Raw genomic sequence first — 121,896 nt, forward strand, 5'->3', positions numbered from 1 at the left:
TTGACAGACAAATACTAGATTTGGCACTTTTGATATTGAGGTTGCTCTCTCCTTGTTTTGGCATCTCCTCAGGACTTTTACAAGCTTCAAGCATCTTCATATGGTCAGCAACAACACAAAGCATTTCCCTCTTGTCGGGTTCATTTTCCTCCTTATTGCTGAAGTTCAAAACAGTGCCACTGAGGGCTGTCATAACCTGTCCTGTTAAATGTGTCATGTCCACCTCAACACCATCCTCTCTGAGAACAACACTCTGCTCAACACTCTTCCCATTAAGTAGACACATTTACATACGTATTCAGACCCTTTACTCAGTACTTTGGTGTAGCACCTTTGGCAGCGATTACAGCCTCGAGTCTTCTTGGGTATGACACTACAGGCTTGGCACACCTCTATTTGAACCGTTTCTCTCACTCTTCTCTGCAGATCCTTTCAAGCTCTGTCATGTTGGATAGGGAGTGTTGCTGTAAGCTGTTTTCAGGTCTCTCCAGAGATGTTAGATCGGGTTCAAGTCCGGGCTCTGGCTGGGCCTCTCAAGGACATTCAGAGACTTGTGCGGTAGCCACTCCTGCGTTGTATTGCCTGTGAGCTTAGGGTCGTTGTCCTGTTGGATGGTGTAACTTTGCCCCAGTCTGAGGTCCTGATTGCTCTGGAGTGGGTTTTCGTCAAGGATCTGTCTGTACTATGCTCCGTTCATCTTTCCCTCGATCCTGATGCTGCCACCACCATGCTTCACCATAGGGATGGTGCCAGGTTTCCTACAGATGTGATGCTTGGCATTCAGGCCAAATCTTGTTTTCATCAGACCAGAAAATCTAGTTTCTCATGGTCTGAGAGTTATTTAGGTGCCTTTTGGCAAACTCCAAGCGGGCTGTCATGTGCCTTTTACTGAGGAGTGGCTTCCGTCTGGCCACTTAACCATCAAGGCCTGATTGGTGGAGCTCTGCATAACCATCTCAGTTATTATTTTGGAAGGTTTTCCTATCCCCACAGAGGAATTCTGGAGCTCTGTCAGGGTGGCCATCAGGTTCTTGGTCACTACCCTGAGGTGTGCCTCGACACAATCCTGTCTCGGAGCTCTACCGGCAAGTCCTTTGACCTCATGGCTTGGTTTTTGCTCTGATATGCACTGTCAACTGCGGGACCTTATATAGACAGGTGTGTGCCTTTCCAAATAATTTCCAATCAATTGAATTTACCACAGGTGGACTCCAATCAAGTTGTAGAAACATCTCAAGGATGATCAATGGAATCAGGATGCAACTGAGCTTAATTTCGAGTCTCATAGCAAAGAGTCTGAATACTTACATAAATAAGTTATTTCTGTTGTTTTTTTTTACAAAGATTTATAAAAACTTGTTTTCACTTCGTCATTATGGGGTATAGGGTGTAGATTGTTGAAGAAAAAAAACGGAATACTTTCCGAATGCACTGTATTCCCACTAATATTGTAATAAAGCTTTCCGTTGTTTTTTACACTTTTTAATCAAGCTGTTGGCGCTTGCTTTTGTTTATGCATCATTTGACCGCTGTAGGTTGGTATTCTTGTTTCCTTACGTTAATCCTTTACAATTTTCTGACTCACCATGTGTGTGTAACTCAAATGTGATTGGGTCCGGATTGAGACGGTGTGAAAAGTATTATTGAGAGAAAGAATCTTATCGTATAAGTTCTCTTCATTATATGTGCTATCACTCCTTATGACATGAAGTAGAAAATAATACCAGCATTAAACTTTGATTCATTGATTGAAGTAAACTATATCAATGTATTTGAATCATGATGGTCATTATGATGGAAAAGTAAAAACAATTGTGATTCAGATTCACATCCTGGTAATCCATCGGCCCTGCGGCTTTGTGAATGTTGACTTGTTTAAAAAGGTTTGCTCACATTGGCTACCCTGAGAGTTATCACACAGTTATGTAGATCAGCTGGTGTTCTCATGCATGCTTAAAAAAATATACATGAAAAAAGAAAGGAGATGGTTAAAAGAGACATTGGAGGTTGTTAATTCTGTTTATGGGCTTACTTGTTGGTTAGCCAAACACAAACACATCCGGCGCCGACAGAGATGGCCGCCTCGCTTCGCGTTCCTAGGAAACTATGCAGTTTTTTGTTTTTTTTACGTGTTATTTCTTACATTGGTACCCCAGGTCATCTTAGGTTTCATTACATACAGTCGAGAAGAACTACTGAATATGAGAGCAGCCTCAACTCACCATCAGTACGACCAAGAATATGACTTTCCCGGAGCAGATCCTGTGTTCTGCCTTCCACCCAGGACAACGGAATGGATCCCAGTCTGCGACCCAAAACAATGACATCATAAAAGAGGCAAATGAAGCGGTCTTCTGGTCAGGCTCCGGAGACGGGCACATGGCGCGCCACTCCCTAGCATACTACTCGCCAATGTCCAGTCTCTTGACAACAAGGTTGATGAAATCCGAGCAAGGTTAGCATTCCAGAGGGACATCAGAGACTGTAACGTTCTTTGCTTCTTGGAAACATGGCTCACTCGAGAGACGCTATCGGAGTCGGTGCAGCCAGCTGGTTTCTCCACGCATCGCGCCGACAGAAACAAACATCTTTCTGGTAAGAAGAGGGGCGGGTGCGTATGCTTTATGGTTAACGAGACGTGGTGTGGTCACAACAACATACAGGAACTCAAGTCCTTCTGTTCACCTGATTTAGAATTCTTCACAATCAAATGTCGACCGCATTATCTACCAAGGGAATTCTCTTCGATTATAATCACAGCCGTATAAATTACCCCCAAGCAGACACATCGATGACTCTGAACAAACTTTATTTGACTCTTTGCAAACTGGAATCCACACATCCTGAGGCTGCATTCATTGTAGCTGGGGATTATAACAAGGCTAATCTGAAAACAAGACTCCCTAAATTGTATCAGCATATCGATTGCTGGTATCGCGCCGTCCCAACCTTCGCTCTCTCTCCCCCGCTACTCTCTCCTCTTCCATCCTATCATCTCTTCCCTCTGCTCAAACCTTCTCCAACCTATCTCCTGATTCTGCCTCCTCAACCCTCCTCTCCTCCCTTTCTGCATCCTTTGACTCTCTATGTCCCCTATCCTCCAGGCCGGCTCGGTCCTCCCCTCCCGTTCCGTGGCTCGACGACTCATTGCGGGCAGCCGAGCGGAAATGGAGGAAAACTCGCCTCCCTGCGGACCTGGCATCCTTTCACTCCCTCCTCTCTACATTTTCCTCTTCTCTCTCTGCTGCTAAAGCCACTTTCTACCACTCTAAATTCCAAGCATCTGCCTCTAACCCTAGGAAGCTCTTTGCCACCTTCTCCTCCCTCCTGAATCCCCCTCCCCCCCTCCTCCCTCTCTGCAGATGACTTCGTCAACCATTTTGAAAAGAAGGTCGACGACATCCGATCCTCGTTTGCTAAGTCAAACGACACCGCTGGTTCTGCTCACACTGCCCTACCCTGTGCTCTGACCTCTTTCTCCCCTCTCTCTCCAGATGAAATCTCGCGTCTTGTGACGGCCGGCCGCCCAACAACCTGCCCGCTTGACCCTATCCCCTCCTCTCTTCTCCAGACCATTTCCGGAGACCTTCTCCCTTACCTCACCTCGCTCATCAACTCATCCCTGACCGCTGGCTACGTCCCTTCCATCTTCAAGAGAGCGAGAGTTGCACCCCTTCTGAAAAAACCTACACTCGATCCCTCCGATGTCAACAACTACAGACCAGTATCCCTTCTTTCTTTTCTCTCCAAAACTCTTGAACGTGCCGTCCTTGGCCAGCTCTCCCGCTATCTCTCTCAGAATGACCTTCTTGATCCATATCAGTCAGGTTTCAAGACTAGTCATTCAACTGAGACTGCTCTTCTCTGTATCACGGAGGCGCTCCGCACTGCTAAAGCTAACTCTCTCTCCTCTGCTCTCATCCTTCTAGACCTATCGGCTGCCTTCGATACTGTGAACCATCAGATCCTCCTCTCCACCCTCTCCGAGTTGGGCATCTCCGGCGCGGCCCACGCTTGGATTGCGTCCTACCTGACAGGTCGCTCCTACCAGGTGGCGTGGCGAGAATCCGTCTCCACACCACGTGCTCTCACCACTGGTGTCCCCAGGGCTCTGTTCTAGGCCCTCTCCTATTCTCGCTATACACCAAGTCACTTGGCTCTGTCATAACCTCACATGGTCTCTCCTATCATTGCTATGCAGACGACACACAATTAATCTTCCCCTTTCCCCCTTCTGATGACCAGGTGGCGAATCGCATCTCTGCATGTCTGGCAGACATATCAGTGTGGATGATGGATCACCACCTCAAGCTGAACCTCGGCAAGACGGAGCTGCTCTTCCTCCCCGGGAAGGACTGCCCGTTCCATGATCTCGCCATCACGGTTGACAACTCCATTGTGTCCTCCTCCCAGAGCGCTAAGAACCTTGGCGTGATCCTGGACAACACCCTGTTGTTCTCAACTAACATCAAGGCGGTGGCCCGTTCCTGTAGGTTCATGCTCTACAACATCCGCAGAGTATGACCCTGCCTCACACAGGAAGCGGCGCAGGTCCTAATCCAGGCACTTGTCATCTCCCGTCTGGATTACTGCAACTCGCTGTTGGCTGGGCTCCCTGCCTGTGCCATTAAACCCCTACAACTCATCCAGAACGCCGCAGCCCGTCTGGTGTTCAACCTTCCCAAGTTCTCTCACGTCACCCCGCTCCTCCGCTCCCTCCACTGGCTTCCAGTTGAAGCTCGCATCCGCTACAAGACCATGGTGCTTGCCTACGGAGCTGTGAGGGGAACGGCACCTCAGTACCTCCAGGCTCTGATCAGGCCCTACACCCAAACAAGGGCACTGCGTTCATCCACCTCTGGCCTGCTCGCCTCCCTACCACTGAGGAAGTACAGTTCCCGCTCAGCCCAGTCAAAACTGTTCGCTGCTCTGGCCCCCCAATGGTGGAACAAACTCCCTCACGACGCCAGGACAGCGGAGTCAATCACCACCTTCCGGAGACACCTGAAACCCCACCTCTTTCAGGAATACCTAGGATAGGATAAAGTAATCCCTCTCACCCCCCTTAAAAGATTTAGATGCACTACTGTTCCACTGGATGTCATAAGGTGAATGCACCAATTTGTAAGTCGCTCTGGATAAGAGCGTCTGCTAAATTACTTAAATGTAAATGTAAATGATTGCGCAACCAGGGCTGGTAAAACCTTGGATCATTGCTATTGTAACTTCCGCGATGCATATAAGGCCCTCCCCCGCCTTCCTTTTTGGAAAAGCTGACCACGACTCCATTTTGTTGCTCCCTGCCTACAGACAGAAGCTAAAACAAGAAGCTCCCACGCTGAGGTATGTTCAACGCTGGTCCGACCAATCTGATTCCACGCTCCAAGACTGCTTCCATCACATGGACTGGGATATGTTTCGTATTGAGTCAATACGCTGATTCGGTGAGCGAGTTCATTAGAACGTGCGTTGAAGATGTCGTTCCCATAGCAACGATTAAAACATTCCCAAACCAGAAACCGTGGATTGATGGCATCATTCACGTGAAACTGAAAGCGCGAACCACTGCTTTTAATCAGGGCAAGGTGACCGGAAACATGACCGAATACAAACAGTGTAGCTATTCCCTCCGCAAGGTAATCATAAAAGCTAAGCGTCAGTATAGAGACAAAGAAAAATCGCAATTCAACGGCTCAGACACAAGAGGTATGTGGCAGGGTCTACAGTCAATCACGGATTACAAAAAGAAAACCAGCCCAGTCACGGACCAAATACTAAATAACTTTTTTGCCCACTTTGAGGACAATACATGCCACTGACACGGCCCGCAACCAAAACATGCGGACTCTCCTTCACTGCAGCCGAGGTGAGTAAAACATTTAAACGTGTTAACCCTCGCAAGGCTGCAGGCCCAGACGGCATCCCCAGCCGCGCCCTCAGAGCATGCACAGACCAGCTGGCTGGTGTGTTTACGGACATATTCAATCAATCCCTATCCCAGTCTGCTGTTCCCACATGCTTCAAGAGGGCCACCATTGTTCCTGTTCCCAAGAAAAGCTAAGGTAACTGAGCTAAACGACTACCGCCCCGTAGCACTCACTTCTGTCATCATGAAGTGCTTTGAGAGACTAGTCAAGGACCATATCACCTCCACCCTACCTGACACCCTAGACCCACTCCAATTTGCTTACCGCCAAAATAGGTCCACAGACGATGCAATCTCAACCACACTGCACACTGCCCTAACCCATCTGGACAAGAGGAAGACCTATGTGAGAATGCTGTTCATCGACTACAGCTCAGCATTTAACACCATAGTGCCCTCCAAACTCGTCATCAAGCTCGAGACCCTGGGTCTCGACCCCGCCCTGTACAACTGGGTACTGGACTTCCTGACGGGCCGCCCCCCAGGTGGTGAGGGTAGGTAACAACATCTCCACCCCGCTGATCCTCAACACTGTGGCCCCACAAGGGTGCGTTCTGAGCCCTCTCCTGTACTCCCTGTTCACCCACGACTGCGTGGCCACGCACGCCTCCAACTCAATCATCAAGTTTGCGGACGACACAACAGTAGTAGGCTTGATTACCAACAACGACGAGACGGCCTACAGGGAGGAGGTGAGGGCCCTCGGAGTGTGGTGTCAGGAAAATAACCTCACACTCAATGTCAACAAAACTAAGGAGATGATTGTGGACTTCAGGAAACAGCAGAGGGAACACCCCCCTATCCACATCGATGGAACAGTAGTGGAGAGGGTAGTAAGTTTTAAGTTCCTCGGCGTACACATCACAGACAAACTGAATTGGTCCACCCACACAGACAGCATCGTGAAGAAGGCGCAGCAGCGCCTCTTCAACCTCAGGAGGCTGAATAAATTTGGCTTGTCACCAAAAGCACTCACAAACTTCTACAGATGCACAATCGAGAGCATCCTGTCGGGCTGTATCACCGCCTGGTACGGCAACTGCTCCGCCCACAACCGTAAGGCTCTCCAGAGGGTAGTGAGGTCTCCGCAACGCATCACCGGGGGCAAACTACCTGCCCTCCAGGACACCTACACCACCCGATGTCACAGGAAGGCCATAAAGATCATCAAGGACATCAACCACCTGAGCCACTGCCTGTTCACCCCGCTATCATCCAGAAGGCGAGGTCAGTACAGGTGCATCAAAGCTGGGACCGAGAGACTGAAAAACAGCTTCTATCTCAAGGCCATCAGACTGTTAAACAGCCACCACTAACATTGAGTGGCTGCTGCCAACACACTGACTCAACTCCAGCCACTTTAATAATGGGAATTGATGGGAATTGATGTCAAATATATATCACTAGCCACTTTAAACAATGCTACTTAATATAATGTTTACATACCCTACATTATTTATCTCATATGTATACGTATATACTGTACTCTATATCATCTACTGCATCTTTATGTAATACATGTATCACTAGCCACTTTAAACTATGCCACTTTGTTTACATACTCATCTCATATGTATATACTGTACTCGATACCATCTACTGCATCTTGCCTATGCCGCTCTGTACCATCACTCATTCATATATCTTTATGTACATATTCTTTATCGCTTTACACTTGTGTGTATAAGGTAGTAGTTTTGGAATTGTTAGCTAGATTACTCGTTGGTTATTACTGCATTGTCGGAACTAGAAGCACAAGCATTTCGCTACACTCGCATTAACATCTGCTAACCATGTGTATGTGACAAATAACATTTGATTTGATTTGATTTGAACATTTAAGTTTAAGATTAAACTGTGGTGTTTAACATTATAGTTACAGGTATGGTTTTGAGAAGATCAGAAGTTACTTAATGGGTTGTGCTCACAGTAAAGGTTAATTTGTGATTGTAAATTGTCATCTTGATAGCTTCATTATATAATGACAGTAAATGGGGTTTGAATGTAAACATACCATTGATAAACATTTGGGGAATGTTTTATTAAAGAAGGGGGGGGTGTGAACATGGCTATTTAGCATAGAGTTGCATGTAGTTTGTTACTTGGCATATAGGTTATTAAACCTGGCAACACATTGAAAAGAACATACGGATAAAATATATTCTATTTAGCTATAACCAAGGACATTACACTATGTGTAGCCAAAGTAAGAAACTAAATATTAGCTAGATATTAGGCCATTCATTAGCAAAATATTAGGGCTATATGCTAAATATTTACCTGTCAAAGTGCAAGAAAAATAAATGAACAGATTATGAAATGGCAGATCTGTAGTGTGTTCCTCCAAGCTGCGCTCTGTGGTCCCCCGGCACACAAAGCTCCACTATTGATTAGGCCTAGGCCTATGTTTTAAGACAATAACATTATTATACCTGGGCTACAACAATACAATGCAAAGAGGAATATATTATTGTTATCAAGTGCATTAAACTGCAATGATGTAATCTAATTTGAATAACCTCCCACACCTCCTGTTTTGAATCATGCCGAAATAACTGCATAGGCCAACAGCCTAGGCCTGATTATACAACTATTTGGATCAGTTTGGGTCTACTTTCCACAGCTGAGAAAGCATGCCACTCATATGGTGTATGCCTATTTTGTCAGGATGTAGCTTGCTGTTAAAATAGACCTACTATAGGAAAATAATGGGCTTCTACTTTCCTACTCCCCGCCCGTTCATGCTGTATCATGTTTTACATTCAGCAAGCAAGAGCAATAATTCATCTCTCCTCCAATAGGCTATTAGCAGGCTATGTTGAATTAAGTGTCCAACAAGCTTTTGTAGTCAGGCTTTTCCTGCAATATTTACACACCTGGTGGAAAGGCCAGGTGCATAATTGTGCAACAGAACAATTAAGACAGACAAGCTCCATGAAGACAGACATGCGCTGGAGGAGATGACTGCCATTTTACGGGCTCTTATCCAATTGTGCTATTGTTTGTGTTACATAGGGTGGCGCAGGTGAACCCAAATGCAGACTCAGAGGAGGAGACAAGGATAGGTAAACAATGTATTCATTTAAAAGTGGGAGAGGAGATGGGGTGCAGTCCAGGGGAATCTCCAGCGGGTAGTGTCTGGAGCGGAATTCCAATGAAGCAGTAGAGCTGGTATCCAGGGCAGGGAAGCAGGACTGAGGAGAAGAGGGACTGGAGACAGGTACCAGAGTCAGAGCAGACGGGGCTGTAGCTGAGAGAAAAAGCAGCATGAGGCAAAACAGGAACAACAGGATAACAAAATCTACAGTATGCAGGAACAAACAGCTAGAAATACAGACGGACTGAGTAGATGCTACGATCTGGCAGCGTGGAAGTGGTAGGGCTGAGTATTTGCAGGGTTCTTGATTAGGGAACAGGATGGAGCTGGTGGGAAACTGCTCTGCTTCCAGCACACCTGTCTCCACTCACACAATCACATACACAGAGAGAGAGAGAGAGAGAGAGAGAGAGAGAGAGCTAGAGCACTGGGGGAGTGGTGGCAGGTTAGGGAGGTCCAGGATGAGAAGTAGAGGGCATGGCAGGAGCAGATGTAAAAGTTTGCGGGTTTTTTCGCATTATTTTAAACTTATTTTGAAAATAATGTTTCTGCCACCCTGTTTTATGACCTAAAATAGCTTCTGGATATCAGGACAGCAATTACCCACCTCATACTGGACAAGATTTTTCCTTTACTTCAGACGCCCGACAAGGCCCACATCCCTGTCATTTGCAGGAGAAAGAGACGGAGAAACCATAGGTCGGGGTGTCTTGTAGGGATCCAACTGCGAGTGGGTCATCTGCAACTACCACCAGTCCTATTAGCCAAAGTACAATCATTGGATAACAAAATAGACAAGCTACGATCACGAATATCCTTCCAACGGGACATTAAAAACTGTAGTATCTTATGTTTCACTGAGTCGTGGCTGAACGATGACATGGATAAAATACAGCTGGTGGGGTTCACGCTGCATCGGAAAGATAGAAGAGCTGCCTCTGGTAAGACAAGGGGTGGCGGGCTGTAAACAACAGCTGGTGCACGAAATCTAATATTAAGGAAGTTGTTATGTTCTGTTAATTACTGATGTCCCCTTTAAGGATGGAGCACCCTTGGTCATGCGCAGCATTGTTCTATGTTATTCTGGTACTAACTAGTTTGAGTAAATGTGAAGCTCCAGTTCAATTGCTTGTATTCCGAGTCTTTCTTATTACATAAATAAGTACTAAGTGTTAAGACACTACAGAAGTCTTGAGGTTTTCCTTAGAGTATCTCATGATAAGCTGTAGACCACAATATTTACCAAGAGAGTTTTCATCTATAGCTGTCTATTTACCACAGAAACCAATGCTGGCACTAAGCTGTTCCGGACGACTGTGTGATCACACTCTCCGTAGCCGACGTGAGTAAGACCTTTAAACAGGTCAACATACACAAGAATGCGCGGCCAGACGGATTACCACGACGTGTGCTCCGGGCATGTGCTGACCAACTGGTAGGTGTCTTCACTGACATTTTCAAAATGTCCCTGATTGAGTCTGTAATACCAACATGTTTCAAGCAGACCACCATAGTCTCTGTGCCCAAGAACACAAAGGCAACCTGCTTAAATGACTACAGACCCGTAGCACTCACGTCCGTAGCCATGAAGTGCTTTGAAAGGCTGGTAATGGCTCACATCAACACCATTATCCCAGAAACCGTAGACCCACTCCAATTTGCCACCCAAAATACCACCCAAACAGATCCACAGATGATGAAATCTCTATTGCACTCCACACTGCCCTTTCCCACCTGGACAAAAGGAACACCTATGTGAGAATGCTATTCATTGACTACAGCTCAGCGTTCAACACCATAGTACCCTCAAAGCTCATCACTAAGCTAAGGACCCTGGGACTAAAGACCTCCCTCTGCAACTGGATCCTGGACTTCCTGACAGGCCGCCCCCAGGTGGTGAGGGTAGGTAGCAACACATCTGCCACGCTGATCCTCAACACTGGAGCTCCCCAGGGGTGCGTGAGCAGTCCCCTCCTATACTCCCTGTTCACCCACGACTGCATGGCCAGGCACGACTCCAACACCATCATTAAGTTTGCGGATGACACAACAGTGGTAGGCCTGATCACCGACAACGACGAGACAGCCTATAGGGAGGAGGTCAGAGACCTGGCCAGGTGGTGCCAGAATAACAACCTATCCCTCAACGTAACCAAGACTAAGGAGGACTGAGCATGCCCCCATTCTCATCGACGGGGCTGTAGTGGAGCAGGTTGAAAGCTTCAGGTTCCTTGGTGTCCACATCACCAACAAACTAGAATGGTCCAAACACACCAAGACAGGCGTGAAGAGGGAATGACAAAACTAAAAAGATTTGGCATGGGTCCTGAGATCCTCAAAAGGTTCTACAGCTGCAACATCGAGAGCATCCTGACTGGTTGCATCACTGCCTGGTACGGCAATGGCTCAGCCTCTGACCGCAAGGCATGACAGAGTGTTGTGTCTTTGACTATGCCGGATTAAGTGATATGACATGCTATTCTATAAAATAATTTCTCCGTAATTAATATTATCTGATTGAGCAAATCATGTAAATGTAATTAACTAGAGAGTCGGGGCACCACGAAATAATATTTAGAGCTTTTATCTTCCGAATAAACTCTTAAAGACCTAGTAATATTTTACATCAATAGCAGTCAATATTAATAGTCACCTTAATTCAGTATTATCTGAAAGTTGTAAATTCTTGGTTATCTTCACGAACCCTGGCTATCAAGTTGAATCAGCAATGCAAAATTGGGTTTCATTATTTATTTACTAAATACCTAACTAATCACACTGAATTACATATACACAGAATTAATTATACCTTGATTACAAATTACGTCATGAAGGAAAACGTCCTTAGCGGGCAAAACAGATATGACAGCTGGTTACACAAAAGAAAAGGGCTGGGTTTGAGTGAAAGAGCGGGAAGACTGAGGACCAAAGGAAGAAGCTGTGCTATCGTAAATACAGTATTTTATGCATTCTAAATTACCGCCCATTTGGAAAAGGAAAATGCAATAAATATTTACTTTGAGCTGCGCTTCGGTAGGTTGGTGGTAGATTGAAGGCCGTGTTGCCAAACCGAGTCCTTTGAAGAATGTATCTGGTTGTCAATTGGATACGTTGTAGTAACGTCGTTGTGTGATAGACGGGATACTCTGTTCCTTCCTAACCCTCGTTAGCAGCTGCTGTTGCCAACTCAACGGCTAGGACGTATCACTTCTATAGTGAATAAGAGTTCAAAGTTCATACCATTCGCAACCAAAGCTCACGCTGATGTTGGCTGCCTTCTCTAGTTATTATCTGAACCATTCTGATATCGGACCGTCGTCCTCACATCCTCGGAACAGGAGGTTATATTGTCGTCAAGGCTTTATAGAGGAAGGGAGAGGGCGTGTTTGAAATGTTTTATAACCCATGTCCCTCCACAGGGGCGGGCCACTGATTGAGCAGAGCCCTAACCTTACAAAAACCCAAATCTCACATTTTAGAAGCTAAAATCACATTTCATCCCATCACGAACAATTTCATATTCAAACATTTAAAGAATGTCAGATGACAACCAAACTGACATCATATTCATTAAGTACCACCGCACATGTTCAATTGGTCGGATTACCAGAATATAGTTCATTTCCCCCCCCACCTTCTGATGTTCCCAGAATCTATATGTTAACCAAGGGGTTTACAAATGTAAAATCAGTAGGTTAGAGAGAGGGAAAAAAAGGGGGGAAGAGGTATTTATGACCGTCATAAACCTACCCCCAGGCCAACTTCATGACAAGAGGGTAGTGCGTACGGCCAAGTACATCACTGGGGCTAAGCTGCCTGCCATCTGGGACCTCTACACGAGGCGGTGTCAGAGGAAGGCCCTAAAAATTGTCAAAGACTCCAGCCACCCCAGTCATAGACTGTTCTTTCTGCTACCGCACAGCAAGCGGCACTGGGGTGCCAAGTCTAGGACAAAAAGGCTTCTCAACAGTTTTAACCCCCAAGCCATAAGACTCCTGAACCGGTAATCAAATGGCTATCCAGACTATTTGCATTGCGTGCCCCCCAACCTCACTTTTTACGCTGCTGCTACTCTCTGTCATATGTGTATAGTCACTTTAATTTTACATTCATCTACATATTACCTCAATTGGGCCGACCAACCAGTGCTCCCGCACATTGACTTCCCGGGCTATCTACATTGTGTCCCGCTACCCACCATCCGCCAACCCCTCTTTTACGCTACTGCTACTCTCTGTTCATCATATGTGCATAGTCACTTTAAGTGTTGCTTGCCTCGGAGTGAGCATAAAAGGCATTTAGCTCGTCTGGTAGGCTCGCGTCACTGGGCAGCTCGCGTCTGGGATTCCCTTTGTAGTCCCTAATAGTTTTCAAGCCCTGTCACATCCGACGAGCGCCAGAGCCGGTGTAGTAGGATTCAGTCTTCATCCTGTATTCACACTTTGCTTTTTGATGGTTCGTCTGAGGGCATAGCAGGATTTCTTGTAAGCTTCCGGGTTAGAGTCCCACTCCTTAAAAGCGGCAGATTTTATGGTAGTTCAACTACCACAACACTACTGCAAAAATTTTGTTCACTAATCCCCAACACTGGCTATAATGTCACGTTCCTGTGCTAGTAATCTAGGAATCTCTGATACTTCCAAATGGCTAACTGGTTGTAGTTATACACACGCTGCGTTCAATGAATCATCAAGTCGGACATTTCCAAGTTTCCTAGTTCAGACTAGCATGTGAACGCAGCATACATTGAGAAAGTTTTCAGACAACTTGACATTTTCCACATTTTGTTACTTTGCAGTCATTGGCAGCAGAGAACTGTAAGGAAAGGCGGCCAAAGGAGGAATTGGCTTTGGGGGTGACCATACAATGCCCCAAAATGATAAATCAAAAACAGTTTTTTAGAAATGTTTAAATATTTATAAAATAAAACTAAAATATGATATTTACATATGTATTTAGAACCTTTACTTCATACTTGTTAATGTACCTTTGGCAGCGATTACAGCCTCAAGTCTTCTTGGTTATGACGCTACAAGCATTGCAAACCTTTATTTGGGGAGTTTCTCACATTCTTCTCTGCATATCCTGTCAAGCTCTGTCAGGTTGGATGGGGAGTGTCGCTGCACAGCTATCCTGACTAGTCTCCCAGTCCCTGCCGCTGAAAAACATCCCCACAGCATGGTGCTGCCACCACCATGCATCACCGTAAGGATGGTGGCAGGTTTATTTCAGATTTGACGCTTAGCTAATCTCCATTGTTCTTGTTTCTTGGCCCAAGCAAGTCTCTTCTTCTTATTGGTGTCCTTTAGTAGTGGTTTCTTTGCAGCAATTCGACCATGAAGGCCTGATTCACGCAGTCTCCTCTGAAGAGTTGATGTTGAGATGTGTCTGTTACTTGAACTCTGTGAAGCATTTATTTGGGCTGCAATTCCTGAGACCGGTAACTCTCATGAACCTTTCCTCTGCAGCAGAGTTAACTCTGTGGCGGTCCTCATGACAGTCAGTTTCAACATAGCACTTGATGGTTCTTGCGACTGCACTTGAAGAAACTTTCAAAGTTTTTGAAATATTCCAGATTGACTGTTCTTCATGTCTTAAAGTAATGATGCACTGAAGTTTCTCGTTGCTTGTTTGAGCTGTTCTTGCCATAATATGGGCTTGGTCTTTTACCAAATAGTGCTATTAAAACTAAACTTTGAACTGATGACTGTGCCCAGTGGGATGTGCTCTTTGTACGTTTATTGGCACCCTTTCTGTTTGTATACAATCCATGATCTTGGCTGTCTAACTGATGACAGTCAGAGCAGGTCGCTTTGCTGATGCTTCATTTCACTTTGAATGTGAGTTTTGATGACCACAGCTGCGCACCTGCCATGTCACCTTTCATTTCTACCAGCCCACCCATCACAAAATGGTCCAGCCCATCAATCATTTGCCAGAATTTCCAGATGGTCATATCCACCCCTGACAATTTCTATAGGGAAAATTAATGGGGAAAGAATAGGGTTTTGGAATCAATGTTGAAGATAAGGTCTGAGGTAATTTTCAATTGTTTTTTATTTTCACCTTTATTTAACCATGTAGGCTAGTTGAGATCAAATTCTCATTTACAACTGCGACCTGGCCAAGATAAAGCAAAGCAGTGCGACAAACATCAGAGTTACACATGGAATAAATAAACATACAGTCAATAACACAATAGAGAAAAATTCCATATACAGTGTGTGCAAATGATTTAGCAATTAAACACTGGAGTGATAGATGTGCAGAAGATGAATGTGGAAGTAGAGATACTGGGGTGCAAAGGAGCAAAAAATAAAAATAAATAAGAGTATGGGGATGAGGTAGTTGGATGGGCTATTTACAGATGGGCTATGTACAGGTCCAGTGATGTGTGAGTTGCTCTGACAGCTGGTGCTTAAAGCTAGTGACGGAGATATGAGTCTCCAGCTTCAGTGATTATTGCATTTCGTTCCAGTCATTGGCAGCAGAGAACTGTAAGGAAAGGCGGCCAAAGGAGGAATTGGCTTTGGGGGTGACCAGTGAAATGTACTGTACCTGCTGGAGCGCGTTCTACGGGTGGGTGCTGCTATGGTGACCAGTGAGCTGAGATAAGGTGGGGCTGTAAATACCACAGACTTATAGATGACCTGGAGCCAGTGGGTTTGGCGACGAATGTGAAGCGAGGGCCAGCCAACAAGAGCATACAGGTCGCAGTAGTGGGTAGTATATGGGGCTTTGGTGACTAAATGGATTGCACTGTGATAGACTGCATCCAATTTGCTGAGTAGAGTGTTGGAGGTTATTTTGTAAATGACATCACTGAAGTCAAGGATCGGCAGGATAGTCAGTTTTACGAGGGTATGTTTGGCAGCATGAGTGTAGGATGCTTTGTTGAGAAATAGGAAGACGATTCTAGATTAAACTTTGGATTGGAGATGCTTAACCTCTTGCGTCCCCGACACGCAGGCGTCCCATCTAGACATCTGGAAATGCAAATGCGCAACGCTAAATGCTAATAGCACTCGTTAAAACTCAAACGTTCATTAAAACACACATGCAGGGTACTGAATTAAAGCTACACTCGTTGTGAATCCAGCCAACAAGTCAGATTTTTAAAATGCTTTTCGGCGAAAGCATGAGAAGCTATTATCTGATAGCATGCAACACCCCTAAAGACCCGCAGGGGACGTAAACAAAATAATTAGCATAGTCGGCGCTACACAAAACGCACAAATAAAATATAAAACATTCATTACCTTTGGCAATCTTCTTTGTTGGCACTCCTAGATGTCCCATAACATCACTATTGGGTCTTTTTTTCGATTAAATCGGTCCATATATAGCCTAGATATCGATCTATGAAGACTGTGTGATCAAGGAAAAAAACAGCGTTTTATAACGCAACGTCATTTTTTTTTAATTAAAAAAGTCGACGATAAACTTTCACAAAACACTTCGAAATACTTTTGTAATGCAACTTTAGGTATTAGTAAATGTTAAAAATCTATCAAATTGATCACGGGCCGATCTATATTCAATAGCTCCATGTCTTCAAATCATTTCAGGATATTTCAAGACCAAAACACCCGGTCGGAGACCGGAATAAATGGGCTGTCTCTTCTTCGTTTGACCAAGAAACAAAGCCTAGGCAATTGACAAGACTGGTGACATCGTGTGGAAGCTGTAGGAATTGCAATCTCGGCTCCAGGTAATGTGGTTTCCATTCAACAATACATTCAAGTGGCGCATTGATATATTTTCCCATTTTCAGTGATCAGATTTTCCTGCGCTTTTCGATGAAACGCACGTTCTGTTATAGTCACAGCCGTGATTTAACCAGTTTTAGAAACGTCTGAGTGTTTTCTATCCACACATACTAATCATATGCATATACTATATTCCTGGCATGAGTAGCAGGGCACTGAAATGTTGCGCGATTTTTAACAGAATGTTCGAAAAAGTAGGGGGTAGGATCAACAGGTTAATGTGGGTCTGGAAGGAGAGTTTACAGTCTAACCAGACACCTAGGTATTTGTAGTTGTCCACATATTCTAAGTCAGAACCGTCCAGAGTAGTGATGCTGGACGGGCGGGCAGGTGCGGGCAGCGATCGGTTGAAGAGCATGCATTTAGTTTTACTTGCATTTACGAGCAGTTGGTGCAGTGTTGTGAGCGTACATTTTCTTTTATTTGTTCAAATGTCGCCAACAAAACAAGAAATAACAAAAACGACCGTGAATCTTACAAAGGCTATAGTGCCCCTAACAAAGACAACTTCCCACAATGACAGAAGGGAAAAGGCTGCCTGAGTATGATTCCCAATCAGAGACAACAATGGACAGCTGTCCCTGATTGAGAACCATACCCAGAACATAGAATGCCCACCCAAATCACACCCTGACCAAACCAAATAGAGACATAAAAAGGCTCTCTTTGGTCAGGGTGTGACAGCAGTTGGAGGCCATGGAAGGAAAGTTGTATGGCATTGAAGCTCGTCTGGAGTTTAGTTTACACATTGTCCAAAGAAGGGCCAGAAGTATACAGAATGATGTCGTCTGCGTAGAGGTGGATCAGAGAATCACCAGCAGCAAGAGCGACATCATTGATCTATACAGAGAAAAGAGTCAGCCCGAGAATTGAACCCTGTGGCACCCCCATAGAGACTGCCAGGAGTCCGGACAACGATTTGACACACTGAACTCTATCAGAGAAGTAGTTGGTGAACCAGGCGAGGTAGTCATTTGAGAAACCAAGGCTGTTGAGTCTGCCGATAAGAATGTGGTGATTGACAGAGTCGAAAGCATTGGCCAGGTTGATGAATACCACTGCACAGTATTGTCTCTTATCGATGCGATTATGATATCGTTTCGGACCTTGAGCGTGGCTGAGGTGCACCCATGACCAGCTCGGCGTTTGAAGACCTTAGAAAAGGCAGGGTATGATAGATATAGGTCTGTAGCAATTTGGGTTTAGAGTGTCTCCCCCTTTGAAGAGCTTTCCAATCTTTTGGGATCTCAGATGATACGAAAGCGAGGTTAAACAGGCTAGCAATAGGGGTTGCAACAATTGCAACTGACAATTTTAGAAAGAGAGGGTCCAGATTGTTTAAACCTGTTGATTTGTAGGGGTCCAGATTTTGCAGCTCTTTCAGAACATTAGCTATCTGGATTTGGGTGAAGGAGAAATGGGGGAGGCTTGGGCAAGTTGCTGTGGGGGGTGCAGCGGTGTTGACCAGGGTACGGGTGGCCAGGTGGAAAGCATGGCCAGCCGTAGAAAAATGCTTATTGAAATTCTCAATTATTGTGGATTTATCGGTGGTGACAGTGTTTCCTAGCCTCAGTGCTGTGGGCAGCTGGAAGGAGGTGCTCTTATTCTCCATGAACTTTACAGTGTCCCAGAACTGTTTGGAGTATGTGCTGCAGGATGCAAATATCTGTTTGAAAAAGCTAGCCTTTGCTTTCCTAACTGCCTGTGTATATTGGTTCCTAACTTACATGAAAAGTTGCATATCCCAGGGGCTATTTGATGCTAATGCCGTACGCCACAGGATGTTTTTGTGCTTGTCAAGGGCAGTCAGGTCGTGAGTGAACCACGGGCTATATCTGTTCCTGGTTCTACATTTTTTGAACTGGGCATGCTTTTAAGATTGTGAGAAAAACACTTTTAAAGAGTAACCAGGCATCTTCTACTGGCGGAATGAGGTCAATATCCTTCCAGGATACCTGGGCGAGGTTCATTAGGAAGGCCTGCTCGCTGAAGTGTTTAAAGGAGCGTTTGACAGTGTTGAGGGGTGGTCGTTTGACCGTAGACCCATTACGGACGCAAGCAATGAGGCAGTGACCGCTGAGATCCTGGTTGAAGACAGCAGAGGTTTATTTGGAGGGCAGGTTGGTTAGGATGATATCTATGAGGGTGTCTGTGTTTACGGATTTGGGGTTGTACCTGGTAGGTTCATTGATAATTTGTGTGAAATTGAAGGCATAAAGCTTAGATTGTAGGATGGCCGGGGAGTTAAGCATGTCCCAGTTTAGGTCACCTAACAGCATGAGCTCTGAAGATAGATGAGGGGCAATCAATCCACATATGGTGTCCATGGCACATCTGGTGGCAGAAGGTGGTCTATGGCAAGCGGCAGCTGTGAGAGACATGTTTCTGGAAAAGTGGATTTTTAAAAGTAGAAGCTCAAATTGTTTGGGCACAGACCTGGATAGTAAGACAGAACTCTGCAGGCTAACTCCGCCCCCTTTGGCAGTTCAATCTTGTTGGAAAATATTATGGTTAGGATGGAAATGTCAGGGTTTTTGGTGGCCTTCCTAAGCCAGGATTCAGACACAGCTAGGACATTCGGGTTGGCAGAGTGTGCTAAAGCAGTGAATAAAACAAACTTAGGGAGGAGGCTTCTAATGTTAACATGCATGAAACCAAGGCTTTTACGGTTACAGAAGTCAACAAATGAGAGGGCCTGGGGAAAGGGTGTGGAGCTAGGCACTGCAGGGCCTGGATTAACCTCTACATCACCAGAGGAGCAGGATAAGGTTAATGGCTAAGGGTTATAATAACTGGTCGTCTACTATGTTCTGGACAGAGAGTAAAAGGAGCAGGTTTCTGGGTGCGGTAGAATAGATTCAATGCATAATGTACAGACAAAGGTATGGTAGGATGTGAATATAGTTGAGGTAAACCTAGGCATTGAGTGACGATGAGAGAGGTATTGACTCTAGAGACATCAATTAAACCAGGTGAGGTCACCGCATGCGGGGTGGGAAAAGAGGGATAGCTGAGGCATATTGAGCAGGGCTGGAGGCTCTATTGTGACATAAGACAATAATCACTAACCAAATCAAACCACATTGTTAGCAGATGTTAATGCGAGTGTAGCGAAATGCTTGTGCTTTTAGTTCCGACAATGCAGTAATAACCAACGAGTAATCTAACCTAACAATTCCAAAACTACTACCTTATACACACACCTGAACAGGCAGTTAACCCACTGTTCCTAGGCAGTTATTGAAAATAAGAATTTGTTCTTAACTGACTTGCCTAGTTAAATAAAGGTAAAATAATATATTTTACATCAATTTCCATTATTAGTGGCTGTAGTTGAGTCAGTGTGTTGGCAGCAGCCACTCAATGTTAGTTGGGGCTGTTTAACAGTCTGATGGCCTTGAAAAAGAAGCTGTTTTTCAGTCTCGGTCCCTGCTTTGATGCACCTGTACTGACCTCACCTTCTGGATGAGAGCGGGGTGAACAGGCAGTGGTTCAGGTGGTTGTTGTCTTTGATGATCTTTATGGCCTTCCTGTGACATCGGGTGGTGTAGGTGTCCTGGAGGGCAGGTAGTTTGCCCCCGGTGATGCGTTGTGCAGACCTCACTACCCTCTGGAGAGCCTTACGGTTGTGGGCGGAGCAGTTGCCGTACCAGGCGGTGATACTGCCCGACAGGATGCTCTCGATTGTGCATCTGTAGAAGTTTGTGAGTGCTTTTGGTGACAAGCCGAATTTATTCAGCCTCCTGAGGTTGAAGAGGTGCTGCTGCGCCTTCTTCACGACGCTGTCTGTGTGGGTGGACCAATTCAGTTTGTCCGTGATGTGTACGCCGAGGAACTTGAAACTTACTACCCTCTCCACTACTGTCCCGTCGATGTGGATAGGGGGGTGCTCCCTCTGCTGTTTCCTGAAGTCCACGATCATCTCCTTCGTTTTGTTGACGTTGAGTGTGATTTTATATTCCTGACACCACACGCCGAGGGCCCTCACCTCCTCCCTGTAGTCCGTCTCGTCGTTGTTGGTAATCAAGCCTACCACTGCAGTGTCGTCCGCAAACTTGATGATTGAGTTAGAGGCGTGCATGGCCACACAGTCGTGGGTGAACAGGGAGTACAGGAGAGGGCTCAGAACGCACCCTTGTGGGGCCCCAGTGTTGAGGATCAGCGGGGTGGAGATGTTGTTACCTACCCTCACCACCTGGGGACGGCCCGTCCGGAAGTCTAGTACCCAGTTGCACAGGGCGGGGTCGAGACCCAGGGTCTCGAGCTTGATGACGAGTTTGGAGGGTACTATGGTGTTAAATGCTGAGCTGTAGTCGATGAACAGCATTCTCACATAGGTATTCCTCTTGTCCAGATGGGTTAGGGAATCGTGCAGTGTGGTTGTGATTGCGTCGTCTGTGGACCTATTTGGGCGGTAAGCAAATTGGAGTGGGTCTAGGGTGTCAGGTAGGGTGCAGGTGATATGATCCTTGACTAGTCTCTCAAAGCACTTCATGATGACGGAAGTGAGTGCTACGGAGCGGTAGTCGTTTAGCTCAGTTACCTTAGCTTTCTTGGGAACAGGGACAATGGTGGCCCTCTTGAAGCATGTGGGAACAGCAGACTGGGATAAGGATTGATTGAATATGTCCGTAAACACACCAGCCAGCTGGTCTGCGTATGCTCTGAGGACGCGGCTGGGGATGCCGTCTGGTTCTGCAGCCTTGCGAGGGTTAACACGTTTAAATGTTTTACTCACATCGGCTGCAGTGAAGGAGAGTCCGCAGGTTTTGGTTGCGGGCCGTGTCAGTGGCACTGTATTGTCCTCAAAGCGGGCAAAAAAGTTATTTAGTCTGTCTGGGAGCAAGACATCCTGTTCCGCGACGGGGCTGGTTGTCTTTTTGTAATCCGTGATTGACTGTAGACCCTGCCACATACCTCTTGTGTCTGAGCCGTTGAATTGCGACTCTACTTTGACTCTATACTGGCGCTAACCTGGTTTGATTGCCTTGCGGAGTGAATAACTACACTGTTTGTATTCAGTCATGTTTCCGGTCACCTTGCCCTGGTTAAAAGCAGTGGTTCGCTCTTTCAGTTTCACGAGAATGCTGCCATCAATCCACGGTTTCTGGTTGGGGAATATTTTAATCATTGCTATGGGTACGACATCGTCAATGCACTTTCTAATGAACTCACTCAACGAATCAGCGTATTCGTCAATGTTGTTGTTGGACGCAATACGGAACATATCCCAATCCACGTGATCGAAGCCGTCTTGAAGCGTGGAATCAGATTGGTTGGACCAGCGTTGAACAGACCTGAGCGCCGGAGCTTCTTGTTTTAGTGTCTGTCTGTAGGCAGGGAGCAACAAAATGGAGTTGTGGTCAGCTTTTCCGAAAGGAGGGCTGGGGACGGCCTTATATGCGTCGCGGAAGTTAGAATAACAATGATCCAGGGTTTTACCAGCCCTGTTTGCGCAATCGATATGCTGATACAATTTAGGGAGTCTTGTTTTCAGATTAGCCATGTTATAATCCCCACCTACCATGAATGCAGCCTCAGGATGTGTGGTTTGAGTTAAATAACGTACGTTCAGGGCCATCGATGTGTCTGCTTGGGGGTGAATATATACGGCTGTGATTATAATCGAAGAGAATTCCCTTGGTAGATAATGCGGTCGACATTTGATTGTGAGCAATTCTAAGTCAGGTGAACAGAAGGACTTGAGTTCCTGTATGTTGTTATGATCACAACATGTCTCGTTAATCATAAGGCATACCCCCCTCCCCTCTTCTTACCAGAAAGATGCTTGTTTCTATCAGCTCGATGCGTGAAGAAACCAGCTGGCTGCACCGACTCCGTTAGCGTGTCTCGAGTGAGCCATGTTTCCGTGAAGCAAAGAACGTTACAGTCTGATGTCTCTCTGGAATGCTACCCTTGCTCGGATTTCATCAACCTTGTTGTCAAGAGACTGGACATTGGCGAGTAGTATGCTAGGGAGTGATGCGCGATGTGCCTGTCTCCAGAGCCTGATGAGAAGACCGCCTCGTTTGCCTCTTTTACAACGTCGTTGTTTTGGGTTCGCCGGCTGGCATCCAATCCGTTGTCCTGGGTGGAAGGCAGAACACAGGATCCACTTCGGGAACGTCATATTCCTGGTCGTAATGATGGTGAGTTGCTCTTATATTTAGTAGTTCCTCCTGGGGTACCAATGTAAGATTACCTGGGGTACCAATGTAAGAAATAACACGTAAAAAAAACAAAATACTGCATAGTTACCTAGGAACTCGAAGCGAGGCGGCCATCTCTGTCGGCGCCAGAAGTAGAATGCATTGGACAATGCACATTGACATGAGGGACAGGCATGCGTAGCCGAGTGATCAAAGGGTACAATGAGTAGCTGGACGGGCTGACGACATGGCGATTCAGACAGCCAGCGGGTCGGGGCTAGCAGGCTAGCAGAAGGGCCTTAGAGGGACGTCGCGATGGAAGAAGTCTGTTGTTGTAGCCCCCTCATGCGGTTACGTCAGCAGACCAATCGTGCAGGATCAGCAGGTGTCCGTGTAGTAAAAGGGTCCTGACCAATTGGCAAAATAGGAATAGTACCCCAAGAAATTGACTGATGGGCCACTACAGCTATCAGTCCGGTATGCTCTAGATAGCTAGCGGGCTGCGGCTAGCAAGCTAGCAGTTGGACATTCAGGGGACGTCGCTACAAAGGATCCAGTTGAAAACCCCCAGAGTCGTGATTGTTCGGCAGGGCTCCATATCGGCAATAAAACGGGTCCAGGCCAATTGGCAAAATAGGTATTGTAGCCCAAGGAGTGGCTGATATTCCTCTTCATCTAGCCGGGAGATGGGTTTAGCATAGGCTAGCTCCAGGCTAATTGGTGCTTGCTTCGGGACAGGGACGTGAAGCCAATCGGATAGCAGCTAGCTAGCTGCGGTGATCCAAGTGAAGAGGTTCAGAGCTTGCGGTAGGAATCCGGTAATATGGAGAAAAAGGAGTCTGATAAGCTCTGCGTTGAAACACGCTGTACATACTGGCAGGAGTTGTCCTGGCTAAATTTTAGTTGAAGAACACTAGCAGTGGCTAGCTGACTACTAGCTAGTAGTTAGTTAGCTGGCTAGCTTCTGTTGGGGCTTCCGGTTCTGAGGTAAAGAAAATAGCAGATCCATACCACATTGGGTGAGGCGGGTTGCAGGAGAGTATGTTGAAATTGTGGTTAAGAAAAATATATGCGAAGAAAAAAGATAACAAAATATATACATGGGGCACGACAAGACGAACACAAAGACCTGACTGCTACGCCATCTTGGATTATCTTGGATTAATCAGTCATCTGACATGACCTTTCTGAATTAGGAAGACTTTGTTTTATTAGATTTTTTATTACATAAATGCTTCAAACTAAAAGTTACATTAGCTTATGAAGATGATCTCAAAGAACAAAATGTATAAGATCTAAGCCTCTAAGCCTGTGTTTACCACAAACATTATTTTTGCAGTTTATCCAAAATCCTAGAAATATTCCATTAATTTCCCCATAGGCTTTTTCCAACGAACCATGGCGGAGTTATTGCGTACAAAAAGACGACATTACTATTGCTCTCTATTGTTCATGACATTCCCGCCAGAAGTAAAACAGGAAATGACAAACTTTCGCAATCATTTTACTTCTTGGTAACTGATATTAGATCTGCCTAATTCTCACTTGAAACATTGTATATGTTTTAAAATGCTAAATTACAGATTATGTTAACATATGACCCTAAAGTGATCTGTTCTATCAATTTGTTAACTATGACATTCTATGACATGATAATTTTTCACAAAGTAGTTTGGATGGATGTAGTGAACCATAGTGAACCTCAGAATGTATTCACACCACTTTACTTTTTCTAAATTTTGTTGTGTAACAGACTGAGTTTAAAAGTTATTAAATAGATGTTTGTCACTGGCCTACACACATTACCCCATCATGTCAAAATGGAATAATTTAAATTTATTTAACAAATTAATTAAAAATTAAAAGCTGAAATGTCTTGCGTCAATAAATATTCATCCCTTTTGTCATGACAAGCCTAAATAAATTCAGGAGTAATAATTTGTTTAACAACCAGGGGCGGAGCCAGAGGGTGTCTGGGGTGGCACTGGACACCCCTGACATTTGATTGACCACCCCGGGTGCCACCCCAAAATTTCATTCGCTACTGGCAGTTTGATGCTGATTGACATCTCATTTCACCTCTTGTTGGAAGAAGCATATATTTTGAAGTTCGGCAGCCCATTTTTCAAATCGAGGACGAGGAAGAGAGAATATTAATGTTGGTTGCGAGATGAATAAGAATAAGAAGAACATACAGAAGAAGAAGAGAGAATATTTGCACAGCTCCACGAGCTCTTTTCGCAACTGGCGAAAGCATCATATTTGAATTAAGTTTTAAGGTTTAGCATCGGGTTTAAGTTTCCTGAACAACTTTTATGAAAGTTGAGTCGCCGTGTAAGTGAACATTAGACCTTAGGCTCCATTAACAGACAGTTAATCAGATAAGAGAGATCGGTTCCCAATTTAGCTTAACATTATGTTTACATCTGTGCTAGTAATACATGCATACACAGTGCAGTGTCGTAAGTTACAGTATATGAATGTTTAGCTAATGTGGGGTAACTAGTAGGGTACAGCTGTCAGTGTTCAGCAAGTTAACATTCAGCCATTTGAAATACATTAACTCAGTTAGATTTTCATACTTGAACTCAAAACGAACAATTGTTATTAACAATCTGTTAACGTTACTCAAAAGATTACCACAATTTGCAGATAGCCTGTTTGCTATCGTAAATGTGTAAGAAATTATAGCTAGCTAAGTTACTTACTGCAGAGTAGGGCTTGCCATGATCTAACTAGTAACTTAGGCTGATTTTAAGGTACCCTTATGATAATGGGGATTTGTAATTAAGATTGGACTAAAATGTGGGTAATTGGATGACTGTCTTATTTTTTCATAGGATGAATTAAACATGAAAAGAAAGGGAGGGATATCAGACTTATTTTTAAAGAAGCAAAAACAGGCAGATCAGGTGCAAACAGACCCCATCTGGTTGATGATTCATGTGTGTTCTTGTTTTGATGGCTGTGGCCTTTTTATTGTGATTATACACTAATGGTTCTTGTGTTATTTTAATTTAATAGATGTACCAAGGTATGACAGAGATTATTTCACTCATAATTCATTATAATCACAATTCCAATGGGTCAGAAGTTTACATATGCCAAGTTGACTATGCCTTTAAACAGCTTGGAAAATTCCAGAAAATTATGTCATGGCTTTAGAAGCTTCTGATAGGCTAATTGACATCATTTGAGTCAATTGGAGGTGTACTTGTGGATGTATTTCAAGGCCTACCTTCAAACTCAGTACCTCTTGGCCTGACATCATGGGGAAACCTCAGAAAGAAAATTGTAGACTTCCACAAGTCTAGTTCATCCTTGAGAGCAATTTCCAAACGCCTGAAGGTACAATTTCCAAATACCTGAAGGTAAAAATACGCAAATATAAACACCATGGGACCACACAGCCATCATACCGCTCAGGAAGGAGACGGGTTCTGTCTCCTAGAGATGAACATACATTGATGTTGGAGGAAAAATCTTTCTCAGATTCACATTTCATAGGGCTTTTGTTTACCTTTTGTAAAGTGCTTGGTGATGCCAAATGTCATTCTGACATGCTCCAATCAAGCTCTCTTGACCTAGAAAGGGCTGTGGATCTAGTAGGTGCCTTTACAGACCCATTACAGGACTACAGAAGTGAGGGTTACTTTGGAGAACTATGGAAAGAGGTTGAAGAGCTTGCAGAGTATTGCAAAATAGGTGTACAAACAGTGTGTAAAAGACAGCCTAATGCAAGTTTAAGATTTCACGACTCATTGAAGATGAGCACTGTAGGACAGAAAAATAGTGACCAATGTGATGGTGAGAGCTTCCAAAGAGCTATCTTTTATCAGGTGCTTGAAAGTCTCACAGCTGTGCTGCAGAGGCGTTTTTCAAAAAAGAATTGCGAAATAATGTCCAGTCTCTCAACCCAAAGAGGACAATATTCTTGAATGAGGAGTCTCTGTTTGCCTTTGCTCAGATCTTTGAGTCAGATTTAGAGTACCAAACACATACAATTATCTGTAGGGTCCCTCATTTGAGCAGTGATTTTCAAACACAGATTCATCCACAAAGACCAGTGCGGTTTTCCAATGCCTTGCAAAGAAGGGCACCAATTGGTAGGTGGGTAAAAAAAGCAGACATTTAATATCCATTATTAATTACACTGTGGATGGTGTATCAATACACCCAGTCACTACAAAGATACAGGCGTCCTTCCTAACTCAGTTGCCACAGAGGAAGGAACCGGTCAAGGATTTCACCATTTAAAGCCATCTAATTGTCCCTAGAATTTCTAAGCAAACAGCTGGAGGCAGGGCTTTCTCCTATAGAGCTCCATTTTTATGGAACGGTCTGCCTACCCATGTCAGAGACGCAAACTCGGTCTCAACCTTTAAGTCTTTACTGAAGACTCATCTCTTCAGTGGGTCATATGATTGAGTGTAGTCTGGCCCAGGAGTGGGAAGGTGAACGGAAAGGCTCTGGAGCAACGAACCACCCTTGCTGTCTCTGCCTGGCCGGTTCCCCTCTTTCCACTGGGATTCTCTGCCTCTAACCCTATTACAGGGGCTGAGTCACTGGCTTACTGGGGCTCTCTCATGCCGTCCCTGGAGGGGGTGCGTCACCTGAGTGGGTTGATTCACTGTTGTGGTCATCCTGTCTGGGTTGGCGCCCCCCCCTTGGGTTGTGCCGTGGCGGAGATCTTTGTGGGCTATACTCAGCCTTGTCTCAGGATGGTAAGTTGGTGGTTGAAGATATCCTCTAGTGGTGTGGGGGCTGTGCTTTGGCAAAGTGGGTGGGGTTATATCCTTCCTGTTTGGCCCTGTCCGGGGTGTCCTCGGATGGGGCCACAGTGTCTCCTGACCCCTCCTGTCTCAGCCTCCAGTATTTATGCTGCAGTAGTTTATGTGTCGGGGGCTAGGGTCAGTTTGTTATATCTGGAGTACTTCTCCTGTCCTATTCGCTGTCCTGTGTGAATCTAAGTGTGCGTTCTCTAATTTTCTGCTTCTCTCTTCTTTCTCTCTCTCTCGGAGAACCTGAGCCCTAGGACCATGCCCTAGGACTACCTGACATGATGACTCCTTGCTGTCCCCAGTCCACCTGGCCATGCTGCTGCTCCAGTTTCAACTGTTCTGCCTTATTATTATTCGACCATGCTGGTCATTTATGAACATTTGAACATCTTGGCCATGTTCTTTTATAATCTCCACCCGGCACAGCCAGAAGAGGACTGGCCACCCCACATATGCTCTCTCTAATTCTCTCTTTCTTTCTCTCTCTCTGAGGACCTGAGCCCTAGGACCGTGCCCCAGGACTACCTGACATGATGACTCCTTGCTGTCCCCAGTCCACCTGACTGTGCTGCTGCTCCAGTTTCAACTGTTCTGCCTTATTATTATTCGACCATGCTGGTCATTTATGAGCATTTGAACATCTTGGCCATGTTCTGTTATAATCTCCACCCGGCACAGCCAGAAGAGGACTGGCCACCCCACATAGCCTGGTTCCTCTCTAGGTTTCTTCCTAGGTTTTGGCCTTTCTAGGGAGTTTTTCCTAGCCACCGTGCTTCTACACCTGCATTGCTTGCTGTTTGGGGTTTTAGGCTGGGTTTCTGTACAGCACTTTGAGATATCAGCTGATGTACGAAGGGCTATATAAATACATTTGATTTGATTTGATTTGATTTAAAGCCAATGGTGACATTAAAACAGTTATGGAGTTTAATGGCTGTGATTGGAGAAAACTGAGTATGGATCAACAACATTTGTGTTACTCCACAATACTAACCTAAATGACAGAGTGAAAAGAAGGAAGCCAGTACAGAATTATAAGATTCCAATACATGCATTCTGTTTGCAACAAAGCACTAAGGCAATACTGCAGAAAAATGTGGCAAAGCAATTAACTTTGTCCAAAATACAAAGCGTTATGTTTAGGGAAAATCCAACACATTGATGAGTACCACTCTCCATATTTCCAAGCACAGTGGTGGTTGCTTATAATCATTAAGGACCGGGGAATTTTACAGTGTAAAAAAAATGGAATGTAGCAAAGAACGAGGAAAACCTGCTTCAGTCTGCTTTCCACCAGACACTGGGAGATTAATTCACCTTTCAGCACGACAGTAACCTAAAACACAAGGCCAAATCTACACTGGAATTGCTTACCAAGAAGACATGGAATGTTCCTGAGTGGCTGAGTTACAGTTCTGAGTTAAATCTACTTGAACATTTATGGCAAGACCTGAAAATGGTTGTCTAGCAATGATCAACAACCAATTTGACAGAGCTTGAAGAATTTTGAAAAGAATACTAGGCAAATGTTGCACAATCCAGGTGTGGAAAGCTGTTAGAGATTTACCCCAAAAGACTCACAGCTGTAATTGCTGCCAAAGGTGCTTCTACAAATTATTGACCCAGGGGTGTGAATACTTATGTAAATTAGAGCATTCTGTAATTCATTTTCAATACATTTACAAAAATGTCAAAAAACATGTTTTCACTCTGTCATAATGGGGTGGGGAAAAAAAGTTATTTCATCTTTTGAATTCATGCTGAATGTGGAATAAGTCAAGGGGTATGAATACTTTCTGAAGTCACTGTACTTTTCAAAGTAACATTAGTTAAGTCAACTATATGTTTCTTAAGGGTACCTTTAGTGTAGCTTAACTTCTACCAGTGAGAAGTAATTAGTAGCTTAGTAAACTATGTGTGAGTGGACCACAGGTTGTGAGACATGTATGGTTCCGATGTTTTGAGTACATCATGTTGCTGTGTTGATAATATATTGTATGGCTCTCCTGGCAAATTAACAATGTAACCTCTTAAAGACCCCTTTCTGTGTTCGCAAATATTGCAGCATGAGGGTGATGCGTGCTAGTTGGTGTCAGAACAAGGGGGAGTTCTTATAAAATGCCAGCAAAAAAGCCTTTATTTACATGTTGCTTATGAGTGCATTTCACACTACTTCTGGATAATAATAGGATTTTAAGGCTCGTATGAATGTCTTGCTTAATATATTATTTGTGTCATCATTGCAAATGAACTGCATTATTCTTAGAACCAGTAATATGGTTCTATGGCTAGCTTTTGCTATAGCTTATTTCAATGAGCATTAGCATTCTAGCTAAAAACTGCTTCATCCAAAATAGTTATTTTACAAAGATCACAACCAAATATAATCTTAGTGACTTCAAGCAAAAATCAAACATAATTGTAAGCGTCTGAGAACCCCAAAAACATAAATCCAGGATATGTTGAATGGCCGCCGATGGCGTCGCCAAGAGTCGTCGCCAATCTGTGTGTGATGTCAGTATTTAGTCTACTGATAAAGGGTCTATTAACATACAGGTTCCTGTCCTTTCCACAACCACTTGTTATTCTCCATGTTTGCATCAGTCACGTTGCATTCAATCTGTCTTAAGTTTCTCAAAAGGATTATTGTATGAAATCAGTGGTACTATGTGAAGTACATTATGTGCGTCATGTGTGTAAAGGACAGGTTTGAGTGTAAAACCATTATACAATGATTCATTGCCTGATGAGAGTAGGTGGATGCATGTTATGACTAGGGCTAGGAGTCTTTCCTGGTGTAAGATAGTGGACCACTATGGTCTTTTCAGGGGTCTGAGAAGCATCAAGAGTCAGGAAAGATTCATGTGCAAAATGGTAGTATTTATTTTAAATGTGCCGAAGGTGAATAAAGATGTGCATGTTTTGGATACAAGACGTTGATGAACACTGCCATAGACTTTCAATATAACAAATAATAATCTAAATGGCCAAGAATGGAAGCTATGACTGGATTCTAAGGCAGAGTGCTTTCCAACAAGGCAGAGGACTTTCCAACTAGGCAGAGGGCTTTCCAACTAGGCAGAGGGCTTTCCAACAAGGCAGAGGGCTTTCCAACTAGGCAGAGGGCTTTCCAACAAGGCAGAGGGCTTTCCAACTAGGCAGAGGGCTTTCCAACTAGGCAGAGGGCTTTCCAACTAGGCAGAGGGCTTTCCAACTAGGCAGAGGGCTTTCCAACTAGGCAGTGCCTTTGTCACATTTACATAGGAAAAAACCTAAACATCCCTTGTCTGTCACGAATGTTGAGTAAATTGACATTTGAACTTACTCTGCCAATTGTCTGTAGGGTTGGTCTTAGACAAAACATCCATAGGAAAGTATTGCTAAACAGAATCCAAATGCAGGTCTCCTAAGGCATGAGCACAAGATGGAAGTACATGTATGGGATGCATGCATACTAACTGAAGTCTTTCAGGTGATAAAAATGTCAATGCCAGTACCGGCACTCTATAAAGTTGCGTAAATAATACTTTCCTTTAGATATCTCATCTCAAATGTCGACCCACTGATGGACCAACCGCACAGACAACCAGTAGAGTAAGTTAAATTGTAATTTTATTCAACATTCTGGCTTATAAGGAAACTTTCACATTTTTGCAGTGCTTAGTTTCAGACTATATACCAATAATTGGTATCACAGTCTGATTTATTAGGCAAGCAGTGCCTATAACTTTGAATTCTTCACACAGCTGAGTTTAGCAGAGCCCTGGGACAATATGTCAGTCCAGCCTAAGCTCTCTTGAAATGAGCAGAGTACCTGAACATTTGAAATGCCCTGGGATAACACTGCCAAACACTGTCTAACACGGGGATAGGCATAGGCAAGATGCAATAGTATAAAATACAGTATATATATGAGATGAGTGATGCAAGATACTGTATGTAAACATTAAAGTGGCATTATTAAAGTGACTAGTGAATAATTTACTAAAGTGGCAAATGATTTCAAGTCTGTATGTAGGCAGCAGCCACTCTGTGTTAGTGATGGCTGTTTACATTTTTTTTCGATTGCTAAACGACAGTGGACACAACTGGAGTCACATGTGCAAAACTCTAACTACAGTCTGCACAGCAGCAGTTCATGTGGACCAAACTCTAGTTCGTTTTTCATTGCTTGAACACAGTTTTCAAAACTCTACACACTTATCCCATGACTTTAACCACAACCTGCACAACACTGTGGATTTACAGCACTTTGTTCAAATGCTAACACACTGCTGTCAAAACTGTGAACCACACATTCAAAACAGAATAGATTTCAGCCTTGTGCCTTTCATACACTGCTGATTGCAATTTCAGCTGAAAGGCTAAGCAGGTGTCTTGTTTTAGACTTGTTAGTGAACACACACACATATTACAGTATATATAGGTAGAGCTCAGAAAGACTCATTTTGGAAATGGAACAAGGAAGATGGGTTCGTGGAGGGAGAAGGGTGGCAGGGAGAGGGCGGATGCGTGGAGGAAGACAAAGAAGACAAAGAGCTGTTATTTCAGATGAAATAAGGGCTACACTTATAGACCATGTCGTGAACCATGGTCTCTCATTGAGAAAGGCAGGGTTGAGGGTGCAACCCAATCTGCAAAGATCCACAGTGGCATCTGTAATGCGAATTTTCCATCATGCAAACAGGTGAGAGTTACATCCTTACAGTAAATGAAAACATTACAGGAATCTATTTTGTATTGCAATTATAGAATATTTACACAGATATATATTACAGTAAGTTTGACTGTAAAATATATTTTTACAACAGGACCCAAAGGCTGCCCCCAACAGGGGGAAGAGGAAAAATATTTTCAGATGCGCAGGAAAATGCTATTGTTGACATGGTTGTTGTCAACAATGCAATAAAACTGCGGGAGATTCAAGATAGAGTGCTGGCTGATAATGATATATTTGAAAATGTTAATTCTGTCAGCACAACAACTATTGCTCGAGTCCTAAAGAAACACCAAGTTACAATGAAACAGTTATACACTGTACCGTTCGAGAGAAACAGTGAACGGGTAAAAGAGCAAAGATACCAATATGTCCAGGTAAGACGTCTGAGGTTACGTACACAGCTATACCAAATATTTACAGTAAAAAAAACACTAGCATTTCTACAGTAAAACTGTGCACTTACTGTTTTTCAGAGAGTAATGGAGGTGGAAGCACTGGAAAGACCACATTCATTTGTATTTATCGATGAAGCTGGATTTAACCTTGCCAAAACACGAGGAAGGAATGTTATAGGTCAAAGGGCCACTGTGGAGGTTCCAGGCCAAAGGGGGGGAAATATCACCATGTGTGCTGCAATGGCCAATGATGGTTTGCTTCTCAACACACCACTCATTGGCCCATACAACACAGAAAGGCTTATAGCTTTCCTAGAACAGCTCTATGCTCAGCTAGTGCCAGCAGAACAGGGGGAGCCAGTAAGAAACCCCCAAGTTTTCGTCATAGTTTGCGATAACGTTGCTTTTCACCACTCTGCAGCTGTCACAGATTGGTTTGCAGCACATCACAGATTTATGGTTTTGTACCTGCCTGCATATTCACCCTTCCTCAACCCAATAGAGGAGTTTTTCTCTGCCTGGAGGTGGAAAGTGTTTGGTCACCACCCACATGACCAAATGTCTCTTTTGGAAGCCATGCGTGCCGGATGTGAGGACACGAGTCCAGAGGATGGATAAGGCACTCCAGAAGGTTCTTCCCCAGGTGCATGGCAAAAGAAAACATTAGATGTGATGTTGAAGAAAACCTGTGGCCTGATGCTAGAGAGAGGCAGGATTAGCCCCTCAATTATTTGTTCGAATTACAGTATGTACTTTTAGTTTCTACCTTTTTTTTCTCATTACTGTAATTCCGTCAATTACTACAGACTATTGAAGCAAACTGCTAATTTTCATTTACCTTACAGAATTGTTATGTTGTAAAAATTTTAATAAATCATGTGAAAGAATGTCACTCTTTTCTTTGAAGAAAATATTACTTTGTATGAAGTCACTGAAATTGTTCAAACTGTAAAGATGAAAAGTTTGTATTTTCTGTATTGGTGTTTGATGCTAGTGTTTTTACTCTCAGTGTGTTCTGAGTGACAGTGTGTGTTATCTCAGTGAGGGTTGTGCATAGTGTTTGGCTGCACTGAGCGTGTTTTGAGCCATGTGTTAAGAGTTGTGTTGCTTGGAATGAGTTTTGCAGGTGATGTGAACTGTTTAGCTTAGGTGACTGTTGGTAGTGCAGACTGTAGTTAGAGTTTTGCACATGTGACTCCAGTTGTGCCCACTGTCGTTTAGCAATCGAAAAAAAACTGTAACAGTCTGATGGCATGGAGATAGAAGCTGTTTTTCAGTCTCTCGGTCCCAGCTTTGATGCACCTGCACTGACCCTGCCTTCTGGATAGTAGCGGGTTGAACAGGCAGTGGCTCGGGTGGTTGCTGTCCTTGATTTTTTTGGCCTTCCTGTGACATCGGGTGCTGTAGGTGTCATGGAGGGCCGGTAGTTTGCCCCCGGTGATGCGTTGTGCAGACCACACCACCCTCTGTAGAGGCTTGCAGTTGAAGTCACTGCAGTTGCCGTACCAGGTGGTGATACAGCCCAACAGGACGCTCTCAATTGTGCATCTGTTTGTGAGGGTTTTAGGTGACAAGCCAAATTTCTTTATCCTACTGAGGTTGAAGAGGCATCTTCTTTACCACACTGTCTGTGTGGGTGGACCATTTCAGTTTGTCCGTGATATTTATGCCGTGGAACTTTTAAAAAACTTTCCACCTTCTCCACTGCTGTCCTGTCGATGTGGATAGGGGGGTGCTCCCTCTGCTGTTTCCTGAAATCCATGATCACCTCTTTTGTTTTGTTGACGTTGAGTGAGAGGTTGTAATCAAGCCCACTATTGTTGTGTCATCTGCAAACTTCATGATTGAGTTGGAGGCAGGCATGGCCACGTAGTCATGGGTGAACAGGGATTACAGGAGGGGGCTGAGCACGCATCCTTGTGGGGCCCCAGTGTTGAGGATCAGCAAAGTGGATGTGTTGCTTCCTACCTTCACTACTAGGGGCAGCCCGTCAGGAAGTCTAGCACCCAATTGCACAGGGTGGGGTTGAGATGGTTACATCATCTGTGGACCTATTGGGAAGGTAAGCAAATTTAAGTGGGTCTAGGGTGACAGGTAAAGTGGAGGTTATATGATCCTTGACTAGTCTCTCAAAGTACTCATGATGAGAATTTAGGCAGCCTTGTTCTCAAATTTTCTTTGTTAAAATCCCCAGCTACAATAAATGCAGCCTCAGGATATATGGTTTCCAGTTTTCATAAAGTCCAGTGAAGTTTCTTGAGGGCCGTCGTGGTATCGGCTTGAGGGGGGATATACACGGCTGTGACAATAACCGAGGAGAATTCCATTGGGAGATAATTCGGTCTGCATTTGATTATGAGGTCAGGTGAGCAAAAAGACTTGAGTTCCTGTATGTTGTTACAATTACACCATGAGACGTTAATCATGAAAGATATATCCCTGCCCTTATTCCTGTTGGCGTGACTCACAAAGAATCCAGGTGGCCGTACCGACTCTGACAGCATATCCCGAAAGAGGTATTTAGAGTTATATTAATTATTCAATTACATTCTATACTTCTCAGTAGTTATCATATCAGTGGCCATTATGTAATGCATTTCACCATATCCGATATGATATCACAAACATTTAACGAATAAAGATATTAGGAAAACACCCCTCAACATAGAAGATTTTAATAAGTGAGCATGCGCACCTGCTGCATAACTATTTGGACGGGACCGGCGCTCACTGTCCTAATAAGTCCGAAAGCCAGCCGAGTTGGTGAATAGCCAACAGGTAAGCAATAAAATGACAGATATGAATAATGATACAAGTTCTTCTCTTGTTCTTGCGTTTGATCTTTGACATCCAAATGTGGGACGTGTCTAGCAATAGGAATGTGCTTGAAATCGCTACCAACATGAACAAACATTAGCAAACATTTGAAAAGTGTGTTTGGCGCCAAATTTGTGGATTTGAATGCAGTGGAATGATCATCCTAGTACGTGATGAGTAGCCTATTCTGCTGAGTGATTGCTATCCTGGGTCCTTGAGAAGTCCTTACCTTAACTTTAACCCAACTTCAATGGGGTGATGTCAGAGTTGGGATTCGAATGATATCATACCAATTGCAAAATTCATTACATATCACACAAATGAATGACGTAGTAAACAAAAAAAACAGGGACCTGTATTGGTTGGTGAGCACCAATTTCAAAACTACGGTCTGAAATTATACAAAAGTTTGAGAGTGCATCTTTAATGCAAAGTGTGTCCCAAATGAATAGCAGCCTACCTAGACAATTGATTATATTGTCATTAAATCACAAACATAATCTGGCAAACGCTTGTATTTTGTCCATGAAAATATCAAGATGAAAATTCACTCAATCAATTAGAGAGAGAGGCTAGTTCAATTGCAATGGTGTGAGTTCTGGTAACTGGGGTTAGATTAATACCAAGGCTTTGCTGGGGCTTATCGCAAGGCAAGCTAGCAGTGTCCAAATAATGAGTCTTGTAGTCTGAGCCAGTAATAGGCTTACATCAAAGGGGGTGAATGTCGACTGGATGAGGCTAAGAGAGTCTAGGGGTGGGTGGTAGGTTTGGGAGGGGTTGGAGTGGGGGTTAGGCAGTGGTATTGGTTGGCGCTCTCCCTTGCCCTTTTCATCCTTTCAGCAGCTATCATTTCCCCCATGGGGCTTGTCAAATTCTCCTAAGACTCATAATTGCTTTCCTCGATAGTGTATAATGGAATCATGCTGTCTCACTCTATTGATTTCTATGTCTTTTTTACCTTTTCCACCACCTCTGATTCCCTGGTCAGTTAGCAAACCAAGTGGATCTGCACTTATCCAGTAAAATTGTCTTCAGGTTGTGCTGTTGAGAGATGCCACGTAGTATACTCTGCTATTTTGATCAAATCAAATCTAAGGTGGACTAACTCAATATGATACTCATACATTTTTTGACATGAAGTGAACCATGTTTTTTAAAATCTGAAACCACAAACGGCATCAATGTAGGTGGTTGAAAGACTAGATATGAAAATCCATTGGAAACACATCACACAGATCATGTATCCATTTCATTTTTCTGGAATAGCCTTTGTATATGTATATGCATTATATATTGCTGAAGTGAGAAATGGCTACTTGATATTCACCAGGGTGAGTGTGATCATTACAGAATAGAGGATCATTGACATAGACCATGTCAACACTGTGTGGCTCATGGGTGTATTGGCCACTTCTGCTTTTTAGAGAAATGCTGGATGCCACAGTTAGCCCAGCCATCTCACTATGAACTGAACTATGTACTATAGAAAGCAAATGCTCACTTCAACCTAGTTCTCTAGGAGATTGAAATACGCACTATGCAGAAATTGCTTATGTTTGTGACAAAACAAGCATCTTTGTACAATCTGAACCGGTGTGAAATATATTCTCCATAACCAAAAATATTGTATTTTCAGCTGTTTGAAGCTGTTGTACAAAACTGAAGTAAAAGACACAAAATCCAAACTTAGACTTCCTTTCAATGAGGAACAGATCTATAACACCCAAAACGTTAAATAGTGCAGATTTAAGTGAATGTGCTTTGTTTGTCATAGAGTATCTATCCTTCTGTACATGGGGGTCACCTTCCAAATTATGGTGTAATACAATAATTATTACAACAATCATTGTTACTGTATTCCAACAGACAGTTTTTAGATTAATTCATAACTAAAATGCATCACATTCAAAATGGTCTCAAGCAGGATACAAAACATTCAGCAGAAGACAAGGAACAGGCAGTTTACTAGCATCTCTATCATTTAGAATGTTTTGGAGCAATTGTTGGTGTCGGTAGAATTGTTTCCCTCCCATTCTCTCGCTCCCAAGTTGTGTTACCTTGACAGCCACAACGATGGGCCTGCAAAAGACTGAGCTATTTGAGTGTGATCCAATTAAGGTATATGTCTTCACCCGTTGCACTTCAGCTATCTCACGGGCCAGTGGTAATTACCCTGGGGGTCTGCAATTCCAATAACCCCCTTCAATCCTCACTAGGCAGGCAGCGGCTTCCCCTCAGCTACTTTCTGTCAATTTGAGTCTCGGGGGTCAAAGAGAAGTTGTCTCAGCTGAAAGCATGCTGGGGGAAAGCTTATTGATGAAACTGGGAGATATGCAGCGGGAGATGGATTGTTTTGTGTTGTTGTACAGTATTTGTATGTAGTACAGGATTTTTCAAATAAAGTGTTTGTTGTATTTTTTTTTAGAAGGCATAGAAGGCAGCCAATGTTTCGAAAGAGAGAAAGACTGAAAAAAATTGTCCAATTGTTTTTTTTCTCAATTGGCAGTGTATTGTGTATCTTCCATTCAGGTCCTGCTGTGTGTGCTTGTGTTTTCAGGGAACCGTAAAGCAATGATACAGTTGAAGTTGGAAATTTACATACACTAGGTTGGAGTCCATAAAACTTGTTTCTCAACCACTCCACAAATTTCTTGTTAGTCAGTTAGGACATCTACTTTGTGCATGACAAGTAATTTTTCCAACAATTGTTTACAGGCAGATTATTTCACTTATAATTCATTGTTTCACAATTCCAGTACGTCAGAAGTTTACATACACTAAGTTGACTGTGCCTTTAAACAGCTTGGAAAATTCCAGAAAATGATGTCATGGCTTTAGAAAATTCTGATAGGCTAATGGACATCATTTGAGTCAATTGGAGGTGTACCTGTAGATGTATTTCAAGGCCTATCTTCAAACTCAGTTCCTCTTTGCTTGACATCATGGGAAAATCAAAATAACTCAGCCAAGACCTCAGATTTTTTTTTTTTTACCTCCAAATGTCTGGTTCATCCTTGTGAGCAATTTCCAAACACCTGAAAGTACCACGTTCATCTGTACAAACAATAATACACAAGTATAAACACCATGGGATCACGCAGTCTTCATACCGCTCAGGAAGGAGATGCGTTCTGTCTACTAGAGATTAACGTATTTTGGTGCAAAAAGTGCAAATAAATCCCAGAACAACAGCAAAGGACCTTGTGAAGATGGAGGAAACAGGTACAAAGTATCTATATCCACAGTAAAATGAGTTCTATATCGACATAACCTGAAAGGCTATTCAGCCAGGAAGAAGCCACTGTTCCAAAACCTCCATTAAAAAAGCCAGACTATGGTTTTCAACTGCACATGAGGACAAATATCGTACTTTTTGGAGAAATGTCCTCTGGTCTGATGAAACACAAATAGAACTGTTTGGCCATAATGACCATCATTATGTTTGGAGGAAAAGGGGGGGCTTGCAAGCCAAAGAACACCATCCCAACCGTGAAGCACGGGGTAGCAGCATCATGTTGTGGGGGTATTTTTCTGCAGGAGGGACTGGTGCACTTCACAAAATAGTTGGCATCATGAGGATGGAAATTATGTGGATATATTGAAGCAACATCTCAAGACATCAGTCAGGAAGTTAAAGCTTGGTTGCAAATGGGTCTTCCAAATGGACAATGACCCCAAGCATACTTCCAAAGGTGTTGCAAAAAGGCTTAAGGACAACAACGTCAAGGTATTGGAGTGGCCATCACAAAGCCCTGAGCTCAATCCCATAGAAAATGTGTGGGCAGAACTGAAAAAGCGTGTGAGAGCAAGGAGGCCTACAAACCTGATGTCACGGTTTTCCTCCTCTTCTGACGGGGAGTATGAAGGATCGGACCAATGCGCAGCGTGGTAAGTGTTCATGTTATATTTATTAAACTGAACACAAAAATAACAAAGGAGACAACACGACAAAAACAAAACAGTCCTATTAGGTCACAAAACAGGAAACAACTACCCACCACCCATAGTGGGAAAAAAGGCTGCCTAAGAATGGTTCTCAATCAGAGACAACAATTGACAGCGGCCTCTGATTGGGAACCATACCAGGCCAAAACCAGAAATACAAAACATAGAACAAAAATATAGAATGCCCACCCCAACTCATGCCCTGACCAAACTAAAATAGAGACATAAAAAAGGAACTAAGGTCAGGATGTGACACCTGACTCAGTTACACCAGCTCTGTCAGGAGGAATGGGCCAAAATCCACCCATCTTATTGTGGGAAGCTTGTGGAAGGCTACCCGAAACGTTTGACCCAAATGAAACAATTTAAAGGCAATGCTACCAAATACTAATTGAGTGAATGTAAACGTCTGACCCACTGGGAATGTGATTAAATTAATAAAAGCTGAAATAAATCATTCTCTCTATTATTCTGACATTTCACATTCTTAAATTTAAGTGGTGATCCTAACTGACCTAAGACAGGGAATTTTTACTAGGAATTAATTGTCAGGAATTGTGAAAAACAGAGTTTAAATGTATTTGGCTAAGGTGTATGTAAACTTCCGACTTCAACTGTAGCTCAATAATAGTCATGTGGAATTGCTAGAAAAAAAACAGAAGGGCATTAGTTTGCTTTTTCCCATCAACTAAGAGAGCGTGTTCGCAAGGTTTCTTTCTGGTGTTCAATGCTGAATATCCAATATATTTACAGGGCTGAATGTACAGTACATGTATTACCTTTTTATTTTATATATAACCTTTATTTTTTTTAAACTAGGCAAGTCAGTTAAGAGCAAATTCTTATTTACAATGACGGCAAAAAGCAAAAGGCTCAAGACCTCCTGCGGGGACAGGGGCTGGGATTAAAAATATAAATAAATTAAATATTGGGGGCTCCCGAGTGGCACAGCGGTCTAAGGCGCTGCATCTCAGTGCTTGAGGTGTCACTACAGACACCCTGACGCCCAGCGTAGTCCGGGTTTGGCCGGTGTAGGCCATCATTGTAAATAAGAATTTGTTCTTAACTGACTTGCTTAGTTATATAAAGGTTAAATAAATAAATAAATAAATAATTAATTAAAATATACGACAAAACACACATCACGACAGGAGAGACAACACTACAACAGCATGGTAGGAGCACAAAACATCGTACAAACATTATTGGGCACAGACAACAGCACAAAGGGCAAGAAGGTAGAGACAACAATACATCATGGAAAGCAACCACAACTGTCAGTAAGAGTGTCCATGATTGAGTCTTTGAATGAAGAGATTGAGATAAAACTGTCCAGTTTGAGTGTTTGTTGCAGCTCGTTCCAGTCGCTAGCTGCAGCGAACGGAAATGACGAGAGACCCAGGGATGTGTGTTCTTTGGGGACCTTTAACAAAATGTGACTGGCAGAACGGGTGTTGTATATGGATGATGAGGGCTGCAGTAGATATCTCAGATAGGGGGAAGTGAGGCCTAAGAGGGTTTAAATAAACATCAACCAGTGGGTCTTGCAAAGGGCATACATAGATAACCAACATAGAGTATAGAGTGCAGTGATGTGTCCTATAAGGAGCATTGGTGGCAAATCTGATGGCCGAATGGTAAAGAACTTTTGGCCGCTCGAGAGCACCTTCACCTGCCGATCTATAAATTACATCTCCGTAATCTAGCATGAGAAGGATGGTCATCTGAATCAGGGTTAGTTTGGCAGCTGGGGTGAAAGAGGAGCGATTACGATAGAGGAAACCAAGTCTAGATTTAACTTTAGTCTGCGGCTTTGATATGTGCTGAGAGAAGGACAGTGTACCGTTTAGCCGTACGTCCAAGTACTTGTATGAGGTGACTACCTCAAGGTCTAAACCCTCAGAGGTAGTAATTACACTTGTGGGCATAGGGGCATTCTTCTTACCAAACCACATGACCTTTGTTTTGGAGGTGTTCAGAACAAGGTTAAGGGCAGAGAAAGCTTGTTGGACACCAGGAAAGCTTTGTTGTAGAGCGTTTAACACAACATCCGGGGAGGGACCAGCTGAGTATAAGACTCTATCATCTAGATATAAATGGATGAGAGAGCTTCCTATTGCCTGAGGACAATACATTTTAATGCAGGGATTATGCGGGCCAATGTTTATCTTGAGCGGATGGTCAGGGGGCCGGAACATAAGTAAAAATTATTTGTACAGACTGGTTGAATCAACATTGTTTACATGTCATTTGAATTAAATTATATTGAACCAACCTGCCCAGCAGGTAAACTGCAAATTGACCACAAGATGCCCAAACAGATATAATATTTGACTAAAACATTCAAACATTGCTTACATTTTTGTACGATCACCTGAACTTTAGCTCTCTATTATGCGTTGGAATACTTTGTAACAGATATCCAAAATTAAATTCACTTAGAGCTGATTTGCTGGTGGGCAAATAACATCACTCAGGGACCAGATTTGGCCCTCGGGCAGCCAGTTTGGAAACCCAGCTTTAATCGATTCTTTTACATTTTCTATTGAGTTAGGTGGCCTGATAACCACTCCACAGTCATTGCAGTTGTCTGAAGGTGTATATAGAACACCAGCCACCTGTACAAAAACCAACTAACCAGCCCAGGATTAAAGGATGTGGTTGTGTCGTGCACTGTCTTGCTATGGCCTCAGCACTAACTACCTCCAACATCCCCCAGACATAGATAGATATCATTCCCAGTAACATGTCATGTGTTTATATCACAGCACCTTAGATCCTCAGTCTTGGTTTATCTCCTGCCCCTACATCCCTCCTTTGATCTGTACTGAGAATGACTGCTCCGTTATCACAATAGTACAACAGCAGATGTCAGCACCTCTTGTTGTTGTCTGTCCTGCTCGTACTAACGTACAGGGAATACCAAGCCCTTTCTGAGTGAATAATACTCTACAATGATAGAATGAGAGCAATCCGTTTATGTCCCAAAATGTTTTGGGTTTACTCAGTCTATCGAAAATACATCTTGAAATCCCAAAGTTGAACGTTGTGGCTTGTGATCTCTTGAGTGTGCAGATTGCTTGATGTCAATCTACTTATCAAAGAGATGCAAAAGATTAACAATGCTGATGTGAAGCACGACATACTAGGGTAGGAAAGAAAACATTTGCCATTGTCTTATACATCCAATAATTTCTGAGACAATCACAATGTGTCCTACCAGCTCACATTTTAACAAGACAGCCTTTGGGATTGTGCTCTTCTCCACTGGAGAGGTGATAGTGTGTAGGTTGACAGGAAGGACAGTTTGTGTGAGTGATAATTGCCCAAACACCCACATGAATGTATCTGTTTATCTGAATATTGCTGTGTTATCGCCTATACGGTACTTGTTTTCCGTCTTTTTGTTGGAATAGGTGACATTTGCTCTCTTTCGCTTGTTAATGTTGTCTGATGGATAATACAATACACTTTGTGAGTGTTAAGTTTAGTTGACAAGTATATTTCCCAAAAACTATATATAGTGCATTAAGAAAGTTTTCAGACCCCTTCCCTTTTTCCACATTTTGTTACATTACAGCCTTATTCTAAAATTGATTAAATACATTTTTGTCCTCATCAATCTAGACACAATAATGACAAAGTTAAAACAGATTTTAAGACTTTTTTGCAAAAAATCTCAATATCTTATCTTATGTATTTTGACCCTTTGTAATGATACTCGAAATTGAGCTCGGGTGCATCCTGTTTACATTGATCATCCTTGAGATGTTTCCTCAACTTGATTGGAGTCCACCTTTGGTAAATTCAATTGATTGGACATGATTTGGAAAGGCACACAGCTGTCTATATAAGGTCAAACACTTGACAGTGGAAGGAATTGTCCATAGAGCTCCGAGACAGGATTGTGTCGAGTCACAGATCTGGGGAAGGGTAACAAAACATTTCTGGAGCATTGGAGGTCCCCAAGAACTCAATGGCCTCCATCATTCTTAAATAAAATAAGTTTGTAACCACCAAGACTTCCTAGAGCTGGCCACCTGGCCAAACTGAGCAATCGAGGTGGAAGGGCCTTGGTCAGGGAGGTGACCAAGAACTCGATGTTCATTCTGACAAAGCTCCAGAGTTCCGGTGTGGAGATGGGAGAACCTTCCAGAAAGACAACCATCTCTGCAGCACTGCAGCACTACACCAATCAGGCCTGTATGGTAGAGTGGCCAGACAGAAGCCACTCCTCAGTAAAAGGCACATGACAGCCCTCTTGGAGTTTGCCAAAAGGCACCTAAAAGACTCTCAGACCATGAGAAACAAGATTCTCTGGTCTGATGAAACCAAGATGGAACTCTTTGGCTTGAATGCCAAGCGTCACGTCTAGAGGAAACCTGGCACCATCCCTACGGTGAAGCATGGTGGTGGCAGCATCGTGCTGTGGGGATGTTTTTACATACAAGTGTCTTATATCGGTTGAAAGCTTAAATTCGAGTTAATCTAACTGCACTGTCCAATTTAGAGTAGCTATTACAGCGAAAACATGCCATGCGATTATTTGAGGACGGCGGGCACCCCACATCAAAATATTTTTCCACCGGCACAGGTTTCATAAATTCACAATTAGCGATTAAAAATTAACTTACTTTTTGAAAATCTTCCTCTGATTTGTCATCGAAAGAGTCCCAGCTATAAGATGTAGTATTGTTTTGTTAGATAAAATTCTTTATATCCCAAAAAGTCAGTTTAGTTGGCACCATCGATTTGAGTAATCCACTCGTTCAACATGCAAAGAATGGAGTGCGAAAATCTCCCCCTAAACTTTGTTTCAACAAGTCAAAATACATTTCTATATACTCCTCAGATACCCTAAAATGTAATCAAACTATAATATTTCTTACGGAAAGAAGTATGTTTTTAGCAGGTGCGTCTTGGCTTTTGGTCGCACACAAACCCGGATTTCCAAGCCAGTGTCCTAATAAAACTGTTATTTCTTATTCGTTATTCAAGTTACAAGCCTGAAAACTTGACCATAGACTTCTGACACCCAATGGAAGCCATGGGAATTGCATCATGGGAGATAGAATTGTGTATGCCCTTATATTGGCCATTGGAAGAGCATGGTCTCTCAAAAGAAAAGTATTCTGGTAGGTTTTTATTTGGATTTTCTCCTACCATATCTATTGTTTTACTCTCGTACATTATTTTAACATTTCTACAAACGTCAAAGTGTTTTCTTTCCAATGGTACCAATTATATGCATATCCTGGCTTCAGGGCCTTAGTAACAGGCAGTTTACTTTGGGCACCTCATTCAGACAGGAAGTGGAGAAAAAAGGGGTCTAGTCTGATTAAGCAACACAAAAGGTACTGTACCTATTTTACAAATGAGCTAAGAATATTGGTTGTGGGCAATTTATAATTCCGTAACAAGTACCATTTGATGCTATGAATATATTTGTGGACAGTAAAATGGTAATTGAATGTTATTGGGAAAACCCACGCAGGTGAGTGAATTAGCTAGTATGCTAAACAGAACGTTTTTATTTGCATTAAAAGTGATATGAGCCACCAAAGCCGATACCACGTTATTGTAGGAGACATTGTATGTATTTGTTCATTAATTTCCCCTACCTACCTCCCTTTAAAATTATATACTGTCTGTCACTGTCTGCCATACAGTCAGGAATAGCTGTGAAGAGACCTTATGAGACATTCGTGACATACTCATCCCAGGCCCCCCATTATGCTAGCAAGCAGCCACAATGCACTGCAAGTTTGGCTCCGAGCTAACTTTAATCTGATCTCCAGGGGAAAAATTGCACACAGGCACTGATGTGCTGCCATTCCAACCATCTCTTGTTCACAAAGAGAAAGCTTACTTTCATATCAATTCATTGGAGCATTCCGTGTAATATTCACTCTAGCAGAGCACCCCCACCACATTAATTAAGTATTTATTACTAATATACTAGAAAAAGATTATTGAAGCATCTAGGATATCACAAAATATGTACTGAACAAAAATATAAATGCAACATGTAAAGTGTCGGTCCCATGTTTCATGAGCTGAAATAAAAGATCCCAGAAATGTTCCATACGGACAAAACTTTAATTTCTCTCAAATGATGTGCACAAATTTGTTTACACACCTGATAGTGAGCATTTCTCATTTGCAAAGATAATCCATCCACCTGACAGGTGTGGCATATGAATAAGCTGATTAAGAAGCATTATCATTACACAGGTGCACCTTATGCTGGGGACAATAAAAGGCCACTCTAGAATGTGCAGTTTTGTCACACAACACAATGTCACAGATGTCTCAAGTTTTGAGGGAGTGTGCAATTGGCATGCTGACTGCAGGAATGTTCACTAGAGCTGTTGCCAGAGTATTGAATGTTCATGTTAATTTCTCTATCATAAGCCGAATCCAACACTGTTTAAGGGAATTTGTCAGTATGTCCAACCGAGAACACAACCGCAGACCACGTGTAACCATGCCAACCCAGGACCTCCACATCCGGCTTCTTCACCTGCGGGATCGTCTAAGACATGTCTGTTTGCACAACCCACTTTAGACTTTCTCTGTTGTATTATTGACTGTGTGTTTGTTTATTCCATATGTAACTCTGTGTTGTTGTTTGTGTCGTACTTTGCTTTATCTTGCCCAGGTCGCAGTTGTAAATGAGAACTTGTTCTCAACTTGCCTACCTGGTTAAATAAAGGTGAAATAAAAAATAAAATATATTTTTTTTAAAACAATTTTTCCGCAAACTGTCAGAAGCCGTCTCAGGGAAGCTCATCTGCGTGCTTGTTGTCCTGACCTGACTGCAATTCGGGATCATAACCAAATTCAGTGGTCAAATGCTCACCTTCAATAGCCACTGGCATGCTGGAGAAGTGAGCTCTTCATGGATGAATCGCAGTTTCAGCTGTACCGGGCAGATGGCAGACAGCATGTACGGTGTAGTGTGGGCGAGCGGTTTGCTGATGTAAACGTTGTGAACAGATCGGAACTTTTTACAGACGGTGACAACGTAGACAATAAGACTTCGTTTGGGTTTTGGTTGTAAAAAGAATGGAGATTAAAACAGCGAGTTCGTGTTCAAGTACCATTCTTGGGCCAGCCATCCATCCATCCCTCACAACTGAGTGAGTAGTGTTTGTCCTGATGCCATTTTAAAAGCCAAGAAGAAAAAAAAAGAAAGTACAATTATATATTTTACTTTATGGGGACTGAATGCTGGTTTGCTAGGACAGACCAGATACAACTTCAATTAGCATTGAGGTGTGAAGTGAAATGTGTCGAGACCTTTGGACCCAACAAATGGCAGGAGTCTTTGAAGCCCCCTCCTGCTGTTCAAAGACCATCCACTGGAATTTTCTACAAGAAATCTGCCTCCAGAAATAAAGCTTCTCCCAAGTGGGTGTGACACCTACTCCCGTTGCCTGCTGCACTGCTGCTTGGATTCCACCTGGCGATCTGTTCACCGTTTGCCCTGTCCTGTCTCCCCTCTCTGGTACAGGTACGCCCACCACACTCCCCCCTCTATCCCGAGCTTTGGCTCGCCTCCAGCACACAGGCACTGATGGGGCGAGTGACCCTGAACTTAGTATGGCTAGCCCCAAGTCATTATATATTTACATTTTTTCTTGTGCATTTTGCTATTTGCCTTCGTGACTCCTGCATGCTTTGTTGAATACGAACTTTCTTTACCCAACTGTGGGACAGACTATGTTTGTTCCCACACTCGGGACTCTCAATTGGTTACACAGCCTTTTGGCCTCCCATCCTATTCTAACCACCTCTTGCCGGCTTTATATTCATGTTACCATGATATTCATGATTAAATTGCTGTACAATATGATCTTGTTGCCATCTGATGCACATTCAGATGTCATAAATCAGCACGGCTGAGCTCTCCCTGTCCTATGCCGTGCCTTGATTGTATTACTGTTGATGTTATCTGGAAATGTGCATGTACACCCTGGCCCATCTACTGTTGCTAGCCCCAATTCTGACTTGTGCTCTGATATCTGCTTCACTGATTTCTGCTCTTGTAAAAGCCTTGGCTTTCTGCACGTTAACACTAGAAGCTTATTACCTACAACGGATCAATTGAAAGTGTGGGTTCACAGCTCCAATTCAGATGTGTTGATCATTACTGAGACGTGGTTAAGGAAGTGTGTTTGAATACTTATGTTAACCTTTCTGGTTATAACGTTTTTCGGCTAGACAGATCTTCCAAAGGTGGGGGAGTGGCAGTCTTTACCAAGGATCTCCTTCAGTGCTCAGTTGTCTCCACCAAGTCTGTCCCCAAGCAATTTGATTTGCTGGTTTTAAGCATTAAACTTTCAAATAGCTCTTTGTTGACTGTTTCTGGGTGCTATCGTCCTCCAACAGCACCGGCCTGTAGCCTACCTGCCCTAAGCTCTCTTCTGGCTCCTTACACTAAGTCTGAATTTGTCGTGCTAGGTGACCTAAACTGGGACATGCTTAAACCACCTGACCAAGTCCTAAAGCAATGGAACTCCCTAAATCTTTCTCAGATTATTACCAATCCCACAAGTTATGACTCCAAACACCCAGAAAAGGCTACTCGCCTCTGTTATCCTCACAAATAATCCTGATAGGTTTACAGCCTAGTTACTTTAAGGAGCAGTTTTCTCTCTGTGGGTCTAACTCCAAGAAGTTCGGAAAACGGTTTAAGACCTGGAGAATAAACCCTCCTCATCACAGCTGCTCATGTCATTTAATGTTGATGATGTGGTTGTTACTGACAAGAAGCACATGGCTGAGCTCTTTAATCACCACTTCATTAAGTCAGGATTCCTATTTGCCTCAGCCATGCCTCCTTGCCCGTCCAATATTTCCTCATTTCCCATCCCTTTTAATGTGACTATCCCCGATGCTTCTCCCTCTTTTTCTCCTGCCCCGCTACGAAGTTTCTCCCTGCAGGGAGTCACTGAGTCTGAGGTGCTAAATGAGCTCCTGAAACTTGATCCCCAAAAAACATCTGGGTCAGATGGTTTAGACCCTTTCTTCTTTAGGGTTGCTGCCCCTATCATCACCAAGCCTATCTCCAAACTTTTCAACCTGTTTCTCCTTTCGGGGGAGGTTCCCATTGCTTGGAAGGCAGCCATGGTTCGTCCTTTTATTTAAAGGGGAGATCAAGCTGATCCTAACTGGTATAGGCCTATTTCTATTTTGCCCTGTTTATCAAAAGTGTTGGAAAAACTTGTCAATAATCAACTGACTGGCTTTCTTGATGTCTATAGTATTCTCTCTGGTATGCAATCTGGTTTCTGCTCAGGTTATGGATGTGTCACTGCAACCTTAAAGGTCCTCAATGATGTCAGAATTGCCCATGATTCTAAGCAATGTTGTGCTGCTATTGTTATTGACTTGGCCAAAGCTTTTGATAGGGTAGACCATTCCATTCTTGTGGACCATTCCATTCTAAGGAGTATTGGTGTGTCTGAGGGGTCTTTGGCCTGGTTTGCTAACTAAATCTGCTGTCTCAGCCACTGCCTGTCACCAAGGGGGTACCCCAAGGCTCAACCCTAGGCCCCACCCTCTTCTGAATTTACATCAACAAAATATCTCAGGCAGTAGGAAGTTCTCTCATCCATTTATATGCAGATGATACAGTCTTATACTCAGCTGGCCCCTCCTTGGATTTTGTGTTAAATGCTCTTCAACAAAGCTTTCTTAGTGTCCAACAAGGTTTCTCTGCCTGATAAATGCCCCTCTCCCCACAGGTGTGATTAATACCTCTGAGGGTTTAGAGTTACTTGGGAGTATGGCTAGATGGTACACTGTCCTTCTCTCAGCATATATCAAAGCTGCAGGCTAAAGTTCAATCTAGACTTGGTTTCCTCTATCGTAATCGCTCCTCTTTCACCCCAGCTGCCAAACTATCCCTGATTCAGGTGACCATCCTACCCATGCTAGATTACGGATATGTAATTTATAGATTGACAGGTAAGGGTGCTCTCGAGCGGCTAGATGTTTGTTACCATTTGGCCATCAGATTTGCCACCAATGTTCCTTATAGGACACATCACTGCACTCTATACTCCTCTGTAAACTGGTCATCTCTGTATACCCGTCGCAAGACCCACTGGTTGATGCTTATTTATAAAACCCTCTTAGGCCTCACTCCCCCCTATCTGAGATATCTACTCTTCCCTCATTCTCCAACTGACAGTTGTGGTTGCTTTGCATGATGTATTGTTGCCTCTACCTTCTTGCCATTTGTGTTGTTGTCTGTGCCCAATAATGTTTGTACCATGTTTTGTGCTGCTACCATGTTGTGTTGCTGCCATGTTATTGTCATGTTGTGTTGCTACCATGCTGTGTTGTCATGTGTTGCTGTCTTGCTATGTTGTCGTCTTAGGTCTCTCTTTTGTAGTGTTGTCTCTCTTGTCGTGATGTGCGTTTTGTCCTATATTTATATTTTATTTATTTATTTTTAAATCCCCATCCCCGCAGGAGGCCTTTTGACTTTTGGGAGGCCGTCATTGTAAATAAGATTTTTTTCTTTACTGACTTGCCTAGTTAAATAAAGGTTCAATAAAAATAAAATAAAAACACAGTGCCCCATAAAGACAAAGAAAACAATTGCATTTTATCGATGGCAATTTGACTGCACAGGCATACTGTGACAAGAACCTGAGGTCCATTGTCGTGCTATTCATTCACCGCCATCACCATGTTTCTATCTGATAATGCACATCCCCATGTCGCAAAGATTTGTACACATTTCCTGGAAGCTGAAAATGTCCCAGTTCTTCCATGGCCTGCATACTCATCAGACATGTCACCCATTGAGCATGTTTGGGATGCTCTGGATTTACGTGTACGACAGCGTGTTCCAGTTCCCGCCAATATCCATCAGATTTGCTCAGCCATTAAAGAGGGGTGTGACAACATTCCACAGGCTACAATCAACAGCATGCGAAGGAGATGTGAATCAAATGGTGGTCACATCAGATCCGAACTTTTTCTCTAATACACAACCCTACCTTTTTTTTTAGGTATCTGTGACCAACAGATGCATATCTGCATTCCGGGTCATGTGAAATCCATAGATCAGGGCCTAATTTATTTATTTTGTTGACTGTTTTCCTTGACTGATTAAGTAATAGCAATGCATTGCATCACCTTATCATACACAGAACAGTTTTAACTGTGTGATCAAGGGAGATAATAAACAATAGAGATCATTCTTATCTGAGCATATAAGCTATAGCCACACCAATTGCAGTGTAAATGTTTTTTTTTTTTTTTTTACATCAAGTATATATTCTGCCTGTGCTCTTGGCTTTCAAAATATTATTTCTTTACACTTGGAAGGCTATGAAAGCTTGAGAGTGTTGGAGACTGATAAGACAGTAGAAAATAGGAAGGAAGATGTGGCAAACACACTATTTAAACACAGGGTTGGTGTGGAGGAGAACTATACAATCCCATGTCAAGCGAATACCATGCATCTACCATAATTATAAGTAAATTAAACTTTTAGAGTTTTTCAGGATTCACCAATATGCCCATTATGCTGCAAAACATTTTAAAGGAACATAATACAAAATGTTATAGATCAAACTGAAAACTTCTAACAATCAACATGTGGCAATACAATTCCCCTCGTTCTCTTGGTCCCTGTTCTTTCTTTTCGGGAAGTCTAGTCCCATAATCTGTCATATAGCTCTTTGGCTCAACTCTAACTCACTCCTTATCCAACTTTCTCTTCAACTTTCTGTCACTGGAAACATGTTTTATGTTGTGTGGATGGTCCACAACTTTGAACAAGGCTGTCTGACTTCCTTCCTAGGTTTGTCCCTCATTTCGTCCTAGATTCCCCTGTGTTCAAGGAGACAACAATGGTTCCTTCTGTCCCTGTGGGATTGTTATTTGCATTTTCCCTGTCTTGCTCTTCTGGTGTCTCTCTCTGAACATAGTGCTGGCATATATATCTGCTGATATTTTCTAGAGTGTCCAGGTCCCCTGGGTGACTTCTTGGATTAAATGGATCTCTTGTCACCGCTTGAAGAGAATAACCCTTTGATGGCATCACAGACTCTTCAAACATCCATATAGGCCGTCTGACCTTGATAACTCCTCAAAGCTTCTCCCTTTCAAAACCACTGACTCACAAACCCCGGACCCCACAAGTGGCATATGCTTTCACACATCACTGATCTCCCTCAAACTCATCTTTCACTCCCCCTGATGATTCAGATAACTTCTTTGTCCCCTCCTCTCTCTGCCCCCTCTCCCTCCTGGCTGGCTTCCAATGTTTACCCAAGAGGACCTGGTGGATGTTTTGCATATTCAAGGATATTAGATTTCTTTGCAAGATACAGTGTCTGCATTTTTTCTGCACTTGTTTTTCTGCCCCCATATTGCTGTAGACTTGAGTAAGACGAGAGGTCCCACGATCTCATTCTCATTCACATTAGACATTGTTATAACATCATATCAGTCCAAAATACACGTATCAAATGGGGGTACACGAGAGCTGTATCATTGAATTAATTCATTAGATAAATAAAACCAAACTAAATAAATGAAACCATTTACTTCCGCTCAGATCAAACATGAATGTCTACCTACCTAAACCTTTTATTGAAGATTAAAAGCTAAGTATATGTGACAACTTACTGTACTGGCCATTGTAGATAGTTTTTTATTTAACAATCTTGTAGCAAACAGCTCCTTTGAAGTACATCCCACTTGAGAAAGACTGAAGACTCTCCCCGCCCCTCTACACTCTTCAAGGTATTCATTGAGCCTTTAGTATTGCTATTGATTGTTGGCCAAGTTCAATACCATTATACTACAGTAGTTGGCCACTCACACTTCATCAATGGGGCTGCAGCAACATGATTTTACAAGCAGTCATGTAGCAGCCTTATATTGTATCTAACCCCTTGCTACGACTTAATGAAGTGGTTGTATCCCTCATCATCTTCAAATGTGGTGAACCCCCAAAAAATGGACTTTTTTAAGGCCAAAGACATAGAGAGGTTTTCTGAACTTCTTTTCCTTGCCAACCATCAACCAGCCAGTTCAGCTTCAGATGAGTCACAGCCATTAAGAAGCCCTCTTCTGTCCTCTTATTGTTTCATCGCCTAGAGCATCAAGAAGAGATCAAGAAAGCCAGTCCTTTTTTATTTATTTATATTTGGACAGGCTTTCACAATCCCGCTCACAGTTTCTCTGCCCTGAGGACACAGTGAGTTAATTCTGACTTTCCATAATAGTCTGGGTCTCAAAATGTAACTTCACTTGTAGGTCTTGAAGATTGAGCGCACTGAGTGGTGAGGAAACTCGTGTCATTTATACATCATTAAAAATCAATGATTTATTTTTGAAGTACTTTGTTGTTGTGTCTCATCATGAAGTTCATTTGCAGTCAGACATCATTAATTGTCACCTAATTTCTTATATTTCTTCCTAATTTTCACCCCATTTCACTTCATCATGTGACCTCAGCATTAAGTGGATTAAACAATCTCTTCTCCTCACACAGTTCACCCTTACTACCTGGACATGATGCGGAATAACTTTAAGCTATTGAGAACTTCTCATTTATAAATGCCTTTCTTCAAAACCTGTTCACACAAAAGACAATAGAGTTTCAGCATCGGCATCATGCCATGATTCGATGTAGGGCAGCAAGTAGTACATCTACATTGTATACAATCACAGCCTCTAACAGTCATGACATATAGTAAGATGTGAAACAGATGTGTTGACTGCTTAGTCTGTTTTTCCACCCAATGCTGCACAGACACACTTCTACTTGGGAAATAATTACTATTCATTAAAGCTAGCTGCTAGATTCTCTGTATCCCTCTTCCTCCCCGGATGTCCTTCAGCAATCCTAGCACCTGTCATTCTGTCAGCCCTCAGTCAGCCTATCGATTCACAGATCTTTACCCGAGCATAGAATGCTTGCATGCCAATTTCTCTCTCCCTCTTTTTCTGGGCTGACCTTTATTTCTTTAAGAGGTTTTGGCAGGGATAAATAAACCATCATGAACTTTATTCAATTTGAATATTAGTCTTCGTCCAGATCATACATTTGTCAGCTACTAATACATACATATTGATTTGTGGTTGTATCCACGACAACAGTCCAAGGTAAAGTTTGTCCCTCCCTGCAGAGTAACATTGCAAGAGCAACACATTAATACTACTCAGATTTTAATATCATTATCAGAACACTTAAGCAACTGCCAAAAGGTTAACACCCCCACCCCCCTGAATGCATATTTGAAATACTGTGCATTCAAGTTTTTGTTTTTATATCGACAGAATACAAATCAATGCAAACTTAGTGGGTCTTCTTTTTACTATTTAATATAAGAACATTTACATCCTGTTAAACATTGAGAGAAACAAATCTTTTTGATCAAACAATGAGAATAAAAAGTTACAGTGCCTTCAGAAAGTATTCACATCCCTTGACTTTTTCAACACTGTGTTCTGTTACAGAATTTAAAATAGATTACATTTAGATTTTGTGTCACAATATCCCATAACGTCAAAGTGGAATTATGATTTTAGAATTTTTTACAAATTAATCAAAAATGAAAAGCTGAAATGTATTGAGTCAATAAGTATTCAACCCCTTTGTTATGGCAAGCCTAAATCATTTCAGGAGTACAAGTATATTTAAAAAGTCACATAAAACGTTGTATGGACTCACTGTGTGTAATAATAGTGTTTAACATGATTTTTTAATTAGCTCAAGTATCTGTAAGGTCCCTCAGTCGCGTAGTGTATTTCAAATACAGAGTCAACCACAAAGACCAGGGAGGTTTTCCAATACCTCACAAAGAAGGGCACATATTGGTAGATGGGTAAATATCCATTTGAGCATGGTGAAGTTATTAATTACACTTTGCATATTGTATCAATACACCCAATTACTACATAGATACAGGTGTCCTTCCTAGCTCAGTTGCTGGAGAGGAAGAAAACCGCTCAGGGATTTCACCATGAGGCCAATGGTGACTTTAAAACAGTTACATGGCTGGAAAGAACTGAGGATGCATCAAAAACATTGTAGTTACTCCACAATACTAACCTAGATGACAGAGTGAAAAGAAGGAAACCAGTACCGAATATGCATCCTAAGGCACTAAACTGCAAAAAATCTGGCAAAGAAATGAACGTTATATCCTGAATACAAAGAGTTATGTTTGGGGGAAATCCTACGCAACACATCACTGAGTACCCCTCTTCATATTTTCAAGCATGGTGATGGCTGCATCGTGGTATGGGTATGCTTGTCATCGACAAGGACCAGGGTAAACACAAATGGAATAGAGTTAAGAACAGGAAAAATTCTGTAGGAAAACCTGGTTGTCTACACTGGAGTTGCTTACCAAGATGACATTGAATGGTCCTGAGTGGCATAGTTATAGTTTTACTTAAATTGGCTTGAAAATCTATTGCAAGACATGAACGTGGCAGTCTTGATCAACAACCAACTTGACAGAGCTTGAATAATTTTTTAAATAAAAATGTGCAAATATTGTACAATCCAGGAGTGCAAAGCTCTTAGAGACTTACCCAGAAAGACTCACAGCTCTTAGAGACTTACCCAGAAAGACTCACAGCTGTAATGACTGCCAAAAGTGATTCTAACATATATTGACTCAGGGGTATGAATACTTATGTAAATGAGCTATTTCTATATTTAATTTTCAATACATTTGTTCAATACATTTGATTAAAATTTCTAAAAACATGTCTTCAATTTGTCATAATGGGGTATCGTGTGTAGATGGGTCAGATAAAAAAATTTAATCCATTTTAAAATCAGGCTGTAACAGAACAAAAAATGGAATAACTCAAGAGGTATGAATGCTTTCTGAAAGGACTGTAAACGGTTCTTAACAGAGCCAACCAGTAGACATATCAGTATGTTTGTGTATGTAACATGTCATATGTACAGATACAAATACATAAAACATTGTCATATCATCAAATATCATTATTTCATCCAGATACTGATTAGATATTTAATATTCTTGATTGAGCTGTGTGAAGTAGTGTCTGATAAAAGTGGATGTAGTTAACCCAAGAATATTTACATTCAGCACTTTGGTTCTGGACATTTGTAGCTTTTAGGGGCAAAACCACATCTCATTCTATAAATGTACAGAAGTTTAGGAAATACTTGTTCATTTTCCCAAAGACAATTACTTTTCATACTGTACAGAAAAACTGCTTGAGTTAATTCTGTCTGAAACAGTAAGCTCTTAATTTAGTTTTGACATACAGAGAGTTTGTTGCTTATTTCTTGAATGGCTCTCGGAAAGCTTTTGGCATCAACCCCATAAGTAATGTACTTTACAGCACAATATAAAGGAGTAGGTAGTAGTAACATGGTAGAATATAGGAACAAGTTATAACTCAAGTTGTATCAGAGATACAGTATATCATTGATAATTGTAAGTAATTTACAACTTGTTCAAATATTTTAACCATGTAACTATTACCTTTAATCTGTGTGTATGTCTTCTGAAAGGTATTTTAGTTTGATTTTGATAAAAGCAATACGGACAACATACAAAATTGAATTAAATAAATTCAGCTAAAGATATTAAAATCAAACTGTAATGATTACACTTCTTATAGTGGTGCCATTCTCTCATTGAAAAGCTAAGGTCGGTCTATATGTAGAAAGAAAGATGTCCCCCACATATCAAATAACCAGAGTAATAAACCATAATAGTGAGGTCATGCCTCTCTGAGGCCTAAGGACGTTGGCACCAGTCCCAAGACTTGCACACCAGGCAAACAGGCCACTGCTAAGTGATAGTGTTGGCACTACAGAAGGCCATTTATTTCCACAGGGATATTTACATACCAGGCATCCTATCACCAATGAAAACTAGAGCCCACATGAAAAGGGCTTTCCAGTCAGGTACATGGTGGCCATAAAAAGCTCAAGGACGACCGCCACTAACAATGAAGTGCAGCAAATGTAAAAAGAAGTGCAATTTGGCCGAATGGGAAGAAATGGAAGAAATGCACAGCACTGATTGACATAAAATAATACAAAGTCAGAAAGAAGAACATCTGGGTAGTATGATAAGTGCCGCGTACTGCCAGCCATGCTTAACTGTCAGTTACTGTCTTACGGACTGAGGCAGTCAGAGGCAACAAACAGGAATAAACAAAATAGCAAATAAATGCTCTTTGAAATCCTCTGCTGTACTCAGTGAATACTATTTATCATGTAATGAGAGGCCAGCCAATCAAGTCAAGGAGAGTTTATATGCATTCCTTTGCATGCTTAGATTTCAGACTGATATGCAAGTGGATGTGCAGTGGAGTGGAAAGTTGAATGTCTCTATTATATGATAATGTCCATAGTAATGAAATTGCAATAGTACATTTATTTGTTGTTGATAATGTTCCTAGTCTCTCTCTCTTTCCCTGCTATCAATAATCTATTCTCCAGACAATTCGTATTTCTAACAATTCCCCAAACTCATAATTCAAATGGTAATTGATGACTTTACTACATGACCTACACATGTACAGGCAAAGAATAATCCAAGCAAAACACCTCATTTTATTTCAGCAATTCCACAACATTAATGCAGTTATTGGACTCTCAAAACATCATAAATCATTGGAGAAAAATAGCCAACTCCCTTTCTTGTGGGAATGTTTGAATAGTTTACACAGCATAATAGACCCTCCTTGATTGATTGGGTTTCCTCCACTGTCCTGGCGATTAGCTGAAGGGCGAGTGCTGATTTCTTGATGACACCACGATAAATCACTTTTATTTATAAACTCTGTGTTTGTGACTCCCATCTTATTAAAATAGTCTGAGGTTTTTCCCAGGTTGTTCAGAGGCACAGTGAGTTTTATCTGATGTGACAATGTGTGTTTGGTTCCCGTGCTCTGTGACAACCTTGTAAATGTTTGTTTTTTTACTTTGCAAATGCTGCACTTTATATATTAGAGACACAGAGGATTCGTACTGTGAAGAGGGACATTTAAATAGGTCTTCTTTGTCAAGACCAAAGGTTCCTTGCTCACTCTTGTCAAATGGTACAATTGATAAATCCTAGAAACACAGCTATTCCAGTAGTAGATTTATGACAGTAGGTTTTCACTCAAGGTGTAGGTTTTGTAGATAATGAAAGACCAAATAGTACTTTAACATATGAAATGGAGATACCATAGCAGTACGGCAAATTGTTGAACCATCACAATCAGTGTAAAATATTTAAACATATCCAGATGTAATATTATACCAACAAAAATATATGTCCTCCAGCACATATTCATTTGAGTTTCAACGTGTAGGCCTATCGTGAAAAAAATGAATAAAGGTTTGAGCTAAAAAAAAAAAACACCTTTGAACAGGAATTGTGACTGACATTTACAGGTAAGATCCAAAATACGGTGTACTCATTAGAATGCAAATACAGTTGGCCAATTCCAAAAATGTGGTGTTATGTTTGCAAAATACAGTTGAATTCAGAAGTTTACCAACACCTTAGCCAACTACATTTACACTCAGTTTTCACAATACCTGTAAAAATTCCCTGTCTTAGGTCAGTTAGGATCACCACTTTATTTTAAGAATGTGAAATGTCAGAATAATAGAGAGAATGATTTATTTCAGCTTTTATTTATTTCATCACATTCCCAGTGGGTCAGAAGTTTACATACACTCAATTAGTATTTGGTAGCATTGCCTTTAAATTGTTTAACTTGGGTCAAACATTTTGGGTAGCCTTCCACAAGCTTCCCACAATAAGTTGGGTGAATTTTGGCCCATTCCTCCTGACAGAGCTGGTGTAACTGAGTCAGGTTCGTAGGCCTCCTTGCTCACACACGCTTTTTCAGTTCTGCCACAACTTTTCTATAGGATTGAGGTCAGGGCTTTGTGATGGCCGCTCCAATACCTTGACTTTGTTGTCATTAAGCCATTTTCCACAACTTTGGAAGCATGCCTGGGGTCATTGTCCATTTGGAAGACCCATTTGCAACCAAGATATTACTTCCTGACTGATGTCTTGAGATGTTGCTTCAATATATCCACATAATTTCCACCCTCATGATGCCATCTATTTTGTGAAGTGCACCAGTCCCTCCGGCAGCAAAGCACCCCCACAACATGATGCTGCCACCCCTGTGCTTCACAGTTGGGATGATGTTCTTCAGCTTGCAAGCCTCCCCCTTTTCCCTCCAAACATAACGATGGTCATTATGGCCAAACAGTTCTATTTTTTTTCATCAGACCAGAGGACATTTCTCCAAAAAGTCTGATCTTTGTCACCATGTGAGTTGCAAACCATAGTCTGGCTTTTTTATGGCGGTTTTGGAGCAGTGGCTTCTTCCTTGCTGAGCAGACTTTCAGGTTATGTCGATATAGGACTCGTTTTACTGTGGATATAGACACTTTTGTGCCTGTTTCCTCCAGCATCTTCATAGGGTCAATTGCTGTTGTTCTGGGATTGTTTCGCACTGTTCACACCAAAGTATGTTCATTTCTAGGAGACAGAATGCGTCTCCTTCCTGAGAGGTATGATGACTGCGTGGTCCCATGGTGTTTATACTTGCGTACTATTGTTTGTACAGATGAACGTGGTACCTTCAGGCATTTGGAAATTGCTCACAAGGATGAACCAGACTTGTGGAGGTCTACAATTGTTTTTCTGACGTCTTGGCTGAGTTATTTAGATTTTCCGATGATGTCAAGCAAAGAGGCACTGAGTTTGAAGGTAGGCCTTGAAATACATCCACAGGTACACCTCCAATTGACTCAAATTATGTCAATTAGCCTATCAGAAGCTTCTAAAGCCATGACATAATTTTCTGGAATTCCCAAGCTGTTTAAAGGCACAGTCAACTTAGTGTATGTAAACTTCTGACACACTGTAATTGTGATACAGTGAATTATGTACTTGTGTCATGCCCAAAGTAGATGTCCTAACCAACTTGCCAAAACTATAGTTTGTTAACAAGACATTTGTGGAGTGGTTGAAAAATGAGTTTTAATTACTCCAACCTAAGTGTATGTAAACTTCTGACTTCAACTGTATATTCAAAAGGTCTAGCCTGAAAATGAAACACTCGGCTGAATGTGCTTTTTATCTGAACATTGATTCTCCATCATAAGGCATGATTTTATTTTGTTACAAATATTTTTTTGGTCTTTGCACTTGGTTATCTAAAAAGCAATGTGTACTTTCCACATCTAGATTTAGATGGAGCAATATGTACACAGCTGTATCCACAGACCTTTTGAAATCCTCTCAAACGGATATTTCAACATTTAAGACATTTTAACCATTCATTTTGCCACTATGTTCAGCTTCATTTGGTAAAGTAATGTTGCTGAATAAATAAATAGAAATATTTAATATTGGGCTTCCCAACCAAATTTTAAGCACAAATACATATTTTACAGGATTTTGAATGCCAGATAAAATGGAAAGGCAAGGATAACATTTTTGGGGATGATTATCATAACAAACCATTGAAGGGATAGTTCACCCAAATTACAAAATGACACATTGGTTTCCTTACCCTGTAAGCAGTCTATGGACAAGGTATGACAGCAATCCATGTTGTGGTTTAGTTTCCCTGGCACAGTTTCCACATGCTAATGTTTTAGCATTTGTGGCACAAAGTCATGAACGATATTAGAATTTTCTGTGCATCATGTTAAACTCATAAGTGACTTTGTTGGGCTTTACATTCAACTTTAGATACTTTAAGAAATGTGGACATGATTTGGACGTGAAAAATGCTAATATCGGTCCCATGGGATTTCTGCCACAAATTCCAAAACATTAGCATGTGGAAACAGTGCCAGGGAAACTAAACCAAAACATGGATTGCTGTCAAACCTTGTCCATAGACTGCTTACAGGGTAAGGAAACCAATGTGTCATTTTGTAAGCATAATCAACTCATTCAGCCCATCAGACTCTTTGAAATGAAATCATTCTGTAAACAAAGAAAAAAGTGTTAGAAAGGGAAATCCTCTTCTGTTTCCTCAACTTACTGCCAACAGATGAACAATCCAGAGCAATTATTTTCCAAACTCAGTTCCTCGCTCTTTATATTAAAAACTCTATCTGTGCAAAGCAAAATCTGTTGTCATGACATCACTTCACATCCAACAGAGCCAACACACTCCGAGCTCTGTCAACCAGTGTATAGGAATGCTCTAGACATCTCAGAGAAATATATGTGCATGTTTTCCAAACCAGATGGATAAATTGGCAACTGACTGAAGAGTAACCAGCAGCGCAGCACAGCACTCTCTGGACTCTAATTTAGACTGAGCTAGCTGCACAACTGGCCCAGCTCTGCCTCCGAGGAATTGGGCAGCTTGGAGTTGAAAATCTGGAGGGAGTCTCGGATGCGCACCACCTCACTAGTGGAGAGCTTGAGCCTGTGGCGGAGCAGACATGAAAAGAGGTCCAATGCCTGCAATCCAGGCGGGGAGAGCCGGTTGATGCGGTCTCTCATCTCCAGCAGCATATGAAAGGCTGCATCCTGGGTGCCTTGCGTGTAAGGGTAGTCCAGCTGCAGAATCAGGTCTTTGATGCCCTCGGGGTCAAAGTGCATGCTGTAGCCGAACACCTTGAGATTGTTGATCTTCATGTAGCCCAGGTTGGACGTGTGGTCATCTAGGTCCAGGGGTTCGTAGAAAAGGGTCTCGTTGATGGTGGGGTCATCTGTCAGGATGCGGCTGCGCAGGTAAATGTGCACCGTCTCGAAGAAGGACTTCCACTTGGTGCCCAGCATCAGTGTCCAGTTGTAGCACTGCAGAGAGACATCCACCTTAGTTCTTTCCCAGTCTGGGAAGTCCTGCTGGTTGACAGGCATGAACCAACTCTCTGAGTGGCTACCCCCAAATGGGTTGACATAGATGGCAGGCACAGGCTCCAGGGTACTGTTTTTAGTAGAACAGATCTGGAATGAGATACCCATTAGCATATGAATGAGGTTGGATTTGTTTTTGTTGCTCTTTAGAGTGAGGAGCATGCGTTTCCTCCAGGCTGGGTTGAACCAGCTGCCCAGACGCACGTCATTGCTGATGTAGATGGCATGGACCTCCATGCGACTGTCCAGCCGCTGGAGCAGGTACTTGAACTCTGCATCCGGCATGTCAAAGTCAATGTTCAGGTAGTGGTCCAGAGAGTTTGCTATGTTGGGCCGACACGAGCCCAGGTGCAGGATGTTGCCAAGGTGGCAGGAGCCACAGCGTGTGATGTTGTCTGGGGCACATGAGAGGCAGGATGACCCTTCTCCGACCTCACAGGGCACTGTCCCCTGGCAGGCACTACTGTGCTCTGCAGTGCAGGTGCAGCTCTGCACCTCCTCTGAAAACGTGCCCAGGACTCCATGCTCATTGCAGTACAGGAGTGACTGGGCCCTGTTCAGCCAAAATCCTGGTGTCCTAAAGAGAAAAGAGCACAATATTAGGTATTTAAAATGGGCTAATTCGTGAAACAAGAAGAGAGACATTTGCGTAATGTGTTCTCCGCAAACATCAGTAGTCACATTTGTTATTAAGATTAACATAATTATTTTCAATAACATAATTTGACTTTGGAATCATCTTTACTTAAAAAGCTTTATAAGTGCTCTTCATCAATAAATGTATTCATTCATTAATCCAATTTCTTTCTTTTGACTAACACTATTGTAGCCTTTAGAAAGGACAGAGGAACAGTGCATAAAAGACACAAGTGAAGACGATGTTTTAACTTTCACTTAACATCATCCCATTTAGTGAGTGCCAAATAATGATTGATGTGGGCATCTGTCTTAGGGATTCAGAAGAATACCAAGAACCCTACGCAGAAGATCCTTCATCCACCTGTTCAGTTTACTCTGGAGGATAGGTGTCTTCCAGAGTTATGCATAGCATGTTCCAGAACTGGCACAACATACTTATGAAGGATTGTTCTTTTAAGTACTAATATGTCATAGCTAATGTGTTCTTTGATTTTATTAGATTTTACGTGCTATACTTAATATTCACTATAAAGTGAATTTGAGCTTAAGTCTGTGTTCATGAATTATGTACAAGCATTGGTAGGATGAGATATTTTTGGTGCAACCACATTTGAGGGAAAAAAACTCAAATATCGTAAATAAATTAACAATTGAGTACTTTGCTGTAACTTTCTACAAAGCTCTATGCTGGAGTTGCTTCTGCAAAGACGAGTTTTCCTCAACCGGTTCTGTATTGGGAATTGCACTACGTAAAGCTGAAATATGCTATTTATTCCTTTCCGCATTCCAAAATGAGGGATTATATAGCACATGATGATGATGATGATGATGATGTAGAAATCTTCTGGCTCAGCTGAGCTGAATTGATTGTTGTTATTTGTTTGAACAGAGTTTAATGAGTGAATGACAGCCAGAGGTAGTGCTTGTCACAGAAATGTGGGTGTTCAGTGAGCAAGTGGTTCACACCAACCTGTTGTCTCTAAGAGCACTTGATTACAGACATGCCACCGCAGACCTCACATCACCCAGACCCCTTCAATCAGGGTGGAGACACTAAACAGCTCTGTCTCTATTTCATTTCAGATGCTTGGCCTGGTTTTCGCACAGCATCAGATACCAAATTGCCTCTAAATGACAGACAACTCAGCCAGGTATATGTGATTAAGGGTGTACTATTTTAACTATAGGGAAAAGTATTAAGACCTGACCAAAATAAAATAACTTTGCTTGGTCAAATTACTTGATATAAAAGAGGACACAAAGTGGTGATAAAATGCCATGATGTGGTTGTAAGTGGTTCTATGTAATAATTAATGTAATTTAAAGTAGGTGTAAGATGTTCAAAAGCCAATATAAAGACGTTTTCATCTCTGATGTGGCAGATATTATAATCTATTTGTGGAATGATTTGAGAGCATGTAATGTTCCCATTATTATACCTTTCTCTTGGGAGGCTGATCCTTGGCAGTTTGGGACATCGCTTGCTCAGAGTGAAGAGTTTCCTCACAATCTTCTGGGCTTTCCCAAGAATCAAATTGGTGCTGCTCTCCAATTGGATGTAGCGCCTCTGGAGAGCTGCATCTGCTGTCCAAAACTTGAATACCAAGGATGTGTTTAAAAAACGGTCTGTTGGTAGTTTTTTCATGAAGGCCTTGAATTCGTCTAAGAAATTGAGAAACAATCACAAGAAAATAAGATTAGTGTTTTATTTAACACAAAGTCAATCATTTCATATATCCATCAATACACTACAAAGGTATTTTAATTATGGATGGTACCTTTTATTGTGCAATTATGGTCCATATCCCTAAATCTACCATGGACAGCTCCTGGTATTTATATTCTTGGGACACTGTGCTAATTTAAACTATGCAGAGACTTCCTACTTATGCTGTAGGAAAGTTGTCTACCCATGCAGCTGACATGAGGTATCCTATCAAATCACTGCAATGAAGACACTTTTTTTTACAAAGCCCAACTGGGTGAGACCTGCAATTGTTATGGGGGCTGGAGCTTCTATTATCACATGTGCTACTTTTGGCATAATGCAAGTGAGTAAATTGCAGTGCACTGGCGGGCTCAGGACATTACAGTGTTCAATGATCCTGAGTGAACTACCTCGGGCTCCCAGAGCCAACACCAAATTAGTTAGATAACATTAGCTTTGGCATTACGGTGTTAGTTTAGCACATTCAACGGCTCAATTGTTTTACACATCAGGCTCACGGTGTCACATCTATTCATACTATCAATTTGAAATGCATGTGATGTAGCAATAGGTATTTGGATTGATGGATCCCTTAGTGTGTTCAGTGTTAAATGCTTTGTTTGTTAATGGTTGTAGTCAATTATTTAATTGCTTTCTATCTCGATAGATATCCTGCGTAATTATTTATTGACATGGGCATTACACCAGAGGAACTGCTAGTGAAAAAACCTTACCAAATGACTAGGTTGTCGGCATATTATCACATGCAGTTATGGTGCACTTTGGTGCTCTCACAAACACTACATCCCTTTTTTTGGAAAACAGAATAAGCAGTGGTCAGTATATAACTGCCTTACTTACATATCAGCTACAAGGCAATCAGAGATGTTATGCCCTTATGGTTGCCTACTTTCATCTGACACAAGGAGGCACTGTACTTGCTGATTTCATATGTGGTTAGACACTACATTATGCCCACATCAAATAACACATCTTCTTAGCATGTACTTACGCATTCTAACCAACCACCGGACAAGCCAAGGCTATCCAGGGGTAGTAAAAACCGCATCTTTCACTTTGCTACCCTATAGCTTGCTGCTTGTCAGGCTCACCCACATACAGAAGTGAAACATTGGATGCATCCCAAATGGCACCCTATTCCCTTTATACAGTAGTGTACTACTTTTTAACAGGGAGCATGAGGACGGGAATAGGGTGCCATTTGGGATGCAGGCATTGAGTCTCTGCCTGACCAATAACTGGAGTGATCAATTCCTCTGCTTCCCTCCACATGCACTGTATAACCCAGGCCGTTTGAATGATCATCACAGCACACAAAAGGAATTTGTCAGTCTATTCCCCTTTTTCTGGCATTTATGACTTTATGTTCAAATTGATGGACAATATCGGCCTTTCGAAATGTGTCAGATAAAGGGATGAGGTTATATTCCATAATGGACACAGCCCATTCTCATTCTGTTGGGCATATTAGTGATTCATATGACCATAAAGAGAACGGACAGGAAACTGATGGTTGCCTCAGCTTGTTCATTTAGCTCAAAAACAAGTATTTGGTTTTCATGGTTTTGCATGGCAGTGCTGCAACTATCATTTTATATTAGGGAGGGTGAAGCCATTATTTTAAAAGAGGACATTGCTCTTCCATAAAGCTTGTGTCTTTGAGTTGTATGTTGCAATACATGTCAGAATTACAGAGCAGATGTCGTCTGCCTGGAGTACAGTGGGATATCTTCCCATTTCTCAATGGATTAAGCTTAGTAAATAAAATAAATCACGTTGTTTCTGAATACTGCACCTGTCAGGGTTGAATCTTTAAGGAATCCCCCTTGGATTCCCCACAACTCTTCCATTTCTTTGATCGAAGAAGTTATAAACATATTGCTAAAGAGATCTAAGTTTACCATCCTTCCTTCAAACACATGTCTTATTTTTTCTTTCCATGTGTATTCTACTCCTACTGGAATACTTCAAGTGGAAAACACAGTGAGACATGGCTGTCAAGCCATCATCGCAAAAGACATCAAATGGTTGCTTATGGCACTTTGACGGCAACTACTATACAGTGCTTCCACCATATTTGACATTATAGTTAGAATGCACTCACTATATGGTACAATTGACATAAAGTCGGCACTTGTCACAAGGTAAAACTTGCCGGGAATGGTAAACTATCTGTAGGAATTACTGTAATTGATGTTAGCTCTTTATGAACAAGGTTCCAATTCTTCTATGGCATTTTTCAACACTTTATATTCCAGAGATAGGACTAAGAAAAACCTTTTCCCTTTCCCCCCGAATCAGATTCTGAAATATCAGATTCTGAAATATTACATATTTAGGGGGATCTTGTTGCGCTCAGACTGAGCATGGAAAATGCAATCTGTATCGGATTGGAAAGACATCATCATGTGCATATAAACTAGTTGATGGATACTTTGATGGCTTTCTAGTGGCATATAATGTGATATGCAACTGGACTAATTAACATTACGTTAATATCTTAATAGATGCTTTTGTTTAGAGATTACTCTAATCCCTTAAAGACTTAAATTTTCTAAACATTAATTAAGAAATCCCTTCAGAATGAGATCGTACCACTTGAGATAAACTGTAAAATGTGTAAGCTAAGACACTACACTGTCACACACTGATCTGTTTCACCTGTCTTGTGCTTGTCTCCACCCCCCTCCAGGTGTCGCCCATCTTCCCCCTGTGTATTTATACCTGTGTTCTCTGTTTGTCTGTTGCCATTTCGTTGTGTTCGTAAAACCTACCAGCGTTTGTTTCCCTGCTCCTGCCTGTTTCTTGCTCCTGTTTTCTAGTCCTTCCTGTTTTGACCGTTCTGCCTGCCCTGACCCTGTGACTGCCTGACATTTTTGTATCTTACCCCACTATTCTGGATTATTGACCCCTGCCTGCCCTGATAGATCAAATATGTATTACTCCCAGGCCACAGCCAAATAATGATGAGCAGAAGCACTGTGTTTGATTTGACAGTCGGAGAAAGCAACACATACTGTATAATCTTACCCAATGACAGGTTCTGGTATGCATTGATAGTTGAGCTCTATTCCCTTGTAAATGGCTTATAATTCTCTCTCTGTTGGATAACTCACAACGTAACATAATGCTGTCTAAACAGCCATTCACTTTCTTAATGTGAGGCTTCACAGCTTTTCCATCAGATAAACAAGTATTTCACCTAGGCTCAAGGAATACTGTGGTTTAACTATATTTTCAAGAGCCTTTCTTCAAGAAATCAATATTTTGTCTTGAACATATGTATGAACATTGTTCATATGAGAAATGCACCTCACTTTCTGTCAGTGCTGGTAAAGCCTGAACAATAAATATATTTGGCCTTTGCACACACAGTTGGGAAAGCAATGCTATCAGATTTCTGCTTATTGAACTCTGGTGGGTGATTTTAGTATGGACAAACACCTGCCGTGCTCTAAGGTTTCACAAACTCTTAAAGAAGATCAATCTCCACTACTACAACGATTCCTCTTTCCAAGGTTGGTGTTTGTGACGATCGTCCTATGATTTTAGTCACAGAATCTAAAGACATGCTTTTATCAATAATCCAAAATTGCAAACGGTTAATGGTTCATGATAAACACATGCATTTATGAATTGTTTGTATGTAATGTGGGGCTAGCGATGTCCTTTTGGTAAATGGTTACCTTGTTGTTCGTAGAGGGTTATCTGTTCATTTCCAGAGAATTGACAGGCGATGGGGTGCGTTCAAGTGTGCATGGTTTATTCAGTGTATGGGTATAGCGGAAATGTCTTATCCCGGGTGGACGTACATGTTCTTATCCCAGATTGTATTTATGCTAAAAGAATGGTTGCACTGTAATTGATATGTGTGCTCAAGGTTATTCGTGTGTGTATCATCTGAAGATGTTTAGATGTTATTTTATGCTGTTGAATGTTAATTGATCATAATGTTAATTGGCTTGTTCTCATTGGTTGCATCATAGGTATTGGTATTTAAACCCTATCATTCCTTCATTTGCGGGACAGGGAACAGGTTGGCATGCTGCTGAGTTTTCGGGTGTTATTGTAGCCTGGGTTTGGTTTGAAGAGCTCTATTTGATACAGTTTATTAATTCAGTATTTAAGGTGGGGAGTGTCACGCATCAAGGTCAAAAAGAAGTGCAGTACATACGCTGCTGTGTTTGTTGTTTACAGAAACATCTTTGTTGTGATATGGCAAAAAGATGTGGCAGTTTCACCATTAAGAATTCCAGATAAAAAGCTAAGGTGTGTAGCAAGATGGAATGTCACATCCTCAAGATGGCCTTATGATTTCTAAGGAAAGATCTACAGATGCTTGATAACTGTTTCCTTTGATATTGATATACTGTACACGTGAGTTTAGAAACCTATACATTTGGCCATGTTCGGAAACTGTCTTTTTTGTTGTTGCCAAGAAAAATATCAAACTCCTTTTGTGTATTATGAATAGGCATGAAAAGGTATTAAATTACTCTTGCCAGTTCAACTTTGACAACAGAGAGGGTAACACTAGAAGCTTTAGAAAGCCCACCAGTTATTTAGCATGGCTGTTTGAAGATGTAATATTTTCCCCAGTCATGCGGTGAGATCAGACCTGAATAATAGATTGAGTGAACATGAGGGGTTCAATCATTCAGGGTTTGCCAAGCAGCTGCAGTGAGCTCAAAAGGCACAAATATCATACCCCCCAAAATGCTAACCTCCCCTGTTATTGTAATGGTGAGAGATTTGCATGTCCTGGGGATATATTTGTGTGTCTAACTTTCTCACTCATTATTATTCACGCTTAATTCAGGATTATCCAGAACCATGGTAGCATCCACATTAATGTAGAAGTCTTTAGAAACATATTCCATTCTTATTTTACTCCAAAATGACACAATACATTATTTCCCATTTGTTTCCACTGGGCACAAAATAATCTGAAAGACAACAAAAACAAACAGCAAATGCATCCAACAAATGTGTAGATTAACCAGCTTGATGTTCTAGTTGCGTGCTATGAATATGGGACCAAATACTTCAATACACATTTACGTGAATTTGTCCCAATACTTTTGGTCCCCTAAATTGGAGGGAATATGTACAAAAAAGTGATGTAATTTCAAAACGGTTCACCTGATATGGATGAAAATATCATCAAATTAAAGCTGACAGTCTGCGCTTTAAACTCATAGTCATTGTATTATTTCAAATCCAAAGTGCTGGAGCACATAACTAAAACAATAAAACATGTGTCCCAATACTTTCGGAACTCACTGTATTTCTCAGAATACTTGCCTGAAAATAATGATTTTTATACTTTTTATACTGCCCACAAAATATGTACTTTAAGTGCCATAGATATCGCCTGCTGTCCATCTACCAAAGCCGACGCTTTGGGTACATTTCTGAGGAGATTTTGTTGAGCTGAGTCATATATTGGATCTACAGTAGCCCAGTTCTTGTAGCTGGGCACCAGTTTCTCTAACCTGACCAAGGGAGCGTATCAAGAATATACTGTTTCATTGCTCCTACAGCATGAAAGCAGTACGTTCCAGTATGTTACACCAACAGGCCGCAGTTGGAATGAGACAGTGTACAGTCAATCTGGTCTCAGATTAGCTTGTACTATTCTGTATGTAAATCTGTGATCCTCCATTTAGTATGTTATGTTATGGTATGTATTCATTAGAATTCTCATACATTACAAAAAAATGTTTTGTATTTGATGGTTCTGGATAATAAAATGTATTAACCTTGGGCATTATCAAGGTTGTTTGTATAAAGGAACTCAGATGGCCTAGTTAGATGAAGACAGATTGGATTTAACTATGCTCCCACTTACAGTTAGTGCATCGTTTAAACTGATCTATTTTATATACCAAACATTACCCTTAAATTCCCTTTATGGCAGAAGGATTATTTGTAAGGCGGACATGCAATATTGTCAATAATTTCAACAGTCTTAGAGTTGTGAATGACAAAGCTAGCCTACATAGCATCTCCCTATTTGTCACATTCTGACCTTAGTTCCTTTTTTGTCTTTGTGTTAGGTTGGTCAGGGTGTGAGTTGGGATGGGTAAGTCTGTTCTTTTTTCTATGTTGTTATATTTCTATGTGTTTGGCCTAGTATGGTTCTCAATCAGAGGCAGGTGTCGTTCGTTGTCTCTGATTGAGAATCATACTTAGGTAGCCTGTTTTCCCCATTTTGGTTGTGGGTGTTTAATTTCTGTTTAGTGTCTGTTCACCTGGCAGAACTGTTTCGTTTTCTCTTCGTTGTTATTTTGTGTAGTGTTCAGTTCTTCAATTAAAATATGACCAACACTTACCACGCTGCATTTTGGTCCTCCTCTCCTTCCACCAATGAGAATCGTTACACTATTTTAATCATTGTTCATTGATTCCACTGCTTTCCCTCCATGGGAGACCAGAGGAAACTCACAGCATGTTATTTCCCTCTTCTCCATCAAACATCTTTTAGGTGTGCACTTGCTTTGTTTCTTTCCACAGAACGTTCACCTTGTATTACTTTACTGCCGTAGAAGGCGGCTGACCCCCCCCATGACCCACATCTTATCTTGTGATTTGTATTAAGTTGTATCTGGGTTTTGATTTATGTTTCAAAAATAGTTTTACTTCTTAACTTATGCTGTACCACTGAGTTTGAACTACACTGAACTCACACTTTAAAACTAGATTGAGATAAGACTTACTGGGCAGGTTGACAGGCCTATGAAAATTAACAGTGGAGACTAGGGCTGCATCCCAAATGGCACCCTATTCCCTATTTAGTGCAACACTTTTGATCAGTGCACATAGAGCTCTGGTTAGAAGTAGTGTACTATACAGGGAATAGGGTGTAATTTGGGACGCAGTTAGAAAATCCAAGTCACTGCTCTAATCTGGAGACTGCCTCTGACTGACATGCCGTTCACGATTCATTTTCTAATAGTAAATCTTTATTTTTTCTTCATGCAGGAATAAGAGGAAGCAGTGACCTTGCTCCTCAGTCCTCACATATGAACCATACGTGGTCCACAAATGCAAATTTTTGTCTTTATAAATCGATCACAGTACATTTACTTGTATTTCAGCAGTGCAGGAATATGAGAGTACCTTGCTCCGAGACAGTGTCCTATGGCGATGTAGTAGCAATTATAGGTAAAAATTCACTGACAATGAAGAGCTTGTGGCAAGCTATAAATCGTTGCTCTCACGGTAGGGAATTTAAGGATGTTTCGTCTCTCCTCACACTATAATTTTTTGGGGCCTTCGGCAAAGTAAAGATAGAAATGTTTGCAAGGCTTATGCCGCACATTACATTTAGCATTGGGCCTGGGGCTTAGTAGCTCAAGAGGGAAGAACCAACCTGGGAGAGACTTGCTGTACCGTGGCTGGCACTGTGAACATTTGAGCCATTGGGAAAGGTTTCCAAAGTGCTATATGTACTGAGTTGACTTTTTACTTTTTGCTTAACCTTTAAAACATAGAAAAATCATGAAAAGCTTAGTGTTTTTAATAGGGTATTGTGAATATATGAATACCACATTTTGTATCAATTAAACTCAGAGTAATGAAGGACTCTTCAACTTCAGTGTATGAAGGGCGTTTTCTATTGTCCTGATGGGTAGCTGTCCCACTGAACTTACACAACTCTACTACACTTACATTCACATTCAACGTTATCTTCTGATAGACATGCACAGACAGCTGTCTTGCTATTTACTTGCAATAAAAATATAAATCACATAGATTTTTTTTAAATTACATATTTGGACTAATACGTAACAATTTGCCATTGTAATATTGTGGTGGACCAGCCCACATATTACTCAGACACAATAGCTAGTGTTTATAAAACGGCCTTTATAAAGACCTGAAAATGAACTGCTCAATACTGTTAATGAGATCCTCACTTTAGTACTATGACATTTGATGAGCTGGACACGACAGTGTGCAGCTGCCCTTGGCATCACAAACTGTCAATGTTGAATGCATATGGTCGCAAACAGACAGAAGGAAGTTCATTGTTATTCGCTACTGAGCTGATCTGTACTCACAAATTTTCCCTGACATCACTTTAATGTTTTTCAATTACATTGTTTCGGCAAAAACATTTAAGTTTACAACTAGCTCAATTTGCTACAACAAACCACCAATATAGTCAAAAAAAGTATAAGTTATACACGCAAGTAAAACCCGCTCATATTACAACATACTGTAGCATTATTTCCTGTTTGGCAGAAAATATTATAAACTTATTTTCCCAGAGAGGTAGTTGTATGTAAGCTATACCTTCACCTAGGCAGTGATTCTATCTCTTAAGACAGAAAGGAAGGATTAATAGTCTCCCCATAACTACATTATCAGAAAAGGTCCCTTGGGAGAGCAAAGATTCTAGGAAATGAGAAAGTGGGAAGGAAGAGTATACATTACACAAGCCACCCCTCAGAGACATGTAATGCACCTCCAGCTGCCTTTGTACAGTGGGCATGTGGTCCTTTCCCCTGAACAATTTATGTATGCGTCCCAAATCGCATCCTTTTTCCTATAGTGCACTACTGTTGACCATGGTCCATAAGGCTCTGGTGAAAAGTAGTGCATTATATAGGGAAAACGGTGCCATTTGTTACAAAGGATCTCTGCAGGTGATCCTGATGAGAAATGGAGTCTGTGCTGAAGGATCCCAAAACCACGCTAGATTACCCCATGTGGATTTGATGCACCTATATGAACAGGCACACAGAGTGAACAATAGTAGAAGATGAACTGCCATGGTCTCTCCTATCTTTCAGCAGAAGAGAGAGGAGAGGCCTTGGTCTGCTATTCTATTTATAGCTCAATGTCTTTGTGGCAAGCAGTCAGATACTGAACAGCGTTGATTATGTTTTTCTCCCCCCCAAAAACCCTGTAAATTTCAGCATACAACACCTCCTCACACATCCGTTCTACTCTGCTGAGCTTACCGGTCAAGTTTGACGATGGATTACTTTCATGCCAAAAATAGAGACGGGGAAAGTTTAACTCACAATGTTTATGTATTCAATTGAACAAGAAAGTATGGCGCATGACATAAAGTTGTTCAAGAGAGTAGCAACGTTCAACTGGTGTTTGAAATAGGCTTAGAGAGCAGGTGTCTGCTGCTGTTTTAAAACCGTCCTGCAATTTTAAACCCGTCCTGAGACTCCTGCCATGTCTCCAGACATACTCTCGGAGAATGAGTGCACAACTGGTAAATAGTCGCTTATAAATACTGTAGATCAATAAGTCAGTCAGGGGGCTAGCTGCCGGCAGAGACTTACAGTTGAAGTCGGAAGTTTACATACACTTAGGATGGAGTCATTAATTAAAACTTGTTTTTCCAACCACTCCACAAATGTCTTGTTAACAAACTATAGTTTTGGCAAGTCTGTTAGGACATCTACTTTGTGCACGACACAAGTCATTTTTCCAACAATTGTTTACAGATAGATTATGTCATTTTTAACTCACTGTATCACAATTACAGTGGGTCAGAAGTTTACATACACTAAGTTGACTGTGCCTTTAAACAGCTTGGAAAATTCCAGAAAATGATGTCATGGCTTTAGAAGCTTCTGATAGGCTAATTGACATCATTTGAGTCAATTGGAGGTGTACCTGTGGATGTATTTCAAGACCTACCTTCAAACTCATTGCCCCTTTGCTTGACATCATGGGGAAATCAAAATACATTTGCCAAGACCTTAGAAAAAACATTGTAGACCTCCACAAGCCTGGTTCATCATTGGGAGCAATTTCCAAACGCCTAATGGTACCACATTCATCTGTACAAACAATAGTACGCCAGTATAAACACCATAGGACCATGCAGCCATCGTACCACTCAGGAAGGAGATGCGTTCTGTCTCCTAGAGATGAATGTATTTTCGTGTGAAAAGTGCAAATCAATCCCAGAACAACAGCAAAGGACCCTGAGAAGATGCTAGAGGAAACAGGTACAAAAGTATCTATAGCCACAGTAAAATGATTCCTATATCGACATGACCTGAAAGGCTGCTCAGCAAGGAAGGAGCCACTGCTCCAAAACCGCCATAAAAAAGCCAGACTACGGTTTGCAATTGCACATGGGGACAAAGATCAGACTTCTTGGAGAAACGTCCTCTGGTCTGATGAAACAAAAATAGAACTGTTTGGCCATAATGACCATTGTTATGTTTGGGGAAAAGGGGGAGGCTTGCAAGTCGAAGAACACCATCCCGACCGTGAAGTACAGGGGTGGCAGCATCATGTTGTGGGGGTGCTTTGCTGCAGGAGGGACTGGTGCACTTCACAAAATAGATGGCATCATGAGGTAAGAAAATGATGTGGATATATTGACGCAACATCTCAAGACATCAGTCAAGGAAGTTAAAGCTTGGTCGCAAATGGGTCTTCCAAATGGACAATGACCCCAAGCATGCTTCCAAAGTTGTGGCAAAATGGCTTAATGACAACAAAGTCAAGGTATTGGAGTGGCCATCATAAAGCCCTGAACTGAACATTTGAGGCCTAACTGAAAAAGTGTGTGTGAGCAAGGAGGCCTACAAACCTGACTCAGTTACACCATCTCTGTCAGGAGGAATGGACCAAAATTCACCCAACTTATTGTGGGAAGCTTGTGGAACGCTACCCAAAACATTTGACCCAAGTTAAACAATTGAAAGGCAATGCTACCAAATACTAATTGAGTGTATGTAAACTTTTGACCCACTGGGAATTTGATGAAAGAAATAAAAGCTGAAACATATTATTCTCTCTACCATTATTCTGACATTTCACATTCTGAAAATAAAGTGGTGATCCTAACTGACCTAAGACAGGGCATTGTTACTTGCATTAAATGTCAGGAGTTGTGAAAAACTGAGTTTAAATGTATTTGGCTAAGGTGTATGTAAACTTCTGACTTCAACTGTATATTGCAGTAATGTTGAAGGTGTCTGGCTAGTATTATTTAGCCAGCTAGAAGGATGAAGTAAGAAGCTAATGTTAAACGCAGCCTACCTTAGAAGGAGCAAAAAAATATTCGACTAAATTCTCATAATAACTTCACAGAGGCTAGGCTACGGAGACAGACAGTGATGTGGCGCTCAGTGTTAAAGCTGAGGCAGGCTGCAATGCTTGCAGAAGGAAGCAGAGGAGACAGCGAGAGAGAGAGAGGAAGCAAGCAGAGAGAGAGGTTAGTACAGTGTGGGGTCACCTGAGAAAATCTGTACTAATCTTATCAAACAATTTAGGAACTTAAATAAAATAAGACACATGGCTTATCTTCCTTATAAGCCTACATTAAAATGCTATAAAATTACAAATAATACAGTAAAAATGTCATAAATGTTTGTTTTGTCGCTGATGCTATTTGTCAGCGTGAATCATTTCTCATATTTCCTCCCTTTCAGGGGTATAATATTACAATTGTATAGCTAATAGGCTATGTGTTTGTAGATCGACTGAGGTGAATGAAACCAACAGCAGTCAAAGTATTAAAATGGCAAGGGTCATTTTTGCTTGTTTTTGCTGTTCTCTCAATAGCATTTAAAAGCTTGTATAGAATTTCAGTAGCCTAAATAATTCTGGACTCGTTTGAAATATAGCACCCTTTGTAAAAATGGTTTGCTGCCACTGCTGCATGATTTAAGGTAGACGTGTGCTGCATGGTCTCCGATCATGTAAGCGAACTCACATGCCTCCGGCATGAACATGTGAAGTCTGCACAGAATACAAAATCACAGGGATCGTAGCATCCCAAAGGGAACTATTCCCAGAGCCCTGCTTTATTCAACTCACGATTCCTCAATATATCGAGAAAACTATTAATACAATGGGTGCATATTTCCAGATCTTTGTGGCACACTCAGAACTTCAACCTTTGGCAAACCTCATCTTTGACCTGAAGATGTATTCAATCCAGTGCCTTGTGTGTAGTGCTTGTGTGAAGCTTGACCCAATTTCTTAGTCTGTATACTAACGATTACAAAGTGTTTATCCGTGTGGCACTGTATCAGCATACGTTCATGGTAGAATTATAGCTCCAATCATATTACTGGCATGTGCAACATGCAACTTCTACCAGTACATAGGCTAAGTATCTTGCAAATTAATATTTTTTACATGGCAGATTATAGCCAAATTCTGTGGCTATATGCATTACATTGGTTTGGCTGCTGGTCAAGCACTATTTAGCTATGGATGAAGTATCTACCTGCATGTGTCATCATAATGCTTGATCTTCGTTATGACAGTGTTATCATCCAATCAGTGTGTGTGATACGCATATCACATTCTAATCTAATTCAGTCAAAATGTAGGGATAAAAAAGCAATACAAATCAGTCAAACAGTAAGACATGTACAAAATGGTAAATATTGAAGATGCATGGATGTCCTTGGTGATATGTAGTGATGTTTTGTTCATCCGACAAATGTAATCCCCTGAAATAATCCCCTGAATAAATACAACGATGTTAGGAAATGTTGCCAGCTATTGAACCAAAGAAATCAATTTCTGGAGAAGTATTTTTGTTGTTATTACAAATCTGTCACATTCAAAATGTGCATGTGACACATCTAACTGCTTCCAGTGCATGCTTTATTTAGGTAATAAAAGCAGAAATGGGCAAGCCATCAGTGAAATTCCAATTGGCAGGTCTTGATGGGGAAGCAGTGCCAAGACTATTTGTAGGTGGTACCATGTATCAAATAACTCTCTGTAACTTGAAGGCATGTTTTTAATTAACATAATGGAACCATTGTGGTAATTAAGCGATTTGCACTGTATCATGAAGGGATAGTGAATCTAACACTAAGAGAATATTTGACTTTTACAGGCTGAATTTACAGCTCTGCACATCATCTTTCACAGTAGTTAAAAGGAGGTGTTGACAGGTCCTTTTTGTCGGATAAAAAAATAGATCCAAGAAGGTAAATTTGTTAAGATTTACATAATGCTTGTATGTTGCAGATTTACATACAGTCAAGTGTAACTCATTTGACTATATAACTATACAACTAATATTAGATTAGCCTGGGTGCTAGCATGAGAGACTGATTTTGCTTTGCCAGTCATAGAAATCTGTGTAGAAATTGCTTTACTAATGAGAGCCGTTATGAAACATTGGGCGGAGCCTTTCAATTATTTAATTCCTTTTTCCCAAGGAGGTCATGAACTGCGTCCCAAATGGCACCCTATTCCCATAGGACTATGATCAAAAGTAGTGCACTGCATAGGGAATAGAGTACCATTTGGGATATACTCATTAACCCTTCTTGCAAAGGCCTTCAGTACAATAAACTGTTTTTTTTAGGGGTTCATGCAGCAAAGCTGGGTGAAATCCTATTGTATTTGTTGCCATTGGTTATTCTTCTTCTTTTTCCATAATGGCACATTCCCATGCAAATTCCTGTGAGATGGTAAGGCTTAGGATGTTTAACCTTGAAGGATTAGTAAAGGGTAAAGTGTGCACACATTCATGCAATGCCATGTCAATTGGCCACATGGTGGCACTACAACAATCAGTTTAAAATGCAAACTTTAAAAGGTCACACCCCTCACCCTGTCTGACCTAGAGTCATGAAATTCAGTACATAGGTCCCTCTCCTCACAAGGAACAAATTTGCCTCAAGGACACATAAGGTCCACCATGATGGATTTTCCACAATTTAGAATTTGTGGAAAAACACTAGGGGAAAACGAGTGGCGAGACAGCATTTGCGGCAGTACTTTCAAAGCAGCAGCACCGAATGCGTTCACCAGACATATTCATTAGTTCACGTCATAGAAAAACGTTTTGCTACGGAAACTAACCTCTGGTGGGCTAGATGGAGACCAGGACAGCAACAGAAGGTTAGTGTCTTTTTTTATACATACACATAAAACATTTATTTGTTACAAAGTCTACTGTGTATAGTGTTAAATATAACCCTGCCTTACATAAACCTTACAGAATTAATAATTGCAGAAGATCACTGTAACCAGATGAACAAATCTGATACTTTTTTACATTGAAACCTACCTGTCTTTTTTATTTTTCAAAGTCCACTGCTTAACATTGTGTGTGTGTGTATGGAGTGAAATTAATATTTAAATATATTGTAACCATTCTTTGCATAACGCTTAACCCCAGTACACTATACTGCAGAGTATGTTGTCCATCGAAGTTGTTGTCTCTGGCTCTTTTGATATCAGATTCCAGGAGTGTTTCCAAATCACATGACCAGACAAGAAAAACAAAAGGCCTTATAGTCATTGCACAGAGGAAAAGGGAAGCTATCTACAATACTAATCTTTTGTCATAGCCTACAAATAGGACCCAGATTTTTACCTGACCAAGTCCTGAGATCAGGAAAAACTCCAGGCCAAGAAAAGACACAAACATTTTGCCACACCATTTTTCATCCTGTGGTGCCACCTCTGGATCTCACAATATGACATTATCACGATACTTAAGTGCCAACACGATATGTATTGCAAATAGCACGATTCCCACGATTCTATATGTATTGCAATTCGATATTGCGATTTGATGTTCCAAACATATTCCTCTCTATACGTTTGATGCAGAGAGACAAGAGAGAGCTTGAGGAAATGAGTTTTGATCCGTCATGTAAATAAGTGGTATAAACCAACTATTTAAAAAGTCGGCGAATAACAAGCTATAGGATGAAAAATATCGGCGTTTTGGCGCAGGGACTTCCGACTAGCGCTAGTTAACGCTAAATAGAAATAACAACAACAAATATTGTCCAAAATAATATTGAGATAATTAACTGTATCGATTTTTACCCCATCACTACTTAAAACACTACTCCTCTGGCACCGAATGACGGATCTGCACGAAAGTTGATATGTGGCATCTATGGAACAAGGTCTCTCAATACAATATTTTCCAGGCTAGCATCTCTTGGGTGTGGTCTGGCACATAAATGCATATTATTCAGACATGGATATTTGTATTGTAACAGAACTGGACTCAACATATGCATGCACTTTCAGATTGACCACACGTTGACGCAATAACGGACACATATGTATATCTTTGATCTGTGTGACTCAGAGTCATGGAATTTTGCATGCATGCTCAGGGAGGTGAGTTTAGTTAACGTGTAGAGTATGGCTCTGTTTTGCCGCATGGGCAGGAAAAGCAATCCATACAAGCTTATTGGCTTATAGTGGACATTAGTGGAGGCGCCTCAGAGGAGGAAGGAGAGGACCCTCCTCAGTGAATTTCATAAAAGTAACAATTGTGAAACATTTAAAAAAGTATACATTTTCAGATAAAACTGTACTAAATATATTCACATCACCAAATAAGTGATTGAAACACACTGTTTTACAATGATAGCAGCACGTCAGTCCTGTCCGAGTGGAACTGAACGCAGAGAGATAAGAGATATCAAGTTGGCGCCGACAGAGAGGGCTGCCTCGCTTCTAGTGTTTAGTTTTTTTCTGTTTTATTTCTTACATTGTTAGCCCAGAAAATCTTAAGTCTTATTACATACAACAGGGAAGAACTATTGGATATCAGAGCGATGTCAACTTACCAGCACTACAACCAGGAATATGACTTTCCCAAAGCGGATCCTTTGTCCGAACCACCCAGGGCATTTGAACTGATTCCAGAGGCTGACCCAAAACAACACCTCCGGAGGAGAGGTTCTTTGAGAGGCTAGTCAATGATCATAACACATGCACCTTGCCTGTCACCCTAGACCCACTTCAATTTGCTTACCGCACCAATAGGTCCACAGATGATGCAATAGCCATCATACTGCACACTGCCCTATCCCATCTGGACAAGAGGAATACCTATGTAAGAATGCTGTTCATTGACTACAGCTCAGCATTCAACACCATAGCACCCTCCAAGCTCATCCTTAAGCTTGAGGCCCTGGGTCTCAGCCCCGCACTGTGAAATTGGGTTCCGGACTTCCTGACGGGCCGCCCCAAGGTGGTGAAAGTAGGAAATAACATCTACACTTTGTTTATCCTCCACACTGGGGCCCACAAGGGTGTGTGCTCAGCCCCCTCCTGTACTCCCTGTTCACCCATGACTGCGTGGTCATGCACGCCTCCAACTCAATCATCAAGTTTGCAGACGACACAACAGTAGTAGGCTTGATTACCAACAATGACAAGACAGCCTACAGGGAGGAGATGAGGGCACTCAGAGTGTGGTGTCAGGAAAGCAACCTCTCACTCAACATCAACAAAACTAAGGAGATGATCATGGACTTCAGGAAACAGCAGAGGGAGCACCCCCCTATCCACATCTACGGGACAGTAGTGGAGAAGGTGGAAAGTTTTAAGTTCCTCTGCGTACACATCACGGACAAACTGAAATGGTCCACATTGCAACATTGCCTCTTCAACCTAAAAAGGCTAAAGAAATTTGGCTTGTCACCTAAAACCCTGACAAACTTTTACAGTTGCACAATTGATAGCATCCTGTCGGGCTGTATCACCGACCGGTGGTGTGGTCTGCACAACGCATTACCGGGGGCAAACTACCTGCCCTCCAGGACACATTCAGCACCCGATGTCACAGGAAGGCCAAAAAGATCATCAAGTACAACAACCAACCGAGGCACTGCTACCATCCAGAAGGCGAGGTCAGTACAACAAAACAAAGATCGAGATACTGTAAAACAGCTTCTTTCTCCAGGCTTCTTTCTCCAGGCAATCAGACTGTAAAAAAAACATCACTAACACAGAGAGGCTGCTGCCTACATACAGACTTGAAATCATTGGCCACTTTAATAAATCAATCACTAGTCACTTTAATAATGCCACATTAATAATGTTTACATATCTTGCATTACTCATCTCACATGTATATACTGTATTTTATATCATCAATTGCATCTTGCCTATGCCACTCTGTTATTGTTCATCCATATACAGGCTGAACAATTTTGCACGCCCAATTTTTTAGTTTTTGGATTTGTTAAAAAAGTTTGAAATATCCAATAAATGTTGTTCCACTTCATGATTGTGTCCCACTTGTTGTTGATTCTTCACAAAAAAATACAGTTTTATATCTTTATGTTTGAAGCCTGAAATGTGGCAAAAGGTCGCAAAGTTCAAGGGGGACGAATACTTTCGCAAGGCACTGTATATGTACATTCCTTTCCTTTAGATGTGTGTGTATTAGGTAGTTGTTGTGGAATTGTTAGATTACATGTTAGATATTGCTGCACTGTTGGAACTTTAATTCATAGGCTAGGTTGTAGCAACCGCATGATGGGTAAAGTGGAAATTCAAGTATCATGTAATAGCCTAAACCTATTGATGTTACATTGAGCTGGGTGAATGGAATATGAATGACTGTCATCCAATATTCTGTAATAGAAATAAGGCCATGTTCATAAAAAAAAAAAATCCTCCCTCATTTTAAACGGCACCAACCACCACTGGTAGACATATTGTTTGTGCTATAGTTTTGGAAAATATTGTGTTTCAAGATGTCCACCCATAGAGGTTATATACCATATTTCATTCCAGTCTGTTTAGCAATTCTGGAGAAGATGTTTAAAGTAGTCAAAATCATTAAAAAAAATCTAAATATTTCAAAAGCATATTGCATGATTTTGAGTTCTGATATTTGACAAGAGTGGTAAGGAGTACAGAAGTAGCTCATCCTAGGGCGGTGTCCAATTTCTCCTGGCAATACAAAGGAAACAAATACAATAGGGCATTCCGGCCTCGCTGCTGAACCACTGATCAAAGTCCTCTTATTAATATTGCCAGACTCCCAACCCATCTAGCCTTCTGACAATGAGAACAAATTAATGACTGGAGTAAATATACATCTAGCCAGGCTTTGCCTTGGCGGGACTAGTCCTCTCGAGCCAGCCACTTCACCTGCTGAAAGCAGATATGCATTTTGATGAGTGAAGTGCTACAGTTAAAGGGATTTGTGGGGGATTTCAATGAAGCACCAACGTGGGGCAGGAGAGGCTTTGGAGACGGAGGCAGGATTTATCTCTCTGATTGGATCATTCCTGGCTGGGGGAAATACTTGGTCCAAGGGTGCATGATGTGCCAGCACTCTCCACCAATTTCTAGTTTTCCCCCGCCACAATATTTATCAACTAATCTCAGCAGAACTGCAGCTCAACCTCACATTCAGACTGTAAGCATACTCTTGCCAGCAGCACTGAGTCTTGGATGCTTTGCTCAGTGGCAAGTGAAGAGACATAATAAGACAAACTCTGCCCCATTAAAAATGCTTAGTGCTTAGGTCACTCCCTTCTTCTGTATTGTACATAATGCATTTTCAGGCTTGCTTTTAGGTGTGTGTGTGTGTGTGTGTGTGTGTGTGTGTGTGTGTGTGTGTGTGTGTGTACCTTTTAAGATATGTCTTGCATATTGCTTGCTTTGACACTCAACCATCCCCCCAAAAATTAAGAGGTAATTTGCTCATTATCATGACAAATTGCTCAAGTTAGGCTTCAGACAAAAACAACATCAGCAGTAAAAGAATATGTTGTAATTATGAGGAAACATATTTCTCCTTTTCTGTAGCTTGTCAACAACGCAGAATTTTATAAAGATTTAATGTGAGAGCTGCTCTGCTATTGCTGTCAAAATGATGTTTAGTGAATTCAAGGAGCATGTCTATGCCTTCAAAACGTCACTCAGAATGCACTTTCCATATTATACAGAATCCAACAGATGGATAGAAGCCCTCTCTTGCAGATAGATGGTAGAGAAACAAAAGCAATGGAGAAAACGACCTGCCTCCGATCTCAAACCACGTATTCAGGGCATGAGCTAGATGATTGTTGATTTTGAGCTAAATAGTTCTAGCCATTTTGGGATTTAAAAAATATTTTTTCCTTGCCCATTTTATCGCACACCTGTGTCCTGCTCCTCCCAATAGCTTTCAAATGCAGCTTGACAGAAATGAATAACAAACAACTGAAACAAATAGCCCACCTGATTCCATGAATTCGGTGTTGAAGTTGGTCCAGGATTCCTTGCTTTTGTGCAGATTTTCCTCCATGACTTTAATATCAGCAAAGGGGCAGTTACAATCTGGGAACTTGGCAGAGCAGCGGCACCAGCAGTCATTGTTACGACACAAAAGCTCCCCCTCAGAGTTGCATGCCACGTAGCTGAGAGCAGCCTCCACAAAACGGTTCCGGAGGAATTCTGGAAGGACATCCTGTAAACCTGAATACAGAGGAGAATATTATAGCATCTTGTCATTGATGAAATATTATATTTTAGTGCCTTCAAGTTACATGAAGTTCATGTTCAAAACAAAGCAATATGTCCCCTTTATCCCTCATATGTCTCCATAGTGAGAGCAAAAGTCTAAAAATGAGATGGGAATTACTATAATTGGGTTGTTTATTGTAGCCACTGCAAGACAAAGGAACTTAGTTGCTAGTAATTGAGAATTAGGTATAAAGACCACACATTTCAGAGATATGGCAGATAATGCCAAACAAAATCCAGAGTGTAGATGGTCAAGGTTATGAAATGATGCGCCTACGATGTTAGAATGAGGGGAGGCATGGGCCCTGGTTAAAAGATGTGCAATACATAGGTAATCGGATGCTATTTGAGACTAATGTTTTGATGGAACAGTTCTATTAAACAATGCCACCCATTAGATCATGCTCTGTATATATATATGTCCTTTACTGCACGAGGCAGGCTTACACTTGATATACAGTGCATTCGGAAAGAATTCAGACCCCTTGACTCATTCCAAATTTTGTTTAGTTACTGCCTTATTCTAAAATGAATTCAATTAAATGTTTTACTCATCAATCTACACACAATACCCCATAATGACAAGTGAAAACAAGTTTTTAGAAATGTTTACAAATTTATTAAACATGTCAAACTTAAATACCTTATTTACATAAGTATCAGACCCTTTGCTATGAGACTCGAAATTGAGATCAGGTGCATCCTGTTTCCATTGATCATCCTTGAGATGTTTATATAACTTGATTGGAGTCTGCGTGGTAAATTCAATTGATTGGACATGATTTGGAAAAGCACACACCTGTCAATATAACGTCCCATAGTTGACAGTGCATTTCAGAGTAAAAACCAAGCCATTATGTCGAAGGACTTGTTCGTAGAGCTCCAAGACAGTTGTGTCAAGGCACAGATCTGGTGAACGGTACTGAAAATTGTCTGCAGCATTGAAGGTCCCCAAGAACACAGTGGCCTCAATTATTCTTACATGGAAGAAGTTTGGAACCACCAAGACTCTTCCCAGTGGTGTAAAATACTTAAGTCCTTTTTGGGGTATCTGTCCTTTACATTTAACATCATTTACATTTAAGTCATTTAGCAGACGCTCTTATCCAGAGCGACTTACAACTTTACTTTACTATTTCTAATTTTGACAACTTTTACTTCACTCCATTCCTAAAGAATATGACGTACTTTTTACTCCATACATTCTCCCTGACACCCAAAAGTACTCTTACATTTTGAATGCTTAGCAGGACAGCAAAATGGTCCAATTCATGCACTTATCAAGTGAACATCCCTGGTCATCCCTTCTGCGACTGATCTGGTAGACTCACTAAACATGCTTAATGCTTTGTTTGTAAATTATGTCTGAGTTTTGGAGAGTACCCTTGGATATCAAGAACATTGTGCCGTCTGGTTTGCTTAATATAAGGAATTTGAAATTATTTATACTTTTACTTTGATACTTATGTATATTTTTGCAATTCCATGTATTTTTGATACTTAATATATTTAAAAACTTAATATATTTAAAAACAAATACTATTAGACTTTTACTCAAGTATTAGACTTTTACTCAAGTAGTATTTTACTGGATGACTTTTACTTTTACTTGAGTCATATTCTACTTTTCCTCAAGTATGACAATTGGGTACTTTTTCCACCATTGACTCTTCCAAGATCTGGCCGCCCGGCCAAACTGACAAATTGGGGGAGAAGGGCCTTGGTCAGGGAGGTGACCAAGAACCCATTGGTCACTCTGACAGAGCTCCAGTGTTCCTCTGTGGTGATGGGAGAATCTTCCAGAAGGACAACTATCTCTGCAGCATTCCACCAATAAGGCCTTTATTGTAGAGTTGCCAGACAGAAGCCACTTCTCAGTAAAAGGCACATGAAGGCCAGCTTGGAGTTAGCCAAATGGCACCTAAAGGACTCTCAGACCATGAGAAACAAGATTCTCTGGTCTGATGAAACCAAGATTAAACTCTTTGGCCTGAATGCCAAGCATCACATCTGGAGGAAACCTGGCACCATCCTTCCGGTGAAGCATGGTGGTGGCAGCATCATGCTGTGGGGATGTTTTTCAGCGTCAGGGACTGATAGACTAGTTAGGATTGAGGGAAAGATGAACGGCGCAAAGTACAGAGATCCTTGATGAAAATCTGCTCCAGAGTGCTCAGGACCTCAGACTGGGAGCGAAGATTTATACCGTCCAAAAGGACAATGACCCTAAGCACACAGTAAAGACAATTTAGGAGTGGCTTTGTATGTCTCTGAATGTGCTTGAGTGGCCCAGCCAGAGCCCGGACTTGAACCCGATCGAACATCTCTGACAGAGCTTGAGAGGATCTACAGATCTGTATCCTATACCCAAGGATACTCAAGACTGTTTTCGGTGCCGAAGGTGCTTCAACAAAGTACTGAGTAAAGGGTCTGAATAATTATGTAAATGTGATATTTCAGTTTTAAATTTTTTATACATTTGCAAAAATGTCATTATGGGGTATTTTGTGTAGATTGAGGAGGGGAAAAAAACAATTGAATCAATTTTAGTATAAGACTAACATAACAAAATGTGGAAAAAGTAAACGGGTCTGAATACTTTCCCGAAAGCACTGTACATGCCCCTAAAATAGGTGATGTTCAATGTTGATAAAGATAACGTTCAATTTTAAATCACACATAATTTGAAAACCCATAATCTGTTTTAAATGGTAACATCTTTTTCTGATCAATACATATCAATAACCTTGCAGAGAGTTGAATAATATGTATTAAATTGTCTGCTTTTTCTCAATTTCCCTAATGGTTTTGTTTAGTCAGAAGCTCAGCTGTGAGTGTTTGGAATCTAATGATCATGTTAGCTGTGACAAAGGCTTCCTCTCAGTTTGAAACACTTTGGAAATGTTTCAAGAGTGGAGTCAATCCGTGTGCCTTATTATGAATATTTATGTGTGTTCCTTGGTATTTACTTTTTGAATAGTGGAGAGCAGACACAATTAGTCACAGTCTTCCTGCCTTGGCGGCTGACAGGTTCTGTGAGCCAATGGGAGAGCTATCTGGCAGAAATGGGCTTTAATTTGGGAGACGGCTAAATAACAGCCTCTTCACCTCAGCCCTTCCATCTCTGCCACTTTTTTTGGGGGAGTGCAACGAGTACTTTTCTGTGGAATTGCAAGCTTCAGTTGTCAAGAACAATACTTTCCCATATTTCATTTCTTTTCCCTGTGCTAATGACTTGTCTTGCTGGAAGTGCAGAGATGCTTTAGCTAAGAAAGTTACAAAATTCAACACACACACACACACACACACTCAATCTAAAAAAATACTGTCACACAGATTTTCAACCATCTCTCAGTAGTTACAGGGTATCTGTCAGCAGTGGGCTTCCTTCAGGAGACGGCGGTATTAAGTGGGTTGGCAATTTAAATGTCAAACCTGAGGAAGGCGCTGGAAATTGGCACAAGCTGCGTTTATAATTAGCGATGGCTGAAGGAAGAGAATGCTCTGAGCTCATTCCTCTCCTCACACTACTTTGTGCTTGTTTGACTTGTGGTGACATTTCTGTCGTGGGTGTTCGAAGCAAATTAGTGTTCGCTGAAATGCTTGTCTGCAGACGACCCTACAGCCTACTTTTAAAGAATTGGAAAATATTAAATTTATTAGACTGGCATTAACCTCTGGGATTTCATATTATTATTGAACCACATGGGCTTTTCCATTGCAATGAATAATAGGAGTCTGAAATGGGATTAGCTGTGATTGTTTGTTTTCTAGTAACCTTATAATGGTAATCTACTTCAATTTAACATGAATTTGAAAAAGGTAGGTAGATTATCGTTAAATATTTCTACAGTGCCGTAAAATACGTTTTGGGGGTCGGCTTCCTCTAATGAAGATTAAGAATTGAATGATCACATTTTCCTTGATTAAAAAAGACAACATAATATAAACACGATTTTTGTTCCTGGCATCCTTATAGACTCTAAAGTTTAGAGTCTATAAGGATGCCAGGAACAAAAATCGTGTTTATATTATGTTGTCTTTTTTAATCAAGGAAAATGTGATCATTCAATTTAGAGTCTAAACCATTTGCTTAATATAGTGACCAATTTGCACTGTTTGATGGATTAATTAGATGCAAATACAGTGAGAGAGGGTTATTTATCAATAATTTAAACATGATATGATTTATGCATTTTGTCATGGTTGTGGCTTATACATCATGGTAAGCCAATTTTACAATTGCTCTTGGGCTACCAGAGGTGAACCAAAGATTTAGGTTTCCTGTAGATAGCTTTTTTTAGTGCACTTCACGTAAACAATAGCTGAAATGGCATTGTACAGTCATCAATGTATTTAATATAGGGATAAGAGAAACATAAAAATATATCCCACAGTTTTAGATAAGCCCTGCACCACAAAGTTAACAAAATCCTGGATTGAACATTTACATTTACAGTGTTACGCCTCCAGAACACGAGGTGAGGAAGATCTTTGGAGGATATACCCTTGGACTTTGTTTTCATGAATTATACATTGTGCAGGGAGAGACCAGTAGATATGCACTTCCTTTCAGTTTTTGATACCGACTGCTTTTTCCAGTCCTTCATCATCTTTTCTCCTGTGTTCACGATGCTTAGACTTGGCTTCACTATTGGATTAGAGAGATTGTCATCACTGTCACTTGCTTATCTATTTCTTTCCTCTTGAAATAAAGCTTAGCCAGACGTGTGATGCTCTGAAGCAGAGCCGGCTCTAGGCAGAAGCTAAATAAGCAGTCGCTTACCCGGCCGCAAGGCCCCCCCTCCGACGATAAAAAATTGACAACTTATCAAAACCTTGTTCTGTTGAAGCATTCTTGGTTCTAGGTGAGCAAGTCTGCTCGGAAAGGAGAGAAGGCACGGTAAGATTACCTAAATAACTGGCAAACAGCGCATGAGAAGGCTATATTGTCAGATGGTAGGCCTATCTGTTAACGCCGATACACAAAATACACACTATGACTAGCCTGCTAATGTGCCTTTACTGTCGAGAAAATACCCATTACTGATCCAAAGGTTTGCCTAATCAGGCCTAGGCTAGATTATTATTATTTGCGTAATGAATCATGCATTCAAAACGCAGAGCTTTTTAGGGGTTATTGAAATGGCATATTCACTGCAGTTTACAGCCTAGACTATAACTCTTTGCTCACTAGAAAAAATAAAGAAAATACATTATTGCATTGTGTTTCTCTAGCCTAGGTATGATCATTTTCTTATCCCTAAAAAGCTTAATAAATTGGGGTAGTGGCGATTTTTTTGCATGTAAATCTTGGTGGGGAAAACTCAACCAATTTGTTTAGATGCATGCCAGCAAAGCCACTACACAACATTTGATTATTTTATTAGGCTTATGGTCTAAAAAGGAAGGAAAGAACAATCACAAGGATCTATAATTATAGACAATATACCGGCGCACAGACAGCACATTGCGCAAACAAACCCTTGCAATATCAACTGGAATAACATGGGTCTATTACTGAACTTTTTGTTGAAAAAAAAATGTGTTGAATGGGAAGAGACTGTCACTGGCAAACATGGTTACAGACCCAACAACATATAGAATCCCCTCATGAAGAAAAGTACACAAATAATCAAAGCTATGAAATCATTCATGAATAAGATAGACCTACTGTATATAAGCAATATAACAATTGAGATGTACAAACTATGGCATAAGGGAATGATGAGCGGATAAGAGGCAAGCCGTAATTTCGATTAAGACATTAATGAGCGAGTAGTCCACATACTTTGGTCATGTAATGTAAATGGCTTATAAAATGAATAGGATTAAATCTCCGCAATAGTCCTTAGCCAATCGCCAATCGCCATTTTCTTCTGTTAGAGTATTTAAGCCGCATCTTTTCTTACTGTCTACAGTAAGACCCTAGCTCTTCCATCTAACCCTAGCTTTACCATAGTTTACATTTTGGCCTACAAGATGGTCTTTAAACTATTCCTTGCTGTTAGCCATCCTTGTGGTGTTTACGCTTAGCGTATGGAGATTTTGTTCCTCCATCCTTGGACTGTGTCCTGGCCATCTGGGCCTCATTATGTCTGATATTTGCCCAATTCCCTATTGTCTAGCCTCTGTTGTTTGACCAGTGCAGCCATGTTGGACCTGCTGGTTGGACCTGCTAGGAGCCAGGTTATGGAAGCAGCACTCAAAGCCTGTGTCCAAAATGTCACCCTATTCCCTATTATTTTGACCTGGTCAAAAGTAGTGCACTATGTAGGGAATAGGTACCATTTTGGGGCGTCACCAAAGCTTATTTTATACACCGTTTAAGCGCCAGTCCCCAGCAGATGGATGAATCCATCCTAAAATAATCCCACACAACAGGATTTTCAAAACCTTGCTTCACAGATATGATCTATGATTTGAGATTCAATACTGCATGATTTCACAAGTCAAAGAGCCTGAATGAATAGCCTTGAGGAATGACGAATGAGAGCCCACTGCTAAGCTTAGAAGCACTGATATACACTTATCAAAATCATATGGCATTGGTTGTATAGATCAGAGCTGGCGAGAACAGTGAAGCACTCAAGGGGAATCCAAAGCTTTTGTCTGGAAAGTTTCTCCACCAAAATACTCCCTTACATCAAGTTGGAGAGTTATGATCATTTGAAACTAAATAAGTATTTTTTTCTTCTTGGCAGCAAAACTATTTTTTTGTGGATTCCAAGTAATTTGTCTTGCAGCATAGAACAAAGAACATAATGAGTATATTATACACACACAATAGAACACAGAGCAACTGTTTAGAGAATGGAGTACAGTAGCTTACCTTTTAGCTGTATTTTATTTTCAGGACTGTGTACCAAGACAGAGCTAACAGAATCAAGGCTGTCATAGTTACTGCATCCAAGGGGCCCGGTCCTAGTTTCTGTTACCTAGGAAACAAGGAGATACTTTAATGCCTTATTATGCCTACTGGTGAATCATGTACCTGGTTGTTAGTTGTCGAACCTTTAGAAATAGAATGAATAGAAAGGGTTTCACCATTCAAGTCAATGAGGGCATAATGGGTGGACTGGCAGCCATTTTGAGTGTACCCATGCCAGGAAGTAAAAGCTAGGTTGAAGATGACCTGAGTAAAATCTACAATAAATTGAAGATGGGAAGATTAAGACAATGGAATAATTCTGTGAGGAAGCGTTACAAATTAATATTCATGGGACCAGCGGTCAGGAATTCCAGTAAAAATGTGGCTGGATAGGAATGACAGTAAAACTGTTGAGTAGTTAGCTGATATTCACTACGAATGTGTTTACTTTTCACTTTGATGGCAAACTTTCTGTGCTACTACCATTCACTCCCAGTCATTCCCGAATGTAATAGCTTGTCCCTTGTTGAATAGTGGCGCAAAGAGTTATGGGATATTAGAATCCTCTTGTCTTTACCTGAATATATCAAAGACAGTATTGTATGTGATGGTTTGTATAAACCTTGCTGTCTGCCTATCCAACCTCGGAAATGATGTTTCATTGAAAAAATGCGATCTCGCCCCTATACAGAGAATGCTGTGTCTGCCTTGTCCCGCTTCATCGTCCATTATTTCCAAGGTAGTGATGAGCGTCTGTGTTTATCCCTTACATTGAAAAGTTATTAAAACAGATGAATATGGAGCATTTGCTGCCCTCCCAGCTGTAGAGTTTTTGGAGCAGTTGGCTAGCTAAGGGAGAAGACATTAGCCAGCCCGCATAGCAACCGTTTTTGTTAGCCATAGCTAACACACAGATTTTTTTTTTTTTTTTTTTTTTTCCAAGTCTTTGTTCTCAAATAGAGGGATAAAATTCAGCTTTTCTGATTGGAAAGTTAAAATTCCATGCGTTGTTCTTGACCCCGTTTCACACGGGCTATTTTGGCAGTGTGTTTATGTTTCTGTAGCTAAAAGTCGGTGCTAACCCTGCTCTGTAACAGGGCCAGCAAGACCTGGGCTAAGGTTGGTGCGAACCTACATTAGAAAGTGCAAGTGTGAACATTCACAAAATACTTGAATCCATGTCAATCTTCTCCTCCAAACCGATGAAATATGAATAATATACTGTAGTACGGAGCTCAAAAATGTTAAAGGCAACAGTGTAAAGGCAAGATTATGGAAATCAATCTCTTTATCGCATCTATCAATATAAACCTCCCTTGCAAATCTCCTTCCAAATCTTCCTCGCAGTTATGCAAGAGAGTAAGACTGTATTTCTTGACAAAAAACGCTGCCAGTAAGCTACAATACTCAATAAATAAGGTGTTTTACAGATGATTCATTGTAAAATATTGTTTTTCTATCGACCCTTGTCAAACAATATCAAGTCAGTGCAGTACTACATGCTATGTATTGTGTACTATACTTCATTCCTCTTACTGTGATATATACCAAATAAGTTGAAGTACTTTATGGTCCCCCTGCATTATGTAAGATAATATATTTCATTCCTCCTCCAGAAGTTTCATTACAACCACAAAGCCTAAAGCCATGTACGCAGGCAGGTCAAGCACATCCCACTCTCTCATGGATGATTAGCTCAGTTGGCAGAGCATTGAGGAGCAGGTGGCTCGCATACTAGAGATGATAATTTTGCTAAAATGTAACCAGCAGCTTCTCATCTTGAAGCACTGCAAGGCTGAAGCCAGGTATTTGCAGAGTGCTTCATGTGATTTTTTTTTATCTATCTGTCCTATAACATACACAGAGTGTACAAAATATTAGGAACACCTTCCTAATATTGAGTTGAACCCCCTTTTGCCATCAGAACAGCCTCAATTCGTTGGGGCATGGACAAGCATTTCACAGGGATGTTGGCCCATGTTGCCTCCTATGCTTCCCACGGTTGTGTCAAGTTGGCTGGATGTCCTATGGGTGATGGTGGGGGACCATTCTTCATGCACACAGAAAACTGTTGAACGTGAAAAACTCGGCAACGTTGCAGTTCTTGACACACGTAGGCTGTCACCTACGACCATACCCCGTTCAAAGGCACTTCAATATTTTTTCTTGCCCGTTCAACCCCTGACTAGTTAGGTTTCCATCCAATTGGTGGCAGATTTTCATGCAAATATTTTAAAAAATCAGCATGAAGAAAATAAGCGCATTTTCCAACTAGTGGTGCGTTTCCACCAAACTAAAAAAATCACTGCATGATGATGTAATGTACAAAATATATACTTTTTCACTTCCTTGTGTTTTTTCACAAAAACTGTTGCGTTAAATAGCAAATGTGCTGACTCAGTCTTTGCATGTGCCCTCTCGCCAACAGCTCGCAGATATAGTGCGGGTAAACGTGGTTAATAGCACACATACACAATCCATGTCTCAGTTGTGTCGAGGCTTAAAAATCCTTCTTTAATTAACCTGTCTCCTCCCCTTCATCTACACTGATTGAAGTGGATTTAACAGGTGACATCAATAAGAGATCATAGCGTTCACCTGGATTCACCATGTCGGTGTTCCTAATGTTTTGTATACTCTGTGTTGTTCAAAGCACTGATTGCTGGTGCTTAATCGGACCTGGCAGCTTATGTTTTTTAGACAGTCCTGCTGTCTGCCAGTTAGCTAAGATGCATACAGCTAGTACAGACGATTATGAAACTTTCTGACAAATATTAAGGTACCGGTCCTCTGAAATGCTAATGGTAACTTTATAGACCTTGACACATAATCGTACAGTCCAAACAGCACTATTTAAGTATATTCAATTAAATGTAGTTCCAGCAATTAACAATCAAGCTGTAAATATACAGTATAGTACTGCTACTGGGATCATGTCATATTGCTATCATTATCTTTATATTTTGCTCTGAGTGTAGTCTATGGCCAAACCTACTCACAATACATCAAGGACAATTGTCATAACAAATAAAGGTATTGTACTGTATGTAGTCATGACAGTCAAGTGTACCATTGGTCAAATGGGACATTTGTCCTCTAGACGCAACTAGACGGTTGGGGAACACAAGACACAATTTGGTAAGAGAGAATAACCTACACCACACGGTATGTAGCATCACAGGTAAATATTCAGAAAATAAAGGAATCTAAAATAAACTGTAACACATTTGTCTATTTAAAGAACAATATGAATGACTAGCTGACCAGGATGTTATCTAAATCATGTAAAGTCTGATCATTAAAAAGTCTAAAATACCCCAATTGAATCTAATAGGCTAAATGGAACACCACTGTAGTACTAGAGCTATGGCTCTTTCTGCTTGATTTAATAAAAAATCAACATCTGCGGTCTAAGGCACTGCATCGCAGTGCTAGAGGCATCACTACAGACCCCAGTTCAATCCCAGGCTGTATCACAACTGGCCGTGATCGGAAGTCCCATTGGGCGCCGCACAATTGGCCCAACGTCATCTGGGTTAGGGGAGGGTTTGGCCGGGGGGCTTTACTTGGCTCATCGCGCTCTAGCAACTCATTGTGGCAGACCGGGCGCCTGCAGGCTGACCTCGTTGTCAGTTGAGTGGTGTTTTCTCCGAAACATTGGTGCGACTGGCTTCCGGGTTGGGCGGGTGTTAAGAAGCAAGGTTTGGCGGGTCATGTTTTGGAGGACGCATGACTCGACCTTCACATCCCGAGCCCGTTGGGGAGTTGCAGTGAAGAGACAAGATTGAAAAAAGGGGTAAAAAAATCTATCTGAAAGGCTTTCTATGAGTCACAGCACAACATGCTGACTCTCTCCTCTGTTCTCATCCTCCTAGATATACTATATATATACAGAAGTATGTGGACAAGAACTGTTTGTCGGGAGCTTCATGAAATGGGTTTCCATGGCCGAGCAGCCACATACAAGCCTAAGGACACCATGCACAATGCCAAGCGTTGGCTGTAGTTGTGTAAAGCTTGCTGCAATTCAACTCTGGAGCAGTGGAAACGCGTTCTCTGGAGTGATGAATCACGCTTCACAATCTGGCAGTCCAATGGACAAATCTGTGTTTGGCGGGTGCCAGAAGAATGCTACATACCCCAATGTATAGTGCCAACTGTAAAGTTTGCTGGAGGAGGAATAATGGTCTGGGGCTGTTTTTCATGGTTCGGGCTAGGTCCCTTAATTCCAGTGAAGGGAAATGCACAAAGCGAGGTCCATACAGAAATGGTTTGTCAAGATTGGTGTGGAAGAACTTGACTGGCCTGTACAGGGCTCTGACCTCAACCCCATCGAACACCTTTGGGAGGAATTGGCTGAATGGAAGCAAGTCCCCGCAACAATGTTCCAACATTTATTCAATAGCCTTCCCAGAAGAGTGGAGGCTGTTATAGTAGCAAAGGTGGGACCAACTCCATATTAATTACCATGGTTTTGGAATGAATGTTCAACCAACGAGCAGGTGTCCACATGCTTTTGATAATGTAATGTATATCTGCTGCCTTCGACACCCTGAACCATCAGATCACTGGCCTCTTAATATCAGATATGTCTATGCACAGGGAAATTTTCTTGTTACTTGGGACACCGATCTGTAGAGATCCTTAAGAGGGCTTGTAAGTAGGAATTTCACTGTTGCATTCAGCGCATGTGACAAATGCAATTTGATTTGATTTGGTTGTATCCTCCTCTCCACCCTCGCAGGGCTGCATGGAATGTGCATTCTTTGCACACTTCTGGATTGCATCCTACACAGCAGGTCACTCCTCCTAGGATCTGTGTCTGCACCACATGTTATTACTACTAATGCCCACCAAGGCTCGGTTCTAGGCCCTCTCCTCTTTTCTCTTGACTCACTCCTGAAAGGTTCATGCTCTACAACATCTGTAGGAAGTGTTCTAGTTCTAGGTTCTAGTCATCTCCCATTCAGAGTACTGCAACCCTGTTTTGGCTGCAACTTATCCAGAACGTCACAGCACGCCTGGTGTTCAGTCTTCCCAAGTTCTCCCTTGTCACCCCGCTCCTCCGCACACTCCACTGGCTTCCTTTAAGCTTGCATGATTTTCAAGTCCCTGGTGCTTACCTACAGAGCAGCAAAGGGAACTGCCTCTCCCTACCCTGTACATCTGATGTCTTGGCACTGGGCAGTTCCCGTTCAAACTTTCAAAGCTCTTCTTTCTCTGTCCTGGCACCCCAAAGGTGGAACAAGCTCCTCCCTAACGTCAGGACAAAGGAGTCCCTGCCCATCTTCTGACAATGTCTAAAACCCTACCTCTCTTTAAAGAGTATTTTAAATAAATCCCACGTCTGCGTAAATGTACTTCCTACGATGGTGATATGTTGTTGTCTCACCTAGCTATCTTAAGATGAATGCACTAATATCGCTCTGGATAAGACCGTCTGCTAAATTACTAAAATGTCAAATATTAGCATATATCCAAAATCATGGCCAAGTCCCAAATGTTCAGAATACGTTTTTTTTAATCAAGGTGAAAAGTTGAGAAATCTTACAGTCCTGTGTTAAATTCATTTTGTTATTTCAATGAGTTTAAAGCAAGCCCTGTCCACCCACTCACCTCCTGTCATCATGATACAGCACTACTGAATACATGCAAATGATAATCCTGCCTTTTAGAGTGTATGTTTGGAACTCAAATGTATGCTAAGTAGTTAGCTGCTATGCAACAAAACATTACCCATGCGACCTTAAGCATTGTATTAGAGACAGACAGAACAAATTCTCAATGCCAAAGGTCTCAGTAGCCTACCTTCATTTAGTTTCACATAAAAAATAAACCTGCTAAATACAAGTTCCGTCTATCATCAGTTGAAAAATGGAATATACTCTGTCAAACTAAACAAACATATTCAGAAAAGAAACTGGATGCTTCAATGACTGAGTGTCCTTGAGAGTAGCAGTTGATCTACCTTTATGGCGGAGGTGGCTATCTGTAGGTGGTGAAGTCGTCTCAAGGTGCTCTCACGGTCTGTGAAATAAGAGGCAGCCAACTGATGCAGTACTTCCAGGGAGACCACAGAGCTGTTTCCTTGTCCCACCGATTTCTTACTGAGCTTCTGCTTATCCAGGAAGATTGTCAACGATTCTTCTCCTGTAGAAAGATAGAATAGAAGACAATAGAATAGAAGACAATAGAATAGAAGAGAAAAAAAAATCCCAGAGGGATATTCAATCAAAGTTACACATGGTCCTTAAAAAAAGAAGAACAACTACAAAAACTGGGTCACTTTAATCATAATGACACTGAAAGTTTTAATACTTGTTGAGAGTAATGGGTGCCATTATCCTCCATGAAAGGAATTAAATGAGGCATTCAGACAAAAGCTCATAGACTGCAGACAGATTATGAAGGTCTATCTCTGTCTTGTATGAAAACCCAGACTTTTCAAAAGAACACTACAGTATTCACATGATTCTGCTAGACCAGACAGCGTGCTTAGCTCTCTTCTACCTTGGGGCTATGAGATACCATCAGCACCCAGCATAAGAATGTGTGCATTGCTATTTGCAATGATCTCATTAGCATGCAGTGTATAGTCCCATCTCTTTTGTTTGAGCCGGTAATTACAAGAGCTCAGTATGGCTTTTCCACTGCATTCATCTTTCTTGTCACTTCGACTCTGTAACTTCACTTCATATATCCACCATTAAGTGGCATCATAATTAGTGCCTACATATCATCAGACGTAGTAGTATTCTGGTTGATGTCATGGCAAATGTTTAGAGACCACAACCAGGACTGTTTGTCCAATCGTTTGTTTAGATGCTAGGGGGAGAAGAGCATTCAATATCTCAAACTATGTGCATAACTGTTGGAATTTCCCTCATGTATTCAGCATTACTTCAATCATGGATTGCCAAATCAACAAAGCAGACTCCGTCCATACTAACAGAGAATGACTGACCATATTTATTAACATGAACTTATTTTGAATAGTAAAAATTAAGTCCTGTTCGACGTAAATTACTGGGGTATGGGGATACCTAGTCAGTTCCACAAGTGAATGTATTCAAACAAAATGGGACTTCCGCCTTAATCAATGTCATCGGCGCCCGGGCAGCAGTCGGTATTGGGGGTGAACTGCCTTGCTTTAGGGCAAAACGGCAGATTTTTCCATCTTGCCTGCTCAGGGATTCAAACCAGCAACCTTTTTGTTACTGCCCCAATGCTCTTAACTACTATGCTACCTGTCAACAGTGATATCATGAGCAGACTAAATATATACAGTATGAGTAATTTTTGGTTTGTTTTAAAGCAGTCAACATGATCAATATCTGAGGAGATGAAATTACACCGAAGCAATTTTGAGAACTGACTAAGATGAGTAACTAACAACATCCCTTAGCCACAAAGCCTAAAGCTAAGTGCCACTGAGTAGGTGTATGTGAAGCTGCTTACCTCCTAGCGTAGCAGACACCAAAAAGTGAGTTCCATATTTCTTGATCAAGTTCTCGTGGATCTGCTGCAGACTTGGTCTTCGGCCCAGCAACCTCAGGTTGCGTAGAAACTCCGGCGCCAGCGGCAAGGGTGCCTTAAAAAAGGCCCTCTTCTCTGTGGCCAAGCTGTTCACTTTCCAATGGCTGAATTCCCTGCAACAACAAACTGATCTCAATTCAAGTGAACCATGGGACATTTTTTAAATCCATCTGATTCATGGTGTTTAGGTCATTTCATTGGCAAATACTTATGTGAGGAATGCAAATATCAGCAGAAAATCTAGCTTGATGTTACAGGAGATGTGAATGAATGGTATAGACATCAAATACATTTAAAGTTATTTGACAACATACAGTACACAACATGGAAAATGTTTGATGATCATTATTCAATGAAAGAAAGTATATAAAACATATTTAGTCCAACCTTACAATATATAGGCATTTTGCCACAGGAATAACATTGGTAGTACCATACCATGTAAGTATAATAATTCAAGTGTAATTGCATACTGTTATTTAGTACTAAGTATGGCTTGCACAATTTCAAAGACTTTAAGAACAAACTCTACAGTTCAATTTCTGTAAAAATGTGCAGTAGTGTACACAAACATTTCTTTCAAAACCATGAAAAAAACACCGGTCTTTGGAATAATTTTGAGGGATACGAAGCAATAGCAAGCCAATGTTGATGGGGATAATCCAAGCATCCAAAGTAAACCTCAAATCTTACATCACATTATCATACAAGTCTTTGCCTATAATGTGCAAAGACCATGAGATGCTGCCCATTAGCTTTGGATGATGTTGTCTTGACGGAAAAAAATTGTGATGACAGAGGTTGTGAACAGAGCATTACTTTTCTTCCATGGGGATTTCGAGGAGTTAATTGTAAAAAGCATTGGCTGACCGTACCAGTGCTAATGATGATAGATGCTCTTAATTACAGGGCTTTAGAACAAGCTGACTGCACCTGCAGCTCTGCAGGATTGTAGGGAATTATTTAAGCCAAAACTCTCTACACCTCTACTCCATTCCCCATTCGATAACAACAGAGCACCTGGATATTACCACTGTTTTAACATTCCACTATGTTTCTCACTGAAACATCAGTTGTTCCAATGCTTCTACTTGTACGTGTTTGTGAAACATATCACCATATGATTAGAGTGATTCATTCTATTTCTATGAGTGTTACCCCTAAGTTAGTTTCAGTTACAACACAGAAGATAATGTTTAATAAGTCAATAACATCGTCTGGATCTCTCTGTATGTATCAGATCATGCAGATGAGAATGTGTTCCACACCTGCGTTGAGGGCGTGATTTAGAAAATGTATTCATAAAGCATGCTTGCATGAGGAAACCTAAATCCATACAAAATTTAACCAACTGTACAGTATGTATGGATTTAACCTGGATCACAACAGCTGCTTTCAGTATATATTAGCCTTTATTTAACCTTTATTTTAACAGGGAGTCCACACTGCGACCGAGAGTCTCTGCACAGCTATTTTCAGGTCTCTCCAGAGATGTTCGATCGGGTTCAAATCTGGCCTCTGGCTGGGCCACTCAAGGACATTCAGAGACTTGTCCCGAAGCCACTCCTGCGTTTTCTTGGCTGTGTGCTTAGGGTCGTTGTTCTGTAGGAAGGTGAACCTTTGCTCCAACCTGAGATCCTGAGCACTCTGGAACAGGTTTTCATCAAGGATCTCGCTTCACTTTGTTCTGTTCATATCTTTCCCTCGATTCTGACTAGTTTCCCAGTCCCTGCCGCTGAAAGACATCCCCACAGCATGATGCTATCACCACCATGCTTCACCGTAGGAATGGTGCCAGGTTTACTCCAGACATGATGCTTGGCATTCAGGCCAAAGAGTTCCATCTTGGTTTCATCATACCAGAGAATCTTGTTGAGTCCTTTAGGTGCCTTTTGGCAAACTCCAAGCAGGCTTTCATGTGCCTTTTATTGAGGAGTGGCTTCCATCTGGCCACTCTAGCATAAAGGCCTGATTGGTGGAGTGCTGCAGAGATGGTTGTCCTTCTGGAAGGTTCACCCATCTCCACAAAGGAACTCTGGAGCTCTGTCATAGTGAGCATTAGGTTCTTGGTCACCTCCCTGACCAAGGCTCTTCTTCCCTGATTGCACAGTTTGGCCAACCAACCAGCTCTAGGAAGAGTCTTGGTGATTCCAAACTTCTTCCATTTAAGAATGATGAAGGGCACTGTGTTCTTGGGATCTTCAATTCTGTAGAATTTTATTGGTACCCTTCCTCAGATCTGTGCATCAACACAATCCTGTCTCGGAGCTCTACGGACAATTCCTTCGACCTCCTGACATGGTTTTTGCTCTGTCAACTGTGGGACATTATAAATACAGGTGTGTGCCTTTCCAAATCATGCCCAATTAATTGAATTTACCAGTTGTACTCCAATCAATTTGTAGAAACTTCTCAAGGATGATCAATGGATACAGGATTTACCTGAGCTCAATTTTGAGTCTCATAGCAAAGGGTCTGAATTCTCATGTAAGTAAGGTATTTAAAAAAAAAACTTATACATTTGCACCAAAAAAATTAACTATTTTTGCTGTTTGCTTTTCATTATGGGTTATTGTGTGTAGATTGATGAGGATTTCTTTTTAAATCCATTTTGGAATAAGGCTGTAACGTAAAACAAAATGTGGAATACTTCCCGTATGTCTGAATACTTCCCGAATGCAATGTAAATATATGTTACACTGAAAGTGTTGGTCACATTTTTCATGACCTGAAATAAAAAAAATCATAGAAATGTTCCATGCATTCAAAAATATTATTTTGCAAAATTGTTTGTAAATTTTTTTTTTTACATCCCTGTTAGTGAGCATTTCTCCTTTGCCAAGATAATCCATCCACCTGACAGGTGTGGCATACCCGGAAGCTGATTAAACAGCATGATTATTACACAGGTGCACCTTGGGGACAATAAAAGGGCACTGTAAAATGTGCAGTTTTGCCACACAACACAATGCCAATTGCACACAGTTTTGAAGTAGTGTGAAATTGGCATGCTGACTGCAGGAATGTCCAACTGATCTGTTGCCAGATAATTTAATGTTCATTTCCCGACCATGTCATTTTAGAGAATTTGGCAGTACATCCACCCGGCGTCACAACCTCAGACCACATGTAGCTTAAGACCTCCACATCCGGCTTCTTCACCTGTGGGATCGTCTGAGGAGGGGAGTATTTTTAGGAGGTTTTTTTTCTGTCCCTAATTATACGCATATAAGGCCCTCCCCCGCCCGCCTTTCGGAAAAGCTGACCATGACTCCATTTTGTTGCTTCCAGCTTATAGACAGAAACTAAAACAGGAAGCTCCCGTGCTCAGGTCTGTTCAATGCTGGTCCGACCAATCTGATTCCACGCTTCAAGATTGCTTCGATCACATGGACTGGGATATGTTCCACATTGCGTCAAACAACAACATTGAGGAATACGCTGATTCGGTGAGCGAGTTTATTAGCAAATGCATCGGGGATGTCGTACCCACAGCTACTATTAAAACATTCCAAACCAGAAAACGTGGATTGATGGCAGCATTTGCTCGGAATTGAAAGCGTGAACCACTGCTTTTAATCAGGGCAAGGTGTAACGCTCGTTGTCGTAAGGAAGAGTGGACCAAAGCGCAGCGTGGAAAGAGTTCATGATCTTTATTGTCAAGAATCACTCAAACAAAAATAACAAATACAAAAAACGAAAGCGAACAGTTCCGTCAGGCACAGATACTAAACGGGAAAACAACACCCCACAAAACCCAAACGGAATTTCGCATTTCGCTACACTCGCATTAACATCTGCTAACTATGTGTATGTGACAAATAAAAATTTATTTGATTTATGCCCTTTTGTGGGGGGAAAAATAATTCTGATTGGCCGGGCCCGGCTCCACAGTGAGTGGACCTAGCTCCCAAGTGGGTGGGTCTATGCTCTCTAGTCATGTGAAATCCATAGATTAGGGCCTAAATAATTTATTTCAATTGACTGTAGCTCAGTAAAATCTTTGAAATTGTTGCATGTTGCGTTTATATTTTTGCTCAGTATAACATACGCAAAAAACTAAAACAATCTCAGCTACTAGGTCCCAACATCCAATTTGAATGAGATCTGCAAATTGTTACAGCAGTGGGACGCATAAAAATGTAAGCGGATTTTCCTTAATTCTGTGGAGACCCAAAGAACCTCAAGAGTTAACCAACCTTTTGAATGTGTTTTGTAACTTGTTTTAAACTTCAACATCAAAGTTACACTAGGTAGGTCGTTAAGCTTGTGTAGTAGAACTTAGTAAACAGAGAGGGAGTAATGCAGTGACCCGATGGACATTAATGAGGACCAGCCAACCTTCTGATATAGGATGCTGTGATTTGTGTTAAAACTGTCACCTGTGATAAAGCAAAGGGCACTATGGTAGATGGCACCCAAAGGGTTAAGAGTAGTGGCTAATGCATTCTGATACATTTTGTCCCCATAGTCAAGAACTGACAGGAAAGTTCACTGTACAATTGGAATCCTGCTTGGAGAGGCATGATCTATTTCTATAAAAGAAAGCCTACCTTAAATCTCAGCTTTAACTTGCTCATACATATGTTTTTAAATACACAGATATTTATATGCAGGAACCAGCTCGATTAAAGAACCATCCAATGAATAAATACGTAAGCCATCTGAAATATTTCTAAGAAAATTAGAAAACAAAATACATTTAGTTTTTTCCGCATTAAGTACCAATTTTAAATCAACAAGGACTTCTGCAAGGTAACAAAATCAGATTGCAGGTCCTACCTAGCCTCGTCAGCTTTAGTGGCAATAGCGTACATAATAGTGTCATATGCATACAGATGCATTGCAGATTATTTATATAAATAATAAAGGGGACAGGTCCCAAAATTGACCCCTGCGAGACACCTTTAGTAATATTGAGGTAATTTGACTTAAAACCATCAGAAAGCACATATTGTGTCCTGTCTGACAGACGCAAGATGCCTGGTCGATGCCCATTGCAGACAACCTTTGAATGAGTAGGGGATGGTCGAGAGTATCCAAGGCCTTGGACAGATGGATAAATATGACAGCAATTTATTTTTTCATTTAAGACAAGCGTAGCTATGTCCAGGTCTAAAACCAGAGTGGTACACATTAAGAATATCATTTGAAGTTAAAAAGTCCTTAGCTGAGAGTTTGCCAGTGATTCTAATATTTTTGCAAGGCAAGATAGTTTAGAGATTGGGCGGTAGTTATCCAGGTCAGAAGGATAAAGGGGGAGGGCATGCGCCGCCTTACAGATTTTAGGAATAGCACCAGAAGCAATTGTTAAAAACAAAATGTGGGTCAACAGTTCTACAATGACAGGGGCAGAAAGCTGCAGTAGAAAATAATGAAGCGACAGTTTCTTTGCAAGGCACTTCATTCTTTAAAAAAAGTGAGTGCCTGAAAGTGCATCATTCTCTGCTATTTGTTTAGAAGTGAATAAAAGACTAGTGGAGCTTGAGGTATTTTCAGAAACGATTTATTTCAAATAGATGGTCAGCTGAGGCAAAATGGTTATTAAAAGCACCACACATGTCATTGTTGTCTGTTATAGGACAAGAGGCTGTTATAACATGCTGGGGCAATGAGGGGGTGGTGTTAAAAAAAAAGTCCAGATTTTAGCTGGTTTCCACAACTCTCAGATACACAATTCATTAAGTTCTTTCTTAAAATGTTCATTCTTAAAGTGTCTTAAAGTGTCTTCATTCTAAGTTCATTCTTAAAATGTCTGAAGGACTGAATTGTGAGTTAGATCTGTCCTTAATCTCTTATATTATAAGGCATAGAAGTTAGAAGTTTACATACGCCTTAGCCAAATACATTTCAACTCAGTTTTTCACAACTCCTGACATGTAATCCTAGTAAAAATTCCCTGTTTTAGGTCAGTTAGGATCATAATTTTGTCAGAATAATAGTAGAGAGAATGATTTATTTCAGCTTTTCATCACATTCCCAGTGGGTCAGAAGTTGACATACACTCAATTAGTATTTGGTAGCATTGCCTTTAAATTGTTTAACTTGAGTCAAACGTTTCAGGTAGCCTTCTTACAAGCTTCCCACAATAAGTTGGGTGAATTGTGGTCCATTCCTCCTGGTGTAACTGAGTCAGGTTTGTAGGCCTCCTTGCTCTCACATTCTTTGTCAGTTCTGCCCACAGATTTTCTATAGGATTGAGGTCAGGGCTTTGTGATTGCCACTCCAATACATTGACTTTGTTGTCCTTAAGCCATTTTGACACAACTTTGGAAATATGTTTGTGGTCATGGTCCATTTGGAAGACCCATTTGCGGCCAAGCTTTAACTTCCTGACTGATGTCTTGAGATGTTGCTTCAATATATCCACATAATTTTTCTACCTCATGATGCCATCTATGAATATTGATACTTTTGTCCTCCAGCATCTTCACAAGGTCCTTTGCTGTTGTTCTGTGATTGATTTGCATTTTTGCACCAAAGTACATTCATCTCTAGGAGACAACGCGTCTCCTTCCTGAGCGGTATGACGTTGTTCCCACAGTGTTTATATTTGCATACTATTGTTTGTTCAGATGAACGTGGTACCTTCAGGCATTTGGAAATTGCTCACAAGGATGAACCAGACTTGTGGAGGTCAAATAAAAAAAAATCTGAGATCTTGGCTGATTTCTTTTGATTTTCCCATGATGTCAAGCAAAGAGGCACTGAGTTTGAAGGTAGGCCTTGAAATACATCCACAGGTACATCTCCAATTGACTCAAATAATGTCAAATAGCCTATCAGAAGCTTCTAAAGCCATGACATCACTTTCTGGAATTTTCCAAGCTGTTTAAAGGCACAGTCAATTTAATGCATGTAAACGTTTGAACCACTGGAATTGTGATACAGTGAATTATAAGTGAAATAATGTGTCTGTAAACAACAAACAATTGTTGGAAAAATTACTTATGTCATGCACAAAGTAGATGTCCTAACCGACATGCCAAAACTATAGTTTTTTAACAAGAAATTTGTGGAGTGGTTGAAAAATGAGTTTTAATGACTCCAACCTAAATGTATGTAAACTTCCAACTTCAACTGTATCTACAACAGAGTTAAACAGAGAGGTAAAACATTTAAGGGCCTGATCCTAATCAGAGATAGAGGACAGACCCTCCTAACCATACAACCCCAGGTCATACAGGAAATGTTGCTCATTGAAAGTTCTAAAATGTATCTTTGTAATAATGCGTGGACACAATTTAGGTAGTTTAGTATCTCTAATACAGGCAATGGGACAATGGTCACTGAGCTCGTTAGCAAAGATTCCATTGGATGTATTCTTATGAGGGGCATTTGTCAGAATGATATCCTGAAGACGTGGTTTTTCAGGGTGTTTTAAGTTGTGGCGGGTTGATTTAGTTATCAGTTCAGAAATTTAGCTCAGTACAAAAACCCTTCAGTCTAACTGATACTGGCATTCAACCAATCCAGGTTAAGATCACCCAATATTAATCATTCAGAATTATTATAGTTAAACAGCAAGTCAGACAATTTGCTAAGAGAAATTGGGAGGGCCAAGGGAGGGTTGATAAACTCTAGTTGGGCATTATTACCAAGGCCCACATTTAGTACAAGACATTCAAATTGCTTGGGGACAAGAGTGGTATTGCACACAGTAACATTTATGTTGTTCTTTATCAATATGGTGACACCCCTACCTCTGCCAGCTCTGTCAGATCTATAAACATTATATCCAATTAGAGACACATCGAAGTCTGGCACAGAATTTTTAACCACGTCTCAGTAAGTATCCAAATGTTACATTATTTGAAAAAAAAAAAAAAGAATTTAGGGGGTTGATCAGCTTTAATATTGCAGATAGACCGTGGCTTTCATCAATGTTATTGTCATCGTAATTTCCAATCACTCATTTATATTTTTTGTAAATATTTTGTAAATAACTTATATTGTATATATTATTTTAAATATACATTACAAGTCCAAAATTTTGACACACCTACTCATTCAAGGGTTTTTCTTTATTTCTAATATTTTCTACATTGTAGAATAATAGTGAAGACATCAAAACTATGAAATAACTGCCTTGATGACCGCTTTGCAAACTCTTGTCATTCTCTCAACCAGCTTCACCTGGAATGCATTTCCTACAGTCTTGGAGGAGTTCCCACATATGCTGAGCAATTGTTGGCTGCTTTTCCTTCACTCTGCGGTCCAACTCATCACAAACCATCTCAATTGGGTTGAGTTCGGGTGATTGGGGAGAACAGGACATCTGATGCAGCACTCTCCTTCTAGGTCAAATAGTCCTTACACAGCCTGGAGGTGTGTTGGGTCATTGTCCTGTTGAAAAACAAATGATAGTCCCACTAAGCGCAAACCAGATGGGATGGGTTATAGCTGCAGAATGCAGTGGTAGCCATGCTGTTAAGTGTGTCTTGAATTCAAAATACATGACAGACTGTCACCAGCAAAGCACCATCACACCTACAGCTCCATGCTTCACGGTGGGAACAAGCAGAGGTCATCCGTTAACCTACTCTGTATCTCACAAAGCCATACCGGTTGGAACCAATACATCTCAAATTTGTACTCATCAGACTAAAGGACAGATTCCCACTGGTCAAATGTCCATTGCTTGTGTTTCTTGGCCCAAGCAAGTTTCTTCTTATTATTGGTGTCCTTTGCAGCAATTCGACCATGAAAGCCTGATTCCCGCAGTCTCCTCTGAACAGTTGATGTTGAGATGTGTCTGTTACTTGAACTCTGTGAAGCATTTATTTGGGCAGAAATTTCTGATGCTGGTAACTTTAATGAATCATTCCTCTGCAGAAGATGTAACTCTGGGCCTTCCTTTCCTGTGGCGGACCTCATGAGAGCCAGTTTCATCATAGCGCTTGATGGTTTTTGCTACTGCACTTGAAACTTCCGGATTGACTGAACCTCATGTCTTAAAGTAATGATGGACTGTCATTTCTCTTTGCTTATTTGAGCTGTTCTTGCCATAATACCACCCCTACCTTGTCACAACACAACTGATTGGCTCAAACACATTAAGAAGAGAATAAATTCCACAAAATAACTTTTAACAAGTCACACCTGTTAATTGAAATGCATTCCAGATGACTATCTCAAGCTGGTTGAGAGAATGCCAAGAGTGTGAGAAGCTGTCATCAAGGCAAAGTGTGGCTCAAATATAAAATATATTTTGATTGTGTGCATGTGTTATTCCATAATTTTGATGTCTTCACTATTATTCTACAATATATAAAATAGTAAAAACTAATAAAAATCCTTGAATGAGTAGGTGTGTCCAAACATTTGACTTGTGTAGTGTATACATAATTTGTAAAATATATTTTCCCCTAACTCTACCACCCCTCCCCTAACTTGAGTAAACTAATAGACAACAACACTCAGGCTTCTACTTACAGCTTATACATACTATATATATTTTACGGACACAGTATATTTTACATTAGTTATCCTTTGTTTGTTTTTAGTCCCACCCTTCAGCCAAATCCCTCCCATCTATCTCTGAAGACCATCCAGTTTTTGATTTCTATTTGCCATATATTTTTCAACTGTGCTGTGATGTTTCACAAAAGTTCTGAACCAATTTACATTTTATGGACACAGTATATTTTGCATTATTTATCTTGTTTTTTTGTTATTTTTAGTCCCACTCTTCAGCTCCCCTCAACCCCTCCTGTCTATCTCTGAACACCATCCAGTTTTAATTTATATTTGCCTTATATATTTCAACTGTGCTGTGTTGTTTCACAAAAGTTTTAAACCTTTTTATTCTCATACTTTCTACAGATTAAAGAGAAACAATTTTGCTAAGTATATTATATTATTGATTATTATCGATTGACTATAACTTTTCAAATCATCCACCACTGCTTTTTGCAGAGGTAGCTCCAGGTAAATGTTGCAATTACTCAGCCATTAATGAACCTGCAACCAAAAACAAGCTACATATGGACAGTATCAAAACAAGGATCTAATTTAACATGGAATGCAATGCAATGTGCTTTACAGGAAAAAAACGAATAAAAAACAATTAAAATAAAAGCTGAAACATTTACTACACAACAAAATTAAGATACAAAACAAAAGAATGACAAAAACGGAATAACTAAGAAGCACCCTAAAGAAGAGAAAAGCTAGAAAGATGTGTTCTAAGATCTCTTTTAAAAGGTCTACAGGTTCAGCCCCCCTCAGGTTCTCTGTTATGCTATTACAGAGGCTGGCAGCATAATTTCTAAAGGCTGCCTCTCCATAGTTAAAAGGCCAGTGCCAGAGGACCTGATGGACCTACTGGGTACACATTTTAAAAGCATGTCTGACGTGTATTGGGGTGCCCAATGGTGGATTGATTTCTAAACTAATAGAAGTATATTTAAATGTATTCTAAAACTCACAGGCAGCCAGTGCAGAGACCTATAAACCAGTGTAATGTGTGCTCTCCGTCTGGTCTTGGTCAGTATCCGTGCTGCAGCATTCTGTATGTTTTGCAGATGACCTATGGCTTTCTTGGGTAGACCAGACAGGAGAGCATTACAGTAGTCAAGACTGCTTGTAATAAAATCATGGATGAGTCTCTGTATCAGCCTGAGAGCGAAACGGCTGCACCTTGGCAATGTTCCTCAGGTGGTAAAAAGGTATTTTGGTCACATTCCTAATGTATAACACCTAGTTTTTTTTGATGATTCTTTCTCTTGGCAGCAAAATCTGCAGAGTTGAGATGGTTTTATCCCTCATATATTGGTTGCAAGAATTTTGAATCCGGTGTCGTTTTGTGTATCAGTTCATAAACCATGTGCCATGGAATCGATACATCCAAAATCTCTTTCCAACTATTTTGCAATCTGTATGGCAATTTTTTGGTCCTTAAATGAAACTGATATACTTGTTTATTTATCACAATTGTTTTGTATCCAATTGTTGTTTTTAATGCAGTGCCGACAGACAAGTTTCTTACTTTCTCCCCCTTCCACTTGCCTCTTCCATTTGTGCAGTAATGCTGCAATTATTTGGTTGTAATTTTGGATAGAGCAGACATTTCAATATATTTGATATAACTCCACCAGTCCTATCCATGATATAATTTTCAAAGATTATACGTTTTTTAAACATTCTTTCCAAAAGTAATGTTTTTTATCATTAGTATATTTGAGTTTAACCATAATACTTGTTGTAATATTTGTTCTGTCTTTTCTGGTTGATTAAACTGAAATTGCAAGCAACTTTCTATGGTTTGTTTTAAAAATAGCGATATTTTGGAGATTATTTCATTTTCAAATAACCGACAAGGAGAGGTTGTATTCTGAATAAAGGGAAAGAGGCCATTCTTGAACATGGGGTGAGACATTTTTACCAGTCTGTTAGAGAACCAGTTCAGATTTAAGTATAGCTTTTGTATGACCGAAGCCGTTAGTGAAATGTCTAATGCTTTAATAATTAATCATTTCTGCACTCCTAATTCATATTCATTATATGATAAGGCCATAAACATTTTTTGGGCTTGCCGTTCCAAATAAAATTGAATAATAACAAAAAAAACATGTTGTTAGGTGTAGGCATGGCCATAAGCAAATAGATCAACTGGAATAGGCCTGGTTTCCCAGATTTTTCATAGTGGTCTATTGTTTCCAGTACTTGTCTTTTATATTATCTCAAATGTATCGTCCATGTAAAAAAAAAAAACTGTCTGATTAGGATTAATAATATCCGACAATACATTTCTAATTCTATCCACTATGCATTTTGCCCCACAACACTGAAGTGCAACTAAACATAGAATATAGGCAACTAAACATACAATATAACCCACAAAACCAAAATGGAAAATGGCAACCTAAATAGGATCCCCAATCGGAGACAACGATAAACAGCTGTCTCTGATTGGGAACCCTATTTAGGTTGCCATTTTCCATTTTGGTTTTGTGGGTTACAGTATATTCTATGTTTAGTTGCCTGTCTGCACTAGCCATATTAGCGTCAAGGTTTGTTTTGTTGTTTTGTATAGTTTGTTCAGTGTTCTCTCTTTAATTAAAGAGTTATGTATTCGTATCACGATGCACCTTGGTCTACTCGTTATGACGAACGTGACAGAATAACCTACCAAATAAGGACCAATCAGTGTGTGAATGAGGAGCGGGCATCCTGGGACCGGGAGAAAGATGAGTGGAGGACATCCTGGACCTGGGAGGAGGTAATGGCAGGGGACAAGACCCTGCCATGGAAGCAGGTGGAGATAGCACAGGAGGAAAGGCGACGATACGAGGAGTCAAGGCAACCACAGAAAGCCCAATACATTGTTTTGCGGGGGGGCACATGGAGCAGTCGGCGGAGCCGAGGAGTAAACCAGAGCCAGTCTGGGAGAAGAAGGAGGATTCGGAGGAGAGAGAAATGGGGGAGTTGTTGACGCACGGATTTGGAATAAAAGAACGTGTTGTCAGTTTGGTGCCACCTGAGTCAGTTCTCCATACTCGTCCTGAAACGTGTGTTAATAAAGTTCCGGAACAATTGATGCCGGCTATACACACCAGGTCTCCAGTGTACCTTCAAGACCCAGTGCGTCCTGTGCCAACTCCTCGCACTCTCCCTCAAGTGCGCTTTCCCAGTCAGGTGTGTCCTGTTCCTGCTCCTCGAACTCTCCCTAAAGGGCGCCTCCACATTCCAGTACGCCCTGTTCCTGCTCTTCGCACTCGCTCTGAGGTGCGTGTCCCCAGCCCGGTACCACCAGTGCAGGCACCACGCACCAGGCCTACCGTGCGCCTCGGCAGTCCAGAGCGTCCGGCGACAGTACCCAGTCCAGAGCGTCCGGCGACAGTACCCAGTCCAGAGCATCCGGTGACAGTACCCAGTCCAGAGCGTCCGGCGACAGTACCCAGTCCAGAGCGTCCGGTGACAGTACCCAGTCCAGAGCTTCCGGCGACAGTTCACAGACCGGAACCTCCAACGACGGCCACAGTCCGGGGTCTCCAATGATGGTCCCCAGTCCGGGGTGTCCAGCGACGGTCCCCAGTCCGGGGTCTCCAGCGATGGTCCCCAGTCCGGGGTCTCCAGCCACGGTCCCCAGCCCAGGGCCTATGACGAGGATCCGCAGTCCAGAGCCTCCGACGATGATCCACGGGTCAGTGCTACAAGAGCGGACTCAGGGTAAAGAAGGGGGGCGGCGTCCAGAACCAGAGCCGCCACCCAGGTTAGATGCCCACCCAGACCCTCCCATATAGGTTTAGGTTTGCGGCCGGGATGCCGCACCTTGAGGGGGGTACTGTCACGCCCTGACCTTAGTTATCTTTGTTTTCTTTATTATTTTGGTTAGGTCAGGGTGTGACGAAGGTGGTATGTGTGTTTTTTGTCTTGTCTAGGGTCTTTTGTAATTCTATGGGGTTTTGGTATGTCTAGGTATATTTAGGTCTATGGTGGTCTGAATTGGTTCCCAATCAGAGACAGCTGTTTATCGTTGTCTCTGATTGGGGATCCTATTTAGGTTGCCATTTTTCCATTTTGGTTTATTTGGTTATTGTCTATGTCTAGTTGCCTGTCAGCACTCGTGTTATATAGCTTCATGTTCATTTTGTTTCTTTGTTAGTTTGTTTAGTGTTTTTCCTTCATTTAAAGGAAGAATGTATGCTTATCACGCTGCGCCTTGGTCTCATCAATATGACGAACGTGACAGGACCCATCCTTTAAAAAGAGCACACAGTGCCACCTACAGAAAAGCCGCAGATTAACAGCCAAAAGCATTTCCAATGCCCTCACCTCGATTGTATTGTATACAGTTATTTAAAGATGTTATTATATATATATATATATATCTATACATTTATTTATACAATTAACTAATAATATGCATAACGATGTAAGCTATATCGTTGATATATTTGATTGTTACCTATTATTACCTATAACCAGGACTGGCAATACAAACATTTAATTTCTTGGCAAGCAATTAATATTTTAGGAAACAATTATTGTGATTCATCCTATACTGTCCCTAACATCATTACCCCATAGCAACAGATGTGGGATACATACACATACTCTCCCCACCCTTCCCCCACAAACAACCACAAGCTCAGATGTTCCACAGTTGTTCCATCGGGGAGCCCAACTCAAGCGAAGACTTGATGTGCGAATGCATATACAGTTGTAGCTGTTTGAGAAGTCATGCAAAATTGAGCAAGAATGGGGAGATTTGATTAACCAATTACACAAAATGTCTGAGTTAGTTTGAGAAGCCAAAATTAAAATATGATACTTTTTCGAAATCTGACATTTACATGAATCAGTCCAAGACCACAGCTGCAGGATTTCAGATCAGATGGCGTCTCTAACACAAACATGCCATGATCAGTAGGTCAACCTCTATATGAACCCTTGACATGATCAAGGTGTTAGATTTCTGTGTGCTATTTTGAGAGGCAAAAGGAGAATGGCTGATCTGCCCCATTTCCTCAGAAAACTGAAAACTAGGTTTCCATCTTATTCATATTTGGCCCTCATCCACTGAGGAGGCAGTCTTTCAAGTCAATGTGTTTTTGTGAATTATTGTAGCAATTTCTTGGAAAACTTTTCAAGTAAATTTTTTAGATTGATTCTCGCAATTTTTCAGGGCCAGACAGGGCTGGTCTGCTGAACAAAAGTACTATTGTGTTGCAATAGAAATATTTGTAATGCAGAGAGAGACTTTTTTTTTTAAGTACATTTCTAAAATAGCAGTAGGAGTATACTTTATTGCACAAATCTCTTCTGAGATTTTAGAGCTAAAAGGGCAAAAGGAAATGAGTATCTCTTCCCTTTCTCCTGTTGTGCTGGTATAACGCATTCTCTTAGAATGTTTATGCTTAGCAGAATATGTATGCTTGCAACGCTTTCCCTCAAATTTGAATCAGTTCAACATTTCCTCTCAGAGAATTTCAATTGTCCAGCTGAATGAGGAATAATTCTGTTAAAGGACAAAGTAGAACTCAAATAAATGTCAGTTACTGGAACATTTATACTAAATGGGATAATGTATTGTGCACCAAAGGCTCAGAGCAGCTCTTTTCCCAACAAGTTGAATAGCACATTCTGATTCTCCATTAGAATTCAATTAATCGTGTTAATTGTACATGGGGAGTCACAGCCTTCAACTAAGTAATTTGATTTCTCAACTGTGTTAACCGTTGAGAAATAGACTGAAATAGAATAAAAAGCTAGAAAATCAAAACAACAAATAATTATTTCCCTCTGACAAAGTAATCATATATCATGGACACACTTCAGATTTAGAATCCGTTTTAGCCACACTTGATATACAGAGGGAGAAGTAATTTCTTTCTGGAAAATTAAATGAAAATGGCTGATAAATGTCCCTCCCGTCTCATAGCATTATGTCTGACCTGATGAGAGACATGCAGCTTGTCTCTTTCATTTCTAGTTAATGTTTTTATATTGACCCTGAAACTAACAGTCCCTTTATTGAACCTGAATTAAACAACTGATGTGAGCTTTTCAGAAAGTGTCTTTCTTTAAATAAGCTGAGGTAGTCTTCATACTGAAGGCCTTTATTGTATTTTGAAAGCTTTACCCATGATTTTTAAAAGAACGATTACAACAATAGTCACTATGCCAATACAAAATGACACTCACACGTTCAATACCAAAAAGAAACACAGGTCAACAAAACCCATACACTTGAAGACAAAACATCAGTTCAATGCAGAATGTGAAATGTTATTGTGGGTAGTTGTGAGCGAGGTGGTCAATTACATCAAGTCATCTACACAAAGCCGGTGCGCCTCAGAACCCTACACCAATATCGCACAATTCACATTTCAGGGCCTGGGTTGCCAGACAAATCCAAGGTTGCCAGACAAGGTTCACTTATTAATCATCTTCCATTATTTTGAAAATGTTCAACCTCATTGTAAAGTCTCCAGATTTCTGCATCAGCATTGTACATCCTCACGTACTAATTTGGGATTGACCATGTTTCATTACTTGATTTATTGTCTTGGCAGTTCTTGTTGCCTCCGGGATGAGCTGTTACCATGTTACGAGAGCCGTTGAGCCCTGGATGTGCTCAGTGGAGTCCCTATAGGCTGTCAGTGCTGCCACCTCACATGGCTCAAAAGCACAATGAGCCAGCAGTAATGTATCTTAAGGGAACGCATCTATCATCCCATAACACCTCCTGGGAGAGCCAGCTTTATATAAGTATCTTCCTGTCTGGATAATGTAACATCCTTCCCGTCCTTTCCTATTTCCTCTCACCAAATGAAGGCCTATGAAAGAAGAAATTCCCCAATCTGCAAGACGTGCTGCTTCGCTATCTTGTTTTAAAGTTGTACATTTTTTACAAATCACATTAAATTGCGGTTTATCTATTCATGTAACGATTATTTCAATAGGATATCTATTAAGTTGCAAACCTCGTCCATGAGAGAACTGGCAAGATCATAGCCAGCAGCGGCAGCAGCTCTTTCTTTGACAAACACCATTGCTAGATTCTGCAAGGAATTTAAGCATCCTTGGCCCTGTGACCCTCACATTCAATTTATTTATAGGCATGGGGGCTCTTCGAAAGTAAAATCACATATCTTTACATATTTCACAGGCATAGTAAATACATGCTGTGTAGTTATCATGTCAATGGCACTTACAGAATCGGATTCTCCCTGCACAACAAGAACTCAGGAAACATAAAAAAAATTACAGAACATATCAGGCTTGCTATTCAAATAGGACAAAGCCCGTACACTCCAGAAAGTAACAGCAAGGATGACTGAGTTTGCTTTAGCTGGAATCTTTCAGTGCACCACCCGTAGGGCAGCTGTGACCAGGCAGAGAGGGGGAACATCAGCCTTCCTCTATATAACCCAGTTGGTGTTCCCTATTCGTAATGTGCAGACTTGCACACCTACTTTCTCCCTGGGTGTCCTTTAAAAAGATCAGTGAACATATCAAAAGGCCTTGGCAGCACAATTGGGGGAAACCTCATTTATGTCCATTGACGGCTGAGGTGTTGGTCGGACAATATTGCACACGCACATGCACACACCCGCAATTTGCCTGCTAGGCAACCTTTCAAACAGTGCTGGCTGTGCTCTTTGCCTGATTCCATCACAGATCTGCAGGCCCTTTTCTGTCCAGCTGCTCTTCCCATGCTGACATTGGAGTTGGCCAATGTCAGCTACATGTGGGGCAGAGGAGGCAGAGAAAGAGGCCAAACTTGACCGACAGAGTAGATACACTCATAATGCAGCACTGATGCTTGCTAAAAGCCTAAGCATGGTTAATGGCCCCTATACACAGACTGAGTAATATTTATTACACAGCCTGAGATAGAATAGAACAACTAGCAGGGATTCATTCAAACACGAATTTCAGGGGGAAAATAAAAGGTCTAACAGATACATTTAGAAAACTTTGCAATTGCATAAATGGATGACTCATGTCTCCCCTGAAAAGATACCTATCTGTAAGAATCTGCATTCAAGTTCCTTGTCTTAGTCATTTTTGACACTGTCCCAGGGCACGTTGTGATGTGTCCCACTTCTGTCCGAAAGCTACACCTATCCTGTCTAGCCATACTCTGTGCATCTGCAATGAAACCTGTCATTTCAAGTTGGACGAGAAGAAAACTCAAGCAGATTTCTGAATTCAGTGTTTTCCAAGAGATGAAAGTCAGTTCTGTCGGTAAAGAAATCCACCTTGTATGGCGACACATCTTTCAACATGCCCACAGTCAAGTAGCATTAGCAGCACAGCAGGGAAAAAATGCCCCCACTAATCTGGAGCTATAATTTGACTGAGGTGAATGTACAGTAGCACCATGGAGAGCGCATGGAGTAATACAATGAAATAGGCCTGGATGTGTGATGGAGGAATGGGAAGGACAGGAAAGGGTCAGAGTACAAATATATTCCAAGCTGAGGAAATTACAATTTTAAATGCAGGCATATCAGATCGAGCACATCACATTTGATATTACATTTAGAATAATTATAATGCTTTAGAAAAGATAGAGACGTTGAAAAATACATGGATGGAATATGGAAGTGCTTTTTGTCTCTTGCTTGGTATGGTATGGTTCATCAGAGTGCAGTGCAGCATGGACAATAACACTGCAGTACAGTACAGTACAGTATCATTCGAAGAAAGCTGTGGCACAGGGCACATATTCCTTTCTCTCAACAGCTACTATTGTAGCTGCATGCAGAAGAACTTTGAAAAAATATAGTTCGTAAGATTAATCTCTTTTCAAAAATAACACACACATATATAGTGGCTTTGCCAAAGTATTCACCCCCTTGGCATTTTTCATATTTTGTTGCCTTACGACCTGGAATTAAAAATTATTTTTGGGGGGTTTGTATCTTTTGATTTACACAACCTGACTACCACTTTGAAGATGCAAAATATTTGTTATTGTGAACCAAACAAGAAATAAGACAAAAAATTAAACTTGAACTATTCACCCCCCCCCCACCCCCAAAGTCAATACTTTGTATAGCCACCTTTTGCAGCAATTACAGCTGCAAGTCTCTTGGGGTCTGTCTCTATAGGCTTGGCACATTTAGCCACTGGGATTTTTGCCCATTCTTCAAGGCAAAACTTCCCGCGCCGACAGAGATGGCCGCCTCTCTTCACGGTCCTAGGAAACTTTGCAGTATTTTGTTTTTTTTACATGTTATTTATTACATTGGTACCCCAAGTAATCTTAGGTTTTATTAAATACAGTCGGGATATAAGAGCAACGTCAACTCACCATCATTACGACCAGGAATACGACTTTCCCGAAGCGGATCCTGTGTTTTGCCCACCACCCAGGACAATGGATCGGATCCCAGCTGGCGAATCAAAACAACGTCGCCGTAAAAGGGGCAGACGAAGCGGTCTCCTGGTCAGGCTCCGGAGACGGGCATATCGCGCATCGCTCCCGAGCATACTACTCGCCAATGTCCAGTCTCTTGACAACGTTGATGAAATCTGAGCAAGGGTAGCATTCCAGAGTGACATAAGAGACTGTAATGTTCTTTGCGTCACGGAAACATGGCTCACGGAGACAAGCTATCGGAGTCGGTGCAGCCAGCTGGTTTCTTCACGCATCGCTCCGACAGAAACAAGCATCTTTCTGGTAAGAAGAGGGGCGGGGGGGGTAGGCCTTATGATTAACGAGACGTGGTGTGATCATAACAACATACAGGAACTCAAGTCCTTATGTGCACCTGACTTAGAATTCCTCACAATCAAATGTCGACCTCATTATCTACCAAGAGAATTCTCTTCGATTATAATCACAGCCTGGATCATTGTGATTATAACTTCCGCGACGCATATAAGGCCCTCCCCTGCCCTCCTTTTGGAAAAGCTGACCACGACTCCATTTCATTGCTCCCAGCCTATAGACAGAGACTAAAACAGGAAGCTCCCGTGCTCAGGTCTGTTCAACGCTCGTCCGACCAATCTGATTCCACGCTTCAAGATTGCTTCGATCACGTGGATTGGGATATGTTCCACACTGCGTCAAACAACATTGACGAATATGCTGATTCGGTGAGCGAGTTTTTTAGCAAGTGCATCAGCGATGTCGTACCCACAGCAACTATTAGAACATTCCCAAATCAAAAACCGTGCATTGATGGCAGCATTTGTGCAAAACTGAAAGCGCGAACCACTGCTTTTAACCAGGGCAAGGTGACCGGAAAGATGACCGAATACAAACAGTGTAGCTATTCCCTTCCCAAGGCAATCAAACAAGCTAAGCGTCAGTATAGAGACAAAGTAGAGTCACAATTCAACGGCTCAGACACAAGAGGTATGTGGCAGGGTCTACAGTCAATCACGGATTACAAAAAGAAAACCAGCCCCATCGCGGACCAGGATGTCTTGCTCCCAGACAGACTAAACAACTTGTTTGCTCGCTTTGAGGCCCATACAATGCCATTGACACGGCCCGCTACATAAACCTGTGGACTCTCCTTCACTGCAGCCGACGTGAGTAAAACATTTAAAGGTGTTAACCCTCGCAAGGCTGCAGGCCCAGACGGCATCTCCAGGCGCGTCCTCAGAGCATGCACAGACCAGCTGGCTGGTGTGTTTACGGACATATTCAATCAACCCTTATCCCTGGGTCTCAACCCCACCCTGTGCAACTGGGGCTGAACTTCCTGAAGGGCCGCCCCCAGGTGGTGAGGGTAGGTAACAACATCTCCACCCCGCTGATCCTAAACACTGGGGCCCCACAAGGGTGTGTTTTGAGCCCACTCCTATACTCCCTGTTCACCCAAAACTGCGTGGCCATGCACGCCTCCAACTCAATCATCAAGTTTGCAGACGACACTACAGTGGTAGGCTTGATTAACAACAACGATGAGACGGCCTACAGGGAGGAGGTGAGGGCCCTCGGAGTGTGGTGTCAGGAAAATAACCTCACGGTCAAAGTTTTAAAAAAAGGAGATAATCGTAGCAGAGGTAGCACCCCCTTATCCACATCGGCGGGACAGTAGTGGAGAGGGTAGTAAGGTTTAAGTTCCTCGGCGTACACATCACGGACAAACTGAATTGGTCCACCCACACAGACAGCGTGGTGAAGAAGGCGCAGCAGCGCCTCTTCAACCTCAGGAGGCTGAAGAAATTCGGCTTCAGCCTCCAATCGAGAGCATCCTGTCGGGCTGTATCACCGCCTGGTACGGCAACAACTCCGCCCACAACCATAAGGCTCTCCAGAGGGTAGTGAGGTCTGCACAACGCATCACCAGGGGGAAACTACCTGCCCTCCAGGATACCTACACCACCCGATGTCACAGGAAGGCTATAAAGATCATCAAGGACAACAACCACCCGACCCACTGCCTGTTCACCCCGCTTTCATCCAGAAGGCGAGGTCAGTACAGGTGCATCAAAGCTGGGACCGAGAGACTGAAAAACAGCTTCTATCTCAAGGCCATCAGACTGTTAAACAGCCACCGCTAACATTGAGTGGCTACTGCCAACATACTGACTCAACTCCAGCCACTTTAATCATGTAAAAATGGATGTATAAATCTATCACTAGCCACTTTAAACAATGCCACGTTTATGTTTACATACCCTACATTACTCATCTCATATGTATATACTGTACTCTATACCATCTACTGCATATTGCCTATGCCGTTCTGTACCATCACTCATTCATATATATGTACATATTCTTCATCCCTTTACACTTGTGTGTATCAGGTAGTTGTTGTGGAATTGTTAGGTTAGATTACTCCTTGGTTATTAATGCATTGTCAGAACTAGAAGCACAAGCATTTCGCTACACTCGCATTAACATCTGCTAACCATGTGTATGTGACAAATACAATTTGATTTGATTTTTGATTTGATTTGAACTACTCCATTTCCTTCAAGTTGGATGGGTTCTGCTGGTGTACAGAATTCTTTAAGTCATACCACAGATTTGAGGACTGGGCTTTGACTAGGCCATTCCAAGACATTTAAATGTTTTCCCTTAAACCCCTCGAGTGTTGCTTTAGCAGTATGCTTAGGGTCATTGTCCTGCTGGAAGGTGAACCTCAGTCTCAAACCTCTGGAAGACTGAAACAGGTTTCCCTCAATAATTTCCCTGTATTTAGCGCCATCCATCATTCCTTCAATTCTGACCAGTTTCCCAGTCCCTGCCGATGAAAAACATCCCCACAGCATGATGCTGCCACCACCATGATGGTGTTGAGGGGAGAGGTGTTGGTTTTGCGCCAGACATAGCGTTTTCCTTGATGGCCAAAAAGCTCAATTTTAGTCTCACCTGACCAGAGTACCTTCTTCCATATGATTGGGGAGTCACCCGCATGCCTTTTGGTGAACACCAAATGTGTTTGCTCATTTTGTTCTTTAAGCAAAGGCTTTTTTTCTGGCCACTCTTCCATAAAGCCCAGCTCTGTGGAGTGTACAGCTTAAAGTGGTCCAATGGACAGATACTCCAATCTCCACTGTGGAGCTTTGCAGCTCCTTCAGGGTTTTCTTTGGTCTCTTTGATGCCACTCTGATTAATGCCCTCCATGCCTGGTCTGTGAGTTTTGGTGGGCAGCACTCTCTTGGCAGGTTTGTTGTGGTGCCATATTATTTCCATTTTTTAATAATGGATTTAATGGTGCTCCGTTGGATGTTCAAAGGTTCAGGTATTTTTTTATAACCCAACCCTGATCTGCACTTCTCCACAACTTGACCTGTTTGGAGAGCTCCTTGGTCTTCTTAGTGCCTCTTGCTTGGTTGTGCCGCTTGCTTGGTGGTGCCACTTGCTTAGTGGTATGGTAGACTCTGGGGCCTTTCAGAACAGGTGTATATATACTGAGATCATGTGACAGATCATGTGACACTAAGATTGCACACATGTGGACTTTATTTAACTAATTATGTGACTTCTGGAGGTAATTAGTTGCACCTGATCTTATTTAGGGGCTTCATAGCAAAGGGGGTGAATACAACACACCATTTTTCAGTTGTTTTTTTAAAATCTTTTCATTTCACTTCACTAATTTGGATTATTATGTGTATGTCCATTACATGAAATCCAAATAAAAATACATTTAAATTACAGGCTGTAATAAAACAAAATAAGTAAAAGGCCAAGGGTGGTAAATACGTTTTCAAGGCACAGTACACACATACACCTCGCCTCTAGATTCTCACCTGTAGATCTTATAGCGTGTGGAGAAACCCTGCTGGAAGCGTTCTTTGAACTCTGTGTATTCAGGACAACGGTGGAAAGGTCCCTTCTCGGACAGTAGCCAATCCAGGTGGCCGCCAATCTGGCGTCCAGTGCTGGCAGCAGTGAGTGAGGGGTTCTTACTCTGCTGTCCCTCAGCCAGGGCCAGAACCCAGCCGAGGTGGCCCAGCACTGTCCACTGCCATAGGAGCATCAACAGCAACCATTTAACAGCTGCAGCACTCGGCCAACGCATCACCATCTTCCTGTTTGGCACCCGGGACCAGCATTCTTCTACTAATCCCTCCTGACCTATAAAGGGAAAGAGAGACAACATGTTTTTGGGCTCAATTCAGAGGTCAACTTGAAAGAAAATAAAAACTTGGACACCTTTCTTGACAGTATCACTTGTGTTTATTTAGCTGATGTATCAGCCTCACAGCCTTCGTCAGAGCTTCTCTTAGGGATCAATTTAATCAAACACACATGCAGTAACTTTCTTTTCAGAGCCAAAAACCTAATACTACAACTGGCTAGACTTCCCTCCCAGGTCGATGCATTCAATCTTGGCCTGTACTAACTACACTGTAAGAGCCTTTCTTCAGCTAGATTTGGAGAGCTATACTCCAAGTATTGGTCTAGACCTGTGAAGGAAGGGAATAAAAAAAACTGCTTTAGGCCTCAGTTCAATCAAATACACAATGTGGTATTTTATGTGGTAGCGCTCCCAGGGCCAGATTAAGAAATCATAGGCCCCAGGGATTTGTTGAAGTGGATCTGCAACACCCTTTTAAGACAATTTAGGTTTCGTTAATTTTTGGAGATACTGTACCTGTATGTGCTTGTGATCAAACTTAATCCACAGTTATTTTTTATAAACTACTGATCCTCTGGGGCTTAATTATGCTCTCTGGTGTGTTTTGAACATTGAGAGCGGGCTCCTGTGGTTGGATCCAAAATTATAATAATAAAAAAATGATGTCATTTTTATTTATGTATTTTTGCCTCATGGACCCAGCCCCTGATTTACACCATTGACCAGTCACATTAATTTATTATTCCGTTTTTCTTTAATGAATCAGTTACCCAATCAAGGCAGGGCATGCCAGTTACCCACATGGGCCCCTTACCTCCTCTCCTCCCCCATCTGATGATTAGCAGATCGGCAACAGCAGGCTGTTTACACTTATTGAGAGCGGGATCTTGAGTCTACCTGTGGTTGGCAGCTATAGTAAAAATATATAATACATACAGTGCATTGGGAAAATATTCAGACCCCTTGACTTTTCCACAATTTGTTACTTTACAGCCTTATTCTAAAATTGATTATAACGTTTTTCCCCCTCATCAATCTACACACAATAACCCATAATGACAAAGAAAAAAACGTTTTTATTAGATTTTTTCAAATGTGTAAAAAAGAAAAACTGAAAACAATTTACATAAGTATTTTGACCCTTAATTCAGTACTTTGTTGAAGCACCTTTGGCAGTGATTACAGCCTCGAGTATTCTTGGGTATGACGCTACAAGCTTTGCACACCTGTATTTGGGGAGTGTCTCCCATTCTTCTCTGCAGATCCTCTTAAGCTCTGTCAGGTTGGATGAGGAGAAACGCTACACAGCTATTTTCAGGTCTCTCCAGAGATGTTCGATTGGGTTCAAGTCCGTGCTCTGGCTGGGCCACTCAAGGACATTCAGACACAT

At 41.5% G+C, this 121,896-nt stretch overlaps 1 protein-coding gene across 1 annotated transcript; it reads right to left on the reverse strand.

Moving 5' to 3' along the window:
- Positions 1–60,528: 60,528 nt before the first annotated feature.
- Positions 60,529–120,464, reverse strand: LOC115113934 (BMP/retinoic acid-inducible neural-specific protein 3-like). The gene is made up of 7 exons (XM_065013884.1): positions 120,175–120,464; positions 97,417–97,607; positions 95,927–96,108; positions 89,920–90,025; positions 82,803–83,039; positions 63,551–63,778; positions 60,529–62,133 (listed from the first exon to the last, which is right to left on the reverse strand). The coding sequence occupies exons 1-7, from the start codon at positions 120,450–120,452 to the stop codon at positions 60,935–60,937; spliced, it is 2,421 nt and encodes an 806-aa protein (XP_064869956.1). The 5' UTR covers positions 120,453–120,464; the 3' UTR covers positions 60,529–60,934.
- Positions 120,465–121,896: the final 1,432 nt, after the last annotated feature.

This window comes from Oncorhynchus nerka, linkage group LG9b (assembly GCF_034236695.1).
Source record: "Oncorhynchus nerka isolate Pitt River linkage group LG9b, Oner_Uvic_2.0, whole genome shotgun sequence".
Taxonomy (NCBI): domain Eukaryota; kingdom Metazoa; phylum Chordata; class Actinopteri; order Salmoniformes; family Salmonidae; genus Oncorhynchus; species Oncorhynchus nerka.

Excerpts from the sequence above, each read along its gene's own strand:
- LOC115113934 (XM_065013884.1), bottom strand. The coding sequence starts at position 120,452 with ATGGTGATGCGTTGGCCGAGTGCTGCAGCTGTTAAATGGTTGCTGTTG. Across the intron at positions 96,109-97,416 it reads GGTGTCTGCTACGCTAGGAG|GAGAAGAATCGTTGACAATC; the intron begins GTAAGCAGCTTC and ends ATCTTTCTACAG. Across the intron at positions 63,779-82,802 it reads CACCGAATTCATGGAATCAG|ACGAATTCAAGGCCTTCATG; the intron begins GTGGGCTATTTG and ends TCAATTTCTTAG.